This window comes from Lissotriton helveticus, chromosome 5_1 (genome assembly GCF_964261635.1).
Source record: "Lissotriton helveticus chromosome 5_1, aLisHel1.1, whole genome shotgun sequence".
Taxonomy (NCBI): Eukaryota; Metazoa; Chordata; class Amphibia; order Caudata; family Salamandridae; genus Lissotriton; species Lissotriton helveticus.
The window spans coordinates 459,661,933-459,783,828 of record NC_136065.1 but is presented as its reverse complement, the minus strand read 5'-3'; the positions used below and the strand labels follow the sequence as shown (position 1 = coordinate 459,783,828).

General features: G+C 44.7%; 1 protein-coding gene across 1 annotated transcript; it reads left to right on the top strand.

The window, feature by feature from the left end:
• Positions 1 to 20,453: 20,453 nt before the first annotated feature.
• DRGX (dorsal root ganglia homeobox) lies at positions 20,454 to 106,712 on the top strand. Its single transcript, XM_078640976.1, has 6 exons — positions 20,454 to 20,527; positions 44,381 to 44,478; positions 46,310 to 46,411; positions 57,112 to 57,284; positions 68,051 to 68,163; positions 106,154 to 106,712. The coding sequence occupies exons 1-6, from the start codon at positions 20,494 to 20,496 to the stop codon at positions 106,414 to 106,416; spliced, it is 783 nt and encodes a 260-aa protein (XP_078497102.1). The 5' UTR covers positions 20,454 to 20,493; the 3' UTR covers positions 106,417 to 106,712.
• The last annotated feature ends 15,184 nt before the right edge of the window (positions 106,713 to 121,896 follow it).

Sequence of the window (121,896 nt, the reverse complement as noted above, 5' to 3'; positions counted from 1 at the left end):
CTTGTCCCATGTTAAAAATGACGCAAAAGTGTCGCAAGGGCCTTGTAAATAAGCCCCAGAGTCCGAACAATGCAGATCCTGTGCGGTGGGTGTGGTGCGGTGCGGGTTCTCACACTGGCGCACGAGTGACAGTTCGAGCAAGAAGGCAGTGTGCGTGAGGTGGTTGTGGGTGGTGTTAGTATGAGTTCAGACACAGCCGGGAGGGTAGCTGCATGCGGGCCGGACTGACAGACAGGGGCCTCGCAGCACCCCACAGAAGTGCACAGTGAAAGGTGTGTGTGTGTGTGGAGGGGGGGATCTCTTTGCCCTGGGTGCTGTAGGGGGTACCACAGAGGAGCACACACCGGCTGCTCCCGGGGTTTCAAAGTATCCCTCTTACAGCTGTGGGACTCGAGCATGTGCACTTGGCAGTGTTCTGTACTACACGTGCACGCACAGGGGGTAACGCTGTGTAATGTACACCCGCGTGCACATTAAATCCGTACCTCCTGTGCGCTTGTTCACAATGACCGACTGGTTGGCGTCATAAAGTTTGTTAGTTTGCATTTAAATATGTGACATCCTCCAGACGCATACCGCGCTGCCTGCGCGGCCCCCTCATCCCCAGTGTCCAGTTGTCTTCGTCTTTCAATCGACGGTTCTCTCCTTTCCCATCTCCTAGCTATAGGACGGTGTATGTCAGCCCGTCTGTTTGTATCTCTGTCTGTGTGTCTGTACTCTTCTCTGTCCGCCTCCACGACTCTCCATGTACACCTCTTTTTTGTCTGTCTTCTCTCTCTCTCTCTCTCTCTCTCTCTCTCTCTCTCCCCCTCTCTCTCTCTCTCTCTCTCCCTCTCTCTCTCTCTCCCTCTCTCTCTCTCTCTCTCTCTCTCTCTCTCTCTCTCTTCCCGTCTCGCTCACTCTGTGTTTTGCATTCACTCTGCTCACTTGAATATTTATCATATCTGTTCCCCTGCATGCCTCTGTCTGTCCCTGTATTTGACGGCTACTCTGTTTAATGTGTGTCTGTCTCAATCTGTCTCCCTCTGTATACATATGTTCCTGTGTGTCTATAGCTCTCTATGGTTTTAGCCGTCTGTCTCCCTGAATTGTGTGTCCATTTCTGTTTATTACACAGTTCCTGCCTATATCTGCCCCATGATCACTATGTTTGTATCTTTCTTTATTTCAACCTCCGCCTCGTATTTTATGTTCCACTTTTTACCAATATCTGTGCGCCCTTCTCACCCGTTTCCCTCTCCCGTATCGTCCTCGTGTGAAAAGGGTTTCGTTTTCGGAGCGGTTGGCAAGTCTTTCCTCCTTGTCTGTCACCTCTGAGTGTAATTCGTGCCTAGGCCCTAGCCTGTCTCACTCCGAAAGTCTCCCTGTCACCGGGCCTCTCTGTGACTTACAGCTTTCGTCCGCCTCACACTAGCGACCCTCACACACCCCACGGCCCTTCTTCAATGGCAATCACTGATGGATGAAAATAAGTCCCAGCGCCCAGCAAAGAGTGCCGGTGGGCCCCACCTGCAAGTAAGCACTGCCACTTCCACCAGTTATGCAATAAAATGTTACCTCTTTTCGTTGTAAGTACATTTTGGGTTTTGTGTGAGATTTAATGTGCCAGTCCAGGACTGGTCACTCAGCCATGCTGGCCTTTCCCCAGTGGGCTGCAGGTTCAGGGGCTTCTTTGAGAGCAGGACTGGCTACCCTGGCACACCCATGCCGCCGGAGCCCCCCTTTAGTGGCTGACTCCTGCAGTGTGGGGCGGGTTTGAACATTTTTGCCTGGGCTGTTTCTAGAATCTATTTTCTCTTTTCTTTGAGTGCAAAGTGGGGCGGACGTAAGTGAAGCCAGAAAAATAATAAACTTCTTCCAGTGTCATTATTCACATTATTTTCATATTTTTGGTGCAATGACACGTTTTACCCTCCCACCTCCCTTTTTTGCTTTCTTTAACCAAATGCTGAGGAATAGAATCCCAATGTGAACAACAAGGACCCCCTGTTAAGAACTGAATTTGTAGTACAGGGAAATGACAGTATGTGAAAAATATATAAACAATTGATAATACATACAGGGAGGAGGAAAGTAGAAAGCACAAGCCCAAAATTGAAAAGACAAACTTGCATTTATTGCTAAGTATTCATTTTCATGTTAAAAACATTTAATACAAAAAACATAAAAGCCAGGTAATCATGTAAATAATCAATTATAATCAATTCTTATATTTATAACACGATTGCATGAACAGTGTTAAAACAGTGGCGAACAAATTAAGTCATCACTTCAATAGAATCCCTTCATTACAAGGGAGACAGGTGACTGAGCATCCCCCCCACCCCCATTGCGGCACAAACACATATCATATAATGAATCAGTGTATTGGTAGGCGATTATTAAAGGAGGATTAAAACACAGACAAGCTAAGCACACCCAAGGGGGCCAGGCTGAGACCACCAAACCCACTTCATATCCTATCAGAGAAAAATTGCAGGTTGAAGTTATGTTTGAACCTGGATCCGAAGAGATGACAATTTATCAAGAGCTGCTGAGGTTAATATGGTTCCTACCTGTGTACAAACACAGATTTAAGAGTGTCAACGCCAAAAGTTACATCACAGGTAGAGTCCATCTCATGTACAATACCCCGTTATACTCTCTTAGGGAGGGAATAGCCGTAGAACACAATATTGTCCTATTGAGGGAATAGCCGAAGCACACAGTATTGTCCTAGAGAGAGAATAGCCATTTCATACAAGATCCTATTAACTCTACTAGTAATTTTATAGTCATAGCACTCTATCCCATTTTGCACTCTCCTAGAGAGGGATAGCAGTAGCACACTTTGCTCTACTACAATCTCTTAGACGAGTTAGGCATAGCATTCAATATCCAATTACACTCTGCCTGTGAATAAATAGCTGTAGCACACAATACCATAATACACTCCCTTAGAAAGGGAAAAGCTGTAGCATACAATACAATATTATTCTCTCCTATGGAGGGAATAGCCGTAGAACACAATATTGTCCCACAGAGGGACTAGCCGAAGCACACAATATTGTCCTATCGAGGGAATAGCCGAAGCACACAATATAGTCATAGAGAGGGAATAGCTATTGCATACAATATCCTAATACACTCTCTTAGAAAAGGAAAAGCTGTAGCATACAATACAATATTATGCTCTCCTAGGGAGGGAAAAGCCATAGAACACAATATTGTCCTACAGAGGGAATAGCCGAAGCACACAATATTATCCTATGGAGGGAATAGCCGAAGCACACAATATTGTCCTAGAGAGGGAATAGCTATTGCATACAATATCCTATTAACTCTACTAGTGATGTAATAGTCATATCACTCTATCCCATATTGCTCTCTCCTAGAGAGGGAATAGCAGTAGCACACTGTTCTACTACAATCTCTTAGAGGGAGATAGGCATAACATTCAATATCCAATTAATAGTCATAACACTCAATACCATATTTCACTCTCCTAGAGAGGGAATAGACATAGCACACAATAATCTACTACAGTCTCTAAGAGGGTGATAGGAATAGCATTCAATATCCAGCTACACTCTGCCATTGTATGACTAGCCGTACCACACCATACCATAATACACTCTGTTAGAGAGGGAATAGCATTAGCATATACTACAATATTACACTCTCCTATGGAGGGAATAGCCGTAGCACACAATATTGTCCTAGGGAGGGAATAGCCGCAGCACACAATACTGTCCTACGGAGGGAACATTCGTACAACACAATATTGTCCTAGAGAGGAAATAGCCAAACCATACAATATCCTACTACACTGCACTAGTGAATTAATAGTCGTAGCACATAATACCATATCACACTCTCCTACAGAGGGAATAGCTGTAACATACATAACCATATCAAGTCTGCTGGCGAGGGGATAGCCGTAGCATACAATACCCTCATGCCCTTTGCTAGAAATGCAATAAGCCAGTGTTTATAAAACTGTGGGTCAAGGTTGCCTTTAAATCCTGTGTTTAACAAGTCACATTTGGTGATTCAAAGATTGAGGTCAAATGTCAGGTTGCTTTATTCTTTTAACAGGGGGTTGTTTTAAAAAAAAAATCTTTCTCAGACTGAAAAGTGAGAGGATTTTTAAAAATGAATTATGTGACAATGTAGAATGTTGTTTTTAGCAATACAAAGCATAATGTAACTACCTGGAAATTAACTGTATAAATCTAGCAGTTATGAAAGCAGAAAGGAAGCACATTTTTTTGTAATTCTGAAGTGTGCTGGAAACAACGTTTTTAATTAGATCCAAACAAATCAAGGCACTTGATGATGCACAAATTATAAATCTTCACAGAAACCCAATTTTCAAACATTATGAATTGTGTGGTATATAATTTTAACAGTAAAACTGGAGATCTGTACAAATTTAGTGGCAATTTCAATGGAAAATGTGCTGTCTTTAAATGACAATGCACTACCGCACAATGCTTTAGTTACATTAGAAAATCGCCCGCCTCATTTTCATTAAAGGTAGGTGGGTCGCGAAAATTTGTTGTTCTAACAAGTGGGACATAGTTCTAAAAAGTCTGGGAACCACTGCAATAAGCTACATGTACCATATCCTGATGCATTTTATTTAGTAGTGTAATAACTGTCTCAAATAATGCACTCTGATTGGGAGAGAGTAGGCACAGAGAACAAGTTACTGAAACATGTTACAAAGTGCTTACCAATGTTTTGACACAGAATGCTACCAGGTCAATATGGATCAAGTTTTTTTTTAAACTTCCATTTTGACAAATTTGTCGAATAGTTTTTTCGATTAACCAACAGAGAAAGCAAGATAAAGAAGAAAAAAAAGAATGTTTTACACCTTGTATCTCCCTCCACAAACTTTCTGTAGTGCTTAATTTAAGCTGGAGACAATAATTAAAACTACATTTCCTTTGCGGTCAACATCAATACATAATAATATACTTACCACTGCATATTCATTTTTCATATTTAGGCTCAAAGCCTGTGTTAAATATAATTTTAAATTGCAAAGGGGTCCAAAATGTGTGATAATATCTTGAGCACAGCTGCTGACACATATTTCACATATTTGACAGTCTTCAGTGTCATAAATGCACAGTTAAAAGACAAACACATTTTTATGTATTGTCAATATTAATTAATTAATTTGATTTATTTGAGAGGTTTTATATAGCGCAAACATGACCAATCAGGGTAACTGAGCGCTGTACATGAAAGCAAGTAATTTAATCAGGAGAAGAATGAAGAATAACCCAGGTCATGGGAGGTACACAGCAGTATAAAATGCATTGTAGGACATTACAAAACAGTGCAGTAAACAGGAAGTACAGATTGTTCGGTGATTTCAGGACTATTATTGCAAGTAGCTATTCAGGAACAACCTTTTGACTTTGTTTTTGAATCAAGGGGTTAGTTCTGATTTCGGGAGGAAGAGAGTTCCCTATTCTTGGAGCAAGACCAGAGAAGGATCGGTTGTATGGTCTCTTTTTGTTGACTGTTTGAGGCTTCAGCAGTAGATTATTTGAACTTCTTAGGGCTCGATTCAAACCAGATAGTTCAAGCTTTTTTGCCAGGTAGACTGGAGTATTGTAGTGTAGTCCTTTTTGTATCAGGCAGGCTATCTTAATGTAAAGTTCATGTATGCCCTCGGTGATTGGTTCCACAAAATGACAAGCCCCAGCATGAATACAGTATTGTAAAATAAATGGGAACATGAAGAATGTAGTGCAAGTACTATTTTTTCATGAACTACAGCATTTGTCCGTTTTTTGAAGGCGACAAAAGGAACCAGTTAAATATGTAGCACTATGTTCTCCTGATATTTTGGTGTAGATTTGCTAAAAAATGCTGCAAGGCAGAAGTCAACGTTGCTATACTGCATTGTGCTAGGGGGCAAGAGCAGTGCAGAACCATATCAACTAAGATTTAGCGCTGCTACTCTCTTCCTCAGCACTGGTGCACAAACAGCAGATTAGCGCTGTAAAATGCACTCACCTTACTTTAAGGGCTACTTTCTAGTTCAATAAAAATGTTTTCCCTTGAAAAGTCAATTCATCGTCACTACTTTGTACCTCTTTGCATCACTTTGTGTGCCTGTGTGGTGGTGAGAATTGTTGATAAATCTGCTCCTTTGCCTTTTTCTGAAACTGTATCATGCTCCTGCATTGACCAGTTATAAGAGTCATCATATCTTTTTTCTCAGCTCATTCAACTTTTGTCATACTTTAGTCAGGATATGAAAGATGCCTTGAACTCTCTAAAGTGCATTCCTTATGTTCTACGATTTGTGGACGCAGCAAGGCATTGTATCATACGATAGCATGAGTCAGGCTCACAGGCAATAAATAACATGCTGCAGGTACCAGCATTCATGCTTGCTCAGAGACCCTTCTACACACGACAAGGCAGGTACTAGCATAACGTTCTTCAACTCAATCATTATTTGTGGCACTGTCATGAGGGCACATTTGCTTCCTCCTATGTAGGACGGTTTAATGGCTCCAATGAGAGGGACATTTCTGGGATGATTGGGACGTTTACTTTGTTGAAAGTATTTTTTACTTGGGTCATTATAGATGGCATATTCATTATTTGGAACAATACCCGGTCAGAATTGGTAGGATGCGGTGACTGCCTGATTAGTAAAAATCATTTAGGCCACCATTACAAGTGGTTTGGAAATCTTCCCAGTAACGTTGACCTCCGGAGTTAATGATTCCAGGAGGTATAAGCAACTTGAGGGGGGCACAGTTACAGTGCAGTTAAAATTGGAAGCCTTATGATCCTTTTACTAATGAAACATTTCTGGGGGAATGAGTAATTCTGGGTCCAATTCACGGGTAATTCATTATTTTGGCCCAGAGCTTCACTTGGAGAGTTTGACTGATAAATGCTGCCAAAATCTTAAGGTGAAACAAAACAGAGTCATGATGTTCCTGTATATTTCATTAGTTTGATTGGACCAGTAGCTACTGTTACCAGACCCATCAGAAGTGTCCGGCACCCTAGGGCCTAAGTGTTAAACCTATATTACGCAATAATAGCATCAACATAGAGCAACTGAATATACTGTTCTTTGAAAGAAATTGTGTACTGCATTCTAGGACGTAAACTAAACTGATTGCAATGAAATCACTGCCATACTTTCCATAGAGTGCTCGAGCAAGTAGGGCTACATGGGCAAATATAGACTGCAAAGACATATCTTTCTAAAATAGAGTTTGCTTTTTTACTAAGGATTGGAAAGGGGGCTCTGTGGTTCCATGAGAACCAAAGCATTGCGTTGATTTACTTACCATTAAAAAAGCCTGTGGGCACAATGACAAATTGTGCGGCAAGAAACAAGTGTTCCAGTGACTCTAAAATAGAAATTGTAATCAGCCTTATAGTATATATCCATCCATATGTTTCAACCAGTATTGAATTACTAAATTCAGAAAAAAATCACTTCCCACGAGGTTAATGCCTTAATTCATTTACTATTCTACCTTCAGCATATTTGAGTGCTGGAGATGAAGAGTAGATTTATTTGCACACATGGGCATTTTTGTACATCTATATTTATATAGGCCGACATTTTTTAGTTTAGTCTACTTCTAAAGGATTTAAGCTTTTGTAAAAATGCTTTTGCAGTCTATATTTTCACAAGCCATCGAATCAAAAAGTAAACATTTCTTTTGACAAACTCTTCAAAATGAGATGAAATAATAAGCGTTATTTGGTTTTTGAGGTAAAGGATTATCATTGTGTCATTACATTTCAGCAGAGAAGATGTCAGTCTATTCATTTTCCACATTAATATGAACAACTTGGAGACAAGTTGGTTTAATATGTTAAAAAGAGGTGTGCCGACATTTATGCAGTACGGTTTGTTACAAGATTATCAGAATGTAGTCATGATATGTATTGCTTATTGCAAATATACTAACGGTTTCTTAAGTTGGACTTTCCTAATTTGTATGCAAAATGTACTTTTGAACATGCTAAACATTTTAAAAGCATAGTCATTCCTGCTGTACCTTATACACAAAAGGACCTCGCCATGTGGTTGCCTTGTGCACATTATGTTTACGCACGTAGAAAATGCAACATGAGCAAACTGGGTATGAAAAAGATGAAATCAGAATTTCGATTGATCATATTAAATTGCATTGTAATTGCATTTATTTAGTGCTCTCTGCCCCATACGAGGCGTCGAAGCACTTCTCTGCCTGTAGCACTCTATTCGGAACCCATAAAGGATTAGTGGTGAAAAGTATTGTGAATTATAAAAGTAATTTGAGTGGTGGATATGTTAGTTAGGTTTTTGGATTAAGAAGGATAGTGAGAAAAAGTTTTACATTTATATAGTGCTTACTACCCCTGATGAGGCGTCAAAGCACTTTCTCTGCTAGTAGCATGCTACTCCTCAACCCATAAAAGATTATCGGTGAATTAGTACAGTGAAATACTAAAGTAATTTGAGTGGTGGATATGTTAGTTAGTTATTTGAATTGAGAAGGATAGTGGAGGGATAGAAGAGGGAAATGGTTTGCACTTATATAGCACTTGCAACCCCTGATAAGATGTTTGAAGTGCTTTTTCGGCGAGTAGCACGCTACTCCTGAACCCGTAAAGGATTAGTAGTGAATTAGTGTAGTGAAAATATGAAAGTAATTTGAGTAGTGGATATGTTGGTCAGTTATTTGGATTGAGAAGGATAGGGGAGGGATAGAGGGAAAAAGGTTTGCATTTATATAGTGCTTACAACCCCAGACAAGGCGTCAAAGTGCTTTTTCTGCGCGTAGCAGGTTACTCTGGAACCCATAAGGGATTAGCGGTGAATTAGTATAGTGAAATATGAAATTCATTTGAGTGGTGGACATGTTAGTGATTTATTTGGATTGAGAATGATAGAGGAGGGGTGGAAGAGGGAAAAGGTTTGCATTTATATAGCGCTTGCTACCCCTGACGAGGTGCTGAAGCGCTTTTTCAATGAGGAGGACACTGCTCCGGAACCCATAAAGGATTAGCGGTGAATTAGTACAGTGAAATATGAAAGTAATTTGAATGGTGGATATGTTAGTTAATTATTTGGTTTGAGCAGGACAGTGGAGAGATAGAAGAGGGAAACATGTTTGTATTTATATAGGGATTGCTACCCCTGATAAGGTGTTGAAGTGCTTTTTTGGCAAGTAGCACACTACTCTGGAACCCATAGAGGATTAGTAGTGAATTAGTATAGTGAAAATATTAAAGTAATTTGAGTGGTGAATATGTTAGACATACTTCACTTCATAAACTGCTTTAACAAACAGCATGCTTATTTTTTATGGGCCTGTCAGAGAAGCTTAGGGAGAAGGGTGAAAAGTATCAAAGAATGCTTTCAAGAGCAGAAAGACATCACCAGGGAGAATGCATTGATGTATGTTTCAACTACATAGCTTAACGAAGATCACCTAAAAGACAGGTATGTAAAAAATAATGCAGGCAACTTTTTAGTATTTGTACAGTAACAAAATACAGAAAATGCATTTCTGTATAGATTCCATATGACTATTTGCATGGTACCATGTACAGTTTACACTTTAAGTGTTCTGTGCTACTTGGAAACATGGAGTAACTCTGGCCCGGCACAGATTACTTGACTGGTGTTATAAGTCCTTACAGGATGGTACTGTGCTTTCAATAATTACTACTATGATGTGGATATAAAACAGTTCTGTCCCATTGTTCACGCTGTACACAAAGCGCATCCTATCATGCTGGCTATGCTAGCAGCACGAGCAAGTGGTGTCACACCACAGTTGTGAGTGAAAGTGTTTTCACTGTTGTTGGGATGGTTTGTCACAGATTTTGCACTTCACACCATACATCTTTCTAGTTATTTGTAACACATAGATGTGCATTGAGAAGCTGAAACAAATGGTTTATTTTCCAATAATTGTTGGTTGGCTGTGTGCAAGTAACAATTGGAAATAAGAATTAACATGGCATTAAAAGTTTCAAAAAGGTGACCAAATCCTTTTTCAACTTGTAATAAAATCTAGTGTAAAGGATTGAGCTGAGATTAAAAGAAGCACTAACTAACCTTCCTCACCACTCGCCGTAGCTAACATGATGCACCCTTTTGAGAGGAAAGACCTCTCTTAGCTTATGTCCGCCTGGTAGCACTAGGGAATTGCCAGTTTTTTTTAGCACTTTGTCGTGCCAGGAGGGTTTGCCTCTGAGCTCTCATAGCTGTTTCAGACATAAGATGTGAAGCTCAGGGACAAGACTTCCTTTGTGATAGACCCTGCCCCATCCAGAACTGAGCTTTTAACCCAACGTTGGACATGCTCCCCGTCCATCTGGTGGACCAGTGCTCTGAAGTGTCTACAAGGTGACAAAACTCTACAAAACAGCAAAAAAGAGTAAAACAATGGACATGGGACACCTGACTGCTGGCATAGGCTGGAAAAGAGGTTCCACAGAAAGCAATCTTCCTTCTGTGCTCTGCTCCTCCTTGACCGGGTGGTTAATTTATAAATCAATAAGGGGGAGATTTTCAAGGCTTTTGAGCGGGTTTAGCATCTCAAAAGTGACGCTAACCAGCGGAAATTTTGTTTTTGCTATTTTCTTTCCAGCGCATAACTTGTTTTACGCTGGAAAGCACTCTTTAAGTAGCGCAAAGCAGCTCGAAGCAGTGCTTTGTGTTACATTGCGCCTAGGGGGCGTTACATGGGTGGTACATGGTCGTTCCCATACAACCACCCATGCCTTTTTACCATATTTACAAATATATTTAAACATGGTTTTGCGCCAAAAGTTAATGCCCCTTCAAAGGAGAGGCTAACAGGAGAAATGCTTGCATTTCTCCGTGCTTTTCTGACTTTCCATATGTGCTGCACTGTGCAGCACGTATGCAAAGGGGGAAAAGCTTTGCATTGTGCCATTGCATAGTATTTTGTACAGGAAGGGTACCCTTCCTGTACAAAACCTAAGCTACACTCATTCACACACGGTAGCGCTGCGGCGCTAAGGTGTGTGCATGAGGCACGGTGTGGTAAATGAATGGTGCAGAGTCCACTTAGTAGTTAAGATCCTTTATTCAGGTTCCTTCCAGGTTAGACAGATAGGTTACTTTATAATGTAAGTAGATAGGAAACCCCACCAGGAACTCGCTGTTGTTAGCTCAGCCTCAGGTGACCAACTGCCACAACAGGGAATAGAGAGGTACAATCAGCTAGAGGGACATCCTGGCATTCTATGATGTCATTAGTATTGTAGTATTGTCTAGCCAGAGAGGAACAGTGAAGATTGTATTTACTACACATCCTCTCTCTTTATGGAGTAATATCAAAACAAAGGAATAGTCAGCAATAATACCTCATATGTCTCAAACATCATGGAAGTACACATTTTAGAATAACTAAAAGTAGTAGGATACAATAAAAGATGACTTTAACATGAGGTATTATTATTTGAGAAAAGAACAAAGATTCAGCATTATGACATCAGAATTTTGACATAATATACCACATCCCCTCTCCTTAACAAAAGAGTGAAACAAACTAAAACTACCTTCAAGACAACCCTTTATGAAGAAATGTCAACACTTGAAGTATGATAAGAATTTAACTCGAATCTTTCCTAAATGAAGCCCTGGCCAGTAGCCACAAGAAGGTAGACTCAGGGAAAACTTAGTGTACACACAATCTTCTTCAATAACAGGAGACTTTGAACCTCTCCTGGGAAGGGTAATCTGCCAGACAGCATGGGCATTGACTACCCAAAAAAAACAAAGTTTCCCCAAAAAGGGTACACCGCAGAGCAGACTGAACATCTCTGGGAACAAAAGCATAGAGTAGCCTATAATACTCACAAAAACATACTATGGGCGTTGACTACCCAATAAGACCACAAAACCTCCCCTAAAAAGGGTACACCGCAGAGCAGACTAAATACTTCTGGGAAAAAAGGGAATGGACTAGCCATAAATATCTATGGAACATACTATGGGTGTTGACTACTCATTAACATCCCCGAACAACCTACCATGGCATGGACTACCACAGACACCAACGTCCTTATGAGAGGTTACAGCATGTACATGGTATGGACTACCCACATCAAAACACCACCCTTATGTGAGGTACAATTCAGGATACTAACCCTGAGTTCACGGATGAACATGTACTATAATTTGAGCATGGACTACTCGCATGAAAAATACCTCAGGGTATTATTACAGATAACATGGATGAGTATTGACTACTCAAAAACACCAAACTACATTCCTAACGTAGAATACGGACATTTCATAGTATTCACTACCTAAAGACATTAACTCATATTTTTCATATAAGCACACTACATTCCTGAAAAAAAAACAGTGTTAACTTAAATGCATTCATGAAATAACTGTATCACTAATACATGAATAAGTAATAATATTATCTCTGGTGAGCGACTTCTCACCCGGGATCCCAACACTCAGACCAAAAATTAAACAGAACATACAAAAAGTCAACTTGCTGTGTCCCAGAAGAAGGCTTGTGAGTTGGTGTGTTGGCAGAATTCGTGTCCATATTCAACGCTGAGAATTGCCACACCAACAAAGTAAATTGCTGTCTATTGGATGACATGACTGATGACAACGCAAGATATGTAGAACTCCACACACACTTCGACTTTAATTTCAGCACGAAGCGTTGAAATGCAAGTCCAATTCTAAGAAAGATACCCGCGTACATAGTCGTCTTCAGGTCTTTATTCTTTTCGGTTGCTGCTAACAATAGAATTGGATAAACATGACTCTTGAGCGCAACAGTGCTGTACGGTAACCGTGAAGTCTACAAGTTGTTGTCATAGTAATCATTTTGAAGGCAAAATGGCTGTCACGTCGACTGTAGCGGCGCATGTGACGTGATGATCAGGCTTAACGTGTCTCTATTGAAAGACGTCACAAGCGTCATAGGAGCGGAGAACCTTGCTTCGCTAACTCTCCGAAGCATACCAAGCACGTCATCATATGGACACTCGACAGAAAGAAGAGAAGATCGCAGCAGTTCAACCGTCACCCAACGGACATCAGGATTCAGGACGGTGAGTGAAGGAGCAAGTTAAGGCAAAATTTGGGAGACCGACGCTGAAGTCGTCCAGGTTTACCCACATTCAGCGCTCAACGAGCAGAATCTGCCCCCAGTCTTGTGTATCTGTTGACGCGCTGCACACGATATCAGGCACATTCCTCAAAGGTGCAGATGTCCGGACAATGAGAGATACATAGGCTCGAGTTGAAGCGGCGCTGTATCTACGCGCTGGCGAAAGCTTTCAATGTTTAAAATTATTTAGATGTAACTTCAGTACTAGTCTCTGATGCAGCCAATTGAGCGTCATACATATATTGCCAGTTCCTGTCTACGCTTGGCTCTTCCCTCAGTGTACGAAGGCGAAGGCTAGACGCAATAAAGCATACCACAGGCTTCAAGGAGGAGTAGTGCTGGAAGACTTCCAGCTGACATAAGCAAGGAGACAGCAGGCATAACAGAACAAAGGCTCAGGTTGTAGGCTGAAGACTAGACTAGACTCAAACAAGATTTAAGGTAATGACATGCGCCCAGGGTGCAGGCTGTCCAGGTGGTACAGGACACTGGTGGGGTCAGCTGGGCGTTACCTTTTGTGTAGATGTGATTTTCATAAAGTCCTTAGTTCCTTTCTTTAGTTTCTTTTGTTGACTTTTCTCCTTAGTTCACGCGCAGTTCATCCAGTTAAAATCGTCGCCAAACTGTGGTAAATGAATGGTGCAGAGTCCACTTAGTAGTTAAGATCCTTTATTCAGGTTCCTTCCAGGTTAGACAGATAGGTTACTTTATAATGTAAGTAGATAGGAAACCCCACCAGGAACTCGCTGTTGTTAGCTCAGCCTCAGGTGACCAACTGCCACAACAGGGAATAGAGAGGTACAATCAGCTAGAGGGACATCCTGGCATTCTATGATGTCATTAGTATTGTAGTATTGTCTAGCCAGAGAGGAACAGTGAAGATTGTATTTACTACACACGGCAGCTGAAATCAACCCCGGCGCAAGGGAAACGGGAGGAGAGAGCCATATCTCTGAAGATATGGCGCTCTCCTGCTCCCTCCCTGTCGCACAACGCGGCGCTGCCTCACAGGGGGCTGTGCTGCGTTGCGCGACTTTTTTGAAAATCTACCCCTTAGTGTAGGAACAAAAGTTTTGCTCAGAAGCCGCGGCCGGCACTACGAATATTGGGGATGCCATATTTATAAGCTGCGTATCTTTGAGTCCACTTCATGCCCCTTCATCCACCAGCAGACACGCTCTGCCCCTTTATCTCCAGTGTTGTCTTAAGAACGTTTTGGGGCCTGGACATGACGTGTTTGTGGCCTCTGTTCGGAAAAACTTTTACCTTTATTGCTCATTTTCTGCTGATAGAGGCCCGTATAATGGCAATCAAACTTTCAGAAATGGAGGTCATTCAAGAACAGTTCAAATATGGCTTTAGAGAATGAAAGTGCATACCGTTCATATTGCCAATACATTAAAAACAATAAAAAATGTTTATTAAAAAAGTAACATGCCTTGCACATGACCCTACAATCGTTAAGATGACCCTGAAAAAGAGAGACAGGTGTAGAGGTAGGCAAGACAGGAGAAGTTTGAATACATAAATAGGCAGAGCTGAGGCAGATGGGCCCCCGTTGGCAGGGTGGGGGCCCTGGGCAAATGCCCACTTTGCCCATTCCCTAAGACATCTCAATTATCTCACTCTAGCAGGTTCTTTTTTTATCCCTCCTTTCTGCCTTTGTCAGAGTTTTTTCCCATGTTTCTCTTCCTCTTTTCCCTCCCCGATGTGTTTTTCACTCTCTTGCTCTGGGTGAGTCAGATGTTGAAAAACATAGTGCCAGCTCCCAAAAACGAGTGCGGGTAGGCCCCACCTGCAACCACCAGCTCAAATTAAGCACTGCCTTCATCAGGACAGCACCTCTTTCCTTGTGTTCCAGATACTTTGCATCTCCTCTTGTTGTCTCAGTAAGCCATGATCCCCTCTCTTGCCAGCAGTTCTAATCCACACTCTTCCCACATCATTCCTCAATCTTTTGCCTTTCTCCATTCTCCAGCTGTCCATTTCCTACCCACCTTTGCACCTCTCTTCCCTTCAGCTCTATGTGCTTTCTCCTTGCTCCCTCCCTTCTGACGTCACTGCCCGCACCCCCAAATTTACTGGGTTGGTTCGTCTTTGGCTTTACTGCCATTTTACAGGGTACCTTTTAGGGTTCGGACAACACACACAGGCTCTCATAGTACACTTTACAACACTGTAAACACATCCTGTGCACCACAGATTTGTACAGCCCAAATAGGCATTGTATTTGTGATTATGGCACCAAATAGTACTTGTTGCCAGCAATTTTCTTACACATATTTATTTCTGCGAGCCAGGGCTCATTTGTACCATCTTACAAGATGGGGGCGAGTTTCGGCAAGGCCCTTTGGTCTCAATTATTCACCCACAATTTACTGAAGTGGGCACAGTCACCTGACTTGGGAATTCGACCCGGTCATACTACCGACACACCTCTTCACAAACCAAGTCAGACTCCAGGCCACAATGGAAACCTCTGAACTGTGTAGAAGAGGATCCCATAAATCCCCAAATTAGTGTAATGGGATACCCGTGGCAAACTATGCACTATGCATATACTCACAACATTACATAACATACCATGATCTAGCATATCATAATGTAATATAACAGTGCAGATGGAATATGATGAGATTTCCTGAAATACAAGCACATGTTTGTAGTATAATGCTAATATTTACCTATAGATGTACTGTTGTGGTATTTGGCTACTTATTTGTTAAAACAGGACAAGCATCAAAGTACACGTGCTTGTTTAGCAGTTAAATAAAGGTGAAATGATACCATTTTACGACTTCTTTTATTTTCAAAATGCAATTTAAATATGGAGAAATGCCATTAATATGGGCAAAAACGAACTATGGCTAAATATAGAGAATGTAAGAGAATGGGTGGCTCGCACTCCTCGGTACTAGGTCCCACTTTGTGGAATTCCTTTTCAATTGAAATTAGACTAACTTCAGAATATTTCAGTTTCAGAAGAAAACTCAAAACATGGTTATTCACTCAAGTCTATTGTTAGAGCCGAAGGTTAGCTCACTTCTCCTCACAACGCCTTGAGACCGTTGGTATACGAGCGCTTTATAAATTCCATAAACATAAATATTTACATAGATGGAAATGTTTAAAAAATGAATACCATAAAACCAAGAGCCCAAATATTACATAGAATGGAATAAACACAGTGTACAGTACTCTACGTCACTCTCCCAGTGATCAAATAAATGTCATATTCAGTACCCTGATATATTGTGCTTGTAGCAGAATTGGCACAATGTACTACACCCTGCAAGATGCTAGTTACATAATAGCTGCAGTGTACAATCCATTTTTAAGCTCTGCTAACTATGAAATAAATAAAATGTACAGCCTTCCCCAAATACACTATACGATGAAAGTATATCTGACCTTACATTTTTTCCCCAAAATCGGCTAGTGAAGGAATGTCCACCTTTACATAACTATAATACTGTATGCTGGTCACATAAATGCTACTGGACGCAATTATCATAAACCTTTTGGTCGTAATGAAATGGCTGCTATGTACAATAATAAACAACAGAATTCCAGTACTGATAACCAATTCGCCTCTTAACAACAGCACATTGAAATAAAACAATGTAACCACAGGACCTCTGTTTCCATATGACTTAATCAAAGTTTATTTGTCAACATAGTCATTTCTATGAATTCATTTATTTAATTGAAAAGCATCAAAAACATTATTTTCACCACACTCGCACTGATTTTTCTTTTTGACATACCTCCACCTATCGTCAGTTCACTTTCATACACATTCTATCCAGTCATTACTAGCATACTTTCACAGGCATCCACTATTACCACTCAACACCCATTCCAGCAGCCATCTACTCAACCCACATTGGACAAATACAAAACAATACCAATTCAGAAATACAATTACCCTAAAGGCCAAAGAAGAGTAAATTCAAAAACATACAATTTTTTTTAAAGATTTTAACATGTTACATACACGCAATTGGCCACACACAGGTCAACGCGTTTCGAACCTCCCAAAAGCCTGGGGTTCTCCTCAGGACTGACAAGCTCAATCAAGTCACTAGATCAGCCGATCTAAGCTTCTGCTAACAACAATCTCTTTATTCATGGAAGCCAGCCAACGTAAACTGCACGAGGTTCAATCCCCACTGCGTTGTGTACAGGGTTTTGTCCTTTTGGATCCTGCCTTTTATTGATTGGACTGCCCATAGATGTGGAGGTGGAGTTTATTAGTGCGTTTTGGCTCGTGTCCTGTTTCCTTTAGACGCGAGTCCCTCCGCTGTGTATATCTTCGCGGGTCACCGAGAAGTTTGGTGCTCGCTTGGGGCGGAAGCGGATGCGTATAAAATGTGAACGCTGCGCTGGGGCTCAGGCTTACTGATTGGAGTCCAAACCATTCCTTGTTGTTTTGCTATGTACAATAGCAATTCCCTGTTACGTTCTGCCAATGATGGAATACAATACTCTAATATACTCTGCAATTTATGAAACAGCTCTTGTTATAGTATACATTAATATATTTTGTTAATAGTAATAACACAATACCCTGATACACAAATTCCAGCTGAGCTATAATGCATGTACAAGCCCTGTAGATATTGTGCGAGAGAAGGAATGGGCACCTTACAATGCTTCTATACACTCTGCTTCTATACACTCTGCTTGTGACAGAATCAGTGTACAAAATTCTGATGTACTCTATTGATGAAATGCCAGCTGTTTATTAAACCATCATAGTTCCTGGTAATAACGCAATGAGTTTTGTATACAAGGCCTTGATGCACTATCAAAGTTATCAGATGTCACCAGGGCTTGAGCCAACTTTCCAACACCCAAGATGTGATTTTTTTCCTAGTTGCTCACATTTGGACTGGGAGCAATGCCAAGAATGGAAGGTCCCAAAGACAGGTGCGGGCCGGTATGGACCGGCTTAGGGCGGCGGCCAACGGTGGGTCCGTAGGTTCAAATTTTCATAGCGTCCCGCAGCATCAGCCGTTCACTGGCGTGAGGGTGATGGGCTCACCTGGGCTGGCGGTAGTGGCAACCAGGTAGGATAAAATGGGCGGCATTTTCCTCCCACCATTACCTGGTTTTTCGCCTGTCTGACCCTGACGACCGCCAATGCCCCTGGGATCTGCCTGCATCTCGGACCTGCAAAAAGATTCTTTTGCCCACCCACCTATCCCTGTAGATAGCCCCTTAGCGGGGTGAGGGATTCTGGCAGGGAAGGAGTCATTTTTGGACACAAAGCAGGTGGACAACCTGGGAATCAGGAATAGAAGTGCAGGCAAATTCAGTATGGAATTGAAAGCCTTTTGGCTCAAAATCTGGGCTGGGCTACCGCAGGGGCGGCTCTAGGCTCATGGCGGCCCTGGGCAGGGAGCGTAGGTAGGGGGCCCCCGGAGGAATGCAGGCGCGGAGGCCAGTGAAGAGGGGGGGGGCGGTCAGGGTGTTTGGAAGTGGAACAGAGCCGGAGGCCGCCAAATCCCTGCCAGGGGCCGCCACGCAAATATGTATCCATCCTCAGAGGATTATTATATTAAGGATATATATTGGCGTGGCGGCCCCTGGGGTTTGGTGGCCCTGTGCAGGAGCACAGCTTGCACATGCCTAAGGCGCCCCTGGCTACCGCGGTAAAGAGAGACTGGCTCAGGTCGCCCGCTAAAGCAATTGTCCTGAGCCTCCCACTGCACCCGGCGACCACGATATGGCCCTGTTGCCCAGGCCCATCACCCATTAGGTGCCAGGAGGGATCCCTTCTTTGGGTTGGCTCTGGAATGGTTGTTTTGGGGGTCCAGATTTCATCCTGGCCCACGCTACCTCTATTTTGACGGAGCAGGTGAGTTTGCCTTTTAAAAAATGCAAGTTGTTGGGGGGGATCAGGGCCCCCGAGACCATTTGGATTAGTTAATGCCATAGGTGCCTGGGCGGGAGGTCAAGCATGACTCCTTCAAGAGCTATTGTTAGGAGATTCCATGTATGAGATATCCTCAATGAAGTGCTGGACATATTGTAAGTAATAGAATGCAAGAATGTTGAAAATGTTTTTTAATGTCATGTTTATGGATTTTAATAAATACGTCCAGAGAATTGTTATGCTCTCTAACGCAAGAATGACGTTAGCTTGCCTGTCATTTACGGGGGCGGATTCCCATCTCACATGGAGGAGCGGAGCAAGGCCTCTGTATGGATCAGAACAGGTCTCGATATGGTTCCCCAGCTGCGATCTCTCTCCAGGTATGACACTGAGACAGGTCTGCAGGTGCTGGGATGATACTTTTTCATGTACTGAGAATTAACAGCTTCTTGTAAGCTGAAATGTGACTGGTTGCAAATTTGTTTTTGGAGGCTAGCACGCAACAGGGCTTCCTGTCTTTGTAGCTAGCTTTTTGCTGCAGATGCCCACTGACAAAGCTATAGAACATGTCTCCAAGCGTACCGATCTAAAAATGTCTTTAAGTGTAGCGATCTGAACATATCTCCAAGTGTAGCGATCTGATCATCCCTCTAAGTGTAGTGATCTGACCTGTCTCCAAAGCCTTGGTGTTAAAGTGGTTCATAGAGTGAACATGGTTACGGCAGATGTAGGATTGGACATGTGTGGAGTCACTCTTTCATGGGATAGGATTTGAATGGCACTGTCATGGGCCCTGATTAGTCTGGGCCTATGATGTTACCTGGCTGATTAGTTCAGGTTGGAGTGATTTTCAGATGAGACCTGGGTATGGTGGTCCTTGTACTTGACACGACTCAGGTGGGCTAGCAAAGGGACATGGATGAAGTGGCCCTGACTAAAATACTGCTGGCTTGGTCACAGCATAGTACTTGGGTTGGGTGGTTCCTGAGATGGGACCAAGCTTGGGCGGGGTAATATGTCACCTGACTAGGATCATCTCAAGATGGGACATAGCACAGATGGTCCTGATTAACTTTGCTCTCGTACTCACAACGCAACGTATTGCTATGTCGTGGATATCTCCTTCCTCACCTCAGCTGCTCTACGCCACTCTCTTCCCACTGGGTGTGATCCCCTCTTTCCAACTCTGTTGGCTTTCCTCGTTCTTCGGTTGTCCATTGTCTACCCACCTTACCAGTTCTAATCCACTGTCTTCCTAAGATTCACTGGGCTTGACCATTGCAGTCCAGAGTTAGGTTTTTGGAAGTATTTTTATATGTATACATTGTGAATTCTACAACATACTTCTTGCTGGCGAAAGCCCTAGTTTGTACATTGTCCTCCTGCATACCTCCTAATACATTTACACCTTGTTTTGCAGCCACGGAGTCAGGACTCAGAATAACAACCCCCAGGACGGACAGCATGTTTTACTTCCACTGCCCCCCGCAATTGGAGGGTGAGTATGATGTGTGCTGTTGGTGCATGCAATCACTTAACATACATACATACATACATACATGTATGTTGTGGGGAGCAGAATGTGTGGTGCAGAAAGGTGTCAGTCTGTGTGATCTTGCATGGGATAATCATGTGGGTGTCTCACCTCCCTGGACACCCCGTCAACCTTGCTCAGGACAGTGACAATGATAGTAAATCCAGCTCGATGGAGCACCCAGAAAATAGGGAAGATCTCTTCCTTAGAGGCTCTGAGCTGGAGCCGGATCTGCTGTATACACTTCTGCATGATTACAAGGCAATCAATGACTTTCTGCCTTTTACACGGATCGTTTGAAGCATTAATGTATATTTGGGTGTAATTCACATACATAAGGTGCTCATGTTAAACCTGACAAAAATCTTTGCAAGTGGCTCCATGTAGACGTTAAAGAGGGTTGGGTTAGTGCACACTCATGTGGGACACTACAAGTGTTGTCTATGTATGTGGACAGGTAGCATATTACCTGGCTAGGCAAGAAGTGAACCAGTTAAGTGCCATACCAGCAAATCCATAGTTACAGTGGCGAGCCTGCTGAGGACTACTCTAGTTTGGTTGTGTCAATTGGCGCAATGAGGCCAAGGTGGGTTAGAACACATGCCTGCCCTGGAGAAAGGCAGTTAGCAGATTTCCCAAATGTACAAGAAGAATATTAAACTTAATCCTCAAGAACGTGACCCGCACTGGAGATTTTATAGCGATTTCAGCACCGGAGGAGTGCCCAGCAACTTACAACACATCATCTTGGAGGTTACAATGTTCTCTTTCTTTGAGGTTAGTAATGCAGCCATGGAGGACCCCAGGAAGTCTCCAGTTCATCTGACATAGATTGCCCTCAACATGACTCCCTCAGTATTACCCAAGAAATACCAAAAACGCCATTCGGTATTTAGAAGGTATGGTATTACCTCCACAATCTGATTTTCACACCTCTGAGTGAGAGTTAATGCAATAATACTGTCCGTGGTATGGAACTCTGAATATATGTGTTTTTCCTCCATCAATTTCAGCAAGTGTATCTGGCTAAATTTGTACGTGGACAAGTAACTTGGTACAATATAACTGGTTCAGTCAGAATCCCGATTCAGTTGCGTACTCCTTACTACCACAAACTGTATCTAACAGAGGAACAGTAGTTAAAGCATCATTTTATTCTGGATTCATGCTCACTTTAGCAGAGTCTACTCCTGAGCTCTCCAGCGATCCTGCTATTGCTGATAAGCAGGTCAATGAATGGATCACCTCCTCTCTTGATGCACTCATCCCTAAAACCTCCTCCTTCAAACACCCCAAAAGAGTAGCCTCGACTCCTTGGTACACATCAGAGCTTAAAGCCTTGCGCCAAGAGTGCAAGAGAACGGAACGATCCTGGAGGAAAGTCAAATCGGAAATAAATAAAGAGATCTATTCTGCCTCTCTCCTTAATTACAAAACCACCATCCATAAAACCAAAATCGCGTTTTTTCAGGAGAGAATAGAGAAAGCAGTATGCTCCAGCAAGGAATCCTATGCTATCCTAAAAGACCTTCTGAAAACCCCATCACCTGGACCTAAACATCCCATTGACCCTACAGCTGACCAGACCAAATGCCAACAATTGGCGGATTTCTTTCATGGGAAAATCCTAAAAATCCTCGAGTCTATTCCCTCCGCGACTCTGGGCGAGGAACACGATCCCCTGCAACCTTCAACACCCTGCCGTCTTTCTTCTTGGGGCCAAGTTACGACTGAAGAAGTGGAAAACACGTTAACATCTATAAAAAGCGGCTCTCCTAAGGATCCCGCCCCACTTCGAATTCTTAAAAAGGTAGCCCCCACGATCATCCCCCCCGTGACTCACCTGATTAACATCTCACTCCAACAGGGAGTTGTACCCCTAAGCTGGAAGGCGGCGGTCGTGAAAGCTCTGTTAAAAAAACCCTCCCTCGACCCCGAAAACCTGGCGAACTATAGGCCCATCTCCCTACTCCCAGGAATCAGCAAGATTGCTGAAAAACTGGTTAATAGAAAACTTTCCCAGTTCCTGGAAGTCAATAACATACTAAAAAGCTCCCAGACGGGCTTTCGCCCAGGGCAGGGCACAGACATCGCCCTCCTAGCAGCGGTTGAGGAGGCCAGAACGCTACTGGACGGAGGAGGATCAGTGGCAGTGATACTCCTCGACCTAAGCGCGGCCTTCGATACCGTCGACCACCGACTTCTTATTAAAAGACTCAAGGGAGCCGGTGTAGAGGGCTACGCCTTAGCCTGGCTTACATCTTTCCTGGCTCAACGGACCTACCAAATCTGGGAGAACAACGCCCGTTCCTCCGAAATTCCCCTCCAATGTGGCGTGCCTCAGGGCTCCTCCCTGAGCCCCACATTATTTAATATCTATATGTCCACATTGGAGGAGGTCATCATTCCATTCGGAGTGAGTGTCGTCAGTTACGCTGACGACACACAATTGGTTGTGTCATTATCCCACCCCAAACAACAACCAGCAGACCTATTCAATTGCCTTGCGCAGGTCCATCACTGGATGAACACCTCTGCCCTAAAACTAAATGGGTCAAAAACGGAGGTTCTGCTCCTTGGCCCACAAGGACTCAAACTGTCCCCGAACATCTGGCCTGCCTGTCTGGGCCCTCTTCCCGAACCCAGAGAGGAAGTAAAGAGTCTGGGAGTGTGGCCTGACACCAACCTCTCGTTCACTGTGCAGGCAAAGAAAGTGGCTGGGACTTGCTTTGGACTGCTGAAATCATTGAGGAAAGTCCTGCCCCTCCTGCCCACCGACTCCCAAAAGTTGCTTATTCAAGGCCTAATAATCTCGAGGCTTGATTATAGCAACGTGATATATCTGGGTGCCCCAGAGGTGACTCTGAACAAACTTCAGAGAATTCAGAATACTGCGGCCCGGATTCTCACAAATACCCCTGCCAGAGCATCGGCCAAACCGGCCTTAAAACTCCTCCACTGGCTCCCCATAAGAGAGCGGGTCAAATTCAAGGCCCTGTGTCTGGCCTACAAATTACGACGAAATCTAGGCCCCCCTGTTCTCAAGAAATTTATCACACCTTACAAATCCTCAAGACCCCTCCGTTCTGACACAGAAAACCTCATTGTTGCCCCCAAATTTAAGAGAGCCCGATCTGGAGGAAGGCGTTTCTCAGTCCAGACTGCACGACTCTGGAACACACTTCCCCGAGTCCTGCGCCTCGAACCTCAATACCTCCGCTTTAGGAAACAGCTCAAAACCCACCTCTTTCCACAGTGAATTCACTCATGGCCCTTATCTTGCTCTTTCATCCCGCCCTCCCTGTCCTTTCTCCCTTCCCCCCTCCCTTGTCCCACTGTACTTAGGAGATAGGATTTTTTAGCGCTGGGATACCTCCGGGTGACTACGCGCTCTATAAAAATAAATAATAATAATAATAACTTCTCTGACTTACCAAAGACGCTACTGCGGTAAACAACAACCAATCATTAAAATATATAGTCTGGAAAGCTGCAATTTGGTTTGTGTTGTCTATGAGAGCCAATTGATTTAAATGGGATGACAACTAACATTTCCCTGACACTGTTGAAGAGAATTTGAAAGCAGGATAAACCATAGACCTCAAACACTTGCACCTTAGGATCTGCCATTAATCGTAATACAGTAATTACTATTATAACTCCACACATGCTTTGGTACTGGGGTAGGTTAGAAAGCGGACCGAAGCAAATATAACTGCACTTTTACTATTTTGCTACACTTTTATTGAAAGTACATAAAAACATTAGAGGAATTGGTCTTTATAGTGCACTGGTCGTCCAAAGACCTTCATATATATATATATATATATATATATATATATATATATATATATATATATATATATATATATATATATATATATATATATATATATATATATATATATATATATATATATATATATATATATATATATATATATATATATATATATATATATATATATATATGTTCTTTACACACATCCAAGGATCATACAATCCACAAAGGAAAGCAGCACTCGCAGGGGGTTGTTCCAAACCAATTTATTCGTGGCGGAACAAACAGCAACGACGCGTTTCGCCGTAGGGCTTTGTCAAGTTATGAGAGAAGCAGAGACGCGCAAGAACTTAATAGTTGCCAGGATGCCATAAAGAGCAAAAAAGGACTGCATGATTTTTAGGACAAAAACGGCAGCCATCTTGGAACGTATATACATTCAATTAGATGCGCATATGTTGCTATACAATAGCAATTTACAACTATGCCATTACTCGCCCATGGATCCCAATATAAAATCCAGACATGATATAGCCCTGTATGGGCAAAAGCAATCCTACTGACATCCTCAATACAGATAAAGGCTGATGTTAGTTTGCACCACAAAAAGGGAGAGTAGATCTTATTATTATAAAGCGTATGCTGTACCCCTGATCTAATTACACAGTTATTATAAGCACAAATGCTTAGGGGTGCTTCATGAGCATAAACACTCTCCAAATTAACAAAAGTGATACACTTTGATTACGCCCTCAGATGGGCATGGGTGCTTAGCCTGCAAAACAAGTCCAATGACATCTCTGCAAACAACATCTATTAGCTGAATTAAATATTCAAAAATAAAGAAAACAGTCACAGTTTAGAATTCAAAGAATACATACAATGAATCATCATATAGAGTCAGAAAGGCACAAATATGAAAACATGATGCACGACACATTATAGAAGAGAACAGACCAACTAGATGCATTAATACATTTGTACACGAGTCCTATCCCAGATGTACTGATAGCTCTTCATGCATATTCAAACCCCTCGGGCTCTTACTCTGTAGGTCAATTATGTACCTGGATTCCAGGCGTCTGAGCTTTAAGAGGCGATCCCCTCCTCTAATGCTGGCTGGTACATTATCGAGACAGATGTAAGACAACAGATCCCTGTTGCTATTGTGCATCTTCTCGAAATGCCTTGCCACAGGGTAAGATTCATCTTTTTTGGCAATGGCACGCATGTGCTCTAGTATTCTTAATTTTACTGCGTTGGTGGTACTGCTGATGTATTTTAAACCACACGGGCAGGTGAGGCAGTAAATCGCAAAGGGGGTAGAACATGTCAAGAATTTCGAGATCTTTTTCGGTGTGGCCAGACCAGGTATCTTGAAAGTAAGCGTCCGCTTACTATGCTTACAGGCCTTACACCGACCACAGGGGTAAAAACCACTGAGAACAGGCATTTGAGGGGCATTAGCGGGGGGAGAGAAATGACTGGAGACCAGATGATCCTTAAGGGATTTAGCCTTCCTGTAAGTGACCAACGGATTGGTCGGCAGGTCAGCTTTGATGATGTTATCAGACAAAAGAATACTCCAATTCTTTTTAAAGATTTTCTTGATCTGACCAGCATTGCGCGAAAATGTTGTAATGAGACGAAATGCCCCATTTTTAGATGCCTTAATATGTTTAGGTTGCAACAGATCTTTCCGCTTAATCTTTTTAACTCTCTCAAAAGCGCGTATCAAAACCCCATTTTTGTACCCTCTTCTTTTAAATCTTTGAAGGCTAGCAGCCGCTGCCATTTCAAAATCAGCATCATTAGAATTGTTACGCCTCAACCTTAAAAGTTCTCCATAAGGGATACTTTCTATTAATTGGCGTGGATGACTGCTTTTTGCATAAAGCGTGGAATTCCCAGCCGTCTCTTTCCTGAACAATTTAGTCTGTAGAGAACCATCCTCATCAGCATATACAGTAAGATCTAGGTAGTTGACAGCACTCTTACTAATCTGACCTGAGAACTTCAGATTCATGTCGTTGTTGTTAAGTACCTCAACAAACACATTAGCCGTTTCTATCGAGTAATTTAAAATGATAAACAGATCGTCTATGTAACGATGCCATCCTATAATTTTGTTGGTCCATTCCTCATTATGACACCAAGGTGCCTGTTCTTCCCAATGTCCTACAAAAAGATTGGCAAAGCTCGGAGCAGAGCAAGCTCCCATAGCTACTCCGGACATCTGCTTATACAACTGATTGCTGAAAAGAAAGATGTTATTATTTAAGCTGAAATTCATGAATTCCATCAGCATTTTATTATGCTCGTAAAAACAAACAGGACGTTTCTCCAAGAAACTGGCCATAGCTCTAAGTCCATCACCATGAGCTATACAGGTGTATAGACTGGCGATGTCGAGAACCATCATGCAGTATGTGTCTTTCCAAGTGACCTGATCAATAATGGACAAAAAGTGTTTGGTATCTCTCAGATAGGAAGGCAGAGACATGACCAAAGGTGAAAGGAACGAGTCAACATAAATCGAAAGGTTCTCAGTGAGACTTCCATTCGAGGCAACAATAGGTCTCCCCGGAGGATTGTGTAAGTCTTTGTGAACCTTGGGAAGGTAGTAAAAAGTAGGAATTACTGGGCTGAGACAACGTAAATAAAGATATTCATCGGTATTGAGCATATTCAAATTATACCACTTGGATATCATATCGTGGTACTCCACCACGCTTTGGTTGTATACTTTGTTGTTCACAAGCCTATAGGTGTTAACATCACCCAATAAACGAAGAGCCTCAGTTTCGTATTGAGCAGTGGTAAGGAGGACAATGTTGCCCCCCTTATCGGAGGGTTTGCACACCAGATCAGAGTCTTTGCATTGGGTCTGTAATGCATTCTGTTGATGTTTGGTGAAGTTGTCACCGGAGAACGCATATGACTTCGATTTTCTTAATCTTGAAAGATCCATCAGAACTGCATCCGAGAAGGTGTCTATGGCATCTGAACCCATGATAGGCATAAATGTAGAGGCCGGTTTAAACACACTGCCCCCACTTTTTTGTTGTATGTCCAGATGCGCCAGTGTTTGAGTGTTGGTGATATTGCCATCTTCACCTACATTGATTTCCTGATGTAAGCCTTCTATGGCACGTAGACCACCCAAATCCCGGCATCTCAAACCATCTCCATCTCTATCAGCTGAAAGAGTAGAATTAGCACTGTGAGATTTAAGTTTGAAAAATTTGTGCAGTTTTAATTTCCTCGTGAATTTAAAAACGTCGATTCTTGTTTGCGCAAAGTCAAAGTTCTTACGTGGGCAGAAGGATAAGCCCAGTTTTAAGATGGAATTCTCTTCTTCAGTAAGTACTTTGTTGGTCAAGTTGATGATGGTCAGATTATCTTTGTCTACAGGGTCCTGTCTTAGGTCTTCTTCCTGTAGAAGTTCTTCCTGCTGCGTGTGACAGGTGGGGAACCTAATGGATTTCTTCCCACCGCCGCCGCGCCTCGTCTTCCTCTTGCCCCTGCATTGTCCAGGGGCTTGCCCCTGCCTCCCTCTAGTTGTTGGTTGCGCATGACTTTGAACTCCACGTGAAAAGAAGGAGCTTCCACGCTTCCATCCTCACTTATCGCGTCGTCTGCGTTAACATCTGATTCGGAGGTCACGGGGTCTACAGAGGCGGGTGTACTTATCTTTTGCTTCAGTTGTTTCCTAGTGTGATCATATTTCTTTGCAAAAGTTAACACCCTTCCCATCTGATAATCATTCTCATCTCTTTCAAATTTTTCTTCCTTGCGCTGTTTTATTTTTTGTTCGTATTTTTTAAGACGTTTTTTAATTTGTTCACGTTTTTCTCCAAGAGTGACCTGGTCGTCCTCTTTTAGTAATTCCTCTTCCAGTTCTTTGATTTGTGTCAAGGCCTTATCCCTATCGCTCCAGGCAAAGCGTACTAATATCCTTAAACTCCCTTTGCAGGATGCTGCCGTATGCTCCGCCCATGCATCCAACAATTCAGGGTCAGGATTTTCGTATGCGGGGATAGTGTATATCCTTAATCCCCTGGGGACGCGGTCAACATCTATATAATTTTGCAGTGATGTGGCCTCCCACCACTTTCTAATTTCACGCTCATATAGACGTTCTAATGAATTCAGTTTGGTGTTCATGGAGGTACCGCCCCCACTGGCTTGACTGGTGCCTGCTTTTTGAGTCCCATCAGATTTTTTCTTATTCTTGAACATCCCTTGTTCTGCCTCTCTTCTCTCCGCCTCACAAAACATGCTAAATGGTAGCGCGGCCGCAACTACCAGAAATCAAACTTGCTGTATCCCCCCTTCGCTCTGAGTCAATGTCTATGCGCAAAAAGAGTCTCAAATGCGCTCACCGCGCCTTACCAGCAAAGAAGAATAAATGCCCAAATCATTAAATTGGATTCACCCGGCAACTCTTCCTGGTCAGGGCAATGCGGAACTCCTTCGACAGACTCGGTGCAGCCGGAAAATAATCTCCCAAGCTTCCAAACACCAGCCGGTTGCACTCGTGGGCGGGTGCACGCCAAACGGGGGTGTGCCCGTTTCACAATGTTCTTTACACACATCCAAGGATCATACAATCCACAAAGGAAAGCAGCACTCGCAGGGGGTTGTTCCAAACCAATTTATTCGTGGCGGAACAAACAGCAACGACGCGTTTCGCCGTAGGGCTTTGTCAAGTTATGAGAGAAGCAGAGACGCGCAAGAACTTAATAGTTGCCAGGATGCCATAAAGAGCAAAAAAGGACTGCATGATTTTTAGGACAAAAACGGCAGCCATCTTGGAACGTATATACATTCAATTAGATGCGCATATGTTGCTATACAATAGCAATTTACAACTATGCCATTACTCGCCCATGGATCCCAATATAAAATCCAGACATGATATAGCCCTGTATGGGCAAAAGCAATCCTACTGACATCCTCAATCGAAGTCATATGCGTTCTCCGGTGACAACTTCACCAAACATCAACAGAATGCATTACAGACCCTATGCAAAGACTCTGATCTGGTGTGCAAACCCTCCGATAAGGGGGGCAACATTGTCCTCCTTACCACTGCTCAATACGAAACTGAGGCTCTTCGTTTATTGGGTGATGTTAACACCTATAGGCTTGTGAACAACAAAGTATACAACCAAAGCGTGGTGGAGTACCACGATATGATATCCAAGTGGTATAATTTGAATATGCTCAATACCGATGAATATCTTTATTTACGTTGTCTCAGCCCAGTAATTCCTACTTTTTACTACCTTCCCAAGGTTCACAAAGACTTACACAATCCTCCGGGGAGACCTATTGTTGCCTCGAATGGAAGTCTCACTGAGAACCTTTCGATTTATGTTGACTCGTTCCTTTCACCTTTGGTCATGTCTCTGCCTTCCTATCTGAGAGATACCAAACACTTTTTGTCCATTATTGATCATGTGATCACTGGCCCCACCTTTTGCCTCACAGGTGTAAGACATCTCGCGCTATCCTGCTGTCCCATTGCATGCTGGGCGTTGAAGTCCTCCGTAAGTGGTAACGGACTTTAACATCGCCATAACGGACCCCCAGAAACAGCGAGGAGGCAGCTGAGACGGGCACTGATGAGGCCAATGGATGGCTGAAACGCGTCTGCCCAGTGTTTCAGGGACATTATTGCCAGCGCAAGACAATCAATAAATCTTGAACTTATTCCCCCGGAGCTGCGTCACGCTCTTTCTTGAGTAAGAGGGAGTTTGAGCTTCATATATATATATATATATATATATATATATATATATATATATATATATATATATATATATATATATATATATATATATATATATATATATATATATATATATATATATATATATATATATATATATATATATATATATATATATAAAAATAAATATATATTATACACATATATATAGATAGATATGTAAATCTCTCAATCTCTGTATGTATATACACACACGATGTACCTAATGCCCATGTCTTTCCTTCCTCTTATCTCCTACGTCCTGATTACTTTTACCCATTTCACTAAGTGCACGCCATTTACCTAGGGTGCTGCGAACATTGCCCCCTCTCTTCTCTTTATTTTACTTCACCTCCCTATATATTTTCTCCCTGCTCTATGCCTGTGTTTTCGTTAACACACTTGATTCTTTCTGTCACTTCCTTTCCTCTGCTCTCACATTGCTATATCACCTGCCCTAGGATGATGGAAGCCCGCTCTCCTACCTGTACACCTCTACCTTTCTGTATCTCCCTTCCCTATTATTGAGGTACGCTCCCTCCTCTGGCCCACCTGCCCTCCATCTTGCCATGTACCTGGACTATGATGTCAGGTTGATTTGGTCCTGCTCACAGAACCATTATTTTCCCCTTGAAACTCCCTCCCATGGCTTTCTTCGCCTGTCATTATCTTTGGCCATGCTCTCGACGCACGTGCCTCTCCCTTCCTGCTCTTTCTTCTTTTTTTTTTTTTGCAGATTTATAGTGCCAACTCGACCCGAAGGTATTGGAGCTCTTTACATGAGCACCAGTTACCTTACACAAGGACACATTATTTTTTTGGTAGGCACGGGGAGATTAAGGCCCAGATGCATCAAGCTAAAATCTGCTCGCAGAGAATCTGCCCCTTTGCGACCGGTATTTTTGCATTTGTGATGCATCATCCCAAATGCAAAAATCGCAAATTAAGAATTCGCCAAATTGCGATTCATTGCATTTAAGGAATCTCAAATTGAGATTCCTTAAATGCAATGCATGAAAGTTTAAAAAATAGCGATTTCGCTAATAGGGCTTGCAAATTACCATGAAGTTCAACTTCATGGTAATTTGCAAAAACTTTGAAAAATGCACTAAAGTGCATTTTTGAAAGTTTCATGTTGCGCACACACACATGCGGGCATGTGTGTGCGCAACATATGTGCACAGATCAATTTCAGGGGTGCACAGGGTGTCCTTTGGACACCCCTGCACCTTTGAAATCACATTCTCATTTTGCGATTCGCTAATTGCGATTCGCAAATTGAGAATGTCTTCCCATTCATTCCTATGGGCCTCTGGGCCCATAGGAATGAATGGGGAGGTATTCCTTAATTCCTTAATTGCGACTCGCAATTTTAAGAAATCGCTATTTTTAATGTGATTTCTTCTTGCATAGCATTTTGCTATTCCTTATTAGCGATTCCTTATTTTTCACTAATAAGGAATCGCAAAATGGATGCTTGATGCATCTGGGGGTAAGTGATTTGTCCAGAATCACAGGATGTGGAGTCGACCCGAGGCTCGACCCCTGGTTTATCAGCTCCAAAGTCGGCAGTCTAGCCATGACACTCATCCTCTCCCCTCCTCCCGCCGCGTGCCTGGCTTTTCCATCACTAGATTTCCTGTCCCTCTTTTTCTTGTCCTGCTCTGCTCTGGGCTTCCCTTCCTTGTCGCCACCTTCTGGCGCGTGTAACTCCATTTCTCCCGTTCCTTTCCCTCATGCTGACAGAACTCGTCTCATCCCTGCTCCCCTCTCGCCCCTTTCCCGGGCTCTCTCGGCCTGTGCCGGGCCAATGCTGACAGGACTCCCCCTTCACTCTCCACTGCTCTCCCCCCCCCCTCCCCTCCTCCCGCGCCCGGGGGCAGGCTCACGCAGCCCCGGCCCCACCCGCACAGATGTTGGGTGTCATGCCTCTAATTGACACCGTGAAGCAGGCCCGGCCTGTGGCGCATCAATCTTTAATGCTGTTTTACAAACATCCTGGAAAGCGATGAAAAGATGTTTTAAAAGCTTTACAGGAGCATCGATGGCAAATCCCACTTTCAGCATCAATAATACACTCTCCCCCTCCCACCCCCGGCCTGCTGGGGCTGCTCCAGATGGCGCGTCTGGGCTCAGGAGGACACCTTCTGCCTCAAATGAACAGAAATACAGCAAAACCCGAGCCCATCGGGCCAAAATTGCAAACATCTCACCATCGTTATTCGAAGTCTCCAAAATCGGTTGAATCAAAATAATAGTGCAAACGCATTGTCTCTTTGTGGTGTGTGTAAAATCCGAGCACTACAAGACAACCTTGTGTATTTAACACAGCGATTGGGTTTCTCTATTGCGGCTGCCTACCGTGTTCTATTTTTGAGAGACGTCTTTTTAATTTTTCAAATAAAATGTTAACAAACCTATAATATTGTAAGAATAAAAACATCGTATAGGCAAGGCTTTAAAATATAACATAAAAAATGAACCAAGCAAAGAAAGTTTACAGAGTATACCTTTTTGAACGCTGCACTCTAAAATTAGGTTTGCTTCATGTTTGTGCAGGTTAATTAAGACTATATGCTTTGGTATTCAGCAACCGCGACATTTGACTGCCATGTTGACAGGCTTCTGAGAAACATTTAGAACCACCACTTATCCTTTCACAAATTAAGCATTGTGACTATTACTGTCTCTGTATTATGGCACCTCATATCCTGACAAAGTGTACATGTATTGCCACAGTGTCGAACTCAAAATGTTGTAATGACAGGACAAATCAGAATTTGAACACAGATATTGTCATAGGGTTGTATATTCTGCCATTGATAATTCTCAAATGGAGCTCACCAAAGAACAATACTGCCTGAACTCCAACTAGTAAAGCAGTCTTCTACACCACCGGGAACTACACTCTGCATCTATAAACAGCAGCATGTGGGTCACTCCCAGCATGTGCCCTCTGGGGCTATGGGGTCTCCTGCACTGATCTCATGCCCCTCTCTGTATTATCCTGCTTCGTCTGACCTTCTCCTTTCCACCTCAGCCTCTCTCCCACTAGCACTTACTCTCCTTCCTGCTTCCCCTAAGATCCAAAAGAAACAAGCATTTACAATGCAACGGTCTCGCCTTTGCAAAAGTTAGAGCTGTTGGCATTGTAAATGACACATTTTTTATTTATGTGTTGGTTTTGAAAACAGATTAATAAATGGCATCGTTATTTACAATGCCATTAGCTTAATCTTGCAAATGTGAGAATGTATTGTGCACTGAGAGGAACAGTAAGGAGGCATTTGCGCTGAGAGGGGCAGTGAGGAAGTATTGTGCGTTGAGGGGGCAGTGAGGAGGTATTGTGCGTTGAGGGTTCAGTGAGGAGGTATTGTGCACTGAGGGGGGCAGGGAGGGGGTATTTTGCACTGAGGGGGGCAGTGAGGGGGGCAGTGAGGGGGTGTGGTGCCAGCACCTTTAAATCACAAAACTCTAAAGAAAGTTATTATTACTTGTGTTACCCAAAAGGTGCATCGCTGCTTGACTGCGAACAATAACCAGCACTGGGGTCCTCTTTCACCTTCCACTACTGATGCGGATTCACATTACGTTCCTGCTTACCTAGTTTGTTGTCTCACCAGCTTAAGAAATGGGAACGCGTCTCTCTGCAGGCCATGATCAGCGGTCCTCAGCTAGCCTCGCACAGGCCCCCCCTTGGTGAAGTCTTACTGGGGGAGCGGGGATATGTTGGTGCCGTGGGACTGGCAAGGTTGTAGCGTGACTGGGGTGGGAGGGAGAAGAGCTGGGTGTGCACAGGGTTGTAAGGGGGTACAACCAAATGTGGCAGAGCGGAGGAGTGTGCATGGTGGTAAAGAGAGTACAACTAACCGTGGCAAAGCTGGGTGTCCGCAGGCGGTAAGGGTGTCACTGAAGGGCGGTTAGGTATGCAATGCACTAGGGGCTTTGTTGCCGAGAAGCCCTTACCTGCTTTCTGCAGCTCTGTCCGCAGCCCCTCCGGTCTGCCCCAGTCGGGCTGCCTGGAGCGGTGAATTCGTCCTGCACCGGGTTGGCCACCATCGCAAACTAGCAGCCTACAGTCTGCAGAGTCGGCCGAAGAGCACCATTGCCCCACGACCACAACAACATCAAACCCGGCTTCGCCCGATGACATCACACGGGACCGAGTTCTATTTTAGTCAACAACATTTTAAAGAAGACGCGTGGCATTGGTGAAGTGTGCGCGTAGGAGCAAATATATGGATATTAAAGAAGCCGTGTGGCATCATTGCAGCCGGTGCGGTGCTGTTGTAAATATGCAGCCACATGGTGGAAATGAAATATAAAAATTAAAGCAGACTGTGAAGCCGATCAGACGTGTGGCGCTGGGGAAGCGGGAGCGGCCACGGTGCTGTTTTTAAACAAGCCCGTCAGAGGTCCGTGAACTCTGCTGCTTCAGTCTTTTGCCTCTGCAATACCAGCGTGATCTGCAGCTCGGGCACTCGCTCACGAAGGTGTGGTAGAGTGTGTAAAGAGATGTGCGTGTTCACAGTTCAACCCCCGCCTACAATGCCCAGCCGGCCGCCCGGCCAATTGCATCGCGGCCCGGCCGAAAGTCCCGCCTCCTCGAGCACCCGAGAAAGGAGAGGAAAAGTCCTCCCGCGGTCCGGGGCTCCCGTGAGCTGTGGAGAGCCCCGGAGCCGCCTGCGCAGAGGAGTAGCCTTTTGTCCCGCGGCCCCGGAGAAGAGCTGCAGAGCCGAGGAGTCACACCGGGAGCAAAGAGAAGTGCTGCGGAAAGAGCCCAGAGGAGCGGGTGCTCTCATGTAGCCCCCGCCAGCAGAGCCCGGTGAGTGTTGTCAGGTGGGGGGGGAAGAGCTCCGGACCTTGCCACAGTGCCACCGAGCGGCCCCACCTGGTCAGCAGGGCCGCTCCAACGAGACCCCCAAGAAAACGCTGTATTGCCCTTGCAGGCCAGTCCTGGCCTGCAAGGCATTATGGGCTGCGCCGTATATTAAATGAGCGGCTCTCCCGCTGCTCCGGGGAGAGCCGCGCTGGCGCTTCGCCGCTTCCTGGGCCCTAGTTGGGGAGTCGGTCCCACCCGGACCCTGGTTATTGACTGAATATAGAGACACGCCGCACGTTCAAGACGCGTTGACGCCAGCCCCTTTTAAGAAGAAGAAAAAGAACCGAAACTGACGATGTAGCACGCGCGCAGCCAAGGCGCCAAAGCGCACCCACGAGGTCAAATCTCCGGCAGGAGAGGCGCGTGACAGTCTGCTGTCCACATTCCCCCAAAAGTGATAACATAAGTTGTCTCGCCCTAGACAGCAAAAGCTTCGCTTTTGCTTTCGTCTAGGCGAGACCTAAAAAGAACAATTGATGGACGGAATGCTGAAACAATGTCAAACATTCAGTCCCAGTACAGAGATCTGGACCTAAATCCATAATTTTTTTGCACACCATGCCATTCCAGTTTAGACCCAGCCAAATTCAATTCAGTCTTGACCCTGCACCCAATGGGAACAGTCCAGCCCGAACCGCTTGGGTCCTGGGCTCACTGTGCCACTGGATTCAAGCTAACCTGGCTGAAGAGGGGTGATACCCCGAAACCGGTGCCAGGGTGTTTGTTTCTCGTCCAGGGAACCTGGCTTGACAGTTTGGGCTAGACTGTTCTCATTAGGGGCAGGGTCAAGACTGCTTTGAACAGGGCTAGGTCTAAACTGGGGCACCGTGGTAAGCAAAAGAAGGATGTGTTGACTGGGGGTGAACGTTTGATTTGTTCCACATTCGATTCATCATTTGTGTGTCTTTTGCTTTCCTGCCCCTAAGATCCAGCCGTGCGCCTAGAAGGCCATCAACCCCCACCCTACATCCTTTGATCTTCAGTTTAGGGTGATGCTGTATTTATATACCTATACATGAATGGAAATTATCCAACACACACAAACAGACATACGCAATTTAAAAAACGAATATCATGCAATTAACAATCCAATGGGCGTCACACAATTTCACCTCATGCCTCTTTCTTCCACCAACATGGTCTTCCTGCCCCTTTATTTCACTCTTGGGGGTTCTTTTTCATCCCTCCTTTCACCCTTTGTTACTGTTTCTGTCTTTCTCTTCCTCCTCCTGATGATTAAACATAACCTCAGTCTCCAAAAATGAGTGATGATGGGCCCCTCTTGAACCACTGGTTCAAATTTAGCATTGATTCCAATTAGTTACAATTTCATATATAGTGACCGAGGAGCCAATTCTCAAAACGTTTTACATTCCGAAGAGTCACTTCATTTTACAAATTTGGGACAGTGAAAGCAAATTGCATATCTGGATTTGTGAAATCAGGACTTCTATACCTTTATGGTTGCAGAGGGACTGAACAATCTACCAGGTTACCAGTTTTAGTCATATTAATCGAAACCTTAAGAGTATTCACAAATATCCACTGTCCATTTCCTCACCCTAAACTGTCACAAAACTATCCCTAAAAAAGGTAGAGATAAGCGTAATCTCCCAAAAAGTTTCTACTTTGCAGAAGAGGTAGAAACATATCCTCCACATGGAAAATTGCTTTCAATTGTGAAGAAAACATCAACTTATGTGTTCATGGAGGAAACAGTAACTGACAGCAGCATGCCAGTAAGAGTGTTGCAGATGTGTAGACAATCTCCAACCTGAGCCTACTCAGGTTCCAAATGTTCCTAAAGGAATCCATACTCTACAGATATTAGGGAAGTTCAATTAGCTTTTCTAACGCAAGGAATGGGGAATGACCTCTGCGTTCAGTGGCTTGTAATTTAACAGGATGCCTTTCGTTAGGCCAAGGTCACCTGCAGGATAGTAAGAAACCTTAAGTTTTGTTTTTTGAAACGTATTTACTGTCCCATTTTGGGCAGCTTAAAAGCCCAAAGTTAATTATTTCCCACCAATATCTCCCCCCTTGATGTCCCCTGACATATTTCCTGTAGAATAGAGTAAATGTCACGTTGTTACTTTCCATGGAGCACTCACACGAGAATAACAAATCACATACATACATCAAGTAACAGAGAAACATTTGCCTTCTGTTAGTAAATGCCTCCTTTTTTCATGTTCACCCCCACATTTTTGAACTGATGCTGCTGGTTTTTTGACTCTGAGAGGGTACCGAGGCGTGCTAACCAGGCCCCAGTACCAGTGTTCTAACCCTATACCAAGTTATGTTGAATTGGATAGACCCAACGGGTAAATGCTGGATTACTTATAAGTCCCTAGTGTATGGTAACCAGGGGATGTAAGACATAGTGTTCACCCAGGGCTCCAACACTGTTTGTGCCACCCTGCATGTGACAGCGACAAAATGAACCCCAGCCTGCCACTGTAGACAGTGTGTGACACTGTCAGTTCGACTTTGTCATTACACCTAATGGCAAAGCCACCACTTCCCTTAAGTAATATAGGTAAGCCTCCCCAAAGTGAAGGAAGTGACCTGACTACGGTCAATCCGGTCACTCGCGACCACCTGTATGCCATCTCAATAAATGAAGAGTCGGTCAGACAGTAGGGAATACGAACCAGTTAGTTTAGTGCTAATACGTTGCAGCGGAGCCCAGTCTGACCAGTCTCCTTAGATGACTGCCGAGTGGACTGGCCCCCGTCCACAAAGTAACACAAAATATACAATTCTAACACCTCTAGGGTCCCGCCCAAACTGGAATTTTCCAGCTCAGGCCATGATGAACAAAGAAGACACACAAAGATGGGACATGCCACAGAGCTGGGAACATGTTATATCGACCCCAAGGCCGTTCAGCCGATGCCTATCATTCTAAGATGTGGGAACGAGTGTATCTAACAGTAAAGGTATGCGACAATGGATAGTACATTCACTGATAGTACATTGATAGTACTTTCATTGATAGTACATTCATGGATAGTACAACCTCCCTGAGCTCCCCCCTCGTAGAGAGGGGGTTGTAGCCCATGTGAAGACTAGGTCTATCACGTGAGGAGGCACCCCTATGATGAAGCATGACGCCCCTGGTGTGTGAGGGGAACCGTCCTGAAAAGGGAAACCTCCTGTTTTTGCATGGTTGAGTACATTCAGACAGTTAAAACAACCTCCTAATCCAGACCCGTGGCCCCTTTTTTGTGTGACAGACCTGGAATACAAGTCACATGAGATACTTTACAACACCGGGTATTAATGTAGAACTGACCAAACCCCTTGCATTTACATTGGGAGGACATGGGATTACAAGTTAGAGGTACTAATGTGGAGTGGGAAAGGTATTATTGTGGACCCCAGCACTCTACCTTAATCTACAAATAAGGATTTGGGAGTTGAGGATAAAAGGTACAGTAGTTCATAAAGCTAATCCTTTATTAGTCAAGCTTAATAAAGATAATCCTAAAAGAGTCAAGGATTGTTACTCAAAGCTGGATCCAGGCTGGCCAGAACAAACTCATTCAATGGACTGGTCCTTCTGTGATTAAATTCCTCTCATTCTTTGCCTACATTCAATAATGCACCTGCATCTGGTATTACAATGCAGGGTATGCCCAGACATGGGTCCCTTTCTCACTTTGCCACTGGGTTCAAGCCAGCCTGACTGATGAGGGGTGTTACCCTAAAACTGGTCCGAGGATACTTGTTTCTGGTTCAGGGAAGACCTGGCTTGGCAGTTCGGCTGGACTGTTCCCATGAGGCACAATGTCAAGACTGATTTGCATATAGCTGTGTCTGAACTGAGTTGGCGAAGTCAGCTAAAGAAAGATGATGGATTCAACCCAGATCTGTGACTAGAGGTGAGTGTCTGAAAAGTTTCAGCGCTCCGTCCATCATCTCCTTGTGTTTACAATGGAGGAGGCTGAGGACCGGGTTTAATATGTGCGCGCTTAGCACCCAGCATTTACTATGGATGGATCTAGGAAGGGACGAGGAGAAAGTCTGCTATGGACATGAAAGAGACTGTGCATTAACATGGAGGAGCCTCTTGAACCAAGAACCTGAACCGGGGTCCTCCATACTGCACTCCCCTCCAGAATGTGTGCTTTGTTTTGGCTGTTGGATAATTAGACAGAGGTTGTCAAACTGCCTGCTCTACTTGGTGTCAGACAGTCTATCATGTTTCTGCCGGCAGGGCCCCGCTGCCTCTGTCAGTGGAACCAGGGCCGGACTGGCTACTGGGCAGTTAGGAATGCTGCTGAGCTGGGGGGTGATTTCGTTAATGGGGACGCAGGTCTCCATGGACGAAATCAGCCTCCACTGCAGTAAAATCAGGCAGCAGCTCGGCAGCATTCCTAACTGCCCGGTAGCCAGTCCGGCCCTGAGTGGAACCCTTACACTGACTGCCGGATGGGCATAGACCAATTGGTACATCAGACCGCCTGCCCTGTTTAAAGTGGAAGTGGACAATCTAATGTACATTTTTTCTCTGGGTAACTACCAGGAAAAGCCTAATGTCAGTGAATAAAAGAATAAGTTCCTGGGCCCAAAGTTTTTGTTCAGAAGTCGATGGCCGGCACTGTGGAAGGTCGGGTGCAGAATACCAAGGCTAGGTAGTCTTGATTCCACCACATGTCTCTTTAACCCACCATCAGGCACCCTGTATCTCTTAAGCGCACCCTTGAAGGTTCTTTTTCATCCCTACTTTCTCTCTTTTCAATGGTTTCTAGTCTTTCTCTTCCTCCTTTCTCCCATTTATGTTTTTCTCTCTCTTGATCAAAGTTTGTTGAGGAAAAATAATTGTGGGCACCTAAAAACGATTGCCGCTGAGCCCCACCTCCAGCCACTGGCTCAAATTATGTACTGCCTAGCGGACCTGCAGAGAAAAAAGCAAAATAGCCCCTACACCCTGCTAGGGTATTCGTTTTTATTTTACAGAAACAAACTTCCACTATGGGGGTTTATTTTTTTTTATAAAATACATGTTTTCTGATGGGAGTTTATTTTTACAAAACAAGTTTTCTGAGCTTCTGCAAGAAACATGTTGGTCCACAGTTAACATAACTATGGCTCCTCTGAAGGCACAGAGATCTCTGCCGGGCTTGGACAGATCTGGTGGGTGTTAGCCCGCCAGGGCAGTGGAGGTTAATACCTCCACGGCCCAGGCTGACGGCATGTCAGCCACAAGCTGTGCATTAACATACTGCATGAGATTGTTGTATTATGTCTTTATTTTCTTCCTGTGTTTCTCCATTTCCATGTATGTCTCAATTTCCCTGTCTTTTAGCTTCCTTTCACCCCCCTTCCTCAAAATATAATTGTTTCTCCCTTTTTATTCCTAATTATATCTAGTTTTATCTTCTCCTGAATTCTCTTTTCCACTCTACTTGGCTAGATCTGCTCTGCATCTCTTTCTCTCCCCATTTCTCTCTCCCTCCCCACACTCTCTGTGTGTATCTGTAGCTCGTTGCCCATCTCATCCTGTTCCTCTGTTCATGTTCTTGTTTCTACATATGCATCCTGTGACTGACCGACCAGCTGCGGTTTTGGTGGTTTCAATGCATTCTGTAGTGTTCTATGTCCTGCTAATGATTTTTAAAGGGGAGGGGGCAAGCAACAAACTATTTACTTCCATTAATATCCATAATTTTCATGGGAATTATACAAAATTTCAAATAATAAGTGAAATGTACTTGGCAGGAATCTAAAGTGAAGACTGTTCATGAGGGAATGCATACCTGAACTCAAAAGTCTAATGAGACAGATACTTGGAGGAGACTTGCTTGACCAGGAAATGTGTCACCGAGGTTTTATATTTCCAGTAAAACATGTACAACTCAAACCAGTCTCCCTCGAGAGAAACGTAATAGAAAAGTGTTCCCAGGAAAACAAATAATGAAATACACAAAACCCCATTCTATAACCTGGAATTCATGATGTTGCACTTGAATAGCACAAGTGGTGTGCCATCTGAATATCGGAGACAGAATATTGAGGTTTAGAAATATTGAGGACAAAATATCGAAACGAAAACATTGAAAGTAAAGTAAGTACATTTTCTATACCTTACTCCACATATATGTACCCTGATGCTATATGTATTTTCAAGTTACATAGATGTGGAGTTAGGAATAGTAAATCTATACTTCCTCTGTATGCACTCACCTTTTGATATTTTGGTCTTTGATATTTCGTCCATGATATCCTATTCCTGTAGCACAATATTCACACCCTCAAGGGAAACAACCTTTACAACGCAGTCATTACATCGCACTACACTTACAACGCAGTCATTACATGGCAACATCATTTCCAACGCATGTCACTACAATGCAGGCATTACAACGCATACCATAACAACGCATACCATTACAACGCATTGTACCCCTACACTATCCAACACTTACCCTACTGTTGCACCCCCTGGAGTTAGACTAGTAATTCTTACCCCTATACAATCCAATACTTACCTTAAATGCAATGTAATGGTGTGCGTTGTAATGGTATGCACTGTAAAGGCAGTATGCGATGTAATGGAATGCTCTGTAAATTTAGTTTTTAAAAATGCAATGTAGTGTCATGCGATGTAATGGAATGCGTTGTAGTGGATTTTGCGATGTAAAAACTGTGTTGTAAGTGCATGAGTTGTAACATCATACTTTTCACCCTCGACATTCAGTAGTACAATCCACACAAACCTTATGATCTTTCATCCTTTCATCCCTGCGCTTGCTGATATTCACTTTATCTTTTTGCTGATTCAGTTGGAGTTGGTATTTAGTTTGAGGGTTGTGCTCAGTGTTAGAATGAATATAATATAAGTGGTATGAGTGAACACAATTAAAAAAACTCAATTAAATCTAGCTCTAAGAAATTGGTGAAAGACCCTCTAAACAGTTCACCGTAAGCATTACTAAATGTGTGTATTAAATATTTTGTCAGAACCCAGTTCAGAAATTAGGAAAACCCTAACTACAAGCTCAAGTAATTTGCTACACTTTTATGAAAGACATGCAGTTAAAATTAGCCATAAGTGGAGGATTAACTACAACGCGGTTCCAGGTCAGCGTCGGAAGCACCTGGTAATGATATATACCTTCGGATCAAGATTGGATCCCCTTAGCCTCACGTATTACTGGTTTGTCCGCTGCTCACATCTAGGCTGTGATTGAGCTAGGATGGCCGTGCCTACTATTAGGTGGCACTAAACTTCAGTTGTCTCTGCATTGAGTCTCAGGGTGGCCTATTTCACCCGCATGAGGTGTTGTTCCTTAGCATTGTTCTTCACTGCATGGACGGATTCTTGCCGTGTTGCATTTTTGACGGTTTACAACAAAAATAATTAGTTGAAGCACAAAAGTTGCCAGGGCAGCATTTTACCCTTCAGGAACGTTTGGCCCGCTCTGCGAGTAACTAGATTTTGGCCTAAGCAGGGATGGGGTAACAACCTTTTCCCTCTAGTGTTATCACCAAGCAGATTGAGACTGAGGCCAAATACCCCCTTCAGTGGAAATTGCTACTGTTCTTCTGTGGCTGTGGTTTGTTAATGGTTGCTCTATTGCTGATTGCAAGTGGCTCTTTATATCTCATTGACCTGCAATCCTAGAAGTGTTAATTAGTGTTAAACAAAAGGAGAAGAATATGTTGATTTCTCTCATCAAATACATGTACAATGCTCTGTAATTGTTCTGTTTTTGTTTGTGTTTAACCATAAGTATAGTGACCAGGTATGCAGGAATTGGCCATAAACTCTTCAGCCTCTCTTACCTCTCCCCTTAGTCCCACCACTAACCATAACTATCCCCCAAGAAAAACATGAGACATTGACCTCTTAGAACATAAATCACTTCTTAATATATGTGGCCACGGTTCCTCCAAACTCTGGATAACTATTCTTCAAACAGGGAAACCATCTGCCAAAGTTTTTAAACTTTGACCTTAGATCTGGAGACTCTTTTCTTTAAAATACTAGGTGTTCCTTCATGTCAGGACAAATTCTGCCCAACCATAGAATTCTTTTTACTCAATTCAAAAATGCTTCCTCTCTTGCTCTGGGACAATCTTCCCCATCGCCAAGTAACGTCTTCTTTTGTCATTGGAGAAATCACCCTCACATCAGGACTTTATTTATCCTAAACAAAGGGATAACTCTCATCCCCCTTCAGGAGACATTGTCTTCAAGCTGAGCAGACAGCTCTGCCATCATAGCATTACCTCTTTCCTGACCCAAGGATAAATCTTACCAGACCAATGCAGCTAACACCCCATTCCTAGAAGATACCTTCCAAATTCACAAGTTATTGATTCTCCTATCCTCAGACATAACCTCAAAAATTCCAGGAGAAATATTTGCTATAACTAGGAAACTCTATCTTTGACATAATGCAACAACTTCCACCACATAGTGAGAGTTATATTCACATGAGGCAATTTTACCTAACATGGGACACCTTTTATTCAGCATCCGAAGCCATATTCCCCTATCCCATATCCTCCCCAACCCCAGAAGACACTTTTTCCAATCCAAGGAAAGTACATCCCCTACCTCTAGAAACATCATAGACAATCCACCAGAGTTATGTTACTCAAACTATGGCAACATCTTCACAGTATGTCGGGAAAATTGTCCTCAGTATTGGGAGACTCTGACACCAACTGCAATCAGGAATCTTCCACACCGTAGTAGGAACTTTTTTTTGCTGAATCTAAGATTATCTCTACCTCAGTCTTAAGAAACAGTTTACTCACCCCTTCAGGCACCTTCCATAAACCCCTTATTTCCCCCCTCCACTAATTCTTATAGATATGACCCCAAATGCCAGCCAATTTCTTTGAAATGTAATATCAAAGGAAAATAACTATATATTCTGAGATGAGAGGAAACAAGCACAGGCATTATGTGATAAACGCAGACAAAACTCTTACAACACTGCCTATCGTTGTGTATGCCCATGCGTATTTCCCCCTAAATCCTCTCCAACCCCTCACCTCTGTTTCTTTTTTATAATCCATGTTTGCTTTATGCCCCTGCATCTTTTACACTGCATCTCTTGCCCCAACTGTTGAGCCTTATTAGTTTTTTTTTACTTATTTGACCCTTTCCCCTTGTTTCCCTAGTTGTGTAGCTCTCTATTCATATGTCTCTTACCCTGACTCTCATTCTCCGCTGTGCCATGTTTCCTCACCGTGTCGTTGTGATCCACACATTGTCACTCTTGAATTTGCAGGCTTAGTGCACTTTGTCAGCTCTTCTACCTAGTATCAGCTCTTCTGCCTCACTTCCAGTTCCTGTCCTTTCTGTAGTCTCACAGCATGTCTATGTGTCTCACTCTCCATTCTTCTCTCGTTCAGGCTCGGCTCCTTTCGGCAGTCACTCTACAGCAGATTTTGATGATGGGTTTTTGCGCAGGAAACAACGGAGAAACAGGACAACTTTCACCCTTCAACAGGTGAGATCTTGCATTATATTTTCAAGGCATGCAGAAGTGGAGTTAAGAATAATAAATCTATGCTTACCTATATATACTTATCTTGGCTATATAGTGTGTTTCTGGCTGTTGAATTGTTGCCGGATTATATTTTGCCACTCAGTATTGTCACATATAAATGGTTGGATCAGCCACAGAAAGGGGTAACTATGATTCTAGTCTGCTTCCTGAAATATCTGAAATTCTCTGAAAAACTGACCGTCGACCATCTTTACAAATAAACTTTTACCTACCGGAGACTCACACATTATATGTGGACTCTCTCTCACTGAACTTTACTACTTATAGCTTGTTAAATATGAAGTTGCTATATAGCATACACACAATTAGGGTTCCATTGTGTATTAGGTCAGGCATTTGAGACAGCTTCAGGTGTGTGCCACACTATTGTTTTTTCCCCCAAAAAGTCACAAATATTATAGGAAACCAGAGGTGCCTTTGTTCAGAAGACTATATCCGCCCGACATCGTAATTAGGCCCTAAGTGTGGATTTATGTGATGTGTGAAACGTATCAAAAAGTGTCAGAGGTAGAGGGAGGTTACATAACAGTTTTTAATTTGACTTAATGTTGGCGGTGTATAATGGCTAAACAAGTGAAAAGAAAGCTTCTCATTGTCCATAGACAATTATGGCCCTGAAAAGTCTCAAGGGTTTGCAGCAACGGGGGGCTCATTCTCCTATGCCACGTCAATTATTGTAGCAATACACAAATGCGAATAAAATACCACAACATTCTTGTGACTTAGTTGCATTATACGAGGCACCCCTGGTCTCGATGCAAATCGACGAACACAGCTCCAGGATGAGTGTGTAAACGTCCACCCCCGTCTTTCATAAACAAATACAATTTGGTTATTTGTGACTAACAAAAGACTGGCCATGCGCTTAGATGCGCGCAATGAATCGGTGTTCTGTAAGGCGCCTAATCTGGCTGTGCCTGCCTGTGAATATGTTCTTATGTCCATTTCTACCCTTGTCTGCAGGTATCTATATATTTTGCCAGTACCTGTCTCTGACTGCACGTGGGAATGTGTGGCTGTATATTGTACTTGAGTATGTCTGTAGTGCACTCATGTCTACTTATTTGCTCTTGTCTGTGTTTATCTGCTTTCCCGCCTGTATGTGTCTGTCTGTGCCTGTGTCTTTCTGTACCTTCATGTCTGTTGGCTTGTAAGCAGTGCTTGAAATGGAAAAATAGAAGTGCAGGTACTCAGTATCAGGGTACCTGCTTGTTTCTGAGAAGTGCCAGTACACTCCAATTAAAAGTATTAGCCTCGCTTGAGAAGTGCAGGTACTCTCCCTCTCAAAATAGAAAAGTGCCGGTTCTCAGTACCGGCCCATTTAAAGCACTGACCTTTACCGGACAGTACCGGACCATTTAAAGCACTGCCTGTAAGTATGTCTGCAGTTGACTGCACTTTCTGTGTTCTGAGACATTTTTTTTCCTTTGGTCATGTCGGACAAACGCATTAAAAAAAATGCAAAAAACGTACACATTAAATCTTTCAGAGAATATCTATTAACTGGAAACAACTGTGGTGAAAGTGATGTAAAACATTCACCCACCTCTCCTTTGCCCCTCCCTCCTCCCACGTTCCCCGCCTCAGCGCCCCGCACGTCTGCGCCCCCAGCAGGTTGTACACGGATATTTGGCCCCTCCGCGCCCCCTCCCGCCCTCAGTCTGCAGCGCGCGGTTCCCCGGGCCTGGCGGCTGCTGGTGGCCGTTGGTGACGCGAGCCCATGAATATTGCATGTTATTGATATATAAACATTGCTCTGCTCTGCCCACAGCTGGAGGCCCTGGAGGCGGTGTTCGCCCAGACTCACTACCCAGATGTCTTCACGCGAGAGGAGCTGGCGATGAAGATCAGCCTGACGGAGGCCCGCGTGCAGGTACCCGCGCGCCGCGCTGGGAAGGGGGCGGCGAGGGGGGAGGGGTGTGTGTGTGGGGGGATCATGACCTCACCACTCGTACACACCAAAGTGCGTGTGAGGCATAAGCGTTTTTTCACGTCTGTACATTTTGTGTTGTACAGGTGTTGAATGGAGTTGGAATTTTAAGCCTGTAACGGTCAGAGTGTGGCAGATTTTTCAATTAAGTTTAAATGAGAAGATATTAAAAAACATAATATTTGATCTTCCACAGATAGGGTGCTTGGCAATTGGTGAACTGTATGTTGGGGTAGAGGCGGAAGGGGGCTACTCTTGAACTCAGGAAGGGAGGAGTACCAAGAAGAGCGAAAATGAGGCACTATAGTTTAAATTAAAACCTTGGGTAACTTGACATATATCAAGTGGAAGGCAGACTCTAAGAACACAGGCCACATGACCTGACCAGAGGGTAAGAGGTCAGGCCACAATCCCTGTCTTAGGAAGTATCCAAAGGTGACCACTTTAAAGTGTCTTATGAGTAGTTGACCCTAACAGAGTTGAATGGTTTTAAGTAACTATGCAAATAATAAACTAACTGACTGGACAGGGCAGTGCATAAGTGAGTCTTGCAGCAGAAACATTATTATTAGGCCGGCAATAATGAAATGCTGTTCACATATCCTTTAGTCCATTTTCAATAACCTTTGTCTGTTTTTTTGCCTTGATCAGTCCATGAGCTATTTTTTCTGCCCAGCTCTGATTAAACTGTGGTGCATCCATCATCTGCCTCCTTCTCACAGCAGCAACCCCAGCTTTCACCATTAGACCCTACTGCCTTCCAGGTGTGTTCACTTCTTCTGCCCCTGCTCCCACCACACTGACCCTCTTTTGTTAGTTATGCGCTACCCATGTAGTGCCTGCCCTCGCGCCCCGGTTCTGCTTCCTAGCAGCTCTACTTCCAGCACACTGTCTCTTGTTTCCTCTCCGTGCTGCTCGCCCCAGAAGTCCAGACCCTGCTTCCTCAGTCCCTGCTCTCCTCCTCAGTCATCCTCACCTTCTGCTATCCCTGCTCCCATTCTCATATCCCTGCTAAATCCGTAGTCCCCGGGATATAATGTGGGCCTGTCCCTCCAGTCTTTCTGGTATAGGGGCACAGAGGGGCAGGGTAGGAACCCTCAAATGCCCCCTACACAGGCGCGCAACACCCATTGGGCTCACCGGGCTTCAGCCCCCCACCCCCGTCGTGTGTGTCAGCTCGGGCTGAGACAGCTTCGTGGGATGGCGACCGTCTAATTGCAGCCGCATCCGAGTACTTCTCAGGTCTTTAAATGACCATTTACTTGTTAATGAGGCTTTTGTTGTGTTTTCACCCCTTCTTGAAGCCACTCTGCCTATGGCTGGAAGAATTAGCCCCCCCCGGAAATTGGCCCTAGTTGCCCGTCTGCCTCTACTCAGTATACACAGCTCAAGGCCATATATATCTGTTGGATGACAAGGCAAAGTAAAGTTCTAGGGACACACTATCATGTTTCCCATTTTGAGAGGGGGCGGCGGATCCTTTTGCATTTAGCTACAATGCTATCCTCGCTCACCCACGGAGCCCCTGCTGTCCCTTCCGTCACCCTTTCACAGTCACCCTCATCCCTTGCAGCTCCAAGTTTTGACCCGTAGGACTGCTCCTTTCTAGGTCACGCTCTTCTTCTGCATGTCCTACCCTGGCACGTCTGCCATGCTTCATATCAGCCCTGGTTCAGCACTCTGCCCCATACTTCCTCTCATTCCTGCCCAGCACTGAAGTCACTCGGGGGCATATTTATCAAAGTGTTGTCACACTTTACTCCCCGCAACGTGGCGCAAGAGCGACAGAATTCTTGCAAGCCAAGCAAGACCTACTTGTGTGGCCCTGAGTGGCTTCATAAATGTTGAGTAACGCAACGCTGGGGAAATCGCTGTGTTGTGTTCCTCTGCCCCAGAGAGGCGTTCAATGGGTGAAGCGTGGGTGCTCTCATGCACCCACCCATGGATTTTGGCGCTTTCCCAAATTTACTATTACTGGTAGACCTAGGAAAGGGTCAAAATGCTACTGTTTTCTAGGTGAGGCGTTATGTGGAGAAATATGTTTATTTTCACTAGTTTCTTCCTCCTATGTGTACTGCAGTGTGCAGCACACAGAAAGAGGAAAATGCCTTGGGGGATTGTTTTTGTGCAGAACGGTCCCTTCCTGCACAAAACAATCCTGCTTACAACGTAGTCACCCTTGCACCATTGTGCAAGGATGCCTGGTGCTGGGCATCACTTTGTGCCCCAGCGCAGGAAAAAGATATGAATGGGCCCTATAATGTTAAATATGGCGCATTCCTGCCCTTTCCTATCACGCAGCACAGCGAGGTGGCTTGCTGCGCTGCATGATTGTATCATAAATATGCCCTCCGTGTTTAGCAGAGTTGTGATTGCAGGTGGTGGGCACCAGCAAACTTTAATTGGGACTTGTTTTTCATCATCAGACTTTGATCTAGCAAAAAAAATAATCAGAAAAGGGAGAAACAGGAAGGAATTGAAAGACAGGAAAACAGTGACAATGAAAGATTGGAGGGATTAAAAGAATCTGCAAGCTTGGCTTAAAGGGACCGGAAGTGTAGGGTGGTTCCAAAAGAGAGTCATGAGGTGGAATCAAGATCAGGTAACGTGGGGTTTCAGTAACCCTGCCATTAGGATGTACCTGTAGTGGGCTCCTCAGAAAAATGTTGGGCTCCTGCAATTATTTTTTAATTTTGCAAAGTATGCACTCTATTACTGATGTCCTTCCTCTGTCCCTAGTCTGGCTTCAGTGCAGGCACTGCCCTCCTTCCTCTGTCTGACTTCCCGCCTCCTTCATGCTCATCCCTGCAGGCTATGCACTCACCTTCACATACCGCTCCCTAATGGCTCCTGCTTTCATCACTGTGCCACTTGCTTCCTATAAGACTCTGCTCTCTCCATGCTTTGCCCTCTTCTTTACCCCCCCTTGCCATGCCCCCACCTCAACGCTGAGTGCACTCCTGGCTGGAGGAGGCAGAGAGAGATACGATCTGTCACTTTCATGATGCACTTTAATAACATCAACATAATGTGGAATATTAGATTAGGTTGATTAATCGCTCATTCATAATTAACTAGTGATAATGTTCTACACTAATTTGTCCGCGTCTCTAAGGTCCTAAATTACATCAAAGCCAAGCATCAATTTCCAGCACTGGAGGAACAAACCTGAGCCCACTCCCCTCCTTCCACAACACACAAACACAGCAGATCAAAGCCGTAAGGGTTTAGTACCTAAGAGATTTGGAAAATCTTGCATCTAGTGTTTTGGAATTGGAACATCAGGGCTTTGTCTGATTTAATGGTTGCTTTGGATATGAGGCTGTCAGGGTTTTCAGAAACTGTTTTAGGGCTTTGAGGATAAGGTATTTTTGATGTTGAGAATCATAGAATTTGGTTTATAAGAATCTTAGTTTAAAGTTTAGGGCTTTTTACAGGGTTTGGGAAATCAACAACCTAGTAGTTGGGGGATCATTGATCTAGGAATTTGAACATCATAGATTTGAGAGAATCAGGTAAATGGATTTAGAGTTTTGGAGGCCAACATTTTGAAGGTCATGGATGTAAAGAAAAGGATATCAAATATTTAGAGGTGTAGAGACAGTGATTCTGGAACTAATTCTGTTATGAGATTGAAAGACTTGGGGTTTATGGAAACAAAGATATATAGCTAAAGTAATATGATATTTAGAGATATGTGGATCAGGGATTAAGATGTTAGCAGGTACTTAATATAAGTGTTTGAGTCAAAGATTAAGAGTCTGGAGTGAAACATTTATGCTTCAGGTGCTTTGGAATCCATTGTTGTGTGTTTTGGGCTATGGGAAATAAAGATGTATTGGCTCAGAGTTTTGGGGGGTGAGTGATACATTTTAGGGGTTGTAAATCTAAGAGTTTGTGGAATAGAATGTAAGGTTTAGGGGAAATGTGAGCCAATGAGGTTGGGGTGCAGGTCAGAGATTTCAAATATTGTGATTAACAATGTAGGGGTTTGTGAATACAAGCTTTAGATATCAGAAATTTAGATGGTCTTTGTCTCGCTTTTTAGTGGATCTGGGATCTAGTTTAGTAACTTGTCAATCAAATGTTTTGTGGGTACTATTTTATGTATTTGGTGATCAGATATCGAGATTTGGGATACCTTTGGTAAAAAAGGACACCTTTTATAACAACAAGTATGTACATGTGGGCTTGTTTTTTCTCGGTGTAACTTTATATATGTTTTTCTCCAATTATTCTACTCTGTGAGGTGGAAAGGACAACATTAATAAAATGTCATACCTGTGTTTGAATGCAGAGCCAAATCATTGCTGGTAAATAACAGTTTGGACTATGGTAAATTCGTATATGTTTTTCTTAAGAAGCCTACTTGTTTTCATTGCCAAAAGAATACATTTTGTATCCGTGTGTATTCAAATATTAAACGTGGCACATAATAATTATGCACAATGTGACACATGATGTGGTATAATTAAATAATACACAACATATTATATGCCTGTCCTTGCTAGTTTTCTTGTACTTTGGCCCATAATGTATTGAATGCTGATTCATACGTTGTTCTTCAATTGATGCATAATTCCCATGGCCCTTGGTATCTGGCGGTATTTTATATTATTGTTATTTGTATAACACTCTATCTACCATAAGTATGGCTTCACAGCACTATTGGCTTTTCGGGTTGACAACATTTCCAAACTTTTTCCACAGAAAGGAGTCTGAATAAATCTCTTAGGAGAATGTTTTATGTTTCGCGCTGTAGAGTGTCTCTAAAAAGGTTTTGCGTGGATTGCGGCAGGGCATTAGGTTCAGCTAGTGAATGGTCATCTGCAGCGTACTGAATGGCTGGGTAGTAATGTCTAATTTATGGAGCTCTGGATACATGTTTATACGCATGCGTGGGGTTCATTGATAAGGCGTTTTGTTTTGATGTCAAAATATATGAATCTTGAAAATGGATCCATTGATTTCGCTTTCTTTGGTCTAAGACGTGCACTTGATGAGGTTGACTTGTGATACTCGTGATAGGCATCTATCCAGGTAGAATTGAACTGATCCGCCTATGCATGCATTCACAGTTTTGCTATGGTCCAGAAGGGAGCCATCTTTGAACTATTTCTTTTCAAAGAGGTGCAAGTCAGAGTGGCACCTTGACACCCTCATATTCAACATACATAGTAATTCAGTAGCTTATTGTCTGAAAAAGGTTACAAATGACGTCCACGGAAGGACAAATAATAATACATTGGATTCAGAGACATGACGCTTTTTATGAATTTAACACCTAAAAGTCAAAGCGCAGTCACGTTTCAAAAAGATAAACGGCTAAAAATATCAGGCAAGAAGTTTCATGAACTCTTTTTGCACCAGAAGTAATATGGAGGTAAAATGGGTTAAAACATCTCCCTGGTACAATATTGTCCAGGCAAAGAACCTACGACTTAATTGTGCAATCTATTTATTTCGGTCACTGCAGTTGTGTTGCTGTAGCTCAGAGTTGAATGAAGAAAGTGATCAATTATGCCAATTCTACTGCGCGTTGAGTCTTCGTTTTTCTTCTTTTTTTGGTACTTTTTAACATTTGTTTAATCAGTTGTTTACATTTTCCTCTGTCTTTCCATTTTCACGGCCCTTTTATTTGTTTGTCTCTTTGGTTGGATTTTTTTTAACGGTGCAGTCTAGTTGCAATTCTGCTTACTGTGAAAAAGTCAAATCTGAGTTATGTTTTCTATCGCATTCTGGGGTTGGGGCTACGTTTCAGTACTTTAGTATGCATTGCCCAATGATATGATTGTCCTATGTGATCATCAGTATTGAGTGATGATTGATTTTTGCAATGTTTGTTATTTTTTCTTGACCTCTCTTGTACAGTCGAGGTTGGGTTGTCTTTTTCATGAGGCAGTCTGACTTTGATGTATTTTCCTCAGTATTTTGTGCTCTAGTTTGGGTTGTGCTTTCTGTAGTACACCCTTCGTTAATTTGTGCTTCTTATGTTCAGTTTGATTTATGTTGTATTTTTCGTATATAATTTACAGCACATTCCACATTTTGTTTTCCTCCATATAGCACACTCTTCTTTTGATAGTGTTTTCAGAGCACTCTTTGAATCACGTTGTAAATACTATCCCTTTGTCTGGTTTAAGTTTAATTTTCTGTAGCCCACCCTGGTTTGGGTTTCATTTTTTATGGTGCCTAGGGTTGTGAGCTGTGTTTTCTGTGGTCCCGTCTTGTTTGCAATGTTTTTCTTATGGGTCTATCTCCTCTTCGGTTTGTTTTCTTGTGGAATGTCTGTTTTCCAATGTTCGTGATTTTGAAGGAATTTCATCTGGAAACTGCGCTGCTATTAGAGGTAAGCTGGTAATTTGTCCTTCCAGTTCCTATTATATTACTGTTTCATACTCTGGGTTTTTCTTGGACCTGCGGCACAGGACTGTGTAAGGAGGATCTAATTGTAGGAAATAGAACCCCCCCTTGCACATGGTCCCCTTCCACCTCCCCCCTCCTTCTTTCTCCCCTGGGTCATATTAGCAGCGCTTAAGCCCAGTGACTGAGGACAGATAATGAGATTCTGGGGCAGTAAATTGGGCCTATTGTAAACAAATTATTCTCCCCTAATCGGATCAGGCGATGCTGATTATTAAATCTCAACATGACTCACTGGTCATAGGCGGGCAAATTAAAGTCAGATTATTATTTGCCAAGGAAAATTCTCTCTTGGTGGAGGTGGCCTTTTTTGTCGCCTCTTGCTGCAAATTGAGATAAATGAGCCATTTGCGGGCCTTTGAGAGGAAAACGCTCATGAATTCTGCCTCGAAGGTGCAAGGGTGAGATAGGGCCGGTGATGGGGGGCTTTCCTATAACCCCCTTCGAGACTCTATTGTTGCCTATTATCCCAGAACACAAGGTAGGTAGTAGGCCTCAGAATGGAGGCGCGTGTGTGAATGAAGGCGGGGGTCGTGAGATTAATGTGGGGGCCCTAGCATAATGCAGGGCCCCAAGGACCAGCAGCGCCTCTGACAGTGGCCTCTATATGTAGGACATTTATTTAACATTTGTTATTGATTTTAACCAGAGCAGTCATTATTCTACTACAAGCCTTACTTCTAGTTGGCGAGGATGCCTTCCCGCTTGTTGGGCTGTGGTGGTGATTATCGAGAGTGATGTAGGGTTGTATTTAGATATTCATTTATTTAGGTGTTTTATAGAGCTCTGTAGTGCCACCTTGCCGCCATCTCAGAGTATTAATTAGGCATGTTAGCCAAGGAATTTTACGAAATTCGAGATTTTGTATAATGTCTAAATTATATTGTTCTTTAGGATATTTTTGGTGACATTGGCACATTAACACCGGCTTTTCCTCACATTTTACAATTCATCATTTTTATTTTACTACGTTCATTCAGTGAAGAAAGTAACAATTCTCATGAAAGTTTTGTTATTGACAGCGCCTGTTGTAAAGGTATTTTTGTTGAAAATGAGTTTTAATGATTTTTTTGATCATCTCAATTGCTTGTAGAGCACTATGCAATGAGTGTGTGGTGTTTCACTGTGTGAGTGAATTAGTGTGTGTGTTAGAATATAGCTGTGTCATGAGGTACACCTAGATTTTGACAACATGGATCTAAACAGACCTAGTGTTAACATTGTATGTAGAGTGGGCTTGGGGTCCACCTCTTTCAGCAATTGGCTTGAAAATGTGTCAATCACATCTTGGCTCAGCCAGTTAAGGACCCATCTAACACCTAATACTCTTGGCTCGTTGGGTGCATCCTTCCACCTCCATTTCTGTGCTTGCATAGCACTGCATAAGAGTCTGTTTTACAATTGCATCCCTTTCTGATCACTGACTCCCTCCCTTGTGTCTAGCTCTAATGTGCTAACGCTGTATGCATTAGCACATTAAACCCAAACCTATTGTCTTTGCCAATGCTTGTTAAGTCCTGAACATTTGCTCAACAGTACATCGCACGTTGCCGTGTACAGTTTTGCTTTTCCCATTATAGCCATGGTCAAAAACCTGTGCCCACAAATTGCTGTAGGTTAAACCCCCATGAGGTCAATTGGCGTTTATGAAATTCTCTTTTGCAAAGTGAGACTTTGGTTTATAATGCGCTCATTAATAAGTTAGACACATTTCCTTCTCAAATCGGTACATCTTATAGTCGTTTTAGTAGAAAAGACTGAACCCATTTTACTGTGTTTGTACTGTGCACTAGCTCTGCGCGCCTGTGTAACCTCAGCTGATAAATGGCTCCATGCCATTAGGGTCATCTTTGCCAGTTCAAGCTTTCTATCCACACCAGCTTTCGCACCTGGGTTGCAAAGTTTTTTTAATTCCAATCTAAAGACAGAACTACAAGTCCCAGGGGGCATAGTGCTGGTAGCAAAAAGTAGAAAGTAGAGGTACAGTAGACACCCAGAACATCACTCAACTAGTAGTTATGGGTAGCTATGGAATCAAGTGAAAATGTCTAAAAACTTTCACACATAGGTGTTGAAAAAACGCCTATGAAAAGTAAAAAGGATATATAACTGTTAACAAACCACTTACAAACTATGCAATTCTGCACCACTATTCACCAAACTTAACATAAATAAAGTTTACCCTAGGCTAAGACTTGAAAAGTGTTGTGATGGTTATTTCAAGCTTTGGAAAATGAAGGGATGTGTCACTACTCAATGGAAGAGCAAGTTTGCCCTAACTGCATGGACTCATAAGTAGGGTGATATAGAAGCTCCCTGCCGCCAGGACAATATTTTTCCAGTCAGTCCTGGGATCAGCTTTTATAATTCTTAGTTGTTATATATGCGCCGTAGAGAAGCAAGACTACAATTCCCAGAGTGCTTCGCTTTGGCAAATGAAAGTTCTGTTCAGATGAGTGTCGTGGAGGAGGCATGTAGGGACTTGGTCACACTAGATGCAGATGGCGCTAATACACACCCACACACTCGCACATATACACCCACATACACAACAGAGATCTGTTCACCTTTACTTTTTCACTAAATGGCAGTTCACTACTAGCTTCCGATGGTTCTATCCTATCCTATTTATTTTGAATAACCTGGTTTAAAATGCTCAGATCTACAAGTCTTTGTGACTCCTCCTGATTAGGGGAGGGGGGAGGTAGGGGGTACTATTGTGGTACTAATGTACCGGTTACTACAAGCCATAATATATAACCTGCTGCTGTGGTGCCATCGCCATGGTTATACTACGTACTGAAGCCGTCTGGGTCACCAGGCCCAATCCGAGCTGTGGCATTGCACAGGTGTATCAGACATCCCTGGTTCTTCATATAAAACCTTCACCTGGAGTGTCGCTGCCATCTCTTTACTCCTATACCTACAACTACAACTCTCAAAAGATGGGAGTGCATCGCTCTGAGGTAACCGCATATAGGGCAAAACACGTCAGTGATTGCTACATGTCATTGAGAGAGCTATGCTTTGGCACATATTGAAACGTTTCTTTAAAGCAACAACATCTTTAGATTATAAAATTAGTTTGAACGTTGTGATGAAATTATTGTGACGTTGTATATCCACAACTTCTACGAAAAGGGCTAGAAGGATGGGTAGTGGGGGATAGAAAGTGACAAAGTATGAAAATAGTGAATATTTATTTTCTAATGTTCTCTACATTGACAGAAACATATATTTCTCACTTGCTGGGCAAGGACTCTGGAATGAATCAGACTGCCGCCTGATATACCAAACGAACCCCCAATCATTCTGGAAGTCTCTGGGAATATTCATGTAAATGAATGAATGAATAACAGCATTTATACAGAAGATAATTCCCACATCTTCCTGTGCACGAGGCGGGTGTGGAGTGAAGGGTGGGAGTGGGGGGCCTGATTCTTCAGACCTTCTCTTTCAGGGAGCCCCCTCTCCCAGCGAGTACCCAGGGGACAACGCGTAAAAGAGCCAGTCCCTTCACCCCTTCATTCACATGTGATTAATGCCCTGGAAAGGAGGCCCCTAATCAGAGATGATGTTGTCAAACAATAACTAAATGGGCGAATAAACGACTCCATCAGGCACTTTCCTCAGAAGAAGGGATCTGTCAGCGCAAAGTCATTAAAATATGATAATGAAAAATTGCCCAATTAAAGGGCCTAACACTGACGACCTTCACTGAATTAGGGCTCAGGGGAGGGGGCGCGGGGGCTCGGATAGAGATGTCCTCAGCAGACAGTCGGTGCTCAGCACTCCACCACTGCCAGCACCAACATCCGAAGAAAAGGGTCCTGTGTGGTGAGCATCGAAGAGCTGTCAGAATATAACACAAACCTAACACAATGATAACATTCAGCATCACCCATCGGCTAGGGTGACCAGATTTGCCTGCAACAATTGCAGTAACCCAGTGAGACTTGTTTTGTTTGTTTTCATTTCCTATAAAGCATCACTTTACATCATTCGAGGGCTTCACAGCACACGAGACAATGATCACTTTTTTGACAGATTGGTATGTGTAATTCCAAAGTGCTGCAAACCTACAGAAGGTGGTTTTCTATTGGTTATTTTTCCAATGATCTATATGTATACACTACCAGTGTATAACACTAGAAATATAGATAAAGCGCGATATCCAGAGATTCAGCCCGAAAAGTGACCAGGCATGGTTCTTATTTCAGGTGTGGTTTCAAAACCGAAGAGCAAAATGGAGGAAAACTGAGAGGGGTTCCTCAGACCAAGAAGGGCCAAAAGAACCCATCTCAGAGGGGACACAGTCTGGAAGGAACCTCAGCTCGCCATCGCCGGGGGACCAGAACAGAAACAAGAAGGAGACTCTGGAAATTCAGCAAAGGTGAGGGGACATGTGACAGTGAGTAATACTATCCCCTTACTCGAGGTGCACAGTTAACTGGACTAGTGCTTGGTGCATGAATGATAGGTGCTGTTACTCAAGTATGCTAGCCATGAATGGCTCAGCTGGATCTCTCAGGATTGAGGTCTATGGTCTTCATGATACTAACTGAGTGAGTTCTGAAGAAGGCAGGCAACACACCAAGCTGTCATTCCAAGGTCCCATTGTGTACCTGGACTCTGGCTGTCAGGATCTTCTGGCTGTTAGACATGAAATCTGGGTTAGCTGTATCCCTAATAATTTTTTCTTGCTCATAGCCAGCGACGGCCTGTCCATTGGGGCTGAGGGGCAACGCCCCCCCCACCTGTTGCCCCGCTTGAACAGTGTCTGTCAGGCTGAACAAAGGTCAGCCTGACAGACACTGTTCATTTTCAGGTCAGGCAGCCAGGAGCCAGACATGCGCTAAATGCGCAGGCTCCTGGCTGCCTGAGCCGAACTTTGCTGGGCAGAGGAAGTCACAGCTCCTGTGGGCGTGACCTCCTTGGCTCAGCAAAGGGCCCCGAGGCCCTCCCCTCAGTGACGAGGGGTAGTGTCACTGATTGCCTTGCACCTAAGCGCTTGAGTTTTAAGCCCTGAAGCGCCCAGAGTCGAGTGTCCTTCATCACAGAGTGGTGGTGGGGGGGTCAGCAGTCTCACTGACCCCTTTTCCACTCTGTGATGAGGATGGGACTGCTGCCTTCCCTCATTGGCTTAGTTCTGCCAATGAGGGAAGGCAGAAGTCCCAAGCCCCCTGGGACCTCCGAGGCAGAGCTGCAGGTAAGTGTGTGTTTTTTCAAAATTATTGTTTGGTTCCTGCGTGCGTGTATGTATGAATGTTTGGTAATGAGTGTTGTGAATGGATGTGTTTGTGTTTGCGCACTGGTGAACGCATGGCTGTGAGTGTGTATGTGGATGTGTGCGTGTGTGTCCCATCTGCCCCCTTCCCTCCAAAACGTACCGGCCGCCACTGCTCACAGCTGACAGTGTTTCATGATTGTCTATGTCGCTTTCTACTGTGATCATCTCTCCTTGTGGTCAGTTTTAGACTCGCGGTTGAAACCAGTGTTTCTTATCGGCTACTATTTAGCTCTGATATGGGCATATCCCCAACATCCTAGAATTTGGCTGTTGGTACACTCTGTCTGTATTGTGCCTGGCAAACAGTGTTTCCTAAATCTTTCTTTAGGATTCTAGGCAGGGTTGCATAAATATGAGTGTTTGACTTTGGCTGGTGGTGTATTCTCAACTTAGTAGAGTCTTTGGTGGACAGGTTTCTTGATTGCTAATAAGAGAATTTGGAATGGCACTGTCTCATTGCTTGTGTTGGTCTGCAGGACTGCAGTCTCTAATAATGAATGGGTATTGGTCCCTTGATTTCAGAATTATATTCTGGACTGGCAGTGTCTCTTGATCCTTAGTGTTGTGTTCTTCCTGGTGCTGTCTCTTAGCTTTCAGTTTTCATCACCGAGCATTGGGCAATTGGATAGCTGTACTTCCCTGTTGTTAGTGGTGTGCTCTGACCAGGTATTGCATTTTGTTAGTGGTAGCATCTGGGCTGACAGTATCCCTGTGTTGTGTATTGGGAGTATATCCCAATTTTAATTAGTGGTCTTTGGGCTGTCTTCAGGGCCGGACTGGGAACCGAAACCGGCCCTGGTTTTTGGCCGAATTTGTTACAGGGCCGTTTTTTGCAGCTATGCTGCAAAAAAAGGGCCCTGTAACAAAAACGGCCCCCAGGGGCCCAAAACCGGCCCCCACCCATGCGGCCGACCGGGGGATTGCCCGGTGCCTTCAACGGCCAGTCCGGGCCTGGCTGTCTTCATCTTCTGACTATGGGCCTTAGTTTTTGTAAGGCAGTGTCTTTTGCACACTAGTTTTGAAATCTGGGGCCAATATGCTAAAAGACAGTTAGTAAAAAGTAGTTGCAAATTGCACACCAACTTTTTAATGATCAGTCTGTAATTTTGCAATGCAACCTTTGTATTAATAGATCACATCACAAAATGTCCAGCAGCAGTACGACCTGTCTCATGAATATTAACCAAACAGGTTGCAGGTGACACCAAGTCACTGCTACAAACACAGGGATGGTGGCCTGCAAGGAACAAATTAAATGAAATGAAAAACTATTTTTAGAGCAGCTCTTGTTTCTCAGAGGAATTGGTGCTGCAATAAAAAATGTTTAATCTGTGGAAACACATAAGTGGAACAGGCATTGGAAAATAGACTACTATTTGCCCCTAAGGTTGACTGACACAATTCGCAAAGGGGAAGTTGTCTAACAGACACAGAGTTGACTTTATGAATGGGTTTCATCCTCCGAGGAGAAGTCAGTAACAAATCAGTGGTTAGCAATCACAACTACAGTCTACAAACAATTGATCCATTTGGATATGATTCACAGGTTGCAGAGACCACCCCATTTTGTCAATTGGAAAGGCTTTACCAAATCTCTAAATAGTTATAACATTGCGAAATACCATTTTGTGATACCAAATCCTGTGATTTTGTACATTACAAAGTTTGTGACCATAACATAGTTTCATTCATCATGTTCTTGGTCTCTAATAAAATCCTATTTGATGTGGGGCTTTAAACTGTTAGTGAGTGCAAGTTCTTCAGTGCCTAAGGATTGTTGGGGTTTGTCCTGACTGTGTCTTGTATGGATAATGCTGTTTTCTTGGCAGACAGTCACTTGCTTATCATTGTTAGGATTTGGGGGGGTCAGGTAGGGATATTGAACTCAGGCCTAACCATGTCCCATTTTCTTAATGTAACTTTTTGTTCTAACAACATATTATACTTATTAGAATTGCTTTTTAGGTGATAGACTTCCATTATTGGATTGGGGGCTTACAGCGTACAATATTTTATGTGCCTTGCTGTGGTTTGGACATGTCTTCTGGTTGTTAGCTTTGTACTGGCTGTGTCTCCTGGTACCTTTGTAGCTCTGTGATCTGGAATGACAATAGTTAATACTTTTGTAACATGACCTGGTAGTTGGCCAGGTTGTTTGTTTTGGTATCTTAACTGGCAGGGTCTCAATATTGTTAGTGCTGTCATCGTCCACTGGTTGTACTGCTGGTATTGTCTGCTGGTTGTTATTGTTGCAGTGTAAGCATGCACCATAGTTTGATGTTTGTAGTATGTTTCCAGCTAGGTATGTGGATTGGCTGCTGTTTTCCCTCTATAAATATAAGATCATGATGTCAGAGGCCCAGTGGTTGCTTCTTAATGTGGGTATGATTGATGAGGGTACTGTTGATTGGTGTCCAGGCCCCCCTCTGGATTCCACTCTTACCCCTTCCCCTCCCCTCAAAAATCTAGGCTTTTACTTCGAGGTCGAGCTTCAGCTCTGCTAAAATTATTGTCACCTCAGCATGATTCTTTCATCGTAAGCATCTCTGTAAACCCTGCCCTACTAAAGTGGACGACGGAAGGCCCGAAGTGAAAGCCAAAGTGTCTAAGATTATAGTAACACCACCTATGTTGGCAGCGCAAGGTCTTTTTTTGAAATGTTTATCATTTATAATTATAATTTACCCACAATGGTCAGTTAGACTGGTTCTTGAGAGCCTGTGTCTATGCCGCTCATACTCTTCCTCTATGGGTTCCAGTTGAGTCTAGGTTCACTTACAAAGTTCTCTGTATTGTTCATAAATCAGCTTACCGCTTTGTCGCAGACTTTATATGACCTCATATCTAAAGGTACCCTGCACAGACCCTGCGATTTAGTGATGCCAGCCTCTTGTCTGCGCCCTTCTTTTGGAGACAGACAGAGCGCCCTTTTATTTTTCTGGCTTGGCATTGGTTGGATGGGGAAAGGGTAGCTCCCCTGCCTGACCAGACTGCTTTGCATGATGCTGGGTCCAACCTGAGGTGACTTGGTGGGCAAAAGAACGATGGGTTGGAATGCTACCCCGAGCGATTGCCAGTGGTTAGACTTATTGCAAGCATCCTCCCGTCTCCTTTTTGTGTGTTTTCACATCAAATAACCGACTTTGTGTGGCTAGAAGCTCTTCATTGTTCGCCTGAGCTAGTCTCAGACACTGATCTGATGCTGGTTGCACTCGTTGTGGTGGTTTGTTGTCATACATGCTACGGTTCTCGTGGAGCGCAGCACTTCCGGTTTACACCTGAAACACCCCCGGCGTCGCATTCTGGGCTCTGCACCCTCATCACAGGGCTACCCGGGCAGCTTATGCTATGCTTTTATGCACACACATTCCTATGTTTACAAGAGGAAGGCTGGACGACTAGGGTCAACCTCCGGCACGAGGTCCCTGCCCTCCCGCCTGTGCATTGGAAGTCACGTGGTCATTTCTCCCGCGCAGGCTGTCGCAAGTCGCACCCTGGGAATCCAGAGCACTGAGGAGAGATTCTGAAATAAATCAGTCTGGGGGTTGGGAGAGGCACAGCTGGCTGTGGTTGGATCACGTCCCGCACAACCACAGGAAGCTGGCGGGTCCCTTCCATGTGGGGCAGATGCGGTTCACACAGCTAGCACCGGAGGGTGGTGTGCGCGCTTTGGTTGAGACAGCAGGCGGTCTGTGAGATCTGCCTGAAGCCGGCTGGAATAAAGGCGGGGACAGAGCTCGGTCCTGCAGTGAAATAAATAGGCAAACCTACTATTGCCTCTGGGTTAGAGAACAAACTGCACATCCAGGGCCTACAACGGAGAAGGTGCACACACTGCCAGGCTGCAGAGGCCGACAGAGCTCTTTCACAAATGGTGTTCAATGTTGTGCTCCTGCAAGGGAGCCAGAAAGGAACAGCTGGTATTAAAGTGTGCTGGATGCACACTCTGGATACATGGCGAAGTGCACACTCTGGGTGCGTGACGGAGTGCACACTCTGGATGCATGGCGGAGTGCGCACTCTGGGTGCGTGGCGGAGTGCACACTCTGGGTGCGTGGCGGAGTGCACACTCTGGATACATGGTGGAGTGCACACTCTGGATACATGGTGGAGTGCACACTCTGGGTGCGTGGCGGAGTGCACACTCTGGGTGCGTGGCGGAGTGCACCCTGGGTGTGTGACGGACCGTACACAGGATGCATGCGGGGTGCACACTCCGGGTGCATGGCGGAGTGCACACTCTGGGTGACTGCACACTCTGGGTGCATTGCGGCAAGGTGGAGTGCACACTCTGGATGCATGGTGGCGTGCACACTCTGGATGCATGGTGGAGTGCACACTTTGGGTGCGTAGTGGACTGCACACTCTGGGTGCATTGCGGCAAGGTGGACTGCACACTCTGGGTGCATTGCGTTAAGGTGAAATGCACACTCTGGATGCATGGCGGAGTGCACACTGGGTGCATTGCGTCAAGGTGGAATGCACACTCTGGGTGCATGGCGGAGTGCACACTGGGTGCGTGGCGGAGTGCACACTCTGGGTGAGTGGCGGAGTTCATGCTCTGGGTGCTTGGCGGAGTGTCCTCTCTGGGTGCATGGCGGAGTGCACACCCTGGGTGCGTGGCGGAGTGCACACCCTGGGTGCGTGGCGGAGTGCACACTCTGGGTGCATGGTGGAGTGCACACTCTGGGTGTGTGGTGAAGTGCGCACTCTGGGTGAGTGGCGGAGTTCATGCTCTGAGTGCATGGCGGAGTGTACGCTCTGGGTGCGTGGCGAAGTACACACTCTGGGTGCGGGGCGGAGTGCACACGGGGTGCATGGCGGGTGCACACTCTTGATGCATGTCAGAGTGCACACTCTGGGTGCGTTGCGGAGTGCACACTCTGGGTGCGTTGCGTAGTGCACCCTCTGGGTGAGTGGTGGAGTGCACACTCTGGGTGCGTGGCAGGGTGTACTCTCTGGGTGTGTGGCAGAGCACACACTCTGGATGCATGGCGGAGTGCACACTCTGGATGCATGGCTGAGTGCACACTCTGGATACATGGCAGATTGCACACTGGGTGCGTGGCGGAGTGTACACTCTGGATGCATGGCAGAGTGCACACTCTGGGTGCGTGGCAGAGTGCACACTCTGGGTGCATGGCAGAGTGCACACTCTGGTTGCGTGGCAGAGTGCACACTCTGGGTGCGTTGCGGCAAGGTGGCGTGCACACTGGGTGCTTGGCAGAGTGCACACTCTGGATGCTTGGCAAAGTGCACACTCTGGGTACGTGGCAGAGTGCACACTGGGTACGTGGCAGAGTGCACACTGGGTACGTGGCAGAGTGCACACTCTGGGTGCATGGCGGAATGCACACTCTGGGTGTGTGGCGGAGTGCACACTCTAGATGCCTGGCGGAGTGCACACAGGGTGCATGGCAGAGTGCACAATGGGTGCGTGGCGGAGTGCACAATGGGTGCGTGGTGGAGTGCATTCTCTGGATGCATGGCGAAGTGCACACACTCGGTGCGTGGCGGAGTGCACACTCTGGGTGCGTGGCAGAGTGCCCACTCTGGGTGCGTGGCAGAGTGCCCATGCTGGGTGCGTGACAGAGTGCCCTCTCTGGGTGCGTGGCAGAGTGCCCACTCTGGGTGCATGGCGGAGTGCCCACTCTGGATGCGTGGCGTAATGTACACTCTGGATGCATGGCGGAGCGCACACTGGGTGCGTGGCAGAGTGCCCTCTATGTGTGCGTGGCGGAGTACTCACTCTGGGTGCGTGACAGTTTGCTCACTCTGGGTGCGTGGCGGAGGGCACACTCTGGGTGCGTGGCGGAGTGCGCACTCTGGGTGTGTGGTGGAGTGCGCACTCTGGGTGAGTGGCGGAGTTCATGCTCTGGGTGCATGGCGGAGTGTACGCTCTGGGTGCGTGGCGAAGTACACACTCTGGGTGCGGGGCGGAGTGCACACGGGGTGCATGGCGGGTGCACACTCTTGATGCATGTCGGAGTGCACACTCTGGGTGCGTTGCGGAGTGCACCCTCTGGGTGCGTGGTGGAGTGCACACTCTGGGTGCATGGCGGAGTGCACACTCTGGATGCATGGCTGAGTGCACACTCTGGATACATGGCAGATTGCACACTGGGTGTATGGTGGAGTGCACACTGGGTGCGTTGCGGCAAGGTGGCGTGCACACTGGGTGCTTGGCAGAGTGCACACTCTGGGTGCTTGGCAAAGTGCACACTCTGGGTACGTGGCAGAGTGCAAACTGGGTACGTGGCGGAGTGCACAATGGGTGCGTGGTGGAGTGCATTCTCTGGATGCATGGCGAAGTGCACACACTCGGTGCGTGGCGGAGTGCACACTCTTGGTGTGTGGCAGCATGGCGGAGTGCACACTGGATGCACGGCGGAGTGCACACTGGATGCATGGTGGAGTGCACACTCTGGGTGCGCGGCGGAGTGCCCACTCAGGGTGCGTGGCAGAGTGCCCACTCAGGGTGCGTGGCAGAGTGCCCACTCAGGGTGCGTGACGGAGTGCCCACGCTGGGTGCATGACAGAGTGCCCACTCTGGGTGCGTGGCAGAGTGCCCACTCTGGGTGCGTGGCGGAGTGCCCACTCTGGGTGCGTGGCGGAGTGCCCACTCTGGGTGCATGGCGGAGTGCCCACTCTGGGTGCGTGGCGTAGTGTACACTCTGGATGCATGGCGGAGTGCACACTGGGTCCGTGGCGGAGTGCCCTCTCTGTGTGCGTGGCGGAGTGCTCACTCTGAGTGCGTGACAGGGTGCTCACCCTGGGTGCGTGGTGGAGTGCAAACTCTGGGTGCATGGCGGAGTGCCCACTCTGGGTGCGTGGCGTAGTGTACACTCTGGATGCATGGCGGAGTGCACACTGGGTCCGTGGCGGAGTGCCCTCTCTGTGTGCGTGGCGGAGTGCTCACTCTGAGTGCGTGACAGGGTGCTCACCCTGGGTGCGTGGTGGAGTGCAAACTCTGGGTGCGTGGCGGAGTGCACACTCTGGGTGCGTGGCGGAGAGCACACTCTGAATCACACTGAGGGAAAGCCCCATTGCCTCTCAGCCATCCACACAATAGTCTGTGCTTATGTCACTTTCAGGTGCCCATGATTCACCCGCCTAGTTTGCCACTGGAATGTCAAGGAGACCAATACATGCCAACAGACACAAGACAGAAAATAAAACATCAAAGAGTGGGTGGAATTGAACATAGGTGGCTTCTTGAGATATTCACAATGAACCCTTGCAAGTCTGGCGCAGTGCTGAGTGCGCATGTGCACTTGAGGTGCACCCAGTCGCATTTCGCTATATGCATATGGTCTGTTGGGATAAAAGCATACCGTCTTGGAATGAGCTCGCTACCTCTTGAGATGGACATGCTCTTGCGATGTGCTCACCGCCTCATGGGACGTGCATGTGGCTTGTTGCGATATTCTTGTGATGTTCACCCCAAATCTCCAGTCTCTGAGATTCATACTGTTTCTTCTGAATCCCAGCGCGTCACGTGTAACGCACTCTTTGTCTTTTGTGATCTGGTCAAACCCCCCCATGTAAACTTTCAAATAATCCATGGCGTGTTTGCGAGACTCTCATGACCTCTCCTGATATGCTCACTACCTCTTGTGAAGTGCTTGCTCTCTCTTGTGTTGTGCAAGAGGCCTCTTCTAATGTCCTTGTGAGGTTCATGAGATCTCTGATGTCATCAGTGCTTCTTGTGTTGTGCTTGAGCCTCTTGTGTTGTGATTATACTCCTCTTTTGACGTGCTCATTGTATCTTGTGATATGCACATACCCCTTGTGATAAACTCACAGCCTCTTGTGATCTAGCTATGTCTCTCTACTGAACCACCTATTGTGACATCACCACAGTCTCTAATGATAAGCTGCCTTGATTCTTTGAGACTCTTATATGCAATTTGTCTCTTTGGATGAACTATCTCACTTCTGTAATTTGCATACGCCCCCTTAAGAGAGCCACAAGCTATCTTGTGAAAACAGTGAGATGCCCATTTTCTCTTGTGTTTTGCAGCTAGTCTACCCTCATGTTCTCTCTGCCTCCATATTGAGCACATTCTGTGGGTTTGGAGATCACAGTGACATTTCAAGCTGCCAAATCTTCCAACAGTAATGCGTCTACCCTGAGAAAACTGCAACGACATATCTCACAATCAGCATAGACTGATTCTGCCTTTATCCAATCATTTTATCTCAGTAGTCAGAGCTTGCACTGGAAATCCAGCATAGGGACAGATTCACACCTCGTCTTCTCATTGGGCTTTCACAGATTTATGTATGAATCCCTCTAGGGCCATATCACAGAAACACCTTGGAGCAAGTCCATCAAAAAAGACGTATTGAGTGGTTTCACATCATTCAAAATGGTTCTGCAAGAATAATCACAAGATCTTGTCATTGGACTTCAATTTTGCAGTTGCCTGCTCATTCAGAAAACACGTCAACATTTTCCATGTCACATGCAGAAAGGGGCCCCTCTATACACCCCCACTCCAAAAAGAGCACGCTCTGATTCACTCCCCCCACTCTAGCCACCATCCAGTCAGACATCTCTGGTGCTATGCAACAAAATGTTGCCACATATGGAGAGGATGTGGCCTAATGGCTAGAGCGTCGACCTTGATGCTGGAGAACCGGTTTGAGTCTCGACTGGTACGCTCAACACCCAGTGATTCTGAGCAAATCACTTAATCTCCTCTGTCCAACCCAAAAAAGTGTCTGTAACGCAAATGGTGCTCATGTCCGCACTATATAAAACTCTGGAAAAATAAATACTTATATATAAGGAGAATATGCCTTTCCCGCTAAGGAGTCATGTCATGGAACCTCACACTCACCTCTGTCCAGTGACGGCTTTTCTGCAGGTCTTTCCAATCTTGCTGTGTTAACCTCTCTTCTCTCAATCCTTCCTAGCCTGATCCCCTTTCACCCCCGGTTATGGCTACCACTACTGAAAGCCTGCTGTGTGTAGCTGTTTTCCCAGTTTTTGTGGATGGGCCCTAATTATGCATCTTTTAAAGCTGCGATGGATGGATGGATTGATGGATGGATGAAACGATTGATCAATATGAACTTGACTTGTTCGACTGAAGCTCCAGAGGAGCCTGAGTAAATTGTTTGCTGAATATATATCTTGATGACCAGGGTTAGTGTTTAAGGTAGCTTGGCTTTAGTTTGACATGCATTCAGATAGGGTGTCTTTGCAGGGTTTGGAAGGACTTTCCTTATCAATGCTTGCGTTGAAGGCAAAATAATCAAATACTTTTATGGTGAAATACTTTGGAGCTTCCTCAACAGCCATGTCGACCTAATTCCAGGATTTACGTATACCTTCATTCTAAACCCAGCAGAAGTCCAAGAGAGTCTCTAGAAATGTGCTGGGTGTATCGGTTGATCTGAGGGAGGGAAGGCAGAAGCTCAGAGGGCCACTATGCATATCAGCCTTGCCACTGTGAATTGCGGGCTCCGAAAAGGCAAGAGAATTATAGTTCTTAGATAGATCTCCCGAAGATCATCCATTATGTTGCTCATTTGGCTAAGGGGGCATATCATACGTGTCAGAAGCCAATAGAGACGGAGGTGGGTGGATTTCCAGCACAATCCCCAGACCCACTGGGTAAACTATGAAGGGGTCCATGTTCTCTGTATCTGTCCAGACGCCATGTGGGTGAAAATAATGGCCACTGTACTCCCAAGGCAACATTCCACTTGATTGTGGCAGCCACTTTGTTTGTGTTACTCTATGTGTGGTGGTTGTGGTGATGTTGATAATGATGATGTGAGTTCCTGATTCTGTTGACTCCTGTTCTGCTCTCTGAAGCCAGGATTCTTCTCCATGAACTTTCCTGTTTCTATCCTAGTTTGAGCCGAGCCGTGGGACCCTCTGCCCCATTCTTCCCATCCTGCTTACCTGGAAGTCTCCTCAACACAGCGACCTACGCTCAGGCCTTATCTCACGTAGCATCTCTGAAAGGTAAGAACATCTGAGTGTTGGGCTACAGAGCACTGAGAGGGAAGCCATAGGAATGCGAGACAGGGGGACTGTTGAGCAGATGGGAGAGAATTTGGACGTATGCTGTGAAAGTAAATAAAATGTGAAATGGAGTGTAGTGTATTTTGAGAGAAAGCACTGCAGAGTAAATGGAGAGACACAGAAAAGAAACAGGTAGTAAGTGTTAGTATGATATAGAGTATTATTAGCATATATATATATATATATATATATATATATATATATATATATATATATATATATATAACAAATCTAAAAAGTTCATCCGCCACATCTCTTTCTTGGAACATTTCGTATTTTTTTGTTTTAGGGGGCTGGGAAAAGTGGGTACCAGAATGCATTTCTTCAATGCCATTTTGCATAGGAAAAGTAGACACAGCTACAGCCAAAACAGAAAAACAGAATTACACCAAATTTGGCAGAAAGCTAAATCTTGGTCCAGAAAGTATGCTTTTTGTGATTTTGTGTAGTATTCAAGAAATTAAGGTTAACAATGTATGTATATGTTATGCTGTGAATGCTCTGTGGATCCATTAGATCAAAATATAAGATCTGTTTGGCTGCCATTATATCAACAAAGATGTGGCAGAAGCCATTTTAGGACACTTGGACTTGGCCCCTGGCCTAGAAAAACAATAAAAAAACATATGGGTGGCAGTGTAGAGATACTCAGCACCCCTAGACCTGGTGGTGGTCGTAGAGAGCCTCCCCCGGGGGCAAAAAAGGTTTTTTGTTTTTCTTTTGTACTGGTACTGTGGCTCTGCGGAGGATCCACAGATCCATTGTGCATATTAAACAAAAAGTGGCGGGCACCCTCCCTTTTATAATAAGCCCCCACCCGAAGTGGGCCAGGACCCAGCTCATTTCTCCTTTGTTATTTGGGGAGGGGGCATGCAACCCCCTTCACGCGCCACGGGAGGCTCCAGTGGCCCCATCCCTGAGGCCAATACAATTAATAATGGGGTGGGGAGTGCACCTCTCTCATTGAGCCACTAGAGGCCCTGGTGACTCCATACCTCAGGGCCATTGGCTTCTTTTGGGGGAGGGGCCGTTGGGGCCCCCTTTGTGGCTGTGGATCACTCCTGGTTCCCCATCCCCTTGGGTCCAATACTGGTGCAGTGTCCTGGAGACTCCATCCCCTGGGACACTGTTGTTCCCTGCCCGGGAGAGTTCCGGTACAGAATAGGAACGTTATTCCCAGCCCTCTCTCTTGCAGGATGTCCGCTCTCTCCCACGCAGGAAACATAACTTTGTTTCCATCCGAACGGGAGCAGAGAAAAATCCTGCTCCCGTCCAGGCGGGAGCAAAGATAACAGACACAACCACAATAACTATTTGAACTGGGGGTCTAATACCTCTAAAAGCCTACAAGTGCTTGGATCTGCTACAAACAAAAGAGCAAGAACGGAAAGAAAAGGAAAAGAATGAAAGTAAAGAAGCGGTGAGGAGAAATTGAGTGAGTACTTAGTTTCCCATCAATTATCAGTGTGATCAGTCTTATCATTTATTTATTTATTTATTTATATTCTTATAACGCGCCTGAATCAGCCCCGAAGGGATATCTCTGCGCGTGGCTCCTGAGTAAGAGGGATAGATCATATTAGGGGAATGACAGAGGAAAAGATCAAATTAACCAGATGTAAATAGGAAAGTTTTTAATTCCTTCCTAAAAGAGAAAAGATTGGAAATTAGTCTCAGCTGTGTAGGTAGAGAGTTCCACAGCAGGGGGCCTTTTAGGGAGGGTGCTCGACCTCCCTGTCTAGCTCTGGTAACTTTTGGTATGTGTAGCAGCATAGTGTTGCTGGATCGCAGAGCACGTCCGGGAGAGTAAAGGAAAAAAATATCTTTTAAATATTTAGGACCAGACCCATAGATACACTTGTGCATAATGCAGCAGAGTTTAAAACTCACCCTCTGTCGCACTGGAAGCCAGTGAAGGTGGCAGAGGAGGGGACGGGAAGGGGTACGAGGGGGAGCATTCAGGATGAGTCTTGCCGCGGTGTTCTGCACCACCTGCAGTCTGCGTAGTTGTTCATGGTTGGCGGAGCTAAGGAGACTGTTGCAGTAGTCTACCCGCCCAAGAATCAGAGCCTGTACCAGCGTTTTCCTATGGATGTTCGGTAGGAAAGGGAAGATACGCCGTAAGAGACCAATTGTGCGGAAACACGTTCCCGCAACCTGACTGACATGATCTTTCATAATCAGATTTTGGTCCAGTCGTACCCCCAAATTTTTGATGGTCTGTTTAGGCGATGGGACAGGTCCTAACTCAAGTGGCCACCAATCCGGCGACCATAGCAGGGTGGCCCCTCCAAACAACATGACCTCTGTTTTGGTCACATTGCACTGGAGGAAGTTCTGGGCCATCCAACCAGCTACCGCCCTCATGCCATTTTGAAAGGATTGCATGACTGCAGGTGTGATGGTTTGAAAGGGAAACAACAGCTGAGTATCGTCAGCGTAGGAAATTGGTGAGAACCCATAGGATCTAATAATCTCGGCCAGAGGGGCCACATATACGTTAAATAACGTAGGGCTCAAGCATGAGCCCTGTGGCACACCTTTGGTAAGCTTCCTGCAGACAGATTTATGGGGGCCTAATTTGACACCCTGTTGTCTGCCTTCAAGAAAGCTTTCAAGCCATGCAAGAGCGGTCCCCCTTACTCCCGCTCCCTTCAGACGGTCGAGAAGAATTTCATGCGACACCGTATCGAAGGCAGCGGATAAGTCCAATAGCACCAGAATCACTGAGCTCCCCCTGTCCAGTGACATTCTGATGTTATCTGTCACTGACAGGAGGGCTGATTCGGTGCTATGGTTGGGCCTAAAACCAGATTGCGAGTGGTCTAGGCCACCCGCTGCCTCGATGTAATTCGACAGGTGTGCATTTACATGCTTCTCGACCATCTTGCTGTAATATGGCAGAAGGGAGATGGGACGGAGGTTGGGAAGTTCCGTCCACGGGAGAGCCGCATTCTTGCGAATAGGGTTCACCACTGCAATTTTCCATTCAGTTGGAACTTTCCCCTCTTTGAGAGACTGGTTAATTACATCCTGAATGTAGGGAGCTAACAGGGTAGGAAGGGAAGTTAAGATTTTAACGGGGATGAGATCATCCGGTGAACCAGATTTTATTTGGGTCATTATGGTGTGGAGTTCATCAATGTTAACAGGAGGAAATGTGGTTAATGTAAGGTTGGCATTTCTGCTGGGGGAGGAAACATTCATAGTGGCACTATTTAGTTGGGATACTAGAATTTTTTCATGGATGGTCTCTATTTTGTTTTCAAAATATAATGAGACTTCATCACATAGACTTTGTGAAAAGTCATCAGGGCTTATGCAAGCCACAGGTTTTACAAATGTTTCCAGAATCCTGTACAGTTCTTTCGGAGAATTTCCGGCTTCCACGAGCTGTTGGGCAATATTATTTTTGCGTGCAGCTTTGATGTGTTTATAGTAATTGGTTTGAGCTGCTCGATGTGCCTTATTGTTCTCCTCCGTATGTGATCGCCGCCATCTCTTTTCTATCCTCCTACATTCTTGTTTCTCTTTCCTGAGAGCCTCAGTGTACCATTTTTCTTGTTTGGCCACAGGTAGTTGTCTAAAAGTTTTCAAAGGGGCGATTTTGTCTATGGCCACAGTTAGAGAATGCTGAAACATAGTTAACTTATGTTCTACATCCTCAGTATCTCTGATCTCAGGTTTTTTCCACACCTTTTCTAGCGACTCTAGCGTAAGTTTCTGCCACTGTCTACGTATAGTGGGGGGTAAAAAAGTCTTCTGAGGACCATTGTTAACTTTAAAAATAGTAAAGTGTAATAAAAAGTGATCTGACCAATTGACTTTAGTGGGTTTGTAACACAAAATATTATCAAAATTAGTGTATATCAAATCAATACAGTGTCCACCTTCATGAGTGGGATCCTGATTCCTTTGTGTGAGACCAATGGTAGCCATATCAATAAACAAACCATTAGTCCCAATGGAGTCAGGTTGGTCAGTATGAATATTAAAATCTCCGAGGAGAAGAAAGTCTTCGTTGGCCCGTATATAGGGGCCTAACATCTCTAAGAGAGATGTAGAGAAGCTGGGACATGGAGAAGGTGGTCTATAAACAAGAGCACCTTTACTGGTCTTTCTGTTAGGGAGGGTAATTCTAAAGATCATGATTTCCATTTCCTTGCTACATTGTTTATCTAAAATGTCTAGTTTAAGAGAATCTTTATAGATTATAGCGATGCCACCGCCAGTTTTATCAAGGCGGTCAGAATGTTGAAGTTTGTAACCCATAGGCACTCCTACATTAATGGCAGATACTGTATGTGGCTTTAGCCAAGTTTCCGTAATGAAACAGAGATCTGGGGTCAAAGAGTGTATTAGGTCCCAGATCTCAATTTGGTGCTTGGGCATCGAACGAACATTAATAAGAATGCAATGCAAATCATGTGGTGACTTAATTGGTTCTTGGAAATCAGGAAATTGCATTGAAGAAAAATGAAATTTTTTGCATGAGAATGGACCTCCAAAACACGGTCTATTATTCTCTGGATAGCATGGGGAGGAGAATTGCCTTAATGTTTTCAGCTGCAAAGCCTCATACCTGATATGGATGTTAGCACTAAGAGCCGGCATGATGTAAAATTACCGCCCCGGCGCCCCGTCCTGTCGCGGACGGGCGCAGACGGGCAGCTCTTTGGCTGGTCTTCGGCTGTGATGAGGCTGCGCGCAAACGCTGCGCGCTTCCTGTGAGGTTCCTGTGGTTATCTAGACAAAAGATGGTATGTCCCTTGATCATCGGGACAACCTTCCCAGAAAGTTCGCTCAGTAGAAGCCAGGATAGAGAGCATGGAGACAGGTTATGACCCCTTCAATTCAATGACCACTTGGAAAAAGCAGTGCAAAAAATAAAAGTGAGTGATGTTAAAATAGATTGATGAGGAGAAAAACAGAAATTTTATTAAGAATATCACCTCATCCTCTAGATTAAAAAAATTGAACAGTGCAAAAAGCAATATTAACAAATAACTGCTAGTTCTTTAAGGCCAACTTGTTTCAGCCAATGGGGTAAAAATCCCCCAGGCTTTCGTCGGGACCTCTGTTCTCAAAGTTTGCTACTGCATAAAAAGTGAAAAAATAATGTAATTCTAATTGTAAACAGTTGGAATTAATACAACCTGTTTATACAATTCCTCCGCTTCAAGGGATGCGACCAGCATCCGTCTTGATCGGGGACTGGACCTCACCTCACCTGGACCACGCTCAGGACATGGCTTTCTTGAAAATGAGAGTCTGTTGTGCTGTGTGTTTCAGTAATTTTGGATGCGCTAGTAGTGAGTGGGAGGAGTGTGTGTCCTATTGATTGTGTGTGATGCTTGCTGTATTGCAAAAACTCAATTTGTTTACTGGAGGATTAGTGGGCACCTACTGAATGGCATGATTATCAGTGTTGACTTCCAATGACCGGAGTGTGTTTTTGTGAGAACCCGTGAGAGGTGAAATGAAGTCCTGGACTTTTCCTTTTGGCTTGCCCTTTGATACCTCTCTCAATGCCCTGGCAATTCCTGGTCTCAGAAGCCATGAAGGTAGCATAAAGGCCAGAAAGGAAAGGGGGCTCCAAGAGAAAGCCCTCTATAGTCTCTAAGGCATTCAGTCCTTTCTTCTCCCTTAGGTCCAAGTTACAAATAAGAGGCTGTTAAGGTGCTAAAGATGGGACTAGAGGTCAACACTTTGATGTTATTAGTGATCAAAGAGTGTGCAATGTCCCTTCCACTGCCAGTGCATTTAGGGAGAATCTACATTCAAGGACATTGCGATTGGCTGTGCCCTTATCCTGCTGGGCTCAGCTGTGTCCAGTTAATACCAAGGGCAGGTTTATTGGGTGCATATATGGGTGAACTGCATGAACAGGGAACGTGAGCTGCGAGGTTGCATCGTTGGCCATAAAGAGCAAAAATCAGCATTTTTTCCGTTTTTAATTCTTATGGTAATGTTGCTTAAACTAAAGTTTTTCAAAGCATATATCTTTCGAGTGACTGTAGGTTCTATAGTAGTATTTCGCTGGAATTATGCAAGACCATTAATTCATTATTTTCTTAATTCATAAAATTATATTTTTCCTTTGTATATCTCTTATGGTAATCCTGCTGTTTGTAAAGTGTAATACAATGTGCACCTGTTGTCATTAGTACTGCTCATTAATTAGGGGTGGGAAGAACTCGCAGAGTTTCACTTTGCGGAATTTTGCAGAGTTACATAAAAACTGTCCTGCATAGTTAGTGCTGCTCGCAGTGCAATTTAGCGCTGGTAGTGTGAGCAGCACTGAAAAAATCAGCAGCGCAAATGACACCATGCGTTGCTCAAGAGCTTTTGGCCATTAGAGTTGACATTCTGCAGCACACATAGAAAGAGGAAAACGCCTCCACTGATGGTTTTTGTGCAGGAAGGTGTCTCTTCCTGCAGAAAAACAATCATTCCAATAAAGCAACCACCATTGCACCATGATGCAAGGATGCCTAATTTGACGCAAGACAGCCATTTGTGTGCCAGCGCAGTGAAAGAGGACCGGAATGCGCTGTATCTCATAGATATGGCACATTCATGCCCTTTTCTAGTAACTGCATTGCCGTGTATAAAAAAACTTGTAAATTAGGCCCTTAGTTTTCCATCGGAATTAAGATGGCAGAGGGTGAAAAGTACAAGACTTCAAAATAGAAAAGAAAATCTCAAAAGCACTAAAATAACATGCCTGGTGTGCCTGAAAAAAACAAATAATTATGCTTCATAAAAACCTTAACTCTTCCTCACTAATCACAGGTGAATTAGAAGCATTGATTATCCAGGATAAGCTGAGAATTCGTGTAGCCGTAGCAAGTGTTTTTTTTACTAGAAAGAACGTCAGCCTATTTATTTCAGTACATATGGGACTTTTTATTTTTTAAAGTTGTAATCTGCGCTGGTGATTTTACGTCCATGGAAAACTTTAATATGCAAAAATAATCTATATTTTATATAGTGCTTGATACCTCTGGTTTTGTAATTCCCAGCATAGTAAATTGCAAGGGTCCTAGTTTCAGCTCAGAGATGCTCAATCATTTTAGCAGTTTCAGAAGGATGAAAGCTGAAATATTCTTGTTAGGAATCATCTCTTAATCCTACCTGTTACACGTAGCTGTCTTCGGAGGACATAAAATCAGTGCATAGCACCACACATGTACTTATGCATGTACTAATGCATTTTTTATCTGTGTGTAGTAGACTGATCAACAGAATATCATCTTGTAAACCCACTGTCTAGAAATATGTCTATAATGTATGCTTCATTTAGTTTTCATATATCAACAATTTTTAACAATTGACTCACAGCATTAAGAACACAAATAAACCCTCACTATAAAATACTTTGCAATTTTATATACATTTCATTTGCATTTTCTTGGAAAGGCAGAAGCTTTCTTAAAGAGTTTGTCATATTGATGCCTCTTGATCAGCGCGCTGTGGGAGCTTGCCTTTTCGGTTAGCACGGAGTGCTGTTAGACACCCTGCCATTTTGTGTGGACGGAGAGGAGGGATTTGATACCACCAGCTTTTGTGTCTGCCCTTCCGGTTTTACCCCTACATACAGACAGCAGCAACTAGCACAACACATTGTTTGTTATTATATTTACTACGATGCTCAGGGAGGTGTTAGGGTTTAGTGGCAATGCTGCCAACTTTAGAACCCTATAACCAGAGATCGAATCCCAGCCTCAGCACTTGCTTGAAAAACTTGTAAATCTGGGACATCTCCTAATGTCCCTGTTCCTAAAACGGTAAATATGTGTGATGTTATTGTATAATTCAAAAAGATAAAACCCCACTAGATGGACACATCCTTTTTATATCTCTCAACACCCCTGCCCCCCACTATGTGCGGTTCTCTGTTGTGCCGCAGGCTGTTTATGCTATATCAATACCAAAGCATGCACAAATGAAGTGAACAGGCCAAGAAAGCAGGGATGTGTGTCCATGTGAAACAGCAAACAAGAAGACGTTTGTTTATTTAAAAAAAAAGTCTCTCCAATGCACTAACCTGTATTTTTCCCTATACCTCTCTCAATATATCCCCTACCTTCACTTTCTGACTCATCTTAAAGTCATTCTACTACTGTGATCTCTAAAATAACCCTTTCTAGACTCTTCCCGCCCCTTTGACTCATCCTAAAACTCGTTTTACTACTATGATCTCCCTAATCCACTTCTTGAGATTCTTCCCTCTTCCATCTCTCCTTACACTTATCCGAAACCTCATTTTACTTCTATAATCTCTCAATAAACTCTTTCTAGACTCTGCCCTCTTCTATGCCCCATTATCCTTTTCAATCCAACTAACAGACTCACATGTCCACCATATTAACTCAATTTTCACTATACTAATCCATCATTCATCCTTTTTGGGTTCCGTAGTAGCGAGCTACTCACCGAAAAGTGCTTTGACACCTCATCAGGGGTAGTAAGTATTACATAAATACAATTACAATACAGTACAGTGGGTGTATTGTCTACAGGCAGGCCTGTGACTTTCTTGAATGGGCTGGCACTGCTGAGACAAGCTCTGGTGCTGCCTTTGAGAGAAGCAGGACAGGTTAGGCTTAAGATGCTAGCAGGAGCTTAATGACAGGATTAGGCAGATTCAGGTAGGGGTGTGCAGCACCGTCTTCCTGCAAAACTCCCCGTTAACTTTCTCCCTTCCTTATCAATGTCTAAAACTGTGGCAAAGCATAGGTTCTATGAGTTAGCACTGATCCCTGCATTCAACCTGAGTGCAACTACAAACATGCGATGAATGCATGTTCATCTGCAGTAATTTCGTGAATCTGCTTGTCCAGTGTTAAACCTTGGCACCTATGGTTACTTTTATCTTCTACTAGTTAAAACGAATAAAACAGAATTGATCCATAAATTAAGATTTGACGCGGAATAAGGGAAATTGAGACTGACAGTAGCAGTACTTGTCTCTGAGATACGCGGTGATGTGGAGACCATGGATTCAAATCCTGGCAAGGCCAACACAGCCTTCCAGTGTTCCGGGGTCAGTACATTGAGTACTATTAAAGTGGGTACTAGTAACATATGCTGTTTAGAGCGCTTTTAAAATGTAGAACCTCCAACTAAAAAAGGAGTTGTAAAAACGGGCAGAGCTCCTTTGGGAAGTTCATTTAGTTTTGTGTTTGAAACATAAGAACTATGCTGAGAAATGAGGCTACTTTTAGTATCTAAAGTATTTTAGTCCTGCTGAGAAGTGCCTTCAAAATGTAAGTAAAAGCATAGCAACCCCTCAGATAAGTATTATTACTGCTCCTCAGACAAGTACAAGTGGTGGTCACAAACGATTTTTTGAACAGAGGTTGGAGCTAAGATATGCAGAAGTTATCTGGGAGCTCTTTGTTGTACACTCCTTCTTTTCTCCTGTTGCTGCCTCTGGTTAGTTCTGTATATGTGTGATCTTTTACTGCTAATGTGGATCTGGGACCCCTGCCTTTCTATCATCATAGAATGGTAAGCCTTGAGGCCTGGGGGCTGATGCTGGCACCAACTGGCTCACACTAGGACTCGGGTAGGTGTGTTCGATAGTAATATCCTTTGAATGGTTGTTTTGGTAGGTGTCCTAGAACCTACCTCTGGATTTTCTGCATTGAGATCAGCCTTTAAAAGTATCAGAGTGACAACATCCAGAATGGTATTTCAGGCACTTGCATGGCCGGCTTTAGTTGTATCTTCAACCTGCCAGTATCATACAATCACTGGATTTTAGTACTTGACAACATCTTTTATGGTGCAGATAGAGCAAACTTGAGCTCACTCATGCCTACTCTTGCCATTTCAAGGGCCCGAGGGCTGGATATATTCCACGCACATTAAAGCAGAAGACAATATAGCAGCTGAGTGCATGTCACCCACATTCCTTTATGGCCGAAGAGGTGCTTTCAAGATGGCCCCTGAAAGCCATTGTGCGGGAAGACTTGGTATCAAAGTGTGTTATTCCCCTTCCATTCTAAATGAGCAGTGCAGAGCTGGGGACTAGAATAGACATTGCCTAAATTTACCATTCCACTTGGTGGCACTTCCCTCCAAACCAGAGACTCTAAGTTGGTGGCATAACCTCTGGTAGTGGGCAGTGCCCCGCAGAACACAAAATAAATCCCGCTCACTCCAACTAATTATGAAAATTTATAAAATTGTGTACAGAAAACACAATCTGAATTAACCACACAGCAACTATAAACCACTATAAACAAACAGATATTAACGAATTTGTGCACTAATACGCTCCAGGCCAGTCATTTGCTGTGGATCCTTCAGGAAGGGGTGCTTCATTACTCCCCGGGACCTTGAATTAAATTCAGACACAACGGACTACGTCTCCACAAAGCTGCAAATTATTAATTCAACCCTGGCTTAATACTTCCCAGTTTACTGCACATAGTAAATAGCCATTCAACAGATGCGGTCAGAAGTAGACCGCCGAGCCCTTCACGCCGGCACTGTGCTCCTACAGTCTGCCTTCCACGCTATAATTAAGGCACGATCAACCCCGACCCGCAAGTGGCTTTGGTTAAACTCCAGATTAAGTTTGTACATACATGCCCCTGCACTACTTCCGGCTGGAAGAAGTCCTGTTTCTGCGCCTTGATCGAGGCTTCATCAATTGGTACTGCCTACCCACCCAAGCGGTATCTCTTGAATCCCTGAGGAGACCACAATTACAACCCCTCCTGGGCCAGTGCCATCCTCACAACACTTTGAGATTTCAGACTTCACACTATATGTCCTGATGATGATCTTAAGTCTCTAAGATCGAAATGCCGTCGACCCCTACAACAGGAACTCCCTCTATTGTATATACTCACGTGGAGTTCCAATGTTTGTTGTCGATGCGATGTTATGTTTTTAATCCACTATCACCTTGTCACATCACGCCCACTTTCACTTTGTGTGAGCACCTGAATATTACTTAGAGTACCAAGTTAAACCTGTGTAATATAAAATGCCTATTTTTAACACAACATATGTTCCCTTACTTTTGTGTTCCCAGTATGATTAATTGCCCAGTTTAACCTTGAATCCCAGTGTCCCATTTGGGGCTCTCACTTTTTGCTCTGGACCCATTGTGGCCAACATTGAACCATTGTTTTTCCTAAACATATGTCAACCCCAGATTCACATACCGGGGTACCCTTGTTCTCCCATACTGCCACTAATATAACTTGGCATGACCGGGGGAGGGGGAAGGGGGAATGTGGGGGTGTGGAGGCTTGATTTATGCCCAAGACCTCATAGGAGAAAAAGAGTTCTCTAGAAAGGGCCAGGTTACTCAGAAGGGGCACGGCCATTGGATATGAACAGCCAGCTGTGGCACGTGCAGGTAAGAGCGGTGGGGCAGGATAGGGGGATTTTGACGGATGATGAAGATAAAATTCAATAATTAATTTTCTCTCCTCATCGTCTGTCAAAATTACCCCCCACCTGGCCCCACCACTCTTACCTGCACAGGCCGCGGCTGTGAACAGCCGTAAGCCCAGAGCATACCGTTGAAATCTGAATTACAGTAGCACAAGGACCTCTATTTGCTGACTTGACGTTAATGTGTCTGTACCCTCTGTGCATCTTTAACCGCATGCGTGCGGGCGGAATTCCGCTCGCACGCTGAGATTTTTAAAAACGCACTTTACATGACGAGCTGGGCTCGTCATGAGCGTGCGAGGAGGCTACCACATGACGAGCCCAGCTCGTCATGAGCGTCGAAGGGGTTAAAGAAGTAGCCTTAAGTTACCTCTGCTGTATAGGTACTTTCTCCCGGGATACTGACCACACAGAAAGGGTAATCTATCCTTTGCATTGATCTTTAAAAAGATGTGGGGCTGAAGAAGGTCAATGGCAGACATCCACTGTCTCCTTCGTATATTGGACCATGTGCATAGGCACCTGTGGCTGGCCAGTGGTTTCCTTCAGACCACTCAAAGGATTGGCTCCCTTGCTTGTATTCGAAATAAGAATGTGAACGGAGATTAATTCTTACTCGAGTGAGCCTGCCTCGCAAGAACCTCCAGCTAGATCCAGAGGGGAAATAGCCTTTACAACGTGGTTTTTACCACGTTGTACATACATTTTTTAGCATACATGTTTCTAGAATGCATACGCTTTTACAATGTATGCCTTTACCACGCATTTAAGGTAATTTCAGGGGTGTGTGGGACTCCCCCCATAAATACATTGTTTATATTAATATATATATATAAACCACGCTTGGTAAAGGCATACATTGTAGAAGCATATGCTTTCCCCAAAAATGTGGGGTAAAACATGCATGGTAAAAGCATACAGAGTATTTTCCTGCGTTGTTCTGACATACAACCGATCGAGAGACCACGAAAGCCCAGACAATTGCTGTGACACTATGTGCGGCGATGTATTCTCTTAAACACATACACTGACACCATGCAGGCATGCAAAATAGGCTGCTGACTGTGATTTTGCACAACAGTAAGCTTTTGCATTTGGATATAGCACAGGCCGTCACTTCACTTCCCCACACAGAAGGAAACATTTGCGTTCGCCAGTGCAGCTTTGAGTCAAAAGGAATCTGTTCTAGAGGTACTTAACCCCAGGGCCGGACTGGCTACCGGGCAGTTGTGTGTACTGCCGAGCAGGGGGATCATTTCGTAGATGGGGACCTGTGTGTGCAAAACGAAATTCGTTTTGCTTTTTTTATTTCAAAGCGCACGCAGGTCCCCATCAACGAAATAAGCTCACACCACTGAGAATTCCTCCCCCTGCTCGGCAGCACAAACAACTGCCCGGTAGCCAGTCCGGCCCTGCTTAACCCACGGTCAAGCAACAGTTGGGTGTCCTTAAAAGTGGAGTGGAGGAGGGAGAGGTGACGGTAGACAGGGTGGAACCATTCCAGAAATGTATTGATAGGAAGTTGAAGGCTGGTGTGGCTTTGCTTAAAATCCTGGCTCTTGAGCTATTTTCTGAAGCAGAGTGTAATGGATTCAGTATACACTCAAATGTGCAGCACACCTCAGTCCCTACACAGTTACGCTCTGGCTCGCGAGCACAGAATTGACCTTCCCATATTGGATCATCTTTCGTTTTGGATGGGCTTACCAATTGTCCGAGGACATATTCTACTTTTTTTTTGTCTCACCAGTTGGTCACTTGTGCATCCTTTTGAGTCCACTGAAAAATAACCTCAAGCTTCTGTCACTGAGGGGCAAATTATCAAGAACGTCGATAAAATTATTGCCGCTTTATCGGCAGGAAACTGCAGCTAAAGCAGCGATAATGGACTTGATAATATGCTCTTGTGAATTCCCATAGCAGCCCAGGTTCTGGTGTGAACCTGGGCTGCTATGGGAAATCACAAAGCGATACAAAAGGGGATGATGGAAATCACAAGGGCATATTATCAAGCCCATTATCGCCGCTTTAGCGGCAGTTTCCTGCCGCTAAAGCGGCGATAAGTTTGTCGACGCTCTTGATAATATGCCCCCAGGTTCTATGCAGAGTAGAAAGAGGAAATAACTGCTTACAATATACTCTAGAAGTGACGCTGTGTTCCACAAGTGCCTAGAGTCCAGCTCAAGACTCCAGGGTTAGACAAAAGGTCTACTTGAGAGTGGAATGAAAGCTCAGTTAGTTGGGTTTCAAAGTTTGTCTAGGAGGCCTAATTGGAGACAGGATTATAATGGAGTCTTGAGACATAGGGCCTGTTCTCAGGGAGGGCCAACCGCAGTCTTTGCGCTTCCTGGTGATGTGCATGCTGTCATTGCACTGGTGATGATCATGCTGTGGGTACCTGTTTGAGGTGGATGCTGCCATCGCACTGGTGATGCTCGTGGCTTGTGTACCTGTTTTGCCACCAATGGGATATAAGTGTTTATCTTGGGATGTGGAAACATTAAGTGCCCAGTGAAGGGAATGCAATGAGCACCCGGTGTTGAAAAAGAAATGGGCACCACACTCCAGCGAGGAAGACTCTTTCACGGAGTAGGATTTCGAGTATGTATCTTAACAATTAAAATATACTTCTGTCAGGGGGAAGGCAGGAAGTGGGTCCATTTGTGCTGCCAGCCCTGGAGTGGATCAATGAAGGCGCAGAGGAGATCTCAGCCTGTATTTATTACATTAAGTATTTAGAGTGAGGCCGGCTCTCTGAACGGTGATGTCACCAGCAAGGAGCCTTTCCAGCCACTCAGCATAAAAGGCATGGGGTGGGGGGGAGTACATGTTTGTTTAGTGCACAGGGGGCCACATGCACTTAATGCCCAGAAGTGCTGAACTCAGACTGTTGTAAATAAGCATTGGAGCTTTTCATTACCCACTGTTGGGGAATGTCGAGAGGGGTCTGTTGACATGGTAGGGGGGGTGGTGGGCAGCGGCTCTGGGATTGGTTAACAAGGTCACTGATTGCCAGTTTCCGGGTAGCATATTTTGAGAGGGGAGACTGAGGGAAACCCAGGAGGGTGTTAGTGGGCCTGGGCTGGAGATAATTCTGTGGGGTAAACCAAAAGAAGAGGCAGAAACAAGCTGACACTGTGGAAAATGGAGGGGAGGGTTTTCCTGTGAGGCCACGTCACACCAGTGGAATAACTGTGGCTATTCTGAAGGACAAAGATTTCCAGAAACACCCATACTGGTAGGATTTGACATCATTGCACAAATTAACGAATGCATTCTGGGAGTCGTAGTCTTCCATTGTTCATTTGATCCATTTTATTAATGAGCCTGACATTGATTTATAAGAAAGGAACTTGGCACAGGAAACGTGGGTTCCTGCTTACATGGAGTCATCTGGCAGTGAAATAACACCAGCAGTCACATTGTTAGACATCGGCAGACCTGAGATCAGACAGATTGTATGGGGGAAATTGCACAGTGATGTTTTGTAAAGCGCGTGATTGCTTGAAGTGGTTTTTGGGCTTTGCATATTGTAAATTATTATGTTTGTGTCATACGGAATAAATAGTCAGATGTGCAGCGTGCTGGGGAATGCCAGTGTATCAGATTGCCATTCACAAAATGTTCTGTAGAAATGAATCCTCAACCTTCAGCACTTTTTGTGCAATTGGTGTCAGGAATTAGTTGTAAGGTTGAGTACTGAAATTCACATGGTTGCTTGCAGGATGAAGTGGGACCCCTAACTCTCTTCTAGAGGTGTGTATTCATGAAGTGTGCCGCGATAATCACAGAGGGACTCTCAGCTGAGGCAAAGCCGAAAAGTCAATGCTTTCTCTTGACCGGTCTCCATAGCAATGTCTAAGAGTAGGAAGACTCATGCCTGGTTGCCTAACTTACGAACTCGCCAGCCAAAGCATTCACCAGATGAGAAATATGGTTTTCTCTGGGCAGACTCCCATCTGATTGTGTTAGCTATGGTTACAGTGTTTGGGGGAGAAGAATCCTTTGCTTGTTCTGATGCTTGGATCCGGCGAAGGTAAATCCTTCTTGTGATATGAAGGCCAGTGCATGTTAGAACTGGGAACTCACCATTCACCCCAGAAAAAAACTGTTCTCCATCGCTAATTGGCTGGAATAGGCTATCTTTTGAATATATCAATCAAGAAGTTACTTGCGGGAAAGAGATACTTTTCAAAAGCACGAAATACTTAAAGAAAAATTTAGAGCTTGGACAAAACTGAAAAACCTCAAATGTCTGCAGGTAACTCTAAATAAGAAGTAGATTCATTTGGCTGAATTTCCTCCACAATATCATCCCTGTGGTGGAGGAAATTCAACCGGTGCATTCTACTCCGTATTTAGGACTTCCAAAAATTGGATGATTTCCAGTTCCCTTCAAACTCTGGGGGAGGCCCTTGGGTTTAACTTCTTCTCTCTGGCTGCATGGGTTGGATGATATTTCAGAGCAGCTGTCTGGTCAAGGCTGTTAATCATATCCAGAATATTATGGCAGTTTAGGTTAATGAAATTGAGGCTTCATGTTTGAGCAGTAATATCCAACTGTTCAAGGTTTTTTTTTTTGCGCTGATCTTTAGAATCAGTTATTCGCATAATGCCTCTGCTTGATATGCTTTACAACTGCCAGTCTTTTCTACAGAAAATGGGGAAACTACCCTGTGATATCTGTTCATTTTAAGCAATGCCTAAAGGTTGCATGGCATTACAACGCATGCGTTTACCCTGCATGCCATTACAATGCTAGTTTCTACAACAACTTGCTGTCGGGGTGCGCTGGAGTTTGGAATACTATAATTTACTATTCCAACTCCAGTTTGTGCAACAGTAAGGAAGGTGTTGGAGTTAAATCCAACACCTTATACCCCCCAACAGCAAGCCATTTTGTTGTAATGGCATTCAGAGTAAAAGCATGCGCTGTAAACCATGCGTTGTAACGGTTGTTTTCCATGCCTAAATATGTGTTTTGCAGTTGATGCAGGCAAATTCCATGTTGCTGGTCCCCGACATTGGCTAATACATTTGTGCCATAGACATGGTGTACCATTTGTGTCGCTACTAGGGTGGTGTTCAAACATTAGCTGTGCAGCTGATATCAGTCATTAGCCATGCATTTGGTGTCAGTCATTGGCTGTGCAGGTGGTGTCAGGCATTAGATGTACAGCCAGGCTTGAGTCATGTAGTCAATGCCAAGCAATAGTCCTGCAGTCTGTACCAGTCAATAATTTTGAAGTTAGTGTCAGTCATTAGCTGTGTAATCAGTGTCTGGGTTTAGCTGTGAAATGTGTGTCAGTCATCTGCCTTGCAGTTGGTGCCAGTAATCAGCCATGCAGTTGTTGTCAGTCATTGGCAGTGCAGTTGGTATCAGTCATTAGCCATGCAGTTGATGTCAGTCTTTAGTCATTCACTTGGTGTCAGATATTTGCTACTCAGCTGGTGTCAGTCATCAAGCGTACAGCTGGTGTCAGTCATCAAGCATACAGTTGGTGTCAGTCCTCAAGCGTACAGTTGGTCTCAGTCATCAAGCGTACAGTTGATGTCAGTCATCAAGCGTACAGTTGGTGTCAGTCATCAAGAGTACAGTTGGTGTCAGTCATCAAGTGTACAGTTGATGTCAGTCATCAAGCGTACAGTTGGTGTCAGTCATCAAGCGTACAGTTGGTGTCAGTCATCAAGTGTACAGTTGGTGTCAGTCATCAAGCGTACAGTTGGTGTCAGTCATCAGGCGTACAGTTGGTGTCAGTCATCAAGCGTACAGTTGGTGTCCGTCATCAAGCGTACAGTTGGTGTCAGTCATCAAGCGTACAGTTGATGTCAGTCATCAAGCGTAAGGTTAGTGTCAGTCACCAAGCGTAGTTGGTGACAGTCATCAAGCGTACAGTTGATGTCAGTCATCAAGCGTACAGTTGATGTCAGTCATCAAGCGTACAGTTTGTCAGTCATCAAGCGTACAGTAGGTGTCAGTCATCAACTGTGCAGTTGGTGTCAGTCATCAAGCGTACAGTTGATGTCAGTCATCAAGCGTACAGCTGGTGTCAGTCATCAAGTGTACAGTTGGTGTCAGTCATCAAGCGTACAGTTGGTGTCAGTCATCAAGCGTACAGCTGGTGTCAGTCATCAAGTGTACAGTTGGTGTCAGTCATCAAGCGTACAGTTGGTGTCAGTCATCAAGGGTACAGTTGATGTCAGTCATCAAGCGTACAGTTTGTCAGTCATCAAGCGTACAGTAGGTGTCAGTCATCAACTGTGCAGTTGGTGTCAGTCATCAAGCGTACAGTTGATGTCAGTCACCAAGCGTACAGTTGGTGTCAGTCATCAAGCATACAGTTGATGTCAGTCATCAAGCGTACAGTTTATGTCAGTCATCAAACGTACAGTTTGTCAGTCATCAAGCGTACAGTTGGTGTCAGTCATCAAGCGTACAGTTGGTGTCAGTCATCAGGCGTACAGTTGGTGTCAGTCATCAAGCGTACAGTTGGTGTCAGTCATCAAGCGTACAGTTGGTGTCAGTCATCAAGCGTACAGTTGATGTCAGTCATCAAGCGTACAATTGGTGTCAGTCATCAAGCGTACAATTGGTGTCAGTCATCAAGCGTACAGTTGGTGTCAGTCATCAAGCGTACAGTAGGTGTCAGTCATCAACTGTGCAGTTGGGGTCAGGCATCAGCCATGCAGTCGTTTTCAGGCATTATCGTGCAGATGGTGTCAGCCATCAGTTGTGCAATTGGAGTCAGTCATTATCTGTGCTGTTGGTGCCAGTCCTTAACAATGCAGTTGGTGTCAGTCAATAGTAATCAAGTCGATGCCAGTCATTAACTGTACAGTTGGTGTGAGGTGTTATCCGTGCAGTTGGCGCCTGCCATTCACCATGCAGCCAAGCAATAGCTGTTCAGTTTGCCAGTCATCAGCTGTGCAGTTGGTGTCAGTCATCAGTCGGGGGACAGTCTTCTGTTATGCAGTTGGTGTCAGTCTTCAGTCGTGCAGTTGGTGTCAGTCATCAAGCGTACAGTTGATGTCAGTCATCAAGCGTACAGTTGGTGTCAGTCATCAAGCGTACAGTTGGTGTCAGTCATCAAGCGTACAGTTGATGTCAGTCATCAAGCGTACAGTTGATGTCAGTCATTCAAGCATACAGTTGGTGTCAGTCATCAAGTGTACAGTTGGTGTCAGTCATCAAGCGTACAGTTGGTGTCAGTCATCAAGCGTACAGTAGGTGTCAGTCATCAACTGTGCAGTTGGGGTCAGGCATCAGCCATGCAGTCGTTTACAGGCATTATCGTGCAGATGGTGTCAGCCATCAGTTGTGCAATTGGAGGCAGTCATTATCTGTGCTGTTGGTGCCAGTCCTTAACAATGCAGTTGGTGTCAGTCAATAGTAATGAAGTCGATGCCAGTCATTAACTGTACAGTTGGTGTGAGGTGTTATCCGTGCAGTTGGTGCCTGCCATTAACCATGCAGCCAAGCAATAGCTGTTCAGTTTGCCAGTCATCAGCTGTGCAGTTGGTGTCAGTCATCAGTCGGGGGACAGTCTTCTGTCATGCAGTTGGTGTCAGTCTTCAGTCGTGCAGTTGGTGTCAGTCTTCAGTCATGCAGTGGGTGACAGTCTTTAGTCGTGCAGTTAGTGTCAATTATCAGCTGCGCAGTTGGTGACAGTCTTTAGTCGTGTAGTTGGTGTGAAATGTTCACCATGCAGTCATTGTCAGGCATTAGCTGTGCGGTTAGTGTCAGTCATCAGTTGTGCAGTTGGTGTGAAATGTTCACTATGCCTTTGGTGTCAGGCATTAGCCGTGTTGTTAGTTTCAGTCATCAGCTTGCCAGTTGGTGTCAGTCATCTGTCGTGCAGTTAGTGTGAGATTTTCACCATGCAGTCGGTGTCAGTCATCAGTTGTGCAGTCGTTGTCCGGCATCATGTGTGCAGTTTTTGAATGTCATCTGTCGTACAGTTGGTGTGAGATGTTCACCGTGCAGTCGGTGTCAGGGATCAGTCGTGCAGTTGGTGTTAGCCACTCGACGTGCTGTTGGGGTGGGATGTTCACCATGCAGTCAGTGTCAGGCAACAGTCGTGCAGTTGGTGTTAGTAATCATTCGTGTAGTTGGTGTCAGTCATCAGCTGTGCAGTTGGTGTTAGACATCAATTGTGCAATTGGTGAACGTCATCAGTCGTACAGTTGGTGTGGGATGTTCACCGTGCAGTCGGTGTCAGGGATCAGTCGTGCAGTTGGTGTCAGTCATCAGCTGTGCAGTTGGTGTCAGACATCAGTCGTGCAGTTGGTGTCAGCCAGCAGTCGTGCAGTTGGTGTCAGCCAGCAGTCGTGCAGTTGGTGTGAGATATTCACTATGCATTCAGTGTCAGGCATTAGTTGTGCAGTTGGTGTCAGTCATCAGTCGTGCAGTTGGTGTGAGATGTTCACCATGCAGTCGGTGTCAGGCATCAGTCGTGCAGTTGGTGTCAGTTATCAGCTGCGCAGTCGGTGTCAGACATCAGTCATGCAGTTGGTGTCAGACATCAGTCGTGCAGTTGGTGTCAGTCATCAGTCGTGCCGTTGGTGTCAGTTATCAGCTGCGCAGTCGGTGTCAGACATCAGTCATGCAGTTGGTGTCAGACATCAGTCGTGCAGTAGGTGTCAGACATCAGTCGTGCAGTTGGTGTCAGTCTTCTGTCGTGCAGTTTGTGTGAGATGTTCACCATGCAGCTGGTGTCCGGCATCAGTTGTGCAGCTGGATTCAGTCATCACTCGTGCAGCTAGTGTGAGATGTTCACCATGCAGTCAGTGTCATTCATCAGTCATCAGCTGCACAGTTGGTGTCAGACATCAGTCGTGCAGTTGGTGTCAGACAATAGTTGTGCAGTTGGTGTGAGATGTTCACCATGCAGCTGGAGTCAGACCTCAGTCGTGCAGTTGCAGTCAGTCATCTGTCATGCAGTTGGTGTGAGGTGTTTATCATGCAGCTGGTATCAGCCATCAGTCGTGCAGCTGCTGTGACATGCTCACCATGCAGCTGGTGTCAGACAACAGTTGTGTAGTTGCTGTGAGTTGCTCACCATGCAGCTGGTGTCAGACAACAGTCGTGCAGTTGCTGTGAGATGCTCACCACGCAGGTGGTGTCAGGCACCAGTCGTGCAGTTGGTGTCAGTCATCAGCTGCGCAGTAGGTGTCAGACATCAGTCGTGCAGTTGGTGCCAGTAATCAGCTGCGTAGTAGGTGTCAGACATCAGTTGTGCAGTTGGTGTCAGTCTTCGGCTGCGCAGTAGGTGTCAGACATCAGTTGTGCAGTAGGTATCAGTCAGCAGTTGTGCAGTTGGTGTTAGTCTTCGGCTGCGCAGTAGGTGTCAGACATCAGTTGTGCAGTCGGTGTCAGACATCAGTCGTGCAGTTGGTGTCAGTAATCAGCTGCGCAGTAGGTGTCAGACATCCGTTGTGCAGTTGGTGTCAGTCATCAGTTGTGCAGTTGGTGTCAGTCATCAGCTGTGCAGCTAGTGTGAGATGTTCACCATGTAGCTGGTGTCAGTCATCAGTCGTGCATTCGGCGTCAGTCATCATTCGTGCAGCTGGTATGAGATGCTCACCATGCAGTCAGTGTCGGGTATCTGTCATGCAGTCGGTGTGATATGTCCACCATGCAGTCGGTGTCAGGCATCAGCCATGCAGTTGCTGTGAGATGCTCACCATGCAGCTGGTGCCAGACAACAGTTGTGCAGTTGGTGTGAGATGTGCACCATGCAGTCGGTGTCCGGCATCAGTCGTGCAGTTGGTGTCAGTCATCAGTTGGTGTCAGCCATCAGTCGTGCAGTTGGTGTGAGATGTTCACCATGCAGCTGGTGTCAGCCATCAGTCGTGCAGTTGGTGTGAGATGCTCACCATGCAGCTGGTGTCAGCCATCAGTCGTGCAGTTGGTGTGAGATGTTCACCATGCAGCTGGTGCCAGCCATCAGTTGTGCAGTTGGCGTGAGATGCTCACCATGCAGCTAGTGTCAGCCAGCAGTCGTGCAGTTGGCGTGAGATGCTCACCACGCAGTCGGTGTCAGCCATCAGTCGTGCAGCTGGTGTCAGCCACCAGTCGTGCAGTTGGTGTGAGATCTTCACCACGCAGCTGGTGTCAGCCATCAGTCGTGCAGCTGGTGTCAGCCACCAGTCGTGCAGTTGGTGTGAGATGCTCACCATGCAGCTGGTGTCAGCCATCAGTCGTGCAGCTGGTGCCAGCCATCAGTCGTGCAGTTGGTGTGAGATGCTCACCATGCAGCTGGTGTCAGCCATCAGTCGTGCAGCTGGTGTCAGCCATCAGTCGCACAGTTGGTGTGAGATGTTCACCATGCAGCTGGTGTCAGCCATCAGTCGTGCAGTTGGTGTGAGATGCTCACCATGCAGCTGGTGTTAGCCATCAGTCGTGCAGCTGGTGTCAGCCATCAGTCGCACAGTTGGTGTGAGATGTTCACCATGCAGCTGGTGTCAGCCATCAGTCGTGCAGTTGGTGTGAGATGCTCACAATGCAGCTGGTGTCAGCCATCGGTCGTGCAGTTGGTGTGAGATGCTCACCACGCAGGTGGTGTCAGGCACCAGTCGTGCAGTTGGTGTGAGATGCTCACCATGCAGCTGGTGTCAGCCATCGGTCGTGCAGTTTGTGTGAGATGCTCACCATGCAGCTGCTGTCAGCCACCAGTCGTGCAGTTGGTGTGAGATGCTCACCATGCAGCTGCTGTCAGCCACCAGTCGTGCAGTTGGTGTGAGATGCTCACCATGCAGCTGGTGTCAGCCATCAGTCGTGCAGTTGGCGTGAGATGCTCACCATGCAGCTGGTGTCAGCCATCAGTCGTGCAGTTGGCGTGAGATGCTCACCATGCAGCTGGTGTCAGCCATCAGTCGTGCAGTTGGTGTGAGATGCTCACCATGCAGCTGGTGTCAGCCACCAGTCGTGCAGTTGGTGTGAGATGTTCACCACGCAGCTGGTGTCAGCCATCAGTCGTGCAGCTGGTGTCAGCCATCAGTCGTGCAGCTGGTGTCAGCCATCAGCTGTGCAGTTGGTGTGAGATGCTCACCATGCAGCTGGTGTCAGTCATCAGTCGTGCAGCTGGTGCCAGCCATCAGTCGTGCAGTTGGCGTGAGATGCTCACCACGCAGTCGGTGTCAGGCACCAGCCGTGCGGTTCTGCTGGGTGAATTATTCAGCAGTGCCAGGCTCTGGGCAGCTGGCTGCTGAACTGTGATTTCAGGGAGGAGAGCGAGGGCGTAATAACTGATCTAATTATTAAGCCAAGAGCTCAATTTGGTCCTGGAGACTGATAAATATTTGATTTCCTTTCATCCATCGAGTGAAGATTACTTTTAAAGGATTAAATGTATCCCATTGATTGGAGGAACTTTGAGCACTTAAGTGTTCCCCTGATCTAAAATTAGCAATGTGCAGCCTGCAGTCCGCCATTGTTGTTCATAGGGGGAATTCGGCTAATAGACACAAACACAGTACAATACACTCGAGCCTCCGAGACACGCACAGACACAACGCGTAGACACACAAGCGCACCAACAAGCGAGTCTATAAACACACTCAGATAACACACAGATACTAACCCACAAACACCACAAATACACTCTGGTCACACAGACACACGACCACAAATAAACTCAAAGGCCCCACATAACCCTGCCCAGACATTCGGACATAACACACAAAGAAAAGTCCAATACACAACACACGCACACAACCTTAATAAAAAACAAAATTAAGATTCTTATTTCTGTACCACTTTGACATCGTAGCCTGAAGGGGTCATCCATTTGTTCTCAAATTGTAAATACATCTGTGTTATTCAAAATTCATGATAAAAAAAAGACTATTGTCCGCAGTCAGTTTTTTGATAAATTCTGAAAGTGAAGTTTTGGGCATACACCCAAGTTTGTACTCGGGTCGCAAGCCTGATTGTGCAAAGATATACATGCAGGGCCTAATTTACAAGGCCATTGCGCCACTGGTGCGTCAGTTTTGCTGCCTTGGGTGTTCCTACGCAACATCCATGGACCCTAACAAATTGACAGATTTACAAAGTTTTGTAAAACGTAATGTGTCAAAATCCCATGTCTTCCCAGGGAAGGCATCGGATTGGTGCATCTAGGAGAAATGCTTGTATTTCTCCTCGTTTTTTCCTCTTTCTATGCGTGCTGCAATAATACCATCAATTCCTGTTTTTGTGCCGGGATGTCCCTTTCTGCACAAAAACAATCACCCCCGCAACGCAGACAACTTTTCAACATGACGCAAGGGTGCCTGCGCTGGTGCATGGCAGCCCATTGTGCTCCAGCGCAGGGGACAGCACACTGATGCATCATATTGTTCTTAATACAACGCATCCCTGTGCTTTTAAAGGGACACAGCAAAATGGCTTGCGACGCCCCGCTGCATAATTGTTTTGTAAATGAAGCCCCAATTTCTAAGTATCGCAAACTGTTTCAGCTTATCCGACTCTATCTCTTTCTTAATTATTGCTCTAGTGAAGAAGGAGCTGCATTATTAATTTTGTGTCCCCATCTCATAAAGGCTCCACGAGCTATAAACGTTCCTGTCTTAGTGTCATTTCCAAATGAACTATAGAAGCTGTGATACTTTGGTGAATGGTTTGTAGAGTGAGTTATAGACTGATCCAATAGCTGCACAGAGAGAAGTCCCTTTTGCAGCTGGATGTTGGATCTAAAGACAGAAATTAATTTTATGTGTGAGTATAAACTCCAAGATCCTAATAGGAGAACACCCTCTCCGACAGGGTTGGACAGGAAGACAAAATAGGGTTGGCCACCAAAATAAAAGTAGCCCTTATTAGTGAACCAGATAGTTAAAAAAATAGTGGTAATATCAGGGAAATCAACAGGAAAAACCGGCCCACCTGGCCATATAACCGGCCCGCAACTGCTAAAAAAACGCTCCACAAACTGATCTGTCAGACCAGCCCATCTGGCACTGCCTGATTGCCCTATAGCCCAGGCCGACCCTGCTCTCTGACGTTTCGATGCACATACCAGTTAAAACTAAGAGAAGACAAGCTCTGCCCTAAGATCATAAAATGATGCTTCTTAGCAGGAGGGTGGAGTCAGGACATAACACGTTGAAGACTAGTTGGTTTTAAATTCGTCAGCATGACATCATCGGTACATATAATAATGGCTAAATTTTTATTACCAGTGGCTCAGGGAAAATTTGTGAATGGAGTTTATCACTATGGCTAATTCATAAGTATAAACTTAAAACATCAGCGATGCTAATTAGCAACCGTATTTTGAGCCGTTTGCGGTTGAATGGCATGTCGTTGACCATGGTCAGAGCCCATTAAGTACCTTGGTCCAAGTGTCAATGTATTGAGACATTCGTCTATGTTGGAGGTTTCCAGGTGTTTGTAATGAGGCCAACTTACACGCCTTCAAGGAATACTTTAGAATTGTGGGATGTCATGACTGTGTTAGTAAAACACAGAAATGATGGTTTAGAGATTCCCAAACTCACTAATCATATGAAGGAAAGATGCGTAGACCCTGATTACAAGTGGTACAATTAATGCCAATCCCTGCGTAAAAGTCTTTTTGTGCAGGGAAGGCAATTACGCACCCTTGTAACTTACCCGGGCATGAATATGAGTTGGATTTTGAAGCATGCGTAATTCTACAAGAAACGATCAAATGCCAATGCAATTCCGCATTTTCCATAGTAAAATTTGGAATATAAGATATTTACTGCAGTTGGTAAATACTGCATGCTTTACAGGCCCTCTTGTAAAAAGAGCCTTTCAGATATAAACATCTAGACAAGAGGAAGGGGTACTTGTTTGCAATCCTTGGACCTGATTCAGAAAAGTAAACTTAGACCAAAAGTCTAACTTAACTACTACTAAATTTTGATTTTTGGTTTAAGTTTAGACCAAAAGCCTAACTTAGACCAAAAGTCTAACTTTACTACTGCCAAAGTTAGACTTTTTGCCTAAAGTTAGACTTCAGGTCTTACCTTAGACCTTTGGTCTAAGTTTACTTTTGTGAATCACACCCCTTATTTTTGCTGGCAACAAGTAGGAACAACGAGATACACAGCAACTTTAATCTGGGGCGCTTTTCATCGTATATAAGATGTTTTCTCTCATTGAATTGATTTCACTTTCATTCGTATCATCTGCTTGCTTAATTGCAGCTCCAGTTAAAGCATCTGTTGTGTGTGGTTTTGCTGTTTGCAGGCCTCCACACACATTTAGAAGTTTACTTTTCCAACAAGCTGAAAGTCAAACTAATGAAGTGAAATGCAATTGAACTGTCTCCTGACCCACAAATTCAGTTTTTTGGGTTTATTGTTGTAATTATCAACAAGGGAACAAATTAAATAGGAAAACAGACTAAAGCATACTAAAAGTGAACTCTGCTAGCCAAACACAGCCTTCTCTGTGTAGCGGAGAAAGTCTGATGTAATTTATTTCAGACTCGTAAGGAGACTGCCTGATAAGACTGGAAACCTAAATCCAGCTCTGGCCTTACATTTAATAAATCTGTGAATTCTGGAACTGGCTGGAACTGGCTCCGAAGCCACCAAGATCATCTGCGGCGTACCCCAGGGCTCATCCCTCAGCCCAACCCTGTTTAACATCTACATGGCACCGCTCGCCCACGTCGACCGTCGGCACGACCTCAACATCCTCTCCTATGCTGATGACACCCAGCTGATACTCTCCTTCACCAAGGACCCCCACACCGCCAAAACCAACCTTCACGAAGGAATGAAGGCCGTTGCTGAATGGATGAGGAACAGCCGACTGAAGCTGAACTCGGACAAGACGGAGGTCCTCATCCTCGGATCCAACCCTTCGGCCTGGGACGAGTACTGGTGGACGACCGCACTGGGAACCACTCCAACACCCACCGACCACGCACGCAACCTAGGGGTCATCCTCGACTCCACCCTCTCCATGACTAAACAGGTCAATGCCGTCTCCTTCTCCTCCTTCAACACCCTCTGCATGCTCCGTAGGATCTACAAGTGGATCTCCACTGAAACGAGAAGAACAGTCACCCAGGCCCTTGTCAGCAGCAGGTTGGATTATGGAAAGGCCCTCCTCGCTGGAGCCTCGGCCAAACTCCTGAGACGGCTCCAACGCATCCAGAACGCCTCTGCACGCCTGATCCTCGACATCCCTCACCGCAGCCACATCACACCCCACCTGAGAGACCTGCACTGGCTCCCGGTCAACAAGAGCATAACTTTCAAGCTCCTCACCCACGCACACAAGGCACTCCACAACACCGGACCAACGTACCTCAACAGACGACTCAGCTTCTACACCCCCACCCGCCAGCTCCGCTCTGCTGACCTCTCTACAGTCCCCCGCTTCCGAAGAGCGACCTCAGGCAGCAGATCGTTCTCTTACCTCGCCGCCAAGACCTGGAACACTCTCCCCATCCTCCTACGGCAGACCCAAGACCTGCTGACCTTCAGAAAACTCCTCAAGACCTGGCTTTTCGAGCAGTAGCAGCATTCCCCACCCCAGCGCCTTGAGACCTTCACGGGTTTGTAGTGCGCTTTACAAATGATATGATTGATTGATTAACAGTCCTGTTGACACAATTGTAAAAGAAAAGGTCCAATCACAAAGTGAGTAGTCCTACCAAGATGGAGTTATATGTGAACCCTGTCATACGATGGAACTGGTCACCTGTATCTCAACAGCTCCTTGTTTTCATTCTTTGTTTTCAAATTAGCAAGCAGTTTTTCTTTTTCTCATTAATATATTTGAAGTTTTCTTAAATGAGAATGCAGACTGAGCTGCACCATCTCTCTCTGAGTCCAGGGATGTCTTATGGATTCAACGCTTAAGTTTGTGTGGCGGGTGCAGAGTCAGACAGTGTGCTACATCCCAGCAATGTGTTGCTTCCAGTGCAGGCATGAATCCACATGTGCACTGGGAACACCACTTACCGAAAGGCAGACCAGCAGTTTTAAGGCATCAGCTCGCATTTCACCGGAGGCCACGATCTGGCCTCCATTTCAAAGGGAGGTAGCGATCCTCTTGAGAGCAAGTGCAGTGAATGACTGCAACCACCTAAAAGCAACTGTCTGAACGCTAATGCCTAAGGGACCTCCTTTACCTCCCTTCCATGGGGTGCCCTCGGGGGGGCACACTGCACTCTACCTAGTTGTGGCTCTGTAGCTCCTAGTGACAGCCTCTTTGCCTCTGCACCTGCATCTCTTATAAGCCACATGCACAAACAAAAAGGATTCTCTAATTTGCCTGTGGCCACTCCCCCATGCAAATGAGGTATGCTCCATTGAGATCGTGCAGGTGCAAATTTAGCACTAGTGCAATATGGATTACAGAATGGGTCGCACAAGCATCTGTTGCCCTTTTGTAATACCAAAGTGCTTGGGGAGTACAAAAAGTAGGAACAAACACTTGCTGCGCACCTGGGCTTTTTCTATAATATGACAGTAGGATTAGTCTGAGAGCTGTGTGAGCTCTCTAAACATGTGAACGAGCAAAATAAAGCAAATCTAATAGTGAAAACAAAATACTTGTATCAAAGGACCCAGAAGTAGGATTTAATTTTAAAACCATGAAAATAAACACGGTACATAGGAGAGAAACCAGTCCTTTGGAAGAGTAGGCTTTTAATTAAAATGTAAGATAAATTACCCTTACTCAATTTCTTTCTACCAAGGTAAAACATTTTTGAATTGCTGTTCGTCCGAATGTTTTCTGTTGTTGGAATGGTCTTAGTATCCCCTTAGCACAGTGGTTCCCAAACTTTATCAACCCACGGCTCCCTTGACCCAATTGGCCATTGCCCGTGGCTCCCCACTGTTATGTTTTTTTGGAGGGTGGGGGGGGGACGTAAGTCCGGCCTCTGGAGTATTTGCACTTTTCTCCCTGTAAATAATTCGGATAAACGTGATGAAGGTATTATAATCTTATACACAGGGTATTTTGCCTCTAATAAAATATTCCTCTTTACACTTCTTTGCCCATGCCAATTTTAGAGTACCCTCTCAAACTTTTTTTATCCTACTTACAGTGCTATAAAGCACCCCAATGCATGTAGGCCCCATTGCCAAAGTGTTTCTACGCTTGAAGAATATTTGCATGCACTTACATTTCTACCCACGTCATACGTGCCAACACACTTGTCTCAGCAGGGTGACTCATGATTTTGTAAACCACATACAGCTTTATTTTTACTGTCTCCTCTCTAAAATTGCCTCCAAATCAATGCAAGTAAAATAAATTACTCAGATTTTTTTTTTAAACGTCCCTCTTTCTTGCTTTCAAATGTTGGCATTATGCCGTATATGGACCTCCCTGTGCTCAAGGAGAGAGCCGGGCTGTCTGGAAATGGGTGTGTACTGAAAGAAATGTTCACTGGAAGTACCTATGATTCAAGTACAAATGTCAATACTTAATAATACTTAGTGTGTTTAATAGAAAGGACAACTGTACTTTCCTGATAACTTGCATTGGTGTCAAATGCATTTGGAAACAAGCATTGACATAGCCAATAGGTCTCGCCTTTTGAACCTTATAAGTGTTTAGACATGCAGCACATTATCCTGGGTGCTGTGCCACCAGGTATTGAAGAGCTATACAGTTTCTACACACCGGGTCATGCTGTCTGATTCAGGAATAGATGCTTGCCTCAGGAGAGATTTATGGGCACATTCCAAAGCATTTTAACGCACAGACAGAAAGACAAGTGCCTTGATGCAAGTCAACATCACTATAACATTCTGTGTGCGGCTGCATCACTAGAGTATTGAACAGCCTGAAGAATCAGCATCAGGGACAAGTTAAGCTTTTAACATAATACGATGACCGATTTATCACACTTCCTGCTGTAAACTGTGCACTGATTTACAAAAGTCGAATTGTTTGAGCAGTGCAGGAACCTTGCTATATGTGAGTTTAGGCTGTCTCCGAACCGCCAGACCAGTAGTGATCTGTTCATGGACTGCCACCATTCACCTTGTTGTATTGTAGGCTAAAAAATAATTTTACTGCATTACCCTGTCTCCACTTTAAACGAGGACTTGTGATGTCTGACTGAAATGGGATTCCTATGGCTCCCTCCCAACTCCTCTCACAAATACTCCTCACTTTCTGCACATGGACGAGATGAGGAATGCAGAGAGAGGGTAAAGTATCAGGCAAGGGACGTGGCCTTATAGGCAGGGCTGTCGACTTTTAGTCAAGTCAAGAAATACTTTATTTCAGCCTCAAAGACCATAAAAGCAAAAACAAGTCATTTTAAATTTCATTGCAGATTATCAATCAAATGTCGACTTTTAAACGTGTGCCCTGGTGATTCAATTAAAGCCTAGGGGGTCATTTTGTTTGTCAAGCGAATGAAAAGAAGTAAAAAGTGGGCTAGTTGACAGGTATGCATAAATGCAAAAGATAAAGGACACTGAACAAGTGACACCATCATCTGATCACATTGTTCTTTTCCCAAATGTCAAATAACAGTCCTATCAAAATAATATAGCCCACATTTAGGTATGAGATAAAAAAAAAGTGCCTCTTAATGCTTCCCTTCCCGGAACACGACGATTTAATGGACAGGGTTAACCATTTAGAATATCTGGACTCAAAGAAAACAGAATAAAAGTAGAAGTACTCTTTTCCCATACATTAAAAACAAAATAAACAAATGTCAGTTTTTACACAATTTATACTAATAATAATCTCCTTCTTTCAGATGCAGGGCTTTTTATGTGCACTCAACTTGTGGGGTACAACTCCGAAGGTTACAGTGTACACACAGAAATAAATCCCTTTAATAAAATAACACCAACAACGATGTATACAGTGACACCATCTATAAACTTATCTACGTTCGCTATCTCTGCATTGACACCAAACCAACATTCCCTTATGAAAAGCCAAATTTCCCCCAGCAACTAAAGAGTATTAAGGACAAATGGTGCCAAAATCCCTATACGTGTTCTTTAACTAATCTTAAGAATTTCTTTTGCACTACTCTTGCTTCCCTCAACTAACTCATGCTGGATGGCGTTGATGAAAAGACAGACAAAAGTGTTGGAATTTACCTATGAAAGGCGATGGGCCTCTCCTGCGCATCCAATTATTTCGATTTACATTGATTTCTACAATTTACAGCAACGCAATATTATGGCATTTTAAATTGTTCCTAAATCCGCTATAAATCAACAAGCAGACGTCATATACTGCGAAGAAACAACACAATAGGTCAGTACAGTCAGTGCACTAACTAAAGATAGCTCCTCCATTCAGCCACTATCTCCCTTCGTCATCTCTATGATAGCGAACACGAAAACAGAAGAAGGACTACTTTCCCCCAATTCGAATATGGTTACTTTGTTGGAAGAGCTTTTACATATGTTGTTTAATTAACACATAAACAGGGTCTAAACTTTGGAAACATCCATGCCTAAAAGTTTACAAGGACTGAGGTGTGGCGAGGTGGGGAAGGGTGCAGACAAAGACACCCACGATCCAGAAACGCAGCTCTGGCAGTACGTCCCAGCCCCTTCTGTTCTCAAATGCCTGAAGCTAACTAAACAAGCAATTAGGGGAGTAAACAACATACGCATGACGGGGTGGGCCTTGTGCAAGGACTGACGTGTAGCGAGGTGAGGATAGGTGCTGACACAGACAAACAAAAGCAGAAAAGAAAGAAATATTTAGTCCCCCAAAACGAACAGATAAACACAAATGTAAAGATGGCAGTAACTGGTTGGTGCTCCGTGGGAGTAAACAAAGCACAACAAGCAGACACTGAGATGACATCACTCACCTACGAAACCGAAAGCAGCCCGGGCTGAGCGTGAGAGGGCGGGGGCTGCCGGCGCATGCGCGCTCCGAGCCCCGGCGCCAAAGCGGAGTGCGGCATCTGAAGTCCTGGGTCCCAGGAAGGGGCCCGGGTGAAGACCAGCGCTGCGGAGGGAGATCGAGGATCGAGACTGACCCCCTGGCTGACGAGAGACAGAGACACGGAACACACTAAAAGAGCCCGGTGAGTTAGGGGGGGGATGTGTGTGCGTGCGTCTGTCTGTGTGTGTGTGTTGTGTGTGCCTGCATGTGTGCCTGCCTGTGCCTGCGTGTGCCTGCGTGTGTGCCTGCGTGTGCCTGCGTGTGTGCCTGCCTGTGTGCCTGCCTGTGCCTGCGTGTGTGCCTTCCTGTGCCTGCGTGTCTGCCTGCCTGTGCCTGCGTGTGCATGTATTGTGAACAGCCGGCCGGGATCGGAGCGCGTGACCTGTTCCGATTCCGGCCGGCTGCGTGCGCGTGACAGTCTGTTGTCTCTGCCTAGTCCTTGAACGGGAAAAGGACTGAAATGATTGCAATAGATCGCTTTGCGACAGCAGGGGCTTTCGCCCCTGCATCGCAGGCGCGACCTAAAAACCAAAACTATTAATGAGTCTAACAAAATAAATCAGACATCTTCCGCTTACTTTGGGAGTGTTGGAACGTGGGGATCCTCTCCCTCGACATGCCATCAATTAAGCACTGCGTTTACAGCTTTAGGCATGTTACTTACACATCATCGACATCATGCGTTTAAGTCTAATTAGTTTAACTAAAACCAACAGACCCTTCAATATTAAATGCATTAAAGTGCTTGGTGTGCAGCTCACCTGGCTAGGTTTGGCGGCTTCCCAGGGAGCCATGGTTCACAGTTAGGGCACCACCGCCTTAGCATGTCTACTTGTGCTCTTTACTTAGCACATACAGAGCTTCTTCTGCTTGTAGTACCCTATATGTACCAGAAGAGGGAACCCTCGGCTCAGGAGCAACCTGGGCTTAGACCACCTCAGTAAGGATTTCCTGCTGCAAATGATATTATTGGAGGATGTTTCCACTGGTAAATTAGTCTAGCCGTACATCTAATTAGTGCAGGAGTGTAGAGAAAATCTATTTTTTCCGGATCAGGTAATGGGCCGTGAGGTAAGCGAAGAATCAATCCCTGGAGGTCGCTCTTATTCTCACGAAAGTAGAGCTCGTCCTTTAAGTGGAAGTTTTTGCACGAGGTTTTGTAATAGCACACACGTTTTAGCACTCACTACTAAGCTCTTTTAGGTAGGGCAGGGGTGGTTATTTTTGTTGCAATTTTGTGAAGTTCTGTGGAAAGCTTAAGAACTTCGGAAAGTTGCCGATTTGTTTGTTTTTGCACTCTACAGGAATATCTCAACTTTTGCCCAGAATATGTTGCAGTTCAACGCATTTTACCCTGAAAATAATGTTTTAGTTTAACATAATTTGCATAGAAAAACTCAGCTAAGGGTAAACTCCCGAGAAATATTCGGCAAAAGGTAAACCTGATTAGAAAAGTTCTAAAAGAGGTTTGCAACTTCCTTTGTCTACATCGAAGATTATCTTCCAAAAGCCCTTTTTAGGTATAATCCCTTGAATTCACCCCCTCCAGGCATTATATTACAAGGGCCCAGTAATTTCAGAAGGGCTAATACCGAGGAACTATATTTAAGGGTTCGGAATTTTGTTTTTACTGTTTTTTTTACTGATAAATACAGTGAGAAATCAGTGTCTTTCCTGTCTGTATTTATTAATAAAAGCAGAAACATACAGAAAATTGACCATCTTTTGATTGACCCATTCTGCCATTCAGATTGACAGCATGGGGAGTTAAACGATATGAGATGTCCTTAAACGTCTGCATATTTCAACATATGTTTGTGCTACAATGCTAATATTTTCATGATGTGGTAAACTTGTATTATGTTTTTGCTGTGTAAAATGCGAAAACCGGACAGGCAGAAAAGTATGAGTACACTTTAATTGGCTAAATAAATTTGATAACATACGTTTCACAAATTCATTAAATCAAAAACACTAAATAGTTATGGAGAAACGCCAACAAGATAGCTAAAAAAGAAATATTGACAAATACAGACAAACAGTTTAAAGGATTTAAATACAAGAAAACCTGAAGCCCTAGTTAGATATTTTAGCAATGACATGCAGGAATTGAGCTTACTGTGCCGACTTCCACATTTTTCCTGGGTATTCCACCCAACGACTTTGCCTTCTTGCTGTAGATGAAATCTCCTGCTGGGAAACTCCTCAAAGCTGGCGTTCCTGCTAAATTTATAATTCTGATAGGGACAGTAACTGCAGTTACCTAGAAATGGAGCAAGGCAGTGCTTAATTTGAGCCAGTGGTTTCAGGTGCTCAACACCAACCCTTATTTCACAGGGCCGGGACTACGATTTCTGACCCTGCAGGTGCTGGTCGCAATATTAATTGTTCAACGTCAAAATAAAAATAAATGATATACCTTGCAGGATGACTGCCTGGTATGTCTTCATAGGCTGGCCTACCCCTGTCCAGACAGGCAAGAAGGTGTATCATCATGTCACAGCTGTCATGAATAGTGGCGGCTGGCACTGATATTGGGTGGCGGGCGAGGGGATGTAAATTTTGTATCATTTTATTTTTCCTTTAGTTACACTGCTTAAAAGCAGTAGAGCGATGCTCCTCTGCCTTACGGAGGAGCCGCTGGTCACAAATCCAAGAAGTCTCATCAATCAATGACTTGTATTTCTATTCACCAGTCTGCTGCACCCCGCCACTGCCCCAGCCTCCCATTGTATAATTGTAGCTAGGGGCTGGTTCATGGCTGAGTTGAGGCAAGGAAGGCTGGGAGAGCGTATTCTGTACTTGGCAGTGAGGGCTCGCTAGGAAGAGTAAACAAAAGTGTTGAGTTTGTTGCCTAGCCAGAGCAGCGTTGCCTCTATTGCTTCTATCCTTAACATGCTTGATGCGGCTGCGGCAACAGCAACTTTCCTGCTCCATAAAAGTTGTATTAGTGCACTACCTCCTAGCACGCTAATTGCTGAGCATGCATGAGTCCAGAAGGCCGCAACATCCGCACTCACTGGCATTGGCAGCTTTATGACTAGGGACAATGCTTGTGTTGTAGCCGGCAGGGTCCAAGCAAGCTGAGCACTGTATGCTGATGCCGTCGTCATCGCTGGACCAAACTAATTACAGGCAGCATAGCAGTGACGTGCCCTTCTGTGATAAGTGTTCCTCTTGAGCAGCCGCCTGTTCCATAACGCAGTCGGACCATTCCCATCTGTACGTACAACCCTATGTGTGTTCTTGGCTTCTTCCTCGTGAAACATCTGCGAATGGCCGGCAGTTTCTTCCCGCCTGACCAATGTGAGCCGGAACCTTCACCACACTTGGCATGCTGTTCCTTTTGAAATAATCAGTCAAGAAAGTTAATCATCCGAGATGGGCAATTGTAAGTATACCCCGACGATGCTTCAAACACGTGAAAATGCTCAGCACAAGAGGAAAGGGACTGGCACACAGGATGGGACCCTGCACTTGGAACGTTTCTTTCTGATGGCAATATTAGCAAACATTAGGCAATGTGCGTGTTGAAAGTGGGACACATAGGAGGTAGAATGGGCTGTGGCCTCCTGCGAAACATTTTCCGGCACCGGAAATTAAGCACCGGGGCAAGGGGAGGCTGAGGAGCGATGTGAGTGAGGAACTGAGAACTTGACATTAGGAAGGACAAAAGGGGACAGAGAAGGAGAAATGTGCACAAGGCGGCACAGAAATTTCAGGAATGTTAAAGCTATATGAAAGCAGTGAAGAGAAATTGTAATGTATCTTGTGACCGTTTTTCCTGCAGATTGCTAAGGTTTTCACAATAGATTTTATCATTTTTTCCCGATAAAGAAATAAAAAAAAGACTTCTTTAGATTTTTAAATTTAGAATCCGATTACCACTGCTGCGACTCCTGGCGCAACAAGCGACGCAAACAAAGCGATGGCAGAGATCACTTCTTCCTCCGAGTATAATCATCATAGAGGTAGTGGGAGGCACGAATATCCAGTAACTTGAAGAGCCTCGCATCAGTTACAAAGGCACACACACATATCACTTTAAAGGATGTTTTTTCACATAAGATTTCTCCAATTATAATATTTCATAGGCATATTTCACTTCAAAAGTTCATTCTCCATTTTATTATTTCCCCATCTATTATCTCCAAATAAGACCCTTTCCTCTTCTATCCCCCCACTTTCCTTTTCAATCCAGCTAACAGACTTGCATGTCCACAGATCAAATTAGTTTCATATTTCCCTATGCTGTTTTACCACTGATTCTGGTTTTTTTTTGTCTCTGGAGTAGCGTGCTACTCGCCAAAAATGGATTTGATGCCTCATCAGTGGTATCATGGTCTCTTATGGGTGAGTGATTCCGTTTAGGACTCTAGAGGTTGAAATCATAAATACATTGCAAAGGGTACCTCTTGGACAATAGATCAAAGATTATTTCGTCAATGGAGTACTACAGAAGTTGTCTCCACATATACTCACTTAGGGCCCAATGTAGGTGGCCATTACCGGTCGGTAACGGCCGAATTCGGCCGTTACCAACCGGTAAATGGGACATTGAGATGTAGGGGCTATATTTTACAGAATCGGTAAAGTTACCGAATCGGTAAATTTACCGATTCTGTAAAATACCGAATCGGTAATTTTACCGATTCGGAAAATTCCTGATGTTGGTAGCACTGTTTCCAGTGCTACAGGCCTTTTAGATTCGGTATTTTACCACCCAATCCAATTGGGTGGTGAAATACCGAATCCAGGTGTGCATGCACATCTGTGCATGCACACCTGTGCCATGTGACAAACAGACATGCCCTTAGGGCATGTCTGTGTGCCACATGGCACACATGCCTGTAATTGGGGTGCCAGAGGGTGTCAAAGTGACACCCCCTGCACCCTTGCAAAAATCGGTATTTACAGATTCGGTAAATACCGATTCGGTAATGCCCATTGATTCCTATGGGCTTCAATGCCCATAGGAATCAATGGGCATTACCGATTCGGTATTTACCGAATCGGTAAATACCGATTCCTTCCGATTCGGTAATTGTAAAAATACAATTACCTACATCTGCCCTCCTCTTTTTTACCACTTCTTAAATACCGATTCGGTATGAATCGGTATTTAAGAAGTGGTAAAAAAGATTTACCTACATCGGGCGCTAAATGCGCTATTAAGTGTGCATATGTGGAGACAACTTCCATTGACGAAATAATCATTGATCTATGGTCCGAGAGATACCCTTATGTTGCAATTTCATCAGAGGTAACAAGCACTACATAAATGCAAACCCTTCCCTCTTCTATCCGTCCACTATACTTTTTCGATCCAAATAACAGACTCACATGTCCGCCACTCAAATTAATTTCATATTTCCAAATACTAATTCACACTAATCCTTTTTCGGTTCCGAAGTAGCGTGCTACTCGCTGAAAAACGCTTCAACACCTCATCAGGAGTAGCAAGCGCTATATAAATGCAAACCCTTCCCTTGTCTATCCCTCCAATATTCTTTTTCAATCCAAATAGCAAACTCAATGTCCACTGCTCAAATTAATTTCATATATACTAAATCACTACTAATCCTTTTTGGATTCCAGAGTAGCGTGCTACTCGCGGAAAAGTGCTTTGTAGTAAGCGATATGTAAATGCAATTACAATTAAATTTCATTACTCAGTGTATCCTTCACTGTATGTCCCAGCGTATTTTGTTACCTTCACAGGAACTGATGTCAAGCAAACCTTGACACACCAATTGCGCTAACACCACAGAAACAAGTGAAACACAAACACAAAGAATATATTTGAGAGGATATTACACACCCATATGTTACACATTACACACATCCGCACACACACACACACACTCTCACGTACAATACAGCGCTCAACCGTTACCATCAACACCAGGCTTAGACCATCTCTATCTCTGGATGAGGGGCAGGCAGCTGACCATAAAGATATATGAATAATTCGTAAAGCCCTTCGGCCATACCTCTCCTAGCAGGATCCTTACTCATTGACTAAGATGTTACTATCAATCGTAGAGACATCCATAACATATCATCACAGAACAATTGATACGTTGGTCTATGGTAGGAACTTTTGGATAATGTGGAAAGACACATCAGGCACTTTCCAGAGCTATGAGGGCATACTAATGTCAGAATTATGCGTCATTTGGGTACCCATAGCATAGCATTAACATAACACAACACAAAGCAAAGATTTTGCTCAGCTTTGAACTCAGTCTTGGTCTTTTATATGATCCCTTCCTTGTTGACTGGGTTTGTCTTTTTTATGAGTAGAGCTTGGTATATTGGATCAGTAATGTTGCTATGTAGCCATATTTCACAATAAAGAAGAAAGTATGCTCCCACACGGCTGTGTTTCCTCTTGAAAGGGTGTCTTAATGTAGGTCTCTTTGCTGGGTACTCGCCTTTTTTGGAATCATGTGTGCACCCATTTCTCCAACCGGGAAGCGCCTTGTGGCAAATCATTTTGCAGAGGCATGCTGTGCACACCTTTGACTGACTTTATTCTTTCTAACCCTGTTAGGAGAATCTTAATGATCCCCTTGTACTCCCTTTCTTGTAGGCCATTTCTAATGTGTCCTTCTTTCTTCCTTCCAGGGAGCTCCATCTGTTCCTGTTGTGTCCCTGACCCCATGGGGCTCTCCTTCCTGCCCACATATGGATGCCAGAGTAACCGCACAGCCAGCGTGGCAGCACTGCGCATGAAAGCGCGGGAACACTCTGAGGCGGTGCTCCAGTCAGCCAATCTTCTGCCTTCCAGCACCAACAGCCCCAACCATCCACCCAATGCTGGACCTGAAATCTGCCAGGACACGCCCTCCCAGGGCAAAGACCCGGCACAGGGTGCCAAGAACTTATGAAGATTTTCAGCTGCAATATTTGCAATATGCACCTCTCCCCTAAACACAAAAGTGGGGTACAAAAACACAGCGCCCAGCAGCGCCCTGCAGGATTTCTGCGCACGTCCCACAGAAGTCCTCAAACAAGCCCCGTTGGGGGTAAACATTGATGGATATTGCCCTCCAGTGGCACATGACTCGTTCAAGTTTCTCCTTCCAGCTCGTGTATTTATGTTATTTATTCTTCAAACAATGCTGTGTGATATTGATGTGATTTTATTTTTGAGCAATACCAAAATATATCTTCTCCTAAATGATGTCCTTCTTGCCTTCATCTGCTTGGACATCACTGACAAGAGGTTGTGCGGCTTTTGGTTTGAATGCAGTTGGCCTGGGCTCTTTTGCTTTTAGTGGTTGCAGAGGGCACACAAGTGTGGCATTTTCTGTATTTCTAGCTCCATTGTATTTGGTGGAAGACAGCATGCCCATTGGTTAGTGTAATAGGGGTAATGGTTTGCCATGCAGGATGTGATGACTGAAGTCATGAAGCTGGGGCTCCACATTAGCAAAGACTTAGACATGAGGTATGCCAACAGGTCTACCTTTTCTGCCTGCTGCAACACAGTAGATTATGCTCAGGGCCACCAGGAGTATGCAGCTAAAGTGGACCAAATTATGTGTCACTGTTACCTAAAATTATACTGCAAGAAAAGGCAAATTATGTGGCATAATGCAGTACATTCTGTGAAGGTATTATTTGACTCTCGTATCGTTCTTACGCACATTAACACGGTCTGGGCAAACGTACGGCCTCATTAATACCAGTTTAACATATCAATGCTGCAAGCAGCAACTAAAAGGTGCACAGATAACTTTTAGAAAGACTCTGGCACTGCAGGGTCCCATATGACACAGAAAGACTCTGGCACTGCATAGTACCATGTGACTCAGAAAGACGCTGTCAATGCAGGGTCCCATGTGACTCAGAAAGACTCTGTCACTTCATGGTACCATGTGACTCAGAAAGACGCTGTCAATGCAGGGTCCCATGTGACTCAGAAAGACTCTGTCACTTCATGGTACCATGTGACTCAGAAAGACTCTGGCACTGCATAGTACCATGTGACTCAGAAAGACTCTGTCACTGCAGGGTTCCTTGTGACTCAGAAACACTCTGTCACTTCATGGTACCATGTGACTCAGAAAGACTCTGGCACTGCAGGGTCCCATGTGACTCAGAAAGACTCTGTCACTGCAGGGTCCCATGTGACTCAGAAAGACTCTGTCACTGCAGGGTTCCTTGTGACTCAGAAACACTCTGTCACTGCAGGGTTCCTTGTGACTCAGAAAGACTCTGGGGCATATTACCAAGGGTGGCGATGGGCAATTATCGCCGGTTTAGTGGCCGTTTTGGCCGCTAAGCTGCTATAATTCTATCGCTCTATTAGCAAGCTGTCGCTAACTGATGTTAGCGACAGCTTTTAGGCGATAGCGAGCGGTTTGGGGCCCGCTTTGCATGTCAGCGATATTTATCGCTAATGACATGCAAAGTGGGCTTACCCAACCTGTTAGCGACTGAAAGCAGTCGCTAACGTCGCTATCGCCTATTAGCAAGGCAGGCGTAGCGATGGAAATATGCCCGCTATGGCCAAAAACTAACGCCTGCTCAGACCAGTTCTTAGCCATGTTATCCAATGGGAGCTGGATAACATGGCTAAGAGCATTTTGTCGCTAATGCGTGAATATCGCTGTATTCTCAGTGATATTCACGCATTTCGCCGCTATCGCTGGATATTTTAGCACAATGGAGAAAAACGTTGCTATAGCATGTTTTCTCCGCTAACATATCCAGCGATAGGCAGCGATAAAAAAATCGGCGCTAAGCCTATTTAGCGATAATTATCGCTACTTGTTGGTAATATGCCCCTCTGTTACTGCAGGGTCCCATGTGTCTCAGAAAGACTCTGTCACTGCATGGTACAATGTGACTCAGAAATACTTCTCTCTTTAGGGTCCCATGTGACTCAGAAAGACTGTCACTGAAGGGTCCCATGTGACTCAGAAAGACTGTCACTGCAGGGTCCCATGTGACTCAGAAAGACTGTCACTGCAGGGTCCCACGTGACCCAGAAAGACTCTGGCACTGCATAGTACCATGTGACTCAGAAAGACGCTGTCAATGCAGGGTCCCATGTGACTCAGAAAGACTCTGTCACTTCATGGTACCATGTGACTCAGAAAGACTCTGGCACTGCATAGTACCATGTGACTCAGAAAGACTCTGTCACTGCAGGGTCCCATGTGACTCAGAAAGACTCTGTCACTGCAGGGTTCCTTGTGACTCAGAAACACTCTGTCACTTCATGGTACCATGTGACTCAGAAAGACTCTGGCACTGCAGGGTCCCATGTGACTCAGAAACACTCTGTCACTTCATGGTACCATGTGACTCAGAAAGACTCTGGCACTGCATAGTACCATGTGACTCAGAAAGACTCTGTCACTGCAGGGTCCCATGTGACTCAGAAAGACTCTGTCACTGCAGGGTTCCTTGTGACTCAGAAACACTCTGTCACTGCAGGGTTCCTTGTGACTCAGAAAGACTCTGGGGCATATTACCAAGGGTGGCGATGGGCAATTATCGCCGGTTTAGTGGCCGTTTTGGCCGCTAAGCTGCTATAATTCTATCGCTCTATTAGCAAGCTGTCGCTAACTGATGTTAGCGACAGCTTTTAGGCGATAGCGAGCGGTTTGGGGCCCGCTTTGCATGTCAGCGATATTTATCGCTAATGACATGCAAAGTGGGCTTACCCAACCTGTTAGCGACTGAAAGCAGTCGCTAACGTCGCTATCGCCTATTAGCAAGGCAGGCGTAGCGATGGAAATATGCCCGCTATCGCCAAAAACTAACGCCTGCTCAGACCAGTTCTTAGCCATGTTATCCAATGGGAGCTGGATAACATGGCTAAGAGCATTTTGTCGCTAATGCGTGAATATCGCTGTATTCTCAGTGATATTCACGCATTTCGCCGCTATCGCTGGATATTTTAGCACAATGGAGAAAAACGTTGCTATAGCATGTTTTCTCCGCTAACATATCCAGCGATAGGCAGCGATAAAAAAATCGGCGCTAAGCCTATTTAGCGATAATTATCGCTACTTGTTGGTAATATGCCCCTCTGTTACTGCAGGGTCCCATGTGTCTCAGAAAGACTCTGTCACTGCATGGTACAATGTGACTCAGAAATACTTCTCTCTTTAGGGTCCCATGTGACTCAGAAAGACTCTGTCACTGCAGGGTCCCATGTGACTCAGAAAGACTGTCACTGCAGGGTCCCACGTGACCCAGAAAGACTCTGGCACTGCATGGAACATGTGACTCAGAAACAATCTGTCACTGCAGAGTCCCATGTGACTCAGAAAGACTCTGTCACTTCATGGTACCATGTGACTCAGAAAGACTCTGGCACTGCATAGTACCATGTGACTCAGAAAGACTCTGTCACTGCAGGGTCCCATGTGACTCAGAAAGACTCTGTCACTGCAGGGTTCCTTGTGACTCAGAAACACTCTGTCACTGCAGGGTTCCTTGTGACTCAGAAAGACTCTGGGGCATATTACCAAGGGTGGCGATGGGCAATTATCGCCGGTTTAGTGGCCGTTTTGGCCGCTAAGCTGCTATAATTCTATCGCTCTATTAGCAAGCTGTCGCTAACTGATGTTAGCGACAGCTTTTAGGCGATAGCGAGCGGTTTGGGGCCCGCTTTGCATGTCAGCGATATTTATCGCTAATGACATGCAAAGTGGGCTTACCCAACCTGTTAGCGACTGAAAGCAGTCGCTAACGTCGCTATCGCCTATTAGCAAGGCAGGCGTAGCGATGGAAATATGCCCGCTATCGCCAAAAACTAACGCCTGCTCAGACCAGTTCTTAGCCATGTTATCCAATGGGAGCTGGATAACATGGCTAAGAGCATTTTGTCGCTAATGCGTGAATATCGCTGTATTCTCAGCGATATTCACGCATTTCGCCGCTATCGCTGGATATTTTAGCACAATGGAGAAAAACGTTGCTATAGCATGTTTTCTCCGCTAACATATCCAGCGATAGGCAGCGATAAAAAAATCGGCGCTAAGCCTATTTAGCGATAATTATCGCTACTTGTTGGTAATATGCCCCTCTGTTACTGCAGGGTCCCATGTGTCTCAGAAAGACTCTGTCACTGCATGGTACAATGTGACTCAGAAATACTTCTCTCTTTAGGGTCCCATGTGACTCAGAAAGACTGTCACTGAAGGGTCCCATGTGACTCAGAAAGACTGTCACTGCAGGGTCCCATGTGACTCAGAAAGACTGTCACTGCAGGGTCCCACGTGACCCAGAAAGACTCTGGCACTGCATGGAACATGTGACTCAGAAACAATCTGTCACTGCAGAGTCCCATGTGACTCAGAAAGACTCTGGCACTGCATGGTATCATGTGACTCCGAAAGACTGTCACTGCCGGGTACCATGTGACTCTTTTTATGAAATATGAAACTTTGTTACATTTGAGCTAGGAACAACTTTTTTACTGAAATCTAATTACGCAACAGATGGTGAATTATGTGGTAAGCGTGGTAAATCTAAAATCATGCAGAAAATGCCACAGCCTCAGAATTGCATAATGCAATGGCCCTGATTGTACTTTGTCTCGTGTATAGTGTTTGCTCTAGAATGGTTTTAGTTATATTCCCTTTTGTACATCTCAGATCTCTTTCCATTATGACACTTTCTAACCTTCTAACATTTTAACTGAGCGGCAGGTCGTGCTCGCCAACTTACAATTGGCGAGTGGGGAAAAAACTCAGCTGTACTACGTGGAGTGGAGTTTTCTGCACTCCGCGAACTCCGCAGAGCAGGGAGTACAGAAAACTCTGTGAACTGAGTGGAGTTCACCACCCAGGCCTTTTAAATAGATCTCAATAGAATCAGTTTTCAAGATATCAATATGAATATCCATGAGATAAAGTGTTGAGCCCCATGCCAACTTAACAAACAACTCAGGCTGTGTCATCTCATAGATGGCCTTCCTACACTATAGCTGATAATATCCATGAGATAAGCCTGTCTTCAATGGTGAAAGGTGGCTATGGTGAAAAAGACAATACCATACCAGACAATAAGCAAAAAAATAAACCAGACAATTTAATTTAAGTACTATAACATTAACCTTCGCACAGAAAACCAATCAGGACTACATTTCCCCCTAGAGATTGTAGAGTGGAACATGCAGGTGAGCTGCACATAACAGGATACGGCTTTGGGTGGATAGATGTGAAACTCGTAAATCCTGAAAGGGAACAAGGCAAAGAACAGTGGTCTGGCTGGCATGGGCACTACTTAGGGCAGATCAATGGAAGGAGTGCACCGGATGAGACTCCTTTACCCACAATACCCTCAGGAACGTAGAGGACTCTTGATTAAAAATGTCTGGCTTCCAGAACTTAGAATGTGGGCTAATTTCCTGGCAGCCCAGGAGACAGAGGTCTTTATTGGTATTTAAGTCCCCATTTAGAGTGTTACTGTTGTAGGTTATCCTCCATAAATCCGAAGATGGCCCCATTTGCTGCCATAAACCAGAAGATGACTACCTCTATGGAGGATAGAATCCCTTTCAACCTCCCACAGTGCACTTACATCACTCCACACCTGAAGAAGCTCCACTGGTTCCCCTATATCAATAGTGCACAATTTAAACTCCTCACCCACACTTTCAAGTCACTACATAACACTGGCCCAGCATAGTTCAACAACTGCATCTGCTTTCACAAACCTTCCAGACACCTCCGCTCGTCTGGGCTCCTGCTTGTTCGCATGCCACGCATTCGGTAAACCAGATACTGCCTTCTTCTACATTGCTTCTAAAGCACAGGAACGACCTGCCACTACACATCAGAGGCTCCTCATCACTTTTTGAATTCCACAAGAAGCTGCAGATCTGGCTTTTTGAGTAGTCTCACTAGGCCATAGGAATGCCTAGACTCACACCTGCTCAACTCCAGCATACCCTTCCGGCAGTGGCCTAGCAAGGTGGGTGGGGGGGGGGGGTGCGGTCCTTCCTGGGCGGCACAAGTTTTAGGGGTTGCGGACTCCACCTCCCCCGCGGCTGTTGCTGAGCTGCTGCTGCAGGAATTGCCAGCACACCCCCCCCCCCCCCCCTACTCTTACATACGGCTGTTTGGGTATAGAAAACAAGGAAAATGGTGAGTGAGCCTCCATGACTTGGTGACTTTCCCAGTAAATTTTTTTGCCATGAGTGCTTCTGTTGTGCCTTCCAGAAGGCTTTCGGTGAAAACGACTACCCAGAAAAGAGCTGCCTTGAAGGTTTCTTAGTAAAGAAAAGGCTTAAAGAAGAATGGTTATGGAATTCAGTTCCCTACCAATGTTACGACTGAGATTGTGGGCATAACGCTCTGGTCAGGAAAACGTTTATGTGAAGACCTGGACCACTCTTGAACCAGGTCTTAGAAAATCAGAGAGTTTGCTGTTGAAGGTCCATTATGCTCCCATGGCCTCTCAAGTAGGAGCCCAATGGATATGTTGTTTAACTGAAGATAAGGAATGCACCTTAGAGGTTAGACTCTACTTATGCATTAACGCAAGAAGCACGTTATCATGTGTTTACGGTGAAGGGTACTAATAACTGTTCCACTTGTAAGTAAATAGTAGTGTGTGTTGGTATCAGACATATAATTGCAAAGAACTAGTGTTGGCAAATGCAAAGATAATGTGTCCAAGTAGGCTTGGTTGGTTGTACCTATTGGCCTACCAAGTTGAGAAGAAGACAATCAATTTTTTTTTGGGCAATGACGTTTAGTTGTGGAATGGTACGAGTGAAACCTTTGTAATGTCAAGTCAATGGGACTGTGACCTATTGATCAAAGTTGATGTATAAAAAGAATTAGACTTCACACACACTTTCAACTTGATGGATGAAAGGAAAGATCACAAGCACAGGAATCATTCTGAGGTTTTTTGCTCATGCCACTGTTCTTATTACTGGAAAATTCAAGCAAGTTGGTTGGAGCTTGACAATAAAAAAGGGTGGACTTTCAGGCTCACTGCTCTTATGGTGTCCAAACCATCTGGGCTATCACAGTACAACTGGCATATGGTCCATAGAACCACAAATGGTGAGCATCTTTCTAGCCTTATGAACTCTTGGCCTTGTTTGGAAGTAATGTTACTGCAGAGCAATGGAGTATGATGAGCTTTCCTTCTCATTCCTCATGGTAGTTGGTGGTATGTTTAGTGCTTTGGTGAAGGTTACCCACAGATTATTCATATTGTTCATTTAGTCATTTACTAACTTTGTTTAGTAAGTTCTTTGCACTTGAAATATTTGCCCATGCTTGTGCTGGAAGATGCCTCTTTATGCACAAGCATGGGCAAATATTTCATAAAGATGCATCTTCCAGCACAAAAACAATCCTATGAGGCGTTTTCCTCTTTTGACGTGTGCTGCAGAATGCAGTTCACATGAAAAGAGGAAGAACCAAGGCAAAATAAAAATATTTCTCCTCGTTACACCTCATAAGATTATGGTGCTGCCCTAGGTTTGCGTGTTTAAGTAAATCTGGGGCAGCGTCAAAATCCATGGGTGTTGCATGGGAAAACCCATGGCAATGCCCATGGATCGCCTCCTTGAAGCAGAGTAAGGCAAGGCAGTGACTTACCGCTGCTTTGTCTTACTCCATATCTATGAGGCCATGCAAAGCCACACAGGGTGGCTTTGTGTCACCCCATAGATATGATTGAGAGGCTGGCAGCCCAGGAGGCAGAGACCTTTATTGGTATTTGAGTCCCAATTTAGAGTGTTATTGTTGTAGGTTATCCTCCATAAATCCGAAGATGGCCCCATTTGCTGCCATAAACCAGAATATGGCCCCCTCTATGGAGGATAGAATCTCTTTCAACCTCTCACAGCGCACTTACATCACACCGCACCTGAAGGAGCTCCACTGGCTCCCCTATACAATAGTGCACACTTTAAACTCCTCACCCACACGTTCAAGGCACTACATAACTGGCCCAGCATAGTTAAACAATTGCATCTGCTTTCACAAACCTTCCAGACACCTCTGCACGTCTGGGCTCCTGCTTGCTCGCATGCCACGCATTCAGTAAACCAGATACTGCGTTTAATTAAACCGCCTTCTACCTTGCCTCTAAAGCACAGGAACGACCTGCCACTACACATCAGAGGCTCCTCATCACTTTTTATATTCCACTAGAAGCTGCAGATCTGGCTTTTTGAGTAGTCCCACTAGGCCCTAGGTATGCCTAGACTTACACCTGCTCAGCCACAGCATACCCTTCCAGCAGTGGCCTAGCAACGGGGGAAAGGGGAAGTCCTCCCTTGGCGGCACAAGTTTTGGGGTGGCGGACTCCACTTCCCCCTCGCTCTTACCTTCGGCCGTTACTGGGCTCGTCAAAATCCATGGGTGTTGCATGGTAAAACCCATGGCAATGCCCATGGATTACCTTCTTGAAGCAAAGTAAGGCAAGGCAGTGACTTTCCACTGCCTTGCCTTACTCCATATCTATGAGGCCATGCAAAAGCCACACAGAGTGGCTTTGTTTCACCTCATAGATATCATAGAGAGGCTGGCGTTGCAGGAGTGTAAAAAAAAGTGACGTTTTAGCGGTACAGGCCTTTCATAAATAAGCCCCTGAGTCTGTAATTAAGATGCTGTATTGGGGAGATGTGTTAGACCTTTAGTTTACAGGCCTGTTGAAATCCCTTCACCATAACGGTTAACAGACGCCTACTCAATGATTGGTACACGAACAATGCTACTGTGTTGAATAAAAAGACAGTGTGCCATTAAGTGTGATCCATTTTACGAATTTGGGCATTCTCCTACACACTAAACTTCCACATTTCCTCCCAGGTAATAATTCGGAAACGTGCCCACTACATGTCACAATAGTCAGCATGTTGAAGGTTCTATGATAGGTCTTGTACTGGACCCTGTGATGAGTGTGAGAAGGCTCAAGGCTATAAATGTCAGTGATCACTCGATAACCACATGTCCTACAGAAAACACTAAGGATTGTATTGTAAAAGTAATGGCCCCTAACATGTCAGTGAGTGCAGACCTGATGAGAGATGCTGGGTTGATGCCTTTGCTCAGTGGCCAAGTTGAGGGCTGCCTGCTAAATGGCTGCCTCATATTTGAATAGATTGATATAGGTATACTGAGAGTTTAATGGAAAATAAAAATTCTTGTATGTCAATGAAAGCGGCCATGTTTAAGAAGCATAGATATATTCCAGATGTGTGTAGGCAAGCTGAGATCTGGTAGTGAAACCACTCAAAGACCGTCAGGATGGGGATTTTGATAGTTGCATTGGATATGGCATTTTATATCTGCAGTCGGTTGGTGTACGCCTTTTAATGGGGGTTGGGGAGATGCTCTTCCATGTTGGAACTGGTCGGTGTTGGTGTATTGATTGCTGCATGTGTTAGTTACCAGAAAAGAGAAACCCCAATCTTGCTTGCCATTAAAAGCGGGCATATGGATAGATACAGGGATGATGATCCTGCTCTTCAATAGGGAGTGTGGGCATGGTGTTGGTTGTTGGATAGATAGCTCTGCCCCATTAGAAAGTGATTGTGGACATGTTGTGTGTTATATTACAGGCAACTCAATCTCTACCACTTTATAATACTCATTTGGGACATTTTAACCCGTCTGTTGGCCGACGCGAGCACTACCTCCCTGGTGCTGCACACAACCGTTGGCCGACGCAGCCCCGCCCACCTAATGGAACGCCCGCACCGTGGCAGATTATGCACCGCGGTAAACGGGTTAAGGTTTGAAAAGGTTATCTCCATGTCCTTCTAGGTGTGGTGCCTTACGTGTTTATCCTTGTTAATAGAGTTTGGTCAGGTGGGGCATGGAACCTCTGCAGTTCGCTCCTACAGCATGAGGCTGCTTTCTTAGCACACCTGGAAAAATAATTCCTGTTGATTGTTTTGTAGCTTGAACCCCCTTTCTATTAGTATTGTTTCTTAGGGCCTTATTACGAGTTTGGTGGTCCGATGGACTTGGGCAAAGCAAGATGAAGGTCTAGGGTGGGGGAAGCACAGAGAGAGGGCGGAACGTGGGAGAGGGCAAACAGTTGAGAAAGAGCACAATGTGCATGTGGCAGGGAGAAGCACTTGCAAGAAAAAGCAACACAGGAAGGATAAGCACACAAGGGCATCATGTAGGAGTGCACGCGAGAGGCACACTGGCAGTGAAAGAGCAGCATGGGCAGGCATAGCAGAGGGAGAGAAGTACACAAAAAGAAAAAGGAAAAAGTAGCACATACAATGGGAGCAGAGAAAGAAAACAAGTAATGTATGCTTTCTCTAGGGGATGGACAAACACAGGAAGAGGAAATAAACCCCACACATGCTAACAAATAAGAATCAAGCAAATGCGAGTGACAATGAAGCCAACCAATGGTAAGCAATAGGTGGGTTCTAAAGCCACTGAAAGCTAACAATACATCTAACATCAGACATCATGCATCGTCTAGTAGATGGGACCTACAAATTAACATATGTTTAGTATTTCCCAATAGACATCCACCATTTACTTGCACACTGTCTTGTTTGTTCTCAAAAAGTGCATGTATGTGCAAAAGCTTTCCTGGGTAAACAAATAATAGTTTATTCTCAATTCGTCCTGATACACAGTTCCCAAATTTGTACATTGAATGGAGTAGTTCTCATTTAGAAAAGGTGAGCTTCACCACCATATTATCAGCCATAACATGATTAGCTAACTTTTGTGTATTTGTCTTCCCTTTTGAAATCCAGCCTGGTGTGGGAGCAAAGCGGTACATGTCAGTGCTGTGGCAGGGATAACCCTTTCTTGTTCTTTGACTAGTGTGGGTGGGCATGTCATTAGTTGCAGAGAATTTGTCCTGAGTTTGGGCATGCTGAGAATTTCATAGTAGGTCCCCCTGCCAGGTTGAGCTTACACGAATCTTGCTTGTAGTTACATGAAATTCCACATATTTCATGGCAGGGGAGAATATGTGGCTTTACGGCCAGAGCTACCTATTCTAAAATTGGGGGAAACAGGTTCGAAATTTGGCATCAGCTCAACATTCTGTGGTTCTGGGCAAATCACTCAGAGCCAAATTTATCAAGATTTTGCATCGCCCTAGCGCCATGCAAAGGGGCCCAAGGGCGACGCAAAACCTAAGTGAGATTTATCAAGCCACCCTGCATAGCCTAATAAATCTGGAGTAATGCAAGGCAGCGCAAATGACTTCCTTGCGTTACTCTGTCCAGGGAGGCGTTTCTTTACTGGAGTGTGAGTGTTCCCACGCATCCACCAATAGATTTTGGCACATTCCCTGATCCACCATTAGAGGTGGACCTGGGAATGCGTAAAAATGCTACGACTCCCCAGGTGAGGCGTAACAAGGAGAAATATATTTTTTCTCCTCATTCTATGTGCAGCACACATAGAAAGAGGAAAATGCCTCAGAAGATTGTTTTTGTGCAGGAAGGTTCCCCTTCCTGCACAAAAACAATCCTGCCTACAATGCAGGCACCCTTGCACCATGTGTTGGCGCTTGGCAGCCAAAAGTGTGCCAGCGCTAGAAAAAAAGACTGAAATGTGTCTTATAATGTTAAATATGGCTCATTCCTGCCCTTTCACACAGCACAGCAAGGTGACTTGCTGCATTGCGCTGCGTGAAAAAATGATAAATCTGCATGCACTGCACTCTCTGTGGCATCCGATGATCAACAGTTTATAAAGTGTAGAGGTCCACCTAGAGTCTACAAATGGCTGGTCACCCCAGGGGGGCTCTGAACCATTTCACCTTAAAACTGTGCTTGTTAATTGAGCACTGACATGGCTAAGGTTCAGAGTTTAGTTCAGACAGTAAAGTAATGAATTTTAAAAACTGGATGTTCTATTGATGTATATATAGTGCATAATTTGGAATAGAATTAGTGACAGTGCCCACTGCTCTGCTCAGGAGCCCACGGCAAGGCAGTTAAATATTGGTGCGCCCAGTACCAAGGCTGCATAGTCTTGAATCCACCTCATGCCTCTTCATCCACTATCTGACACTGCTGCCTCTATATCACTTCTGCAGCGGCCTGCTTTCTCCATTTATGGTGTTTTTTTGCATCTTCCTCTGCCTTTCCGCTTTGTTGATTTTTCTCCCTCTTGCTCTCGGTAAATTTCTGATGCAGAAAAATAAGTGCCAGTCACCAAAAATGAGTGCCGGTGGCCGCCACCGGCTCAAATTAGGCATTGTATATAACAGAGGAGCCTGCAATGTACTTAACAAAACAATGATTATTTCAAAGTCCATACAGACCCTTCACCTTGCTTACACATCCGAAACACTAACGGGGCAGAGTGCAAAACAGCTAGAGCAGATCCTAAAAAAAATGTTGCTGAGCCAGAACTAGATTACATGATATGATTCCACCTCAGGGCCTGCTGTACACAGCCTTGGCCACTGTTTTACCACGCTAGGCCTCTAATCCAGCACTCTCCTTTGCATCTTCAGCCCTTTAATATAAATTAAGTTATAATAATGTACATGTAGATTCCATGTTTTCGTAATTGCAGTTGCTAAACAATTGTGGTACTGTAATGGATGCCTAATAAATCATAAAACAAATTGTCATGTAGGTATTAGGAGCAATATCTTCATTATCCACTTTGTTATGGATAATCCAGGAAGTCAGTGACTTACTAAACTTGACTTCTAGATGCATTTTCTTCCATGAAACCCACATTTCTAAAGACTGATTTTCCCAGGGGTTAACAGTTCCTGTAAACACTTCAAATATTGAACATTCAATACCACATCTTGTTGTGCCCCTTACAGGTAATTGAACAAGGATTGCTGAGAAGATTCATCCCTATTTACAGTCATTTTTGCCATGTCTCTCTTTGTGCTTTTTTGGTGTATATATTTTTTAGAGCGAAAGTATTAATTAAGAGTCGTGATGCAGCATAACAAATCTTTGTTGCGGCCCATTTTGTGAACATTCTGGTAAAGCTTTGATCCACAGACAAAGTCGCAGGTGCACTTTAGGTCCATAAAAGCCATTTACAAAGAGCAGTTTCAATGCCTACATATTAGAGAGCAATCAAGTTTGAATTATATATGGACCAATTGTTCTCTCCAGTTCTTTGAAACCAGGTGGCACCCTGAGAGAAGCTCTTTTCTTCAGGACCAAACATTTGATGTCCGTTAACAATAATTGAAGAGATTGTACGATGGCTGGTATAGCTACATTACGCTCCCATTAGGAAACAAGGACACTAACGGCAGAGCACCATGATTTGGTATCCACTGCTGTTTAATTTCTAAATGTATGATATGCATTAAAATATGAATCTATAAGAAGGCTTGTCAATTGAGATGTTTTCGGGCCATCAGGATCTATTCTGATGATTTGATTGTGGTCTTTGTTTCTTTCTCAATCACAGGAGACAGGGAAAAGGGATCAGAACCCACACATCCAGGAAACGCATTAGGTGCTAAGATAATACTTAGTTATCCAATCAAATACAGCACAGTCTGGCTGTGATCAGCCATGCTGAAGATATTCAAGCTGGCATTTAGCTCAGGGCAATTTCTGAAATCATGGTTGCAATGGCTTATCACACAACAAACAAAACACAATGTAATGTTATGAGACTATGATGATAGTGGTGTTTGGGTGAGCAGCAACCTACTTGAACACAATAATCCAGACATACACAATGGAGAAAAACATTTATATGAGAATACATTAGGATATGTTACCAACCATGAGGCAACCAACCACATATATACATGCATCCCTTGAAAAATATGCTTTGGTCAATAAGCACTTATTGGTATGTTAATTGTATGAACTGCCAATTTCCAAAAACCTTTTAACTAAACTTATTACACAGGACTTTGCCTAAAGCTTTCAAAATGAGGTACAAGGTGAAAATAGACGAGGCAGACTGCATTTACAAATTTCACAAACAAAGGCAGTCTTCTCAGACAATAGCAAGTATGAAGCCAGAGAGGTTACCTCTGGCAGTCTCTGTTCAATTTAAATATTAATGATCTAAAAAGTCACATTAGTCACCATATTTCCTGGTACCTAAGAAGGCACCATATCAGAAATTGAGGTTTAAATCTCTCGAGAGAATCTCAAAAGCACACTGTCTAGATCTGCCATCAAGAGAAGCTGAACAGAGATGTAAAGGACACCCAAATGAAGAGACACAGCCAAATTAAAGGTCTGAAATTACCAAACATGAAAAACTCCAAACACAGTTAACAAATTGCCTAGTACATGGACATCGATAACAGACAGGACTTTGAAAGAGAGGAACACAGACAGTCATGGAAAACAGGGACCTGGATCAGCCAATAATGTGACCCTGAGCCCATTTAAAAGAAGATACACTTCCCCAAACACTGTCTCACAAATTGAGAGAAAGACAGATTGTTAGCACTAGGGTTTCTGGTTGGCATAGGTATGCACCCTGTCCAAGCAGGAACCACAATCCTACTCAGGGTAAGTGTAGTAGATACTAAAAGTTTGCCTATGCTCACCCTCTGGAAGATTGGCACAAAACAGTCAGGCTAAGCTAAAGAGGCTATGTGTGAAGTATTTGTGCACACACACACACTCAGTAACACAGCGAAAACACATCAAATGTACTCCACACTAGTTTAGAAAAATAGGTAATATTATTTATCTGAGTAAAACAAAACCAAAGCAACAAAAATCCAAAATACACAAGTCGAGATATGCATTTTGCAAGGTTGAATCAAAATGAAGTGCTTAAAAGGCAATATCTGAAACTGGGGCTATATGGTCATGCTTGACCGGGTGAATCCCAAAGTTCAGGCCAGATTTAGAAGTCACATAGACCCACTGACAGTACTTTGGATGTGTCTATGCTCAGGGACTATGCCTTGAAATACATAGGTGATGCATTGTTGATGCAAGCGATGCATCTGTTCCGAAGTCGATCAGCCTTTGATGCGTCGATGTCAGGAGCGTTGTGCATCGGTTCCAAGGCATTCATGTCGAACCGCTGGGCTAAAGGGAAGGTGATGTGTCAGTTAGAAGCTATGCCAGGCCGGAAATGCATGGGAGTCAGGGACGGGAAGTCGCAGACAACGGTGATGTGTTTTCTGAGACTCATGCAGCAGCAGTGGCTCGAAGGCACTGAGTCGTCAAAGTTGGGCTGTGATGTAAATCGAGGTCATTGCGTCACACACTCGGCGAGTGACATCCACTGCTTCGGTGCAGGCAGCAGCAATGTGCTGGTTAATCAGGGAATACGTTGGTTTCCGAATGATGCTTTGGAGTTGATGCATTGGTTTCTTGGGTTGCAGCACCAAACACTCACATCCAAGGCCCCAGGACTGGATTTGGCACCACTTAGCAGTTCAGGACTCTAAATCCCTGAGACTTCAGAAACAGGAGG

Bases quoted from the DNA above. Each gene is read 5' to 3' on its own strand.
- DRGX (XM_078640976.1), top strand. From the start codon at position 20,494: ATGTTTTACTTCCACTGCCCCCCGCAATTGGAGG. The intron at 46,412-57,111 runs GTACCCGCGCGC...TTCTTATTTCAG, and splicing joins TGACGGAGGCCCGCGTGCAG to GTGTGGTTTCAAAACCGAAG. The intron at 68,164-106,153 runs GTAAGAACATCT...TCTTCCTTCCAG, and splicing joins TCACGTAGCATCTCTGAAAG to GGAGCTCCATCTGTTCCTGT.